General features: G+C 35.7%; 7 protein-coding genes across 11 annotated transcripts in view; 3 read left to right on the top strand and 4 right to left on the bottom strand.

Annotated features, from left to right (window-relative positions):
• Nucleotides 1-794, bottom strand: part of LOC100378568 (dimethylaniline monooxygenase [N-oxide-forming] 2-like) — a 12,610-nt gene extending 11,816 nt beyond the window's left edge. The window contains exon 1 of the mRNA XM_002734542.1: nt 677-794. Within this exon, the coding sequence (XP_002734588.1) occupies nt 677-794 (118 nt within the window). The remainder of the gene's footprint in view (nt 1-676) is intronic.
• A 3,296-nt stretch (nt 795-4,090) lies between these two features.
• On the bottom strand, nt 4,091-17,024 carry LOC102808145 (dimethylaniline monooxygenase [N-oxide-forming] 4-like). The gene is made up of 8 exons (XM_085492059.1): nt 16,948-17,024; nt 14,787-15,039; nt 13,953-14,417; nt 12,991-13,049; nt 12,181-12,339; nt 11,784-11,985; nt 5,148-5,380; nt 4,091-4,984 (listed from the first exon to the last, which is right to left on the bottom strand). The coding sequence occupies exons 2-8, from the start codon at nt 14,902-14,904 to the stop codon at nt 4,646-4,648; spliced, it is 1,575 nt and encodes a 524-aa protein (XP_085348185.1). The 5' UTR covers nt 14,905-15,039; nt 16,948-17,024; the 3' UTR covers nt 4,091-4,645.
• A 4,529-nt stretch (nt 17,025-21,553) lies between these two features.
• LOC100369188 (dimethylaniline monooxygenase [N-oxide-forming] 2-like) lies at nt 21,554-40,199 on the bottom strand. The gene is made up of 7 exons (XM_002736767.3): nt 40,034-40,199; nt 36,565-37,035; nt 28,440-28,498; nt 27,734-27,916; nt 25,130-25,331; nt 24,499-24,731; nt 21,554-22,084 (listed from the first exon to the last, which is right to left on the bottom strand). The coding sequence occupies exons 1-7, from the start codon at nt 40,149-40,151 to the stop codon at nt 21,716-21,718; spliced, it is 1,635 nt and encodes a 544-aa protein (XP_002736813.3). The 5' UTR covers nt 40,152-40,199; the 3' UTR covers nt 21,554-21,715.
• Nucleotides 40,200-44,755: 4,556 nt separating this feature from the next.
• Nucleotides 44,756-98,489, top strand: LOC102807909 (uncharacterized). Of its 3 annotated transcripts, none has more exons than XM_085492462.1 (24): nt 44,756-45,103; nt 58,030-58,210; nt 59,276-59,406; nt 60,017-60,117; nt 61,330-61,424; nt 62,210-62,406; nt 63,389-63,467; nt 63,922-64,111; nt 64,838-65,113; nt 66,327-66,406; nt 67,352-67,418; nt 68,223-68,267; nt 69,096-69,292; nt 69,559-69,628; nt 70,421-70,498; nt 70,816-70,928; nt 73,939-74,035; nt 74,681-74,715; nt 75,848-76,824; nt 77,728-77,814; nt 82,577-82,669; nt 89,048-89,262; nt 95,533-95,686; nt 96,069-98,489. In XM_085492462.1, the coding sequence occupies exons 1-24, from the start codon at nt 44,907-44,909 to the stop codon at nt 96,130-96,132; spliced, it is 3,819 nt and encodes a 1,272-aa protein (XP_085348588.1). In that variant the 5' UTR covers nt 44,756-44,906; the 3' UTR covers nt 96,133-98,489. The 3 variants fall into 3 exon arrangements, with proteins under 3 accessions (XP_085348588.1, XP_085348590.1, XP_085348589.1); XM_085492464.1 differs by lacking the exon at nt 96,069-98,489 and adding an exon at nt 91,528-91,589 and having other exon boundaries at nt 95,533-95,660; XM_085492463.1 differs by lacking the exon at nt 68,223-68,267.
• A 4,019-nt stretch (nt 98,490-102,508) lies between these two features.
• LOC144356047 (uncharacterized) lies at nt 102,509-107,963 on the bottom strand. Its single transcript, XM_078010953.2, has 3 exons — nt 107,806-107,963; nt 105,604-105,663; nt 102,509-104,361 (listed from the first exon to the last, which is right to left on the bottom strand). Exons 1-3 carry the CDS (start codon nt 107,879-107,881, stop codon nt 102,509-102,511), a joined length of 1,989 nt encoding a protein of 662 aa, XP_077867079.1. The 5' UTR covers nt 107,882-107,963.
• A 7,648-nt stretch (nt 107,964-115,611) lies between these two features.
• On the top strand, nt 115,612-135,783 carry LOC100368896 (uncharacterized). Of its 2 annotated transcripts, none has more exons than XM_085492562.1 (13): nt 115,612-115,749; nt 121,610-121,789; nt 122,499-122,599; nt 124,563-125,358; nt 127,120-127,230; nt 129,473-129,685; nt 130,364-130,437; nt 131,114-131,231; nt 132,054-132,228; nt 132,911-132,957; nt 133,712-133,759; nt 134,653-134,810; nt 135,362-135,783. In XM_085492562.1, exons 1-13 carry the CDS (start codon nt 115,627-115,629, stop codon nt 135,450-135,452), a joined length of 2,235 nt encoding a protein of 744 aa, XP_085348688.1. In that variant the 5' UTR covers nt 115,612-115,626; the 3' UTR covers nt 135,453-135,783. The 2 variants fall into 2 exon arrangements, with proteins under 2 accessions (XP_085348688.1, XP_006819044.2); XM_006818981.2 differs by having other exon boundaries at nt 132,908-132,957.
• Nucleotides 135,784-140,922: 5,139 nt separating this feature from the next.
• The window catches only part of freq (frequenin homolog), a 19,745-nt gene continuing 16,488 nt past the window's right edge, over nt 140,923-144,179 (top strand). The window contains exons 1-3 of one of the 2 annotated variants that reach the window (XM_006818962.2): nt 140,923-141,206; nt 141,886-141,959; nt 142,104-142,128. In XM_006818962.2, coding sequence (XP_006819025.1) covers nt 141,896-141,959; nt 142,104-142,128 — 89 coding nt within the window. In that variant the 5' untranslated portion in view covers nt 140,923-141,206; nt 141,886-141,895. 2 annotated transcript variants of the gene reach the window in all.

The following is a 144,179-nucleotide window of genomic DNA, read 5'->3' as shown; positions in this document are numbered from 1 at the left end:
ATCGCGAAACTCGCCCTTTTTACGCAAACTGGGAAGTTCGAATTACTAAACGAGGTACAGGACGACGAAGCTTAGATATCCAAGAACCAACACATACAAAAAAATTATCTCAAAAGTGAATATTTGTTATGTATTTTACCTCTAACTGGACCGGAAGTGAGATTTTGTTAGTAATCTAAATATCCAAATATATTTTAATATAAGGTAGTAATCAAAAAATCTGACGTGGCGTCTCTGAAAAATGACGACAGACGAACGGACACACGAACGGAACCCAAAACATAAGTCCCTGTTTCGAACTACGTCTGACGGCCACTAAAAAGTTTGTTTCTGGTCAAATTGTTTTTGTCCCCTAGATTATTTGTCGCTGCCGAAATTTTGCAGGTTTACTCAATATGTCAATAGAGGGTGCTGTGCTAAAATAAGTGCAGAAAAGTTCAGCCTGTACCACTGACTTTTTAGGGCTTATGGCAACAAAATTATCGTAAAGTTGAATATGGTCATTATCCGGTGTTATTGTAAAGTTGGAGATTACTTCACTATTTAAAATTTGTCTTGCCATAAAAGACTCCTCGATTACCGTACAAGGGACGCGGCAATATTAACATGGAAGTGGTTGGTAAATAACAAAGTTAATAAGTATCAGAAGCTTTCCAGGAACCTATGGCAGACATACCGAGCTGATCGTCTCGTTCAAAGCAGACTGGTTGCAGATCTTCTTCCAAACAACTTTTGATCGCAGTCAATCCCGACACTCCTGCACCAATAACTAGAATACGCTTTCTTTCTGTCATTGTAAAGATTGTAAATTCGTTAAATTCGATCCAAATCACGGGATCCAAACACGAACAGTTCGGACTCTTTAATAAATAACCTATACGCGTTTTTTAATGCGCATGCTTCATAACCGCCCCCAACGTTCGCACATGACAAAGAATGGCGGGTATTTCGACCTATCAAAAATGACGCATATTTTATTTATAACAATATTTTGTTTCAAAAGTACTACTTTATTTATTTTTTTGCTATAGCCTGTTACATGTTTTACCCGGTAATAATTTAATAAGCATTTTTTAAACAATTTACATAAGAAACCATATAAATGCATTATTCAATGGAAAAATTGCATTCCCCAGAATATTCGCGACAATCAGATACCAATACAAGTACAATTCTTGTTGCAAGATGGACTTGAAATAAACATAATTACGCATTCTGCTGGATTGTTGGCTTGCTGTAGACTATTCCTGTATTAAACAGTCCGGTAATCTTGTTTGAAAACAAATTAAAACATGTTGGTATCTCCCACGGGAACATGTTTCTCCAATTACCCGTACTTGAAAAATACCCCAAATTTTTCCCAAATAATCCTTCCTGTTGAATCTAGCTTACTCAGCAAATATTAACCAGATTTGTGGTGATCAGTGAATAGCGCCATCTTTTGTTCACGTGCGAGCATGTTTGATGAATAAAGAGAGGAGTTGCGTTAACTTGACGCTTTGTGTTGTACGCGTTTCGTCAGTGTCTCACGAATGTGTAGATTTCTGCGTCAAACCTATTGTGGACGGTCCCGAATTAGGATTTTCTGACAGAGCATGACTTTGAGCGTCGTTTAATACCATAAACGATCGAATTGAACGATAACTCACGAAACGCGAGCGATGCTTTTAAGAATCTGACCAAATGTCCGGCCAAATGTTCACCACGCCGATAAATTGCGTCCATGGAATAGACACAGAAGACGGTCCGCGGGTCGTTTGCGAATTTACCGCTTGTTTATCTCAATGAGCATAGGTGTGCGTCGAACATTGAATCACCAACAAGTTAGTGTTGATGTGACTTAATAACTAATTCTCGCACGATTTAATCATAAACAATTGCTCTTACTTAGTATATGGGACTACGCCAAAACAGATGGTTTTATGGTGATAACTAAATATTCTGATAGCAAAAAAGAATTATTCAGAATTTATATGATGCCTGCGACAGTGTGTGGAACACTGTAAATTTTGCGGTTTATTGTACATATAGTACAATATTTTCCATGAAGTAGATGTCTTAGAAGATTTATATCAAGCAGTGTTTATGAACTTGAACTTAACTGACCTGTGACGTTGACCCAGAAGTCGACATCCTAACTTGGCTTGATATGACCTTGACCTTTGACCCCCGAATACAGTGAAAGTGCTGTTTTCCATTGTTTCAACTAGATGGAATGCCTGCAGTGGGCATCTGAACTATATATAGTAACTTTAATAACATTATATCTTACCATTGATGACTTTTACTATAATATTGATGGTGTATAGCCATCCAGTGAACATTGTGTCTCTTGTTTCAATACATTGTAGTATTCCTTTGCCCTGTGCCAAAGTGCAGGCACTCGAGTCATAGTTGTGTATAAGTGTTCCCTGGGATTTGGATATCAGTACAGTATTTTCCCTAGGTGTGATATATGTTACATGTTAATTGTGATCTACTATAGATTAATTATGCGTACCAGTATCTTAATTGTTGGACACTGATGGGTCGTTTTGGTGGCCCAGTTGATTTTTCCTGTGAACCTGGGAAAGGCGACTTTGCCTGTTGCCATTTATCTTGTTTCGGCCTCTTGGATGAATATTTTGGTTACATAATTTGCGCCGCTAAGGGGAGTAGTCGATTGGTTGCTATCGTCGGTAATCCTGAGATACAATTGTGGACAGTTGCGTGTTGTGCTCCTATTGACTTACTGTAGCCCAGAGTGAGAGTGATTTGATTAACTTTCATGTGTATAGTTGTATTGTATTCCAAGCTATTTTTCATTAACTTTTTGTAGAAGTGCATGTTTGGCAATTTATTTTTAGATTGGTGTAGTGAACTCACGTCACTTTGTAATTGGTAATTGGTGAACTGCAGGTGCAGCCCTATGTGATTATCACGATGGACAATGAAGGCAGCAAGGTAATTGATAGTGATAACCATGGGGGAACTCAAGTGAAAACTTCACCTGAGATACCTCTTAGGACCATGCCTGGGTTGGGAGGGGTGACACCTGGACTCCCTTTGATGACACATGAAGATATGTTAGATGATAGGTGTGGGGAAAGAACCCCTAGTCATTCTGGTAGTGAGGGTTATATTGGCAAATTGGCTAACGATGAGATGGAGTTACGTGAGAATGAACTGAGATTGGCCAAATGGAGTGCAAAGTTAAAAAGTTTGGAACAACACAATTTAGTACGTGAGCGTGAGTATGAACGCATGCAATTCCAGAGTAAGAGTGATCATGCTAATCGTCAGTATTGCGAAGATATTGATGATTTTGAGCAACAATACCGTAACAGAGGACAACACGCTCGATCCCTCAATCATGTTAATTCAGAAGTCGTGGCTGGTCTCAAAGAAGAACGTGACCAGTTGCAATCCAGAATTGATTGGTTTTACAAAGAGCACAATAATGATACCGAAAAATTCAGGCGTGATGAGTTAGCATCAAAGATCGAGCAGATGGATCTTAGAAATCATGAGGAAAAGCTTGCACAAGATCATGACCATGACAGGCTGCGACTACAAGACGAATACGACTGTGATAGGCAGCAAATGCAAAAAGAGCGTGAGCTTGCTGAGCAGCAGTACCGAGAGAAAATGGAGGATATAGAGAAGCGTTACCGAGGTAAAGCTTATAGATGTTCTATGGATTCTGGAGTCATAGTCCCCCAATCTGTTATTGCGCCGCAGGTGAGTGTTAAAGATAATCTTTTGGGTACCTCAACCAGTATTGATGATACAACAGGTAAGAGTAATGTTCATTCAGGACAGGGAGCTTGTTCAGACATAGACTACCCAGACAGCCAAGATGTGCGGAAGCGTGGTAAGTTAGATAGCGAGAAATTTACTCAACAAACTACTTTGTACAATCCTCCAAAATTACCTACATTCTCTGGAGATGGAGAATGATGTCGAGCATCTGAGTGGTTGTTCGGGCAGCAAGGAAATCATTGACAGGCTTGGCTGCCACAACAGCGAAGAACATAGATAAAATGCTACTGTCATAGAAATAGTCTGCAAGTTAGAAGTGTCTAGATGACACACATTAGTGATACATATGGACACTTGGAAAATCAATTATTTATTACAGCCAATCTCCCACGTACTATTATTCTAACATGATTGTGTCATCCGTTGCCAAAACAAATTTTGTTATTTTTACTAGAATCACTTATTGACATCCACAAAAACGACAGAAATCATTTATATTAGATGCACAAATACTTTGAAGAGGAAATTTGTCAATATGTAGTTATGTATTTAGTAATGTGACTACATAACAGTTCGTTTGAATGAAGCAAACATATATACTATGATAATAGTGAATAGCATATGCCACACATAAAAAAAACTAACCCCCTTTTTGTTATACCGTCAGTAGTGCAGGGAAATTGTTTAGAACTTATTTCTCATCAGCATAATTACATCATAAACAATTTAAAGATAACACATTATATAGAATTGTTCATTGTTGCTGGTACTCAACTCTCACAATGAAAAATCTATGTACAATAAACTAAAGATTTCAAATTAACATTTCAACGTTTTCGTCAACAAGATTTTAAAACTACACTTACAAAGTTTGTTTTATAGATTTCATGCTGTTCATTATTTATTAATTATTAAATTGAAACGCTTTCTCGTGATTAATTAACAGATAAACAAAGCATAGACTACTTGCAAGAACTAAACCCTGCTTGAAAAGGGGTGATTTTTTACTTTTCATAACATTTGTAGTTTGATTGAGTGAAAATTTGTTATTGTCCCACGTGCTTAAGATGATCTTCTTAGCTCCTCCCCATGCAGCAGGGCCCCGAAGACGATACCATGCGGCAATAGCGGGACCAAGATAATATGCATAGAGAAGTCGTGGGTCTGGAATAAGTAAATTCCAGAAAGTCGGTAATGCACCAATATCTCTTGCAAGGTCATCTTGATATGAAGTGCATGGCAGCTGCAATATACAAACATATTTTATGTAATTTTTTGTATTCTTTATGACACAGGCTTCTAAACCTTATTCACCCATTCAGGGTAAATTCGAATGATGTTAAATGATTATATAAAGTTCTTAATTTCCAAGAATAATGACAGTCACCCTGAATGCTCTTACTTACTGGAGCATATGTTCTTCCGACACGAGGTCGTATATGAACATCCTTAATCATGGTCTTCATATTTGGAAGATTTAGACGTCCACTTAATAGTCTGGCACTCCAACGTGATTGAAGTTCTAATGCACTCCATGTTGTAAGGTACAGGTTTAGTAAACTACCAATTATCAACAGTGTGTTATGTTTCAATCCTACTGGTAGTATGTATCGATAAAGATTCATCTTCTCTCTTTTATCTGAAAGACAAAATCGATCCATACATATTAAACTAAACAAGTCATTGAAAATGACACAGTTCACGTTAAATTTTTGAAAGTTCTCTTTGTGCTCGTCATATTAAAGCAGAGGAGTTGTCGTGAGCGTGTCCTTGAAACTTGAGTTCCAAGTGGTGTATACAACAGATTGTTTATTTACATCAAAACACATGTTTCGTGTAGTAGTAATATGGCCAAAAATAAAAAACAGCCGTTATTCGGCCATCTTTTATGTGATTATGAAACACACTGATATGTATGATGTATGTGCCAAATACGAATGAAAATGGTACATAAATTGTGGAAATATAGCAGTAAGGCCAAAAAGTCAGATGGCTGTCAATCGGCCATCCTTGACCAGATTTTGAAACAAATTGTCATGGACATGCATCCTAACATGTATAAAATACATGTATGTGCCAAATTTGAATGAAAACTAACAGAGGATGTCCAAAATACCGCATATAAAAAAACAAGATGCCTTCCAGTCGACCATCTTTGATCCAATTGCGTCATGGACATTTATCTTAACATGTATGATCTATGTACTAAATTTGAATGTAAACTGCCAAAGCATGTCCAAAATACAACATTTTCAAAAAACAAGATGGCTGCCAGTCAGCCATTTTGAATCTAATTGCTAAACCACTGCATGTGCATATGTTCCACATAAGGTACTAGGCACATGCAAAGAATGAACGGAATCGGTCCACAGACGCACGGACGCATGGACGGAGACCGAATTATAAGTTATAAGACTTCGTCCGAACGGGGACTAATAATAGCAAACAAATTTCTCCTATTCTGAATGCAACCTGTATAGCGTAGTTGTAGAGGTAGAAAGTCAATTTAACCAAATTAAATTTTGGTGTACAAATGGAAGATGGTATGTACTGATGATATATTTGAGGTAGAAGGGTGTAAATAGCAGTGTATTGAACAACTAGGACATTGTCAGTACACCAGTGACCAAATATGTCCACACCTAGAGCCTATCCGTGGCTCTATTCCTTACATAATTCTTATTCACCAATTAGATGCCTACATTGTTAGCATCCCTTGCCTTTGATAACCAACTCATTCATCGCCATTGCTAGATCGATCAAGTTCAATACTTTTCACATACACCAACTAGTATAATCGACCTTTGCCAGACATGTTAAGAACAAAGAAATCCAGAGGGGCTGGCAGTAGCGTCATCCAGAAAACCAGAGGTTCTGCCGCCATCAACAAAGAAAATACTCTTGGACATTCCATTGGCAAATTTGACTCACTATCACTCCCCAGTTTTGTTATCAATTAACTGGGCTATGTTTAAAGAAGACTGGATTGATATTGGAGAGGACCATTCACTAATCTACACACGATTCAAAGATGTAATGGCTATTATCAATAAGGATGGTTTTGGTACTCTACTTGGTAGATGTTAAGCATGCATTTAGATTGTGCCCTCTGGAGAAAGAAGACTGGCATCTTCTTGGACTCAAGTAGTGCAATTTGTTTGATCGTGTCTTGCCATTTGGGATACGATCAGCATCATCTATATTCGCGTGTTGTCGCTGTATTGAAGTGGAAAGTCCGAACTCAATACAATGGACATCTTACACCACCTTGACGTTCTCACTAGAGGGCCACCTAAAAATCCATCATGCCATGGTATTGAGTTAGACATTGTTGATTGTCTAATTGCCACCAGACAATTACAACCATATTTTAGAAATAATCCATACCTCCTTTATTTTGATATCCCACTCATTTGTCTCATGTTTCTGGACAATCTCTAGTGTTAAACCCACCTAGCCTTCAACAGCCAGTTATCATAGCTGTTCACATAAGAACAATCATTACTTTGTTTCAATGTATTTTACCTTCAGTCAAAAGATTTGTACGGAATTCAAGGTCATTTTAATACACTTTATAAAACAGCCCAGTTTGTAAGAAAGTTAAATAGTATGGTAATCAGTATCGGTGTTATTCTTCAGCCACGGTTCAGCTCGGTAAATTTTGATAGGGATTTGATAGGGCTTCAGTTCCAGGATCAAGTTATGATCTCTGGAGGGCTGTTTTTTTATTCTCAGCTATCATACCTTATCATTAACCTATTGACTGATAGCATACTGCACAGTCAGGGATTCCATACCTAGTGTTGGTCTCTTACTTTTCATCGCTCATCAAGGGAAACACTGTCCAGGTACCTCCGGTCTTCAGGATTTATATTCAATGTAGGGAAGATCAGATCAACCAACCACCACACTGCCAAAAATCATGAGCATGGGCAGGTGACATCGGTAAGAGCTATTACATCGCAAAAGCACTTCAAAACCTTCAGTTACATGTGAAAGTGCTCTTACCAACCAGTTTCAATGAACCCCTGATATGGTGGACCATTTCAGTTTGATTTCAGATCGGAGTGGCACTCAGTGTTGTAGGTATTGTAACTAGAGTGGGGTAGGGTGATGTGGTGGATTTGTGGGTCGGGGTTCTCGCATGATGAATCTGCAGACACATAACTGTAGAAAGCCTCACAATCGAACATATCTCAAAATATCTGAAGGTGGTTCAGTTCGTTTTCAGGGCAATTCTGTCAGAAATCTTAACTGTCTTTGTCGAACAAAACTACAATGACACTGATTGCGCTATTGCACTGTGTCCAGTCGGTTTTTCCCTTCTGTGGTCACTGCTCTTCTAGCAACTGGTGAGGCCTCAAAACAATTGCTGACAATGCCACACTGACAGATCCTCATACATATTATTCTCAAGTTCGAATCAGACCAAGCATCTAATACAATTCTACTTCTTTCTTTCAGCACAGCAAGTCGGTTATACTGGAGCCTTTGGGAATCGACACTAGACACATTCCTTATATCTCTCCCAATACCCCTGTGGGTAGATTAACACTTGAATATAAGAGGGTCGTTATTAACAAAGGGGACTAAAATACATTACTTGATAGCACATAGTAATTCTTTGGCATCTCATGATGGAAACACCATCGAACATGTACAGGTCTGAGTACTGGAAATCACAAAATACATATTTGCCCCAGACAAGAACCAGGACTATGAGGTATGTACGACCTAGAAATAGTGCAGTATGCGAGTACCAAGTTGCGAGTCGCAAGTAGCAAAATATGCCATATGCTAGTGGTAAAAACGGCATATGCGAGTGGTAAAATGTATCGTTTGCTAGTAGCAAAAAAGCCCTATGCGAGGAGTAATACAAAGGCTTGTAACGTTTGCTTATAATATAACAACGTACGTTCAATTGTGTTATATCACAGTAAAATCAAATATTTACGATGGTTATGAAATGATGTGTACATGGTTGGTTAAGATTGGCATGATGCTGTATCAAAAAGTTCGTTCAGTCGTTTGTATAGAATCGATGTTTGCTCTTCACGAAATTGCACAGGAAACGTGAAAGCACAATAATTTAATAAACTGCAATGACCAGCCAGCACACTCCGCATAACATGTGAAATTTTTTTCTTTTGGTGAAATTAGTATGAACCCGTGGTCAGCGATTAAAGAATCATAGAATTATAATTGTAGTTAGTAAAAACGGGTGCATGTTCACCAAAGGGTCACAGAATTCTTGTGTCACGCGCCGCCGTTTAAATGAAGACAATGGCAGGTTTCAAAAGTAGTCACACCTCGGAGAGGTGTTAAATTTGCCACAACCCAAGTGTTAACGAGCACACAATTCCATAACACATATATGTCCAAGGTCCAAGTAGTCTGGTTGAAACGTGCGTTCCCATTGGTCGACAGAATCAACAGTTTATAGGAGGATTTAGCTGAGGGCCTTTACTTCATTACAAAGCTGTTGAAATACCACGAAATTAACATCACGTTATTTCTAATCAGTAAAAGGAATAAAGTGCATGTTGAGTGATAAGTCCGTATGTTTACGAGACGTCCCTCACACGTGGAATGTATTTACACGCAACCCGGATCAAATTTGAATTGAAACAAATTGAAACAAAGAAGTGTCTGCCGTTGCTTGGTCAGGATAGAGAGACAATTTTCATGGGTAAATGCTAGTAGAAGACCCTCAATGCCCCAAATACTTCGACCTAACCACTTTATTTGTACAAGTAGAAAAAGTGTTATGTTTCGTTAAAATAAGCATGGACATGTTAGCATTGAAATAATCATAGAAGTACAGTTATCATCAGTACAAGTAGACTCGCTGAACAGGAACTCACACGCGAGCCAATGGAAACAATGGCTGGTTTCAAAGCAATTTTGTCTCAGACAAGACATGGACAACAAACTCGCTGTTTTGCTGATTAGGAATAACGTGATGTTAATTTCGTAGTATTTCAACAGCTTTGTAATGAAGTACAGGCCCTCAGCTAAATCCTCCTATAAACTGTTGATTCTGTCGACCAATGGGAACGCACGTTTCAACCAGACTACTTGGACCTTGGACATTTGCGAGACGTAACAACAAAAAACGCAGCCAGTGATACATTTCGAAAATAAAAATACAAAATAAACGCAATCAGTGGCGCTGACCACGCGCGTTGGAAATAAATAGAACGCGTTCAACTGCGTTGTGACACAGTATCACCAGCCTCTTTCACTCACGCAATATAATTATGCTATTTCCCAACGCACTTATATTTAATACATTGACGAAAAACACTAATTGTTTTGTGTCAACTAATTATACGCAATTATCCAGGCAGTACTAGAAATTATTGCTGATACTAATCATGTTTTGTATTGGAAAGTTGGATACTTGAACGTGAAGTTCCCGGGCATGTAGTAATAATAATAATAACTTTATTGCCTTCGTGTAAATTTTTTTACATAGGATAAGTACACCAAAAAAGAGTTTTAAAATAATAACAAGATATATGTAAGAATTGTACAAAAAACAATACAAAAGGACTTAACTAGTATTTAAATGTTAAATAAATCTTTGTGTTGTGTAAATATAATTGGCAAGTTCTATAATTATGCCAGGATCTTTGCTTGAGAGTATATATGTGAACTGTATATTTTTATTGTTATTATCTTTTCTAAGGTATATGTTTTAACGAAACATATCACTTTTTCTACTTGTACAAATAAAGTGGTTAGGTCGAAGTATTTAGGGCATTGAGGGTCTTCATTTACCCATGGAAATTGTCTCTCTATCCTGACCAAGCAACGGCAAACGCTTCTTTGTTTCAATTCAAATTTGATCCGGGTTGCGTGTAAATACATTCCATGTGTGAGTGACGTCTCGTAAACATGCGGTCTTATCACTCAACATGCACTTTATTTCTTTATTATATACTATGTATCATGGAATTGTGTGCTAGTTAACACTTGGGTCGTGGCAAATTTAACACCTCTCCAAGGTGTGACTACTTTAGAAACCTGCCATTGTCTTCATTTAACCAACCATGTACACATCATTTCATAACCATGGTAAATATTTGATTTTACTGTGATAAAACACAATTGAACGTACCGGTACGTTGTTATATTATAAGCAAACGTTACAAGCCTTTGTATTACCCCTGGCATAGGGCTTTTTTGCTACTAGCAAACGATACATTTTTCCACTCGCATATGCCGTTTTTACCACTAGCATATGGCATATTTTGCTACTTGCGACTCGCAACTTGGTACTCGCATACGGCACTATTTCTAGGTCGTACATGCCTGGGACTATAGCCAAATCTTTGCGAGTCAGAGAGTGGCAAACATACTAAACTTTGAGATTATGTCAGGTAATCACTCTTAGTCGTCTTGAGCTTTGGATTACTGAATTTATCAGGGCACCAAACATGTATCTACTCTACCTTTAGAATATGATTCTCTATTAGTATGTTCTAATCACTATTTATTATCACATTGCCCAAGCATAATAGCATGAATACGTAATCATTCATTGATCATGCGAGTCATTATATTGTAAGTGATTCAGTTCAAGGCACCTTCTTATTCGTGTTTTTCAGAGTGTTTTTCATTGACACGTGTTTTACATTTTTCTGTTTAAACATAAATAGTTAACATGGTAGGTTAACACAAACAGATACATAAATCTGATACAAAAATCGATAAATTCGATAAAGTCTAATCATCCGTTTATATAAATCTAAAGCAGGGAATTTTTTTTTAAATATCAAGTATATTCGGAAAAAAACAGGGTTTGATGTGTTTCTAACACAATTTTGTCAGCAACAGACACGATTAGATTGTCACCATAGCAATTTCACATGCATTTCCCTGCAATTGGGGAAAAAAAGATGGATGGGGGAATGTTCAACCCCAAAATAGCAAAGTGAAAGTCGGAACATATATCATTATTCATGTATATAGTGACACTATTCATGTTATGCATTAAGTTTTGAAATCTTAATACAGGAGTGTTTGATGTCACTCACCAAAGATTAATGCTTCGTCAATAATAGGATACGATATCTCGTATCCGGTAGCAAATACGATAACATCCACGTCATCAATAACTCTGCCATCGATAAACTCCACACTTTTCTCAGTTATCCTTGCTATTTCTGGTACAACATTCACATGGTTGCAAGCAATACGATATAGTATTTCATCATTTACCATGGTTCCAGGTGATTCCTGTATGACAACAGAGAATATGGTAATTGCAAGGCAATAGTTATGTTACTCATTACATGTGAATATTACAAGAATTGCTATATTTTTGGGAGTCTTGAATGATGCCTGATATCAGTTGATATACACACTAGAATAAAACAATTCAATTTTCAAATCATAGTGTCTTTATTATTAGTGCACAAACATATTACTTACTTGTGTTGCAGTACTGTAAAAAGTATTAAATTTATAATTACTGAACCAAGCAGGCAACATTTGTCGTAGTCGTTGTGTTAGGAACATGTCCGGATTCCAGCCACCATCAAGTGAGATACGTGTCATGACCATAACTGGTCTACGTACACAGAGATAAACCTAAGACAGACATAGACAGTATTATATCTTACATTATAGAATTTGGAAATAATCTTAAAAATTACAATGTTAAAGCATGGCATAACATCTAAATCGTTCTACCCCCCTAAACGAAATAATTGTTTAGTTACTTAGCGATAAAGCACTGACATGTGCATATTCTAAACAAAGAAATTCATGTATGCTAGGCTAGAATTAAAAAGTTTCTTGTTGACCAGAATTGAATAGCTGTTGCTGATTATGCACACACGTATCAAATGTATGTATGAACTGTTCAGCTCTGATCAGAACCCTCGAGATTGAATTATCTGGTTGCTATGTTCAATGCAGTACATGAGCAATGTATATTCGATTACATAACTGGTGGTATTAATCGTTATTGAACGTCTGTTTACTGCTGTTTAAGTTTTATATATTTAATTTATTATTACTTCTCGGAGATGTATTGAATTCTATGTATGGAAAGCCTGCATGAAACACAGCGCGTTTTACAGCATTTACAAACATGGCTTAAATTTTGAAAAGCAACCTGGTTTCCGAAAATAAAAAATCAGATTGACTACCCAACTATAAGTGGCGTCAAACCATTTCTCAACAGCGCATATATCAGTCACCACATAAGGTCTGTCGAACAAAAAATATGCCTCGTACCTTACTACACTGATTACGTCCCAATTCACAGCTTATATCACCGGCAGTGTGAGAAGAACCTTTTAACATAAACAGATATGTGTGTGAGGGCGGTATACACGTAATGTAACAGATATATAGTAGGTCTCACGCCACTAATTAGAAATCCATAGAAGACAATGTTAGCGTTTAGGTGAAAAAGGGTTACAAAGATCACAATATTGTTTTAATTTGTTGAAACCACATGTATGTAATATAGTTGTGGCCGGTAAAACACATGTTGGTCAGCTCAAACTCATACAAAGTGGATATAAACAAAGCACATGGATTTGTAAGTCTTTCTACCCTCAATATTCTCAGAAACGCAGGCAGTTTGGAAGGGTCTAATTTAGAATTGCCCAGATCCACAGGTCACCGGTCAATAAACAAAGCTACACACACAAGTCTAACAGCTGACGTAATTGGAATACGCCCTCATACATCGCGTTTCGAATAAAACGTAGTGAAAAAAAAAACTTTGGCTTAAGATAAGGCTAATTGGTGGCACGTAGCCTATAGTATCATTGTGTAGATGGATGGTTCTGCCAGTCGTGGAAGTAAATATTAAAATTCATCTATCAATATTTTGTTGATTACTGGCGATACAATATACAAAACAATGAACAAGTATACACTGTTATACCAAACACCTTTATAATTTATCCTGATATACTCTCCACTATAAACAAATGTGTATCCCCACGTGTTTATTATAGCGAGGAGATCAGGAACTTATATCATTATATCAAAGAATAGTAAATAAAGATGGACCGTGAAAGTTTTATGTTTATTTAAAGAATATCATATACAAAGTAGATATGGAATGTGTGATTGAAACTTAATGTAATGCAACACAACACAAATACCAAAACACGATTTAATTTACAATTATTATTATTATAATTATTTATTTTTTATTATTATAAGCAAAATGATTTACTCACCAACCACTATGACCTTTTTCCCGATAAAGGGAGCAGGTTGCCTGTAGGCATTTCCATGAATTGTAATCCCTTTAAATTTATCCAGCCCGGAGATAGCATGAATGTATGGTTTTCCGAATCCACCGCCGCTACACACCATTATACCGTCAAATGTTTCCACCGTGACGTCACCACTACCACCGTCCACGTATGAGACATCCCATTGTCCAGTAGTTTCATAATCTTTACACATTTCAACTTTGACAACATTTCTGTTGTAATAGATATACTTGCCTAATCCAAAGTGATTTGCGTAATTGACGAGATATTGAGTAATTGTGTCATATGTCACTAATGCTGGATCTTCTTTTTGGAATGGAAAATCAGAGAAACATAATGTTTCCTTTGAGTTGTTGGAGATAATACTTTTATAGGCAGCTGACGATTGACCGGGTCTCAGGTCTTCGGTGTAGTACCAAATGCCACCTAAAAATTGACCATTTGAAAGATGATGTGGGGATGATAATTTATATATGACGTCAAACTAATACTTAGCATCATATCTATTTAGTGTATATCGGGTATGTTTTATGTATTTTCCCAGACACTTCGAAATATGTTATCTAGATAAACTCTTAATTGGAAATGTATTTTAAATAATTTACGTTTTGATATCAAAATAGTAATATCACTTGACTGCTAAACTTCCGAAACAGATTTTTAAATCAATAAACTTTGCTTTCTAAACTGACGGCAAATCAAGACAAAATATTATTGAGCCGAAACTTATTTCGATTTTAGCAATTCCCATTTCACAGGCGGAATTAGATTACGAACTGGATAAGAGGGACGTACCCAGCTGATTGTCTCGTTCGAAGCAAACTGGTTGCAGATCTTCTTCCAAACAACTCTTGATCGCAGTCAATCCCGACACTCCTGCACCAATAATTAGAATACGCTTCTTGTCTTCCATAATGTTTCACGGTAAATACCAGTAATCCATTTAAGATAAACGGACCTTGGATATTTGCTTCCACGCGCATGGTGCTGCACATGCGTTCAGATCCGGTATATAGTCTTCTTAAGTCAAAGTACGGTGTGTTCACAGCTTTAGAGATAACAGATCAAAACTTTGTTTGTAAAGTTATGAAATGTGATATGTTACCTGACATTCGGAAATTATTTTCTGGAGTGCTCTATTAATACGCCTTAGTTTACTAATTTAAAGTAGGTGTTCGTAATAATGGTACGGTGGATGTTGTCCTTTTTTACGTAGGTTCCAACAGTTCTATATATAACTTTTGAACTACAAATATAGATTGATAACGCTGATTAAAGATAAACAGTACGCGCTAGGATTGAGTCCCAAGCGATGATAACAACACACGCTAAGAACGCAAAGGCTCATGGGTAGGCACTTGTTTGTAAACAATGACACGCTATAACCACCTGACGGTGACGACTCCCCCGCTTTAAATATGTGATGTCATCATTTGAAGCATGGCAACAGGCAGAGCATTTCCTGTAATCCAGCCACTTTTACCTTTATTTGGCTTACTTTTTTAACACAACAATTACCAAAGATATTTAACAAGCAGCCTGTCGGCTAAGATAGCTCCGCTGTTAGCAATGCACATTACAATTAAAGAACAGAAGATATCATTAGAAAATGAACAATATGTATAGTATCAAAGCAATGGAACTTTCACTTTTCACCAAAAATGATCATCAAAATTAGATAATTGAAGATATCACCACGAAATTAACAAATCTCAAAGATGTCCACACGTAGTAGCAATCGGACTTGCGGTTTTCAACAAGAAGTCGAAAATATCACTTTTTACCAAAAATAAGAAAAATATTCACTAAAATTAGAGAATTAATGGTAACATTACAAAATGAACAAATCTGAGAGCGGTCCACATGTAGTACCTATATATGTAATATCAAAGCAATCAGACTTACGGTTTTTAACAAGAAGTTGAAAACATCACTTTTTACCAAAAATGACAAAAATATTCACCAAAATTAGACAATTGAAAATATCATCATGAACTGAACAAACCTGAGAGAGGTCTACCCAAGGTACATATACACCAAGTATCAAAGCATTCAGGCTTGTAGTTTTCAAGAAGAAGTCGAAAAAGTAAAACATTGAGACGGACGACGACGGACAATCACTCATATAATAAGCTTCGATAGCGGAGCTAAAAAGTGGAAGTTAAAATTGATTGTCCACTCTGAATTACAAGGCAAAATTGTGCAATGCTTGATGTGTAAAATGCAGACTGAACTTAGCCTGGTTTGCTTGATTATAAGCTACATTATGATCGAACATAACTCAAGCTCTAACACCTCTCAACCCAAAACGGATTTTTGACGTGTTTTTTTCTTTTTATTCAATATACCCAAGCAGAATGCATTTGAATACTTTATACTGATAACGTAAAATTCGATGTAAAAAGGCCGACTATTTAGTGATTTGTTAACTTAAATTCTACAATCATAGACAATCCATATTAAATAGACAATAAGTAAAACACTAGAGACAAACACATTTCAAATGCGCAACAAAACTATAAATATCATAGTATATATCGACAGAAAGGTAAAGTATTATACTTCATATATATTTTTAATTTGTTTGTTTTATTTGTGCATGTAGGTTTTGGATGGGAGACAATTATATTTTTGGAAAAACATGTACCGAAAATGATTGACAGCAGAGACCATGGCATTTCCCAGCATGCTTTGCAGATTATACATTTTACCTGTTTTTTGGGTGAAACAATTTACAGGGCTACTACCGGGCTCTGGTGAATATAAAGCCCACATAATACAGATATTGATGTAAACATAGGTTGTACGAGTAAGATATTTCAGTACTGTCAATCTTTAAAATCAATCTAGTGATTTTAGACCAATCAGAACATTTGTTGTTCGTTGATGTACACCTTTGTTGATGTCACTGGTTACTTGTTGCCATGAATACATATAGATCTAAACATAAATTTACCTGTATCTTGCTTGTTGGTACGCTGTAGACTTTTTTATGAAGTCGGAAGTCAACAGTATGTTGCTGTTCTCTGTTCTGAGATAAATATATTTGGAACCGTAAGTATTATAAATATTACTACAAACTGTTTTGTGATGTCACTAAATAATCCATATATTTTTGTTGAATGTACCAGTAAATCAAATATCATGAGTAAATGTGAATATTTAAAATGGTAAACCACAACAAATGCCCGGATGTATGCTACTGGAATAATACATGTAAACTGCTCTAAATAACCCAGACTGACTCAGCTGTGGTGATTTTTCTTTCTGTTAAATTTTAATAATAAAAAACTTGCGAAATTTGGGGTGAACGCGAAACGCCATTACAGGGGTTTTCGAGTTAACACTTCCATTTCTCTATATTTTTTGTTTTTTAATTTAAATTTTGTTTTTGAATTCAATTAATGGACTGCACCCCCATTTGGATTGATGAATGCCAGAGCAAGTTGCCAGCGTACAGTAGAGCGATGTTTGGTTGACTATAATATGAAGATTTGTCAAGCATATTGGGATGACATCATTGTCTTTGCTAGTACATTTGAAGAACACCTTGGTCGTCTTGAAAAGATCCTAACCAGATTGAGATAGTGTGATCTTAAGTTGAAGCATACTAAGTGCAAGTTGTTCAGGGATAAAGTAAAATACCTTGGACATATAGTGTCTGAAAAAGGAGTAGAGATGGATCATGAAAAGCCTGAAGCTTTACGAACATGGCCTAAACCTTGCAATGTGCATGAAGTAAGGACATTTCTTGGATTGCGGGGTACTATCGTAGATTTGTGCCTGGATAATCTACCATAGCCAGACCTCTACATAGTCTCACTGCTGGTTACCCTAATACGAAGGAACGCAAGACTAAAGCTCCACCTTTTGAATGGACTTCAGCGTGTCAACAAGCATTTGACCTATTCATTAGGATGTTGAGTACTCCACCAGTGCTTGCCTATGCCAATTACTCCAAACCGTTTGAACTTCATACTGATACCAGTGCATTGGGACTTGGAGCAGCCTTGTATCAAATGCAAGAAATTGGTGGTATAGAAAGACTTAGACCAGTTGCATATGCCAGGCGTGACTAATTATAATCTTGACATAAGCTAACGTCCTGGTCGTAACAACTATGATGCAGACACTTGTCGCGAAGACCAAAACCCAGACCCTCTCTTTCTAATGAAGGTACATGACCATTCCAACTGGGAACCAGAACGACATGAAAACATCATTATGATGGGTTTATCGGGCACTATATTATGCCTTAACGTCTGCACTCAGATCAAGGGCTCAATTTTGAATCTGATGTTATTCGTGAATTTTGCCAGATCATAGGAAGTGAGAAGTCTCGCACAACACCTTATCATCCACAGGGAAATAGACAGTGCGAGTGTTCCAACAGAACACTGTTAAACATGATAGGCACATTGGAAAAACAACCAAAAAGCTGATTGAGAATCTTACATAGCACCATTGGTACATGCCTACAATTGCACCAATCATGACACTACAGGGTATTCACCTTATTGTTTCATGTTTGGCAGTGAAGCCCATACAGCTCCAGACGTTCAAATGGGTGTACAAGCTGATGATATATCAGAAATTACTATAACTCAATATGTTACTGATTTGAAACAGCGATTAGAGTTTGCCAATGAAGTTGTAGGACAGAACATACGTAAAGCTGGTGCAGTTAATAAGAAATGTTGGGATAGTAAAGTGTTCAATGTGAGTTTAGGTGAAGGTGAATGGGTTCTTGTAGTGTGAAGATCAAAGATCGTTGGGAGGAAGCACCATATCAAGTTATTCGTTGACTAAGTCCGGATATTCCAGTTTATGTTATAAAGTGTGATCCAACAGGTAGAACACGTACTGTGCATAGGAACTTGTTGAAGCCATGCTTGGATAAAGTTAAGCCTGATGCAGTGATAGTACCAAAAGTGTCAGAAAAAGCTTTAAAACAAAGGATGCCTTCAAGACGACCTGTAAAAGTGGTCATCACTGAGAGATTCAGAGTCGTTGAGCTCAGCTATTGAGTATGAATATCATTATATTACAAGAGAAGGACTGAATCCAAATAGCAAAGACTGGTCAACATTTCAAAGAGAACAGAGTATCCACTGATGTGATGACCGAAATGACCCCCATGAAACTTGGAATTGAGATACCAAATGAGTCTTTTGAGATTAATACAAATGATACGTATGATGAAACCATTGAGATGGCTGAGCTGGAAAAGACTGATGACATGGAAGATAGAAGTCAAGTGATGAAACCCAACTTGAAAATATGTCTGCAACTGATAATGTTGGACCTGAAGAAGTTCAAGAGATCATTGGGGTTGTATCTGAACAGAAAAAAGATGAGAGTGTATACAAACAAAACTATGAGATTGCTGAACATCAGTTCGATGGAACTGTACATTGAGTTGAAACTGATAATATGAATTGTTTTAATGAACCTAACATAATTCCTAGAAGATCTACTATAACTAGACGTCCTACGCAATATTATGGATTTTCTAACAAAGCTGGAGTCAGAGACAAGAGAAATGTGAGCAAATGTATAAATGATCATAATTGGAGGTTGACTGAACCTGTGGTATTTGAATCTACTGATGATCAGAATTGCAACACTCAATGATAAAGTGTAAGTTATGGAAATGCTTCTAAAGCGAAGTACTTGAGATTTCCCTGGAGTGAGATGGAGACACAGATCTGTTGCCATGCATTGTGTTTGTAAATATAGTTCAGTACGTGTTTTGAAGGTACGTACATTCAAAACCTTTACTGATGATGGGGGGGGGGTATTGTAAAATTGTGTTATGTTATGTTGCATGATTGCAGGTAGGAGGCCAGAGATTGCCCATGTCCTACTATAGTGAGGATGTCGGACAGTGCCTTTGCCTTAGTGATATCTAGTTGTTTTTCATGAGCCCTTGGTGGAGGCCAAAATTTCCTGTGTCCCTTTATTCTATGGATGTTAGACCGTGCCTATGCCTTGGTTGAATCATTGTCTTTCCAGATACTGTTGCGAAAACTAGTGTGTACGTTGCTCAGCAATGATGTTGTACAACGTTCACAAAGAATCTTTGTCTTATGTAATGTACTTTCATGTTATTGTAAGTATATTGAAATCTGTGTGATTCAAATTGTATTGGACGACTAAGTGAATCCACACATGAAAATCCAGTGTATACAGACTTAATTGCCGTGTTGTCTGGTAGGGATGGGATTACGGCTGCTAATGGTTTTCCTGATATGATGCTGAACCTAAACTAGTGCTGCTATGATTTGTCGGCATTGCATTAATATTCTACGTGGATTTGGTGACTATCTTCTTGAGTATATCCAGAGTGTGACTTGCATAGTACAGACATACTCACTTAGTGTGACCTGCAGTGCCAAGATTGACTATTAAGTGATAATACAGAGCGTATTTAGTAGATACATTGCGGATATTCTATGATATCTTTCTTTCACTTGGGGGATATAGAGGAAACACTAAATTGGTATGCTAATTAATATGCAAAGATTAACTAAAAGTTATTAGCATACCAGTATACCAATTAAAGTTTTGATGCATTTGTGCAAACAGATATATAATGAAAAAAAATAAAACTGATTATTATGCAAATTATTAGCCAAGCTATTTCTATACCTATCACCGATTAACACACTCAGGACAGTGACAGAAAAAGTACGGGAATCTACTGGATTGTTTCGTCTGCACTACATTCAGCCTGAAAAGAAAAGCGACTACTGTCTTTACCAGCTATCTAGTTCTCACTCTACCATTGAGTCCAGTAGGTTTCTAGTTTGGCTATAGAAGACCATACATATTCTGAACAATGGTTTAAAATTGTAAAGCCTGTTTGGGGAATCATGTAACAAATACGGTAGTTTTATGCAGCCTGTAATGTCAGTTTCTACCGTACTTCAGAAAAAATGTGCAATGATTTCATGTTTTAATACATACATAATAGATACTTATCTGCTATCAATTTATTTATTTATGAAATATATTTATTTAATTATAGCAGTCCAGTGTGATAATACCTCTGTTATACTAATGTGTATCATAATTATACTATGTAATAAAAATAACAGCAATTTTTGTTTTTGAAATTTGTTTCACGGATTGTGAAACTGTCACTGTAGCCTGTACTTTGAACAAGTACAAATAAAATACATTCAAATAAACACATTGTCAATTGTATAGCACAGCTGTTTGATCTACAAAAATCGAAAAATATTTATCTAATTTAAAGTTGTCATAACGAGAAGAAGAAATAAGATAGATGAAAGCTGAGGTATATATATATTTTAAGCATACATAAAATCAATCACATTGGAGGTTTTCCAAGAAAAAATTTGAAAATAGTATTTTTTACTAAAAATATTTACTATAAAATAGAAAACTGAAGGTATCTTCATCATTATTTGATGTAGATTCACCAAAAGCTTTCTACCTCTTAAGTATGTAAGCAGAAAGACTGTTTTTAAGTAGACATCCCCAAAGTTGAAAGCTGACGATAAGACACATGATGATGATGAACAATCAGACATACATTTGTGTATAATTAACTTTATCATAATTAATCATAATTTTATTAATAATTAACTTTAACTTTATTCAATGCATAATTTTCAGCTACAGTTGATTCTGCAACAAGATATATATTGGAGATATCAGAGGAGCCATAGAGCAGTGTTTATCACCTTTTAAACTGTTTATTTGTTTCTTGGACACAACTGTTCAATCCAATTAATTAATTGGAATGATTTCTCACGATTAACTAACAGATAAACAAAGCAAAGACCACCTGCAAGAAATAAACTCTGCTTGAAGAGAAACGATTTTTCACTTTTTATAGCATTTGTCGTTTTATTAAGTGGATATTTTGTGTTGTCCCAGGTGCTTAAGATGGTCTGCTTAGCCCCATCCCATGTAGCAGGACCCCGAAGACGATACCATGCTCCGATAGCAGGCCCCATGTAATATTCGTAGATAAGTCGTGGGTCTGGAAAGAGTAGGTTCCAGAGAGTCGGTAATACACCAATATCCCTTGCAATGTCATCTTGATAAGAAGTGCATAATAACTACAAAATATAAACATATCATGTAATGTCATGTAACCGCAAGAAAATGTAATCAATATGTATAACATTACACATAACCTGGAAAAAAACTAACAAATATTTTTTTCAAACAGAAAGCATACGAGTATAACATTCAAAAAATGAAACATTAACAATCAACGCCAAGATTCAAAACTCAGAACTTTGTATATAAAACAGCTGTGCATGAATAAGTTAGATGAAGTGACAGTTTGACTGTCTCCATGCTGCCCAAGAGCTTAATTTTTCCTCCTGCACTTTCTGAACACGAGGTCATGAAAAATTAAGAATGAATACATAGGGTACATGAAGCATCATCAAATTATCAATAAAATTTCACAGATTCAAAGAGACAAGGGGAGAAACAGGTGCAAATCTAGAAAAATCATTTAATAAATTATGTTTTGACTTGTGTTGGTCTGAATGGGGGTAATGCAACTGAAACCTGATTTTGACAAGCCATGCATGGCATAGTCCCAGTTAGTTATCAAATTTAAGATATATAGTTTAGTTTATAGTAATATAGTTGGAACACAAGTCATTGAAAATGACATAGTCCCCATTAAATTTTTGAAAGTCCTCTTTGTGCTCGTCATATTAAAGCGAAGGGGTTGTTGCGAGCGTGTCCTTGAAACTTGAGTTCCATGTGGCGTATACAACAGATTGTTTATTTACATCAAAACACGTGTTCCGTGTAGTAGTAATATGGCCAAAAATAAAAACAGCCGTTATTCGGCCATCTTTGATCTGATTATGAAACACACTGATATGTATGATGTATGTGCCAAATACGAATGAAAATGGTACATAAATTGTGGAAATATAGTAGTAAGGCCAAAATGTCAGATGGCTGTCAACAGGGTGTTAGCCAGCCACCAGTCCACCCACCAAACAGACTGGCAACTTTGATTTTTGACTGGCAACTTTTTCCCATTTTTGTGTTTTTTCCTATTGTTCTTTGATAATTTTACCAAAATATATTAAAAACCATCTACATTTTCATGAAGTTGAATTGTTTTGGACTGGCAGTTTCAAATTCCTGGCTAATAGCCTGGCTGTCAATCGGCCATCCTTGACCAGATTTTGAAACAAATTGTCATGGACTTGCATCCTAACATGTATAAAGTACATGTATGTGCCAAATTTGAATAAAAACTGACAGAGCACGTCCAAGATACCGCATAAAAAATAAAAAACAAGATGCCTGCCAGTCGACCATCTTTGATCCAATTGCGAAATAAATCGTCATGGACATGTATCCTAACATGTATAATCTATGTACCAAGTTTGAATGACAACTGACAAAGCATGTCCAAAATACAACATTTTCAAAAAACAAGATGGCTGCCAGTCGACCATTTTGAATCGAATCGCTGAACCACTGCATGTGCATATGTCCCACATAAGGTACTATGCACATGCAAAGAATGAACGGAATCAGTCTACAGGATTCTGAAATATGACTCTGGACAGACTGATGCACTGACGGTCGGACACACGGACGGACAGACTCAGGAACTCACAGACGGCTGGGGACATGTATCCTAACATGTATGATCTATGTACTAAATTTGAATGAAAACTAACAAAGCATGTCCAAAATACAACATTTTCAAAAAACAAGATGGCTGCCAGTCGGCCATCTTTGATCCAATTGTGAAATAAATCGTCATGGACATGTATCCTAACATGTATAATCTATGTACCAAGTTTGAATGAAAACTGACAAAGCATGTCCAAAATACAACATTTTCAAAAAACAAGATGGCTGCCAGTCGGCCATTTTGAATCGAATCGCTAAACCACTGCATGTGCATATGTCCCACATAAAGTACTAGGCACATGCAAAGAATGAACGGAATCGGTCCAAGGGATTCTGAGATATGACTCCGGACGGACGGACGGATGGACGGAGACCGAATTATAAGTCCCCGTTTTCGGACTTTAAGTCCCCGTTTTCGGACTCCGTCCGAACGGGGACTAATAAAAATACATGTGAAAACAGCCGTAAAATAGGCTCTTCACATCGGATTCACAAAATATCAGTACCAACAGAATCCTTGTCCTTTCTGGATCAGAAGTGTACTAATTTTGATGAAATACAAACGTGAATTATCAAAATAAATGTCCGAGTGTCCGTCAGCGTAACGCATCACACTCTTCGCTCACTACTGCAGATTCAAAAACTAACTCGTCACAAGTCAATGTAAAGTTAAATTGAATTCATCACAACGTTGTTACCACACACACACACACACACACACACACACACACACATAGGTCAATCCATATGTCCCTGTTTTCAGACTGTGTTCGAACGGGGACTAAAAATCAGTGTTCTTATTGTTTTTACAGAAAAAAATATTTTATGTTCAAGTTTTCAATTCATAACTTACCGGATCATATAATCGCCCAACACGAGGTCGTGTATGAATATCATTAACCATGGTCTTCATATTAGGAAGATTGAGACGTCCACTTAATAGTCTGGCACTCCAACGTGATTGAAGTTCTAGCACATTAAATGTTGTTGGAATAAACTTTAATAGAATTCCAATTATCATCAGCGTGTTATGTTTCAATCCCAATGGCAGTATGTATCGATAAAGATTCAATTTTTCAGTTTCATCTGAAAAAAAATCAAAAAGAAATATACCACGTTTACTCTATTAGTAAAGTGCATTTCAAATAGATTTATAAATGGCTTGTGGCAGAGGTAGATGAGATCCCTCGCTGCCTCAGTGTATACTTTTCAGTATTCTCGTGATAACGTATTTTTATAAATATTTTAATAACTGAGCAAAGGAAAAACATTTCGCTTTTTCTAAGCATTCAGTGATAGGTTTTGATTTCTAACATGCACTATAATGTTTCTGTGTTCAAAGTAAATAAAAAGTGTTTGCATGGATATGACGTCAAACCAAGAAATGTTTATGGCATAGTTTTTCCCCATATAAAAGAAAATGGAACACTGGAATAAGTTCAAACACATTTTTCTAGAACGCTATTCTTGTTTTTGATACACACCAAAAATTAATGTTTCATCAATAATGGGATATGATATCTCGTATCCGGTAGCCAAGATGATAACATCCACGTCATCAATAACGCTGCCATCGATAAACTCCACACTTGTCTCAGTTATCCTGGCTATTTCTGGTACAACATTCACATGGTTGCAAGCAATACGATCTAGTATTTCATCATTTACCATGACCCCAGCAGATTTCTGCATGACAATAGAAAATATGGTAATCACAAACAAATAGTCAGTTTATATTATTAATGAGCATTCAGTGTTTTCCGAGGACATAACAGAGTTGCAACATGTAATAATGAGTATATTGTACATTTTTCTATGCATAAAAATCTAACCAAATTAATTTATTCTGCTCAGTTGTAAAACTTGTGAATCCGGAATCAATAAATTCATGAATCTGAATCTAACCAAATCAATTTATTCTGAGCATGCTCAGTTGTAAAACTTGTGAATCTGGAATCAATAAATTCACGAATCTGAATCTGAATCTAACCGAATCAATTTATTCTGAACATGCTCAGTTGTTCTGTCAATGTTGCTGGGAGAGGTAATTTTTGATGAAAATCTTGAAAAAGACCTACTTAGGATTTTCAGATTTGGAAAAAAATAGTCAAAATAATATTGTTCATCAACCTGCCAAGTTTCAGTGATATCTGCTGCAGAATTTCTGAGAAAATGTTGGAGATGGAAAGCGGAAAACGGCTGCGCCTGAACGGGGACTAATAAACAGAAATAATTTTTAGAAATTGCGAAAGGGAAATGGACATGTGTTTGTTACTCATCACAAAAATGAATTTGTATTCACTATTGTTATTTTTAAATTCTTTATTAATTTTTTCAGCCTCAATGAATAATGTATCTCTTTGGGTGCAGTACTGAGGACATGGTAACACAAATTGTTTCTCAACCTCTATTTCATTTGTGTCGCATATTCTGTTATTTAATGGAGTCTTGTTATGGCGACCTGTTTCTATCTTAATGGTGTGGTTACTAAGTCTAAATTTTGTCATGGTTTCACACAGTTTTGGATTTTTAGGTCAATGAGATAATTTTACAGTGCATAAATGCCTGATACTTTCAAATCAGATGTATGGGCTACCAATGTTACACAAAGCATGGTGTATGTCAGCTGTCTGCAAAGATGATATTACTGTCAACTGAAAAAACTACACAGAAGAACACATAACAATGTTCAGCCATTTTTTTTACCATAAAGTTGAAGGTCAATTTGCTGTATGTGCAAGAGAACACCACCAACTTTTTATGTTCAAATCTACTACATTCAAATCTACAATGTTCAAATCTGCTATGTTCAAATCTACTACATTCAAATCTACAATGTTCAAATCTGCTATGTTCAAATCTACTATATTCAAATCTACAATGTTCAAATCTGCTATGCTCAAATTTACTACATTCAAATTTGCGGTTCAAATCTACTACATTCAAATCTACAATGTTCAAATCTGTTATGTTCAAATCTTCAATGTTCAAATCTTCAATGTTCAAATCTGATATGTTCAAATCTGATATGTTCAAATCTACTACATTCAAATCTACAATGTTCAAATCTGCTATGTTCAAATCTACTACATTCAAATCTACAATGTTCAAATCTGCTATGTTCAAATCTACTACATTCAAATCTACAATGTTCAAATCTGCTGTGTTCAAATCTACTACATTCAAATCTACTACATTCAAATCTACAATGTTCAAATCTGCTATGTTCAAATCTACTACATTCAAATCTACTACATTCAAATTTGCGGTTCAAATCTACTACATTCAAATTTGCGGTTCAAATCTACTACATTCAAATTTGATAGTTCACATCTACTACATTCAAATTTGATAGTTCACATCTACTACATTCAAATTTGCTATGTTCATATTTACTACACACAAATTGGCTATGTTCAAATCTACTACATTCAAATTTGCTAGTTCACATCTACTACATTCAAATTTGCTATGTTCAAATCAACTACATTCAAATCTGTTATGTTCAAATCTAATACATTCAAATTTACTATGTTCAAATCTACTACATTCAAATTTGCTATGTTCAAATCTACTACATTCAAATTTACTATGTTCAAATCTACTACATTCAAATTTGCTATGTTCAAATCAACTACATTCAAATCTGCTATGTTCAATTCTACTACATTCAAATCTGCTATGTTCAAACCATCGCAATAACTTAATCGTTTAACGTTCAATTTTAGATTTCTCATATTTTAAATTTAAATGTTCAAATTTTAACATTTGTTTTTCATATTTTTAATTTAAATGCTCATATTTTAAACTTTAATGCTCCTACTTTACCATTCGTTTTTCATATTTTAAATTTAACTGCTCATATTTTTAATTTAAATTTTCATCTATAAATTCATCATAGTTTTAATTATAGCCCTAATGACAAACCATAAACTAACTTTGAAGTTTTACAAGCATAGGGTAAATATATCTAAAGGTGTTAAATTTCTCCAATCTACTGTAGGATTAACATCAAATGGCCATATGGTAACATTTCTGATGCTGACCAAGTCTTATCATCAACAGTAGAATGCAAACATATCACTTACTTGTGTTCTTTGAGCTGATCCAGGGCTGTATATAGTACAAGGACTGCTCTTGTCCAGTTTATTGTTACCTACGCATGCTGGCAACATTTGGCGTATTCGTTGTGCAATAAACATAGTTGTAGGCCAACCATCATTTGCAATACGAGGACTAACAATATAAGGACTACGTACACTTAGATAAACCTACAAAACAATTTAGAAATAGAGGAGAATAACCGCACACTATGTCAGAATAAATAATAGATACTAAAAAGATTATACTATGAAATACTATGATTGAATGAATGAATGCATGATGAATGAATGAAAGAACAAACAAACAAACAAATAAACAAATAAATAAATAAATAAATAAATAAATAAATAAATAAATAAATAAATAAATAAATAAATAAATAAATAAATAAATAAAATATGAAGATATGACACCAAAAACAAAAATTATTGCTAAATTTTGAATTATTATTTTTAAATTATCTAAAATTTACTTTGTGATTCTAAAAGCTACTAACTTCAAATCCACAGTTTTAAAACTAACCTTTCAATGGTGTGATTAAAAATATATCACTATTTTGAATGGCATCTACGCTGTCATCTCAAACCATACAGTTCATCCAACTATAGCTCTACTCTACTATGGTGCAAGTTATTTTATTCTACACTTTGGAGTTACATCCAAGAAAGGAAGTCGATAATTTTCACAAACCTTACTACAGTAATTACGTCCCAGTTCACAGCTTACTTCTCCGGCTGTATGTGACGCACCTGAAAAAAATAATGATAGATCCTTAACCTTAGTTTACAACTTTTCAACAGCATACACAACCACAATTTTGATGAAACAATAACTAAATATTACATTATTTAATGGAACAGAGAAAACAATCTATTGGCATGCACATACTGCATTAAACAATCATCTATTAGCATGTACATACTGTGGTAAACAGTCATCTATTGACATGTATATATATATATCTTTATTTCGTACTGTGGCCATTGGCCTTATGTACAGATACAAATAAATACATAATAAATTAGATTGGAATGGTCGCAGAAACAAGTAAAGAAAAACAAATATAAAATCATAATACATAACATTTGCATAATTAAGTGTTCTCTTCAAGCATAAGCTGACGTACTTGAAAACTATAAAATATAAATTTACCAAGGTTTAATTGTATATATGGGGTTTGATTCTGAAATAATGAAATAAACTTTATCTCTGTAGGTGGGGAGAAGTAATACTGTGCAATAAACTTCAACCTTAGGGAGCTGTATTTGGGACAAACTAATGTAAAGTGGTATTCGTCCTCAATTACATTACAGCCAAAAGGACACAACCTCTGGTTACGTGGAGTACCACTGGCCCTACCCTTTTCAATTTGTAGTACATGGGACGAGATCCTTAATCTACATAAAGCATTTCTATATATTGCATAAGACTGACCAATATTTGTAAGATATTTCTCACATGTTAATTCATGTTTCACCTTACAATAAGTTACTAGTTTGAGACTTCTATTAATTTCAGAGCTCCAATCTTGTCTGGAAATATCAAAGCACCTCTGTTTAAATAGTTCCAGGAATGCAATAGAGTTACTTACATATTGGTCAATCCAAATATGTCCAAAACCATATTTATAGAGAAGATTTTTAACTGTCAAAGCCCAGCAAATAGCACCTGCTCCTGCCATATTAAGTTGAAATTTATACGATTCTTTTAAAATATGTGGAGAAACATCACGTATTAGTTTTAACCAAAAACGAATAATTTCAACATTTACATACACTCTAAGATAATGCCGACCCAACTCTCCCCTAACAGCGGAATTAGTGGCAACCAAACTAACACTTAGTAAAAATTTGCAAAATTTATTGTGTACTCTCTCCACATCATTAATATCAGAATGAGTGCCCCAAATAGCACTACCGTAGAGGAGAATTGGGAGGATTTTACAATCAAATATACGAAAAGCAACATCAGGCGGCACACCACCCAAATTCTGTATCTTTTTTTCCAAACAAAAAAGTGCTTTACTGGCCTGTTGAGAAACATATTTTTGTGCCTGGTACCACTTTCCAGAACTGGAAAGTATAACCCCCAAATAATTATATTTTGAAACAGTTTCAATGCTTTTACCCTTCCAAAACCATTTTTCACTGTTTTTTAAACGACCCCCTTTCCGAAAAACAATAATTTTAGTTTTCTTAAGGTTCACTGTAAGTCTCCACTTTGAACAATAGTCTGCCAAATTATTCAATAATCGTTGTAAACGAATGGGTGTACTACTAAACAGAGCCAGGTCATCTGCATACAATAGGTAACACAATTTCAAAGCACACAGGTAAACTACACTTTCATGACCTCGTTGAAAAGCCCCATGAAGATCATTAATGTAGAAACAAAATAAAAGAGGTGAAATCACAGAGCCCTGTTGCAAACCCATACTAATATTAAAGTAGTTAGTTACCCCCCAGGGAGTTTTCACTGCTGCCTTTACATGCTGGTACATTGAATATAAGGAATTAAATAATTTGCCTTTGAGACCGGTCTTCGATAATTTGTAAAACAATGAGCAATGATGTACCCTGTCGAAGGCCTTCTCATAGTCCACAAATGCACAATAGAAACGACCTTTTAACTGAAAGACATATTTTTCCACAAGAGTACGTAAAATGAAAACATTATCTAATGTGCTTCTATGTTTCTGGAAACCACTTTGTTCTTCTACAATTTCATTATAATGTTTTAACCAGGTATTTAACCTATTACTTAATATACTTGTATAAATTTTACTTATGACGTTTAATAACATAATACTCCTATAATTACCGGGGTCATCCTTATTTCCCTTCTTGTATACAGGCGATATTAATCCCCTACCCCATTCATCAGGAAAGATTCCCTGGTCAAATACCTTGTTGTATAAAATAAATAACATTTCATGGATTTCTATGGGAGCATTTTTCCAAAATTCTGTGGGTATACCATCTGGTCCTGGGGCTTTATTTGTCTTTAATTTACTTAAATTTTCCCTAATTTCATCCAAAGAAATAGGCCCATCAAATTCAGAAACATTTAATTCGTTATTTAACACCGCATTATCTTCTAAATCATCCATGTAGTTTTTGATTGATGCGAAAAACTCTTTTTGATTTTCGTCCTCCATCAAGGTTAGAGGGTTAAATAAATCATTAAAATAGTTAAACCATTCAACCTCTGATATACTGTCTGGCACATTGGGCCTATTAGATTTCAAACTCTTCCAAAATTGTTTTGAATTAGGTTGTATTGCCATTTTTAAAAATTCATCACGTTTTTTTCTTTGATAATTATTTTTCTTATCACGAACTAGTTGCCTGTATGAGTATTTAGACTGCAAATAATAGTCTAAGGTAGCCTGACTTCTACAATTTCTGAAACGATTCAATGCTTGATTTACTTCTCTTTTAGTAGTACAACATTCCTTGTCAAACCAGGAGTTAAAATATGACCTGCCAACATAATTAGGTTTGTGCATCATATGTGTGTTACAAGCATATATAATATCAACTAAATTATTTGCAGCTTTACTTACATTTCCCTGCCTAATATTATCATGAAAATCATGGCACATCCCCTCAACGTGTTGTAAATTAATATTATTATAATACTTTGGTTTTCCCTTGGTGTCCCACCTTAGTTTAGGAGTAGAATAATTGACACTATGTTGAAAGTCATTGACATTCGCAGAATTGGAACCATAAGCAAGTGATATAGCAAATTCAAGTGGCATATGATCAGAATCAACCCGAGCTCCAACTGTAAATACATTGAACAATGGAAACGTATTTGGAAATGACAAAACATAGTCAACAACACTTGTCCCAACCTCTGAAATAAAAGTAAAATTCCCACTACCAGTGTTTTTATAAACCCTACCATTCACAATTCTGAGGCCAGTGCTAATGCAAAAATCCAGAAGTTCACTACCATATTTATTGATTTCATTATCCATCGACTCCCTTAAAGGTATATCATTACTTTGCTCTAAATCATCTATTGGCAAATACATTGTATTTAGATCAACATTATCACCATAGTTACCAGTTCTACTATTTAAGTCGCCTACAATTATGACATTACAACCAAATTTTGCAGAATATACAATCAGATCTTTTTCTAATTGATCAAAGTATTTTTCATGTGCAAATATTGAACCCTCGGGAGGTCTGTACACTGTTGCAAATACAAGTATTGTGTGATCATTGCTTATAATCCTAGACCAAACACAGTATGGATCTTTAGAAATATGCTTAATTTTAAATTGACCTATGTTCTTTTTACGAAAAAACACAGAAATTCCACCGGAGGCTCTTCCATATTTTTTCTTTTTTAGACCACTAACATGTAGTTCCTCATACCCTTCAATCTTAAAATCAAATATGGTACTCACCCAAGTTTCTACCATGTATATATACATACTGTGGTAAACAGTCATCCATTGACATGTACATATTGTAGTAAACAGTCATCTATTAGCATGTACCGTAACATACTGTGTTAAACAATCATCTATTAGCATGTACATACTGTGTTAAACATTCATCTATTGACATGCACATACTGTGTTAAACAGTCATCTATTGACATGTACCGTAACATACTGTGTTAAACAGTCATCTATTGGCATGTACATACTGTGTTAAACATTCATCTATTGGCATGCACATACTGTGTTAAACAGTCATCTATATATTGACATGTACATACTGTGTTAAACAGTCATCTATTGACATGCACATACTGTGTTAAACAGTCATCTATTGGCATGTACATACTATGTTAAACAGTCATCTATTGGCATGAACATACTGTGTTAATAAGTCATCTATATATTGGCATGAACATACTGTGTTAATAAGTCAATTGGCATGTACATACTGTTTTAAACAGTCATCTATTGGCATGCACATACTGTGTTAATAAGTCATCTATTAGCATGACTTGTACATACTGTGTTAAGCAGTCATCTATTGGCATGAACATACTGTGTTAATAAGTCATCTATATATTGACATGTACATACTGTGTTAAACAGTCATCTATTGGCATGCACATACTGTGTTAAACAGTCATCTATTGGCATGCACATACTGTGTTAAGCAGTCATCTATTGGCATGCACATATTGTGTTAAACAGTTATCTATTAGCATGCACATACTGTGTTAAACAATCATCTATTGGCATGCACATACTGTGTTAATAAGTCATCTATATATTGACATGTACATACTGTGTTAAACAGTCATCTATTGGCATGCACATACTGTGTTAAACAGTCATCTATTGACATGTACATGCGATGTTAAACAGTCATCTATATATTGATATGTACATACTGTATTAAACAGTTATCCATGGCATGTACATACTGTGTTAATAAGTCATCTATATATTGACATGTACATACTGTGTTAAACAGTCCTCTATTGGCATGCACATACTGTGTTAAGGTAGCGAGACTATTATTTGTGTTGAAAATTACAATTTTCACATTTATTTATTAATTGATGAAATGCACTATAAACTTTCATGTGATAAAGTCAACATAACATAGAATGTCATGTAAGTTGGTTAAAATGTAGATTTTCTGAAGGGAAGCAAGGCAGCCTCAGTAGTGTTTTCCAAAATCAACAACACAGGTTTAATCTGTGTGCCTATAAGTTTCAAAGATAAACTCAAGACAAAGCAATGTTAGGATGTGTTATCAATAGCTATCTGACACACAATTAGTGTTTCCAAACATTTGAGTGGTTTGTCTCCGCCCCTATTTGTTTCACAGATTAGTCATTTGCATATGAATGTGTCAGACACAAGGTCACACAGCCACTAAAAAAATCATTGATTTTGGTGTTTTCATATGCCGAATTTATCCAATTATAGCTATCCCATTCCTTTATTTTTTTGGTTTTCAATAGCCTTACACATTTGGATGTCCCTACACATGTTAAAACAGACCTTGATGGGAAAACAAATTGATTGTGCCGATAAACAAGCTTGAAAATCTTTGCTGTTACTTCATGGACGTTTTCTAGGAGTTTATGTTTTTCAAAATACAAGGTCTTTAACAAAAAATAACGTATACTTATTATCGTCGGATTAACACCAAATTTTCACAACTTTTAGGTGACAGTGAGAGGAACTTGAATGTGTCCAGACAAACTATTTCATCGATTATTTACCAACGAGTTGTGGTTTGAGTTGGGGGCAATGCGACTAAAACAGTAATTGAAATTCAGCACACTATTTTTTAAAACGCGTTGCTTCAAAAAAAATGACCAGACACATTCAATTTACCAGACTATTGAACAATGAGGAAAAGTGAAAAAATTACTTCTTATCGCCAGCATAAATGCGTAATTATTTTTTTTACAGAAAAAGTAAATTTTCACTTTTGGTTGAGTAACGTGTCGTAGAATGCAGATACGGGCATGCAAAATACATTTGTGAAAAGCTTGAAGTCTGGCGATTCTAAAAATATATACTTTCCTGAGTCTATTTATAGTCATTTATTCACAATTAGAAGATGAAAACAAGTATGCAAATAATAGTCCCGCTACCTTAAAGTGTAACTGAATTGGGACAATTGACTTTTTTTGTGTGCAAAATTTATTTATAAAAACATTATGAAAAAAAATCAAGTGAAAAATGTACATAAATTAAGTAAACGATCAATAATAATGTTCTGGATAAGGACACGCCCACGTTCAGTTTCTTGGTCGACTCAGAGCGAGGCTCCAACTAGAGTACCTAATTAGCATACAAGGGTACTTTGTGACGTCACGGGGGGAACTTGTCATCGTCTCACAATGGCCGCTATACGTATGCAGTGCTCGGAAAGCGACACGGAATCTATGTTATCGTCTGACGAGAGTTATGAAATCGAAGAGTATGATGACAATGAGAGATGTCACGATTTTGTTTTAGAGTGCCAGGGACAAATTGGCCCATACAGGTTTGAACCTGCAAGAAAAGTACGCGATGTGGATGATCGTGTACCTTCCCAAAATGACCGTGACACAGAGTTTGAACATCGTGACCGGCTTGGTTTCCAGTTTCTGTCTTTTGTTCATCCAAATTCTAAACACATATCAGTGTGCAATTTTCAGTTTCTTGATCTTCTGAAGAAATCATGTAAAGACACAAAGTACGTGAACGGTGAATGCGTCCAGTGCTTACATTTTCCAATCGCCATTTTGTGTTTTGTTGTTGTTGTTCCACGATCGATCTAGTTATTTCGACTCTGGCATAATAACATGAATACATTCTAAACTTTTCAAGCAAATTAATATTCATATTCTACATGGAAAATATTATTCTTCTGGTTATTTACACAGTTATTCCCGAAACCCAAATAATTCATAACGAATCCAGATGGTGGATCAACAAATGATTCGGGCGTAAAATGGACACTGCAAATAACGGTATATGGAGAAGGTCCATCCCAATGTTTCCTGGTGTTCTTGACGGCTTTGGTCCACTGATGTCATAAATTCGAATCTTTTGGGAACCCATAAAGACTTACGCGATCGCCGTGTGTGTTACTACACCCGCCAACAACACAGCGTTTGCCCATGAAAACGATCGTGGTAACTTGTTGTATATGATGGTAACTCGTAAGAATTCTCGATCTTGGTAACTCGTTGTATATGTTTACGAAACGTGTGCGTATGGAAAATGATAAACAATCCTGTCTGCTAGCTAGCTCATGCTTTATGCTCCCGTTGGTGGCGCCATTTCGGTTACACTCGTAATGCCGAAAAAACTCGAAGGTGATGGGAGAGGGGGGCGTGGCGCGATTTCGGAATATCATTGACTGTTTACCCAATTTATATACCCTTTTCACTTGATTTTTTTTCATAATGTTGTTTATAAATAAATTTTGCACACAAAAAAAGTCAGTTGTCCCAATTCAGTTACACTTTTAAACAGTCATCTATTAGCATGTACATACTGTGTTAAACAGTCATCTATTGGCATGCACACACTGTGTTAATCAGTCATCTGTATATTGACATGTACATACTGTATTAAACAGTCATCTATTGGCATGTACATACTGTGTTAAACAGTCATCTATTAGCATGACTTGTACATACTGTGTTAAACAGTCATCTATTGGCATTCACATACTGTGTTAAACAGTCATATATTGGCATACACATACTGTGTTAAACAGTCATCTATTGACATGTACATACTGTGTTTAACAGTCATCTATATATTGACATGTACATACTGTGTTAAACAGTAATCTATTGGCATGCACATACTGTGTTAAACAGTCATCTATTAGCATGTACATACTGTGTTAAACAGTCATCTATTGGCATGTTCATACTGTGTTAAACAGTCATCTATTGGCATGTACACACTGTGTTAAACAGTCATCTATACCTATATGTATGATAAGAAGTTGAAAATATCAATTTTCACCAAAAATGACAAACATATTTACCTAAATTAGAGAATTGCTGATATTATCGCGTGATGAGCACATCTACGAGAAGTCTACCAAAGGTACATAAATCAGACTTTTAGTTTTCAAGAACAAGTTGAAAAAGTAATAAGTTAACAAGTTCAGGCACTGTTTGACAATAACTCATATGATAAGCTCAGCTCGATAAAGTCAACAGTTGACCTGAAAATCAAACATACATCTGTATGCACACACACAGACAGGGTAACCACAAAGACTTCTATTATGAGCTTCATACACAGGGAGGGAGTAAGTAAAAAAAAATTGTTTTCATAATTAAATATCTTAAAAAATGATTTACTCACCAACCACTATGACCTTTTTCCCAATAAAGGGAGCAGGTTGTCTGTAGGCATTTCCATGAATTGTAATTCCTTTAAATTTATCCAGCCCTGGAATAGCAGGAATGTATGGCTTTCCTAAACCACCGCCGCTACACATCATTATACCGTCAAATGTTTCCACTGTGACGTCACCACCACCATTGCCACCTTCCACGTACGAGACATCCCATTGTCCAGTAGTTTCATAGTCTTTACACATTTCAACTTTGACAACATTTCTGTTGTAATGGATATACTTGCCTAATCCAAAGTGATTTGCATAATTGACGAGATATTGAGTAACTGCATCATAGGGCAGATAAGCTGGGTCTTCTTTTCGGAGTGGAAAATCAGAGAAACATAATGTTTCCTTTGTGTTATTGGAGATAATACTTTTATAGGCTGCAGAGGACTGACCAGGTCTCAGGTCTTCGGTGTAGTACCAAACTCCTCCTGGGGAGAAACTTAAAGGGTCATTTGCTGCATTTATTTTGGATACTGTTTTTTTTTTGTAATTGAATAATATGTCAGGTCACATGACCTATACTTGCTCTGCTACGATAATATGCAGATATACATAATGCATTCTGGGTATATTTATGTACCAAATTAAAACTATTCTCGGTGACTAGCTATTTAAAAGTTCAAATAAAAAAGTTGGGGAAACGTTAACTAGTTTTTGAATTATAAATTTATGGACTTTGCCTAATTGTCAGTTTAAAAAAACTAGGTCTTAACAATAGAAAAAATTTTGTTTATAAAACTACTATCAGATTAGCAAAAAGATTTAGAGATTTCATTTTTACTAGCGACCATGTCTAACTGCAGTGTATCAAACTATAAAGGTAATCACAAAAATATATGCATTATAATTAATCCATTAATAATACCTAATTAATAGGGTCATATGCACGACCTCTATAAGGTCACACATCCTGGCATTTTCCGGGAGTACAAATTCACCAAAAAAAAAGTTAAAAATGACAACAATTCACATAATACTGGAAAGTATTGTTGTTATAAAACTAAGATCCCAATCCAATTATATGAACTCATATGCATTAGATTCACGCATGCACAGCATACTGGCCAGACATAAATACTTTTACATCATGTTTATTTCACTGATGGACCAAAATATCTTGAAAAATTTTGACTAATTTGAAACAAAAATTTCAATGAAAAAAAATTATTTTCAAATTAAACATGTTAGGGCTCACAATGAAAAAAAGGGTTTCTGGTCAATTTTTTTCCCCCAGATTATTTGTCGCTGCGGCCTCGCAATAAAAAAAAGGGGTTTCTGGTCAATTTGTTTTTTCCCCTAGATTATTTGTCGCTTTTGCAGGTTTACTAAATATGTTGATAGAGGGTGATGTGGTAAAATAAGTGCAGAAAAGTTCAGCCTGCACCACTGACTTGAAACTTTTTTGGGCTTATAGCTCCACATCAAAACTATCGCAAAGTTGAATCACAGTCCCTCCAGGGACCGTGGTTGAATATAGTCATTATCCGGTGTTATGGTGAAGTTGGAGATTACTTCAGTTTAGGGTTATTTAAAATTTGTCTTCACTGTATGGCGCCATAAAAGACAGATTGATTATCATACAAGGGATGCGGTAAAATAAACATGTACTCATATTACCCTAAAAACTATCAAGTCTGTGCAGTGTCCTATGACATCTATGTACCAAATTTCATTGAAATGTGATGATTACTACTTGAAATATCAAAAGCTGAAAATTAATTAATTATGCAAATTAGGTAATTAATATTGCACAGATGTTTACCCAAAACTAATCAAATCTGTGCATTAGTTTGGAGCATCTATGTGCCAAGTTTCATCAAAATCCAATGAGTGGTTCTTTAGATATCAGTGGAACAGTCATGGAACAGCTAAAAATCAGCAAATTATCATGCAAATTAGGTAATTAATATGCATGGATTTTTACCAAAACCTAATCAAATCTGCGCATTGGCCCAGAGCATCTATGCACCAAGTTTCAGCAAAAATCAATGTATGGTTCTTGAGATATCAGTGGAACAGACACATACACTAACTGCAAAGACTCCCTTTTTGTGCTTCGCACACAGGAGTCAAAAAATCAAAATTAATTAAATATTCATATTAGCTCATTAATTATGTTGAAAGTCAATATTGCATAGCACACATCTTATATTGACAGATCTAGTAAGTCTATACCAAGTTTTGTCTCATTCAGACAATTAGTTCACAAGATATTAAGAAAAAATAAAAATTCATTAAATATACAAGTGAGCTCGTTAATTAAATTGAAACTCAATATTGCATAGCATATATCTTATATTGACAAATCAAGTCTCTACCAAGTTTGGTCTGATTTGGACTATTAGTGCACAAGATATTAACAATTAATAATTAAATATGCAAATGAGCTCATTAATTGATTCCTTGAAAAAATAAATCAATGTGCATCGGTAAAAGTGGTAACTGTGTCTCAGCAAAATCAGTCCAGCCTTCTCAGAGAAATGACAATGGACACACCAGGACTGAATTTGAAGGAAATGTGACATTCAAAATGGCTGCCAGTCAACCATGTTTAATTGAATCCGTAAATAAACTGACATGCATCTGCACGGTGGGTCTCTTTATCACTGTACTAAGCTTCAACAAATTTGACCAAGTCCTCTTTAAAAAATTACAACGGACAACCCAAAGCATTAGATTCAAAATGGCCACCAGATGGCCATATTTAATCTATTCACACACAAAAAATGATGTTCATCTCTACCAGTGGTCACTCTGTCTTTGTACCAAGTCTCAGCAAAATTGGTCCAGGCATCTCTGAGAAATGAAGATGGACACACCAAGAAAAACTGAATTTTACAAGATTTTGACATTCAAAATGGCCGCCAGGCAGCCATATTTGATCAAATCAGGAAATAAATCTATGTCAATATGTATACATCTTCACTGAGTACCTAGCATCATTAAAATCAGTCAAGGCATCTTTGAGAAATATCAATGGACAGACAAAAGCCATGATTAACAATTAAAATGGCTGCCAGTCGGCCATATTTGATCATTTCAAAAAAGTAAAACAATTAAACGTGCATCTGTATGGGTGGTCCCTTTGTCTTAGTAACAAGTCTCAACAAAATCGGTCAAGCCATCTCCGAGAAATGATGATGGACACACAAGGACCGAATTTGACTGAATTTTGGCATTAAAAATGGTCGCCAGTCAGCCATATTTAATCGAATCGGAAAATAAATTGACGTGCACATGTATGGTTGACCACTATGTCTTTGTACCAAGTTTCAAAAAAATCATTCGGTCAGCCATCTCCGAGAAATTACTCCGGGCGGGTTGACGGACTGACGAAAGCGAAACTACAAGCCCCTCCCGGACTTTGTCCGGGTGGGGGCTAATAACAAGTGTCAGAAGCTGTCCAGGGACCTATGGCAGACATACCGAGCTGATCGTCTCGTTCAAAGCAGACTGGTTGCAGATCTTCTTCCAAACAACTTTTGATGGCAGTCAATCCCGACACTCCTGCACCAATAACTAGAATACGCTTTCTTTCTGTCATTGTAAATTCGTTAAATTCGATCCAGACCACGGGGTCCAAACACGAACAGTTCGGACTCCTTGATAAATAGCATATACGTGTTTTTAATGCGCATGCTTCATAACCGCCCCCAACGTTCGAACATGACAAGGAAAGGCGTGTATTTCGACCTATCAAAAATGTTGCATATTTTATTTTTAACAATATTTGGTTTCAAAAGTACTACTTTATTTAATTTTTGTTATAGCCTGTTACGTGTTTTACCCGGTAACACTTTAATAAGCATTTCTTAAAACAATTTACATAGGAATCCATGTCATTATTCCATGGAAAAATTGCGTTCCCCAGAATATTCTAAATATTCGCGACAATCAGCTACAAATACAAGTACAATTCTTATTGCAAGATGGACTTGAAATAAACATAATTACGCATTGTGCTGGATTGTTGGCTTGCTGTAGACTTTTCCTGTATTAAACAGTCCGGTAATCTTGTTTGAAAACAAATTAATAACATGGGTATCTTTCACGGGCACATGTTGCTCCAATCACCCGTACTTGAAAAGTAGCTCCTTTATTTTTCCCAAATAATCCTTCCTGTTGAACCTAGCGTACTCAGCATTGCTAAGCAAAAGGTTTCAGCTTGATTTTGGAGGGGCGCCCCAACACTTATTTCGAGGGGGAGACTGCCCCCTCTGCCCCTCTCTCTGTGCCGCCGCCACTGACGTTTCATATATAAAATCTACCACGTTTACCCCAAAAAAACCTCAATATTTTCACGAGAATTAACACTCATTACAAATATAAAAATATAAAATGTACTTTTCTATATTAGGTCTGTGTAATTATACACCATAAAAGTTTCGAGAGAGACCACGCACTTTCTTGATCGCAATTATTAGTCGGAAATTAAAGCGGAAACCCAATACTCCAATGTAAAATACTTCCAATTGGTTAATTTTTTCGTTATAACTGATTGATACGTCGACTGTACCTACATATTCAGCGTCATAAGAATACCCATGTTGTTGAAAGCCCTAGTTATTTCAATGCCCTTCATTTCAAACTTGTTCTTATATGAAGCAAGTGCGTTGTCTCGTATATATTTTAGACTCGAAATAATATGTAAGCCCCCCGCACAAAATCCACATGACTTAAGTTAATTTCATTATACATTTATTGAAGTGTTTTTTTTTAAAACTCAAACATGCAAAGCACACATAATAGAACGAGGCCAGATTAAAAAAATTGAGAAATCAATAAAAACGACCACCCTTTCTTTTTAGTTATTTCTGGTCAAGGCTTTGTAATACAATCACGTAGCCTGCTGTATCCCTACGAACCTGAGATTGAACTTCAACGATAATGTTATCCTCTGCCTAGTTCACAAGTAGACCATTCGAAATGTAAGTAACAATCTTGCTGAGGGAGGGGCAGCAAGGCAATACCTCTGTAATTGGCGACGTTCGTTTGGTGGAAAACTTATCCTTTTGCTCCAACTGGTTGATATTTATCCAGCGATAAAATTAAGTCTACAAGCCGTGATAAACATTGTCATTACAGTTTTTCAGCATTTCTTCTCCGGAGCAGGTGATTTTGATGTGTACAAATATCCTGTATTAATTTATTTATTCATTTACAAACAAGTTTAAAGCGGGAAGGTTGTCACCTGCGCACGCGCGGGAATTGAGTTTCAGGCGACGATAACAACACACTCAAAAAACTTTAAGGCTCATGGGTAGACGCTTGTTTGTAAACAAAGACACGCTATGGTCATCTGAGGCATGCACAGGTGACGACTCCCCGAAGACGCTCATTTTTTTTACAAATCATGAAACCGCCACCAACGTTCGTAGTTTGCAAATAAAGTTACAGTCGTCTAGTCGCAATTATTTACTATGCTTTTTGGTGCTCGCGCTTCTTTATTAACATTCAATGCGTTTTTTACATATTATTGTTTGTATATAATTCCAACAAATATAAATAAAAAATATAATACGTTGATCTTTGGTTTGAAGTGAACTCATCATTTCTCTGCATGTTTGAATGTTTGTATCCTAAACGGAAATGGACATAGATTAAAAATCCAATCAAACATGGTTGTCATTCCGTGACAAAAACAATCAGAAGAAAAAAAACATACACTCGAAGAAAAAAAAATATCTCGAATCATAATTAGCATTCATATTAAGAAATAAAAGCAAAATCATAAAGTGTACATAAAGATATTATATACATATATAATAGCACGAATCGGATTATTCACGAAACAAAATTAAACCGACATGTTAACTGGTGATATTTATATAATTGATTTATATTATATTATATTTTAATAATTAAAAATTGCCGCATTTTATAATAAGCTCAAATTCATAACAAAAACGCCAAATAAATAAATAAATGTACGAAAGATATCCCATACTATTTTGGGTTTTGTGTAATACTAAATTTGTCTTTCAAAACTGAATTACGAAACCCATAGCAACAATAAAATGAATGAATGCAGCGAGAAAATCCGAAATAGATGTACAATCGTTATTTGTATTATAAATAAAAACACCAATAACAAACTTATGTAACGTTAACGTTCTTTGTGGCCCGCGAAATATACCCAGGGGAGGGGTTTCTTTGAATAAAATATGGTACGCAAGCTGAAGTAAAAAAAAAAACGCGTAAAAGGGTGTTATTTAGCTATTTGACGCGTATACGCGTGTACCGTTTTTAGGGATTAATATTTTAAAATACATTAAATAGAGTGTGAAAAAAGAAATCTCATGAATTCATGTTACCTCAACTTGGAAATAGCATGCTTTTAGTAGTATGTATATACGGTATCTATTTTAAGTTTCTGCACTTGAAAAAGGGTATATTTTAACAAAAATAAGTACGGGTTTAGAGGCTTTTTTGAAAAGCTATACTTAAGCATGGGTACAAGTTCTGACTTGGAGTACCCCCCTGGGGAAATATGCCATCACCAATTATTTTTTTCGAGTCAGCATGACGTCCGAAAACGATGTGATTAGATAATAGCAACCCCAACCCCGGTGTCGAGAGTCTCTTACGAGTGATATACACGGAGCATATACTACCGTACGCCATGGCTACTTTAACTAAGTGGGTTCTCCGGCGTTTTTTTTTTTTTTTTTTTTTTTTTTTTGTGGGGTTAGGGTTCGTAACTGGGCTATATCCGAAATAATCATGAAATGCCATGATAAACAAACGAAACAATCAATAAAAACGTATATGGAAGTAATAAACACGTAGAATAGTGTATTACATCAATGCAGTACTAGTATATCCACTGATATACCAGAGACCTTACCAGAAAGTTACATAAACAGATGCAATCGTAAAACACAACAACGCGGTAAGGACTGCATGGCGCGTCTTATTTATAGTCTCTGTAGAGTACTGAAACCTCGGCGGGAATGCCCCTAATTGGTCAAAAGTTAACTTTGTAGACGCTACGTAATACAGCGGTGTTTCTATCATGTTCGTACTTCGCATGCCAACAACATGTCTATTTATAGAGGTGGTTCAAAGGGCGGCAGTCGTCGAGCCACGCATGCGTAGCGTGATGACTGCCGCCCCTTAAGAGCAAAACATATACGTAAATTATATCTAATATGTTAAAGTACTGGAATACAGTATTTTAACAAAAATATGATAATGCGTTGATGTATTTTTCGAACGATAACGATCAAAATTTGTATCGTCACATCAAATACAACTACTGACTAAATTTTTGAAAATCGGGTTACAAAATGTGGGGATCAAAATCAGGACCATTGTGGCTTTTCCGCTTGGAATTTATTTTCGCTCTTCCCGCTGAAGTGATGATTTGGTGAAAATAAAATACAGCAAATATAACTTATGCCCAATATTTTACATTTAACTAATCAATGAAAATGAATTTCGTACAAAATACTTCTGGAAAAGTCTTTTCAGCGACTCGGAAAATTGTCACTGTACAGAAAGGAGTAACAACGTGATAACAAAAAAAAACAAAACACACAGTGAACTGTCACCGTGATCAAATATAAAAAAAAATGTTTGTTGTTTCAATTATCCAATATACCATTCACACGTGTACGACGATAATTTTTTTTATCGAGCAGTGTTTTACTGCCAGTGTAAAACTATAAAAGCACAACAGTACATAACAAATAGTCAAACTAGCCTTAATCTGAATTTAGTTTTTTTGTTGTATTTTTTGGCGATAAGATAAAATATTTTGTCTATTCAAACACTGTGACAGTGACCATAAACGATATCGAGCCGTAACCAGGTCACCGAGTCCCTACATTTCCAATACACAACAGATTAGTGAAAAAATAGGTTGACAACAGCTCGGTAATGACCTCCCACCGATAAAGGTCAAAAGGCACAGTGAGAACCCCCCAGAGTATAAAAGCTTAATATGGCTACTTTTTGATTGCATTCTTTATAAGTAAATTATATTGTTATAATTGTTATCATTCACTTTATTCTCTAAGCAAAATAAAATACCTTTTACTGCCTTCAAATGTATAATTGACATTGCTGATGTGTCTCCTAATTTGTACGCCTCTGGATGCGAATATCCAATAAGCTAGGGGTTCCATTGCTATTTGCATAAGAAATGAAACTACAAACATGACAACGTCGAGTAACAGTAGTACTGAGCTGTAAATATTCACGAAATGAGAGACAACATTACAGTTTTGATCACATCGGACTTGTAATCGTCATTTTTATTCAACACAAATCCATGGCAGATGTGTAACTTTTCAAGATGTCGCTACACTGGCGCGAACATGAATACTTCCCTCTGCTTATGCAGGACTCGGAAGAGTCTCATGTGGCTCTCGAGTATTTTGTTGACGATCTGCACAAGGAAAAAACAAGAACTATCACATCGTTTATGTGTCACTCAGGCTCAGAAGACTTTCTTTGGGGACTTATCCACCTTCTGTCTTCCAAGAACCCCCGGTAAGTTACGTGTCGCTGTGTTCGATCTACGTACAATGTTGAGTGTTTTGATCAGCGACCCCATGTATTCTATCACAACTTGTTGTGAACGCGAGGTCGCGTCGTCGTTTACTCAGCGAGATATCACAGATCGAGATCGCGAAAAGTCGTATTCGCCGTGAATTAAACCAATAATTTCTCGTACGTATTAAAGCATGGGCCTCTAGATGCTATGGTGTAAGTGACCTTCCATTACCTCCATTGTGTTTACTTGAACAGTAATTTATTAAAACATATTACCGCCCAAAATAAACGCTCGTTACTGCATGAGCGAGTTTATTACTGTCGTGGCATGAGCTGATGTTACGGCTGATGTGTTTTACAATCTGGTCAAATCCGAAATGTCTACTTTATTTATTTGTTTTCACCATATGTTACAAACAAAAATACGTTTAACTTATATCGTGTGTACCACGGTCCATGTTATTTTTTTGGTACGTTTGTCAGATATAGAACTGTGTTTACTTACTTGCTGATACTGTTGTGTATTGAGTGAACACCACATTACAATAATATGAGGTTATTACGAGGATACCTCAAAGTATGCACAAAGACAAAATAGCTGGAGCATCGACCATCGCGCAGCGGAGGTCGATGCGACGACGTACTGTCTGAGTGCAAACTTTGAGGTATTCTCATACTAACCTTATTATTATATACATCTTTTTCTTCCAAGGATACACCATGGGAATGCCGAAACCCAAAAAGTTTAGAACAGAATCAGCGAACTTCTTTGTGTGGAGTCCCGTTAAACCTTGGTGGCAGCCATGTTTGTTTTTATTATTAGTGGACGCTTGCGCGCGTAATCATTCCATATTTGGAATACCCTGTAAAATATCGCAAAACTACGGCATACTGTACACTTATGGCGTTACGGTGACAGATGTATAATAATAATCGTTATTACACCATGATGAAAAAACATTATTAACTAAATCTTAGACACAAAAGTAATAGAGAAATACTTCAAACAAAAATAACAACAAAACTAAATAAAAAGTTATAAATAAAATACATGTACATGAGATGTAGTTTTATGATTGTAAAATGGATATTTAAACGTAATTGATAACAAAATGATAAAACTAATAACTACATGTATACAAAACAAAAAGAGCAAGAATAAAAACAATTTCAAGGAGAAACTAAAGTGGTAATGAAAAAAATTGATATCATCGCTTGTTTAAAAGCATCTAGAATTTTATTTTTAAAATAACCATGACTGGTCAAAATATTCTACAAAAGATGATGAATTTCAGGGTATGCACATGTTAAACCCTGGTACATATTCATGTACATGTGTATATGATGTTTTGTTATTTGATTCAAAATTTCCAACTGGTTTATGTGTGGATTACACAATTGTGTGTGATATTAGAATGATGTTATTCCTAAGAGGTGTAACTTTGACTGAACCATGGAACTGAAAAAAAAAACCATGACTTAACAAAACCTGGACAAGGTTGCATTTGAAGTAACACCATATTTTTAAACATTCTGGAATACTCTCTAATCCTTTCATTGTTTATAGTTGACATACTGTAAAATAATTTATTTTAGCTGGAATTAATTTTCGCTGAAAAGACTTTGTGGGTGTTTTGTATGGAATTTATTTTCACTGATTTTTAAAAAGTTGAATGTAAAATATAGGAAAAAAGGTATATTCGCTGGATTTTATTTTCACTGAATTATTTCTTCAGCAAAAATTATTTTCAAGCGAAAATAAAGGATTTTACTTAGTCACTAAAAACTGAATGGGGACTATGTCATTATCAATGTAACTAAATCTGAAATTAAGTTGTCGTTGGTGACTCGCGAAGGTGGAAGCTCAAACTGCTGTACAATGTGACTGCATGGCCATCGACAATGTAGATTGGTTACTGTAAAATACTTTATTTTAGCTGGAATAAATTTTCGCTGAAAAAGCTTTTTGGGTGTTCTGTATAGAATTTATTTTCACTGATTTTTGATGAGTTGAATGTGAGATACAGGAAAAAAAGAATATTCGCTGGATTTTATTTGACTGAAGCATCCCTTCAGCGAAAATAGCGAAAATAAATTCCAAGCGGAAATAAAGTATTCTACAGTAATCAGAAATTTTACAATAAAATACAGTATACATACATGGCGTCTGTACACCCAAACTAACGTTGAGTATACCCCATGGTTAATGCAAGCATGTGAATAACCTAACATAAGTTGACCTTGAGTTCAAAAACACTTGAGATATCTGCATGTACTTGGGTACTTAGTTACAGTATCCTTGTTTATGCACAGCCTATTACTTTTCTGTTTGTCAGCCAGAAGCATGTACTGTCGCAGACAGTAGACAGACTGTAAAACAATACTACCCCTGTACATGACTTGATGGCTTTTGAGCATAACTGTTATTATCATTGTGATGCTATTGTTTTTTATTGTATACAAATTTATAGCCGCCATTTTGTAGCAAGCCAGTGAAGGATAACAGGTGGTTAACAGCAATTAACTTATTGTCACTTCCACACTGAACAAAAATATCAACTACTACATTCTATTTTTGTCAGTTACGAGAACCTGAATGGAGACATAAAATGCACTAACAATTAAGTGTTCTTAAATCTATTTTATGTTGACAATAAGATGGAATGTTAGTCTCGGTAATTTTTTACCATTGTTAGACAATATTTCTTCAGCAAAATCCTAATGAGTTTTGGAACATTTACATTTTGACATTAACTTTGTTTCAATGATCTGATTATTTTCCCCTTGATTGTTATATGCAATCACATACCCAAATAAATCCAAACCACTTTCCCCCATTTTAGAAAAATTGACTCCGCTTAGTATTCACCTGCTCTGTAAACTCGCTGCTGTTTTCCAGAGAGAAATAAACAAACAACAGGTTTACATTTCCTCAAGTTTCACAACTGGATATGTTTATTGTCATTCTGAAAGTTTGCTAACAAAACCTCTGTATATCGTACTGTATTGTTTTGCCAAACACACGAGACACGTCTATTGTGAGACACGTAATCTAGATGCTTAGGTCCAGTACATAAAACTCTTATTTCTTCTTGCCATAACCGCTCCCCCTTTCTGTTTGGGACAATTAGGTACATTTTCATGTATTTTTTTTCCGTAATTTCTTTGTTAATTTTTGACATAATGAATATAAACATTATTAATCATTATTCTCTGTATGTAACTGCAATTAACAGAGTTGTCTTTTATTCACCCAGAGGTACATGTAATGCCCTGCTGAAAAACATTATGAATAGAGAAGTGATCAATAATCATCTTTTATGTTTAAAAATTGAATTCAGATGAATTTTGTTGTTTCTTGTTCTAACTTTTTTCTATGGTACCATTGGCAACATTCGTGTTACTATTAAGAGGTTTGTTCTACCTGAAATAGTGATTTAAACTTTTGATCAAGAAACTGAAAATTTGATTCCTATTGGATGCTTGTCCACATTTCTTTGTGGACAAAATAATCACTTGGAAGGAATGAATCAAGTGATTTTTTGGGGTAATGCTAATTATAACATGTTTAAATTTTACAATAACTAAATTTCCTAAAAGACACAAATTCAAATTGATTTGCAATATCAGATTAAATTGATTTGTAGTATCTGATTTAAATTAATTTGCAATATCTTTTATTTAATTTGATTTGCAATATCTAGGATTTCAATTTATGATAGGAAATCCAAGAAAATGACCATGACCTCCGTAAATTGTGGGTACTGCCAAGGTTAAATAAACATGTCTATTGACGATAGTTGTAACTGTGTCAAGTTAATTTTGCAGTGCCAGGTACACAACTCGTACAAAGATACAATTGTATTACATATGTTCAAAGCTGACATACAGTTAAATACTGTGCCTTAAGGGCACAGCTGTGTGGCCAAGGTCCTGCTGGGTTAATAGAACTGAAATATACATGTACATGTATATTATAATTAGAATTCCATATTTGTATGGCCTCATGTTTTTATAATTTGTGTCGTAAAGTGGCACTGTGACATACCGGTAGTACGCCTTGTTCACTCTGAGATGGTACATTTGCATTGATTCACTCTAACATGGTAAATGTATGTCTTGGTCACCCTGAGGTGGTTTTGTTCATTCTGAGATAGTACATTTCCATTAATTCATTCTGATATGAAACATTCCATTGATTCACTTTGAAATGGCATGTTTCATCGATTCACCCTGACAGGAAACATTTCATTCACATTTGACGATGTGTTTCATTGACCCATTCTCTGGTGTATTAATTTCATTGACTCACTCACTCTGACACAGCATACTTCATTGATCCAGTTTGACATGGTATATTTTCATTGATTAACTCTGACATGGTACATTTCAGTAATAACACACATTCGTCAAGCTTACAGCGATACAAACGTCTTGTGCAATTCATAGGTCATTTGCATGACTTAAAATTCCTTAGATAAACATTGGTACATGTATGGAATATTCACTACTGTATTTGCCTATATCTAAGCTTTCAGAAGATATATAGGTTGTCATAGTAGCAGTTAGTGGATTATAAAAAGTGTGAATGAAAATCCAATGATGAGACAAGAATTTTCACAGTGGTTGCACAAGTTATTATTAACTAACAAATTGAACCCTAGAAATTATATTGTCTTCCCTTGTTTTCATGAACAGACCACATGTATCAACAATGTAATCAGATTTGGTGTGTGACCCTAATTTTTCGTTCACATATTTCCTTGTTTAGCTATAAGCAATATTCATGAATTTCCAAGAACGTTCATGAAACTATCTGATCATGTAAATCGACTTCATGACATTATTTTTGTGCATTTTGTTAAAGCGCAAGTTGGTATCGCCTCGGGTGTACTGCGACAACAATGCACGGTGGTCAGCTTTGTGGCTGAAAATAGCATCTAGTTCGTTTGGATTTTGTCTGTTGTTCTCTTGCATTGTACTTCAATTGTATACCCGTGCAGGACACCGATTTATTGCGATCCAAAAAAGAATTAACTCAAAGAAGTTAGAGAAGGGTGTGTTCATGATAATAGAATTGTGCGTTAAAAGAACGCTGGACATGCTGGGTGTTAAAAGGATAAGAGTATAAATAAATTCTGAGATTCTACTAGTCTAAAACTAATCTACCTTGACCTCTAATGTACTTCTTCACAATGCTATGGTGCATATATATGTACAAGTCATAATGATGACATTTAATGTGAAATGTCACTAACAATTATTGTACGATAAACGTCACAATATTCCTGTTAAATGTCTGAACTGTAAACAGAAAAAACAAATTGTGTGGTAATTAATGTCATTTTTGATCTCAGCGATACAAACATTTCTGACAGGATAACAACAATTACTCGATCTTGTAATCACACTAGCTTATGATAATAATAATCCAAACTATATCCATTAGAGGGAAATATTTCTGCTGATTATTCATTGTCATCGACGACCATAACTACCAGTACTAATGTGTGCTGGCCATCAGTGTACTTGATGTCATGCATTATTAGCATAAATTTGCATATGGTCTATCTCATACAGGAATTTGCTGTAAATATATACACAAGTTTCATGCGCAGCGTTCAAACTTTTGGCATTTATTTAATTTATTACAACGATCTGTCTGTAAATATAAGCCCCCCCCCCCCCCCCCAAAAAAAAAAAGAAAGAAAAAGTTACGGGAATTTGTTTTCCAAATTGATGCAAGTTTTGCTTTTAACCTTTTCATCATCAAAATTTCTCGACCAAATTTTTCTGCAATTATTTCTTATATTATTCAATATTTCTGGAAATGAATTCTAATTTTGAAACCAACAGACAATTTGAGTCAATTTTCAGTTTTTAATGTTGCTATTTTCATCCCAATCTTCTGAAGGAAAGTGCAGACTATAAACAGGACTATTTTGTGAATTTGTGATGAAAAGAGGGAACTGGTGGTGAAAAGGTTATTTTGATGTTCTCAAAAACTGATTTTGCATTTTCTGTGTGCGTTAACCAGAAACATGTATACCTATACACACATGTAGCTCAGTGTACTGATGATGAATACTAATGATGTATGCTAAAAGTTAGCGATGGATGCGATGCGTAAATTGTTGACCCTTTAACTTACTTTGCCATCAGTATTGTGTATATGCCATCTGTTAAGAAGCTGATTAACTCATTCATGTCTAGAAAGGATGGCCTTTCTTTGTAATCTAATACTTGACAGTCCGTACACACCACAGCACTCTTTTCGACTTTTGGCAGTAAATGGTTTTCTTGACCTGAAACTTTCGCACAATCTCCGTCTTGAGTGTACTTACCCCGGTACTAAGATTTCTATATACAGCTTGTCTAATCACTTGGTTGGTTTCAGCTCCAGTTTCAAGACTATTATTGAGTGGTCAAAATTGGTTGAGGACATTTTGTCCAAATTGGAAACTATCATCATGAGACATTTCTGATTATTTGTCTATTTTTGGGTATACATGTTATACGGTACATGTAGTAATTTTAATGGAACAGTAACAGTAAGGTTAACGAAAAACACTTTAAAGTTTAATGTGTTGTGTTTGGTATGGGTTCCTTGTGACATATTCAGTGCATGCAAAATACATTGTTAATTCAAATACTGCAAAATACTTTATTTTTGCTGAAGGAATGATTCAGTGAAAATAAAATCCAGCGAATATACCTTTTTTTCTATATTTTACATTCAACTCGCCAAAAATCAGTGATAATAAATTCCACACAAAACACCCAAAAAATCTTTTCAGCGAAAGATAATTTCAGCTAAAATAAAGTATTCCACAGTAATTTAAATGCACATTGAAGGATGACTCTGTCGCTTTAAGCGCTATACAATATTCTTGGTATTATTCTGCGTTCCCTGTTTTGTGTTTGAAATTTATTTATAAATTTATTCATTTGTTCATTTCAGAGAGATTGTTACTTTGCATTTTAATAGGTTCATCTATTTAATCCAGGTTTGTGTTCAGTAGTACTCGAAACATTTTCAAACTTACCTGCCATTTTTTTTACATTAGTGAGTCACCTCATAGTGTTGTTAGCGAACACTATAACGCTCGTGAAGCACGGATTGTTCAATAAAATAAAAACATTTTTCTTATTGAACACACTCCATAGCAACCAATTATTTGTCTTAGCAACACAGGGAATGCAGATAACATTTATTAGTGCCTTTCTTTGGTTCAGTCTAGCATTATTGCCTGTAGAAGTGTGGTATTTAAAGCATCATTGACAAACACTTGAATTTTTTGATTTCTTACAAAATTGCTTTACTGTCGAATATTTTATTTTCGCTTTGAATTTATTTTCGCCATTTTCGCTGAAGGAATGATTCAGCGAATATATTTTTTTCCCTATATTTCACATTCAACTTGTTAAAAACCAGTGAAAATAAATTCCAAATAAAACGCCTAAAAAGCCTTTTCAGCCGAAAATAAAGTATTTCACAGTATTTACATTGCTAACATTTATATTCTGTTATTTATGATAATACAATTTGCTTTATTTTGAAATTGAACTTTCTACTCAACCAAACATGTCAAAGTTATTCTGTCCGTGATACATGCTTACACATACATGTACTAGATTTGGACAGCCTCAAATATTACAATGATACTTGCCATTACAACTACCTGTTGCCATGGAAATATGCGACAATTAGCATAATTTCCATTGTTCAGTGTTCTTTAAACTCTGTGTATACTTTTGTTGAGCACGTTGTGGTTTCTCAGAGATATCCAGTTTTATGTTAGATTATGTGGCTCGGTTTCAGCGATAGTTCTGTTTACTGTAGGTATTTTAACACACTTGAAAACAAGGTTTTTATTTTGTGCAAGTATATACATGCACGAACATAATAACTTCATCTCATTCACAGCTTAAGTACTTCACTGATTGTTATACTTTTTAATCTCCACATTACCCGGTACTACTGGAGATAACTGGGTTTGAAACATAGGTATAAATAATAGAACAAAATTCAACAGAATGAAATGAGGAAAATAAGAAAATGTTTAAATTACCAAATAATCATTATATTGCGCATCTACGGGACTTGAATTTCACCTTCTTTGAACAATACACATATTTTTTACAATTTTCACCAAATTTGGCTTTAAAGTTGAGGCCCAGTGATAATGATAATGATCACTTAAAATTCAGCAAATCATGTGAATTTATTTTGTATTGGGATTAAGATTTTTTTGACTCGTACAAAATGCTCTGGCCAAGTCGTTGTCTTCAAAATACTGCAATGTTCAGCTGCCAGGACATTTGACCTATCAAGAATTGAGTTAGCATCACTTGGTGAAAGACTGGTATATCTAGGGTCTTGTGGTTGATCTGAGACTTCACTCAAAGTGTTCAACAAGTTTGTGCTTTTAAGTTACTTCAGCACAACCATTTTTTTATGTGTCACATGGAGCATTAAGGAGTGATTGAGAATTTGGCCAAAATACTTTGAATAATTTTTCCTACCATCACATCCTCCAAATAGTCCATTATTTGAGTAATAGGCTTTGAGACATCACAATTTGTTGGGTACTGCGGTAGCTAAGGAGTTTAACCGTCTTAACGGTATTCCAAAGTAATTACTCACTTATAAGTAGATCAAAGATTTGACGTGAAGATCGGTATTGGCATAGAGTCTTATCAATGAACTATGTTGCTAGGCAGTTGACTGTTGTGGTGGTTGCTAAGGGGTATCTCGATGTCGTCATTAGTTCATGTACAATACAATACGTATTCTTACTTTCACAGGTTAACATGGTCAGCTCGTATGACTCTCACAGCATGACTAGAACAATGATATTGCTAAAGAGATTCTTACAGTTATAGTGTACAAATAAAGTCCTGGTACGCCCTCAAATTTATTGCTGACTACAGTAAAATGACTAATTTTCACTGATTTACCATTTCAGGCATATTCAGTGGGTTTTAAATTCACGGTTTTATCATTTAGATAATGTGTTCTATGCTAAATTTTACATATTCACTGGGTTAAAATTAAAACCCAGTGATTAATTAACACTTTTACAGTACCAACATGCAAACATTTTGTTTTCCATTGAAATTTATTTCTAAAAATATATTTTGCTTTCCCCCATTAACTTTAATTGGATTCTTATTTTAATATCAAAATTGGCATGGATCTCTTTATAAATTAGTTTTCATTTCTCTCATATATTGGTTTCCCTTTTATCTAGACAAATAGCAATGAATTAATAAGATATACATATAGCCATTACATTTCATATTGCTTTTGTATATGTAAAAAGAGTGAAGCAATTTTAAGAATGTTGATAATGATGTTTCCATGGATATGAGGATCTACATGTACATGTACAACCTAAAAAATAGGGGTGAACAAACTATCACTGTGAAAATTTTTTGTTTCAAAAGGAGTTTTTTCCCAGTAAATAGTTGGAGCAAAACTGCCTAAAACAAGACAAAAATAAATATTTTTGGAACAATTCCCAAAGGATTTATTAGAAAGCATTTTTCACAGAAAATTAATGGTAATCATTAGAATGTTCTTATAATTCTTGATAACCGTACTTACCCAACTACATAATTTTGTCACTATATGTAATTAAACAAAATGTTGAGATACAATGAGAACTTTTACCATAGCAACCAATGGCAAATAGAGCAAAAATCATCTTTTTCATAGATATTTGTTCTGTGTTTCATCAGAAAGGAAGTTTGGTGATCATATACATTTTTATCTGGGTTTTGTGAACAACAGCAAAGTAAAATAAAACTATAGTGTAACGTCAAAGAATTCTGATCAGTTGCCTTAGCGTTACCTTAAAACATATGGAAACCTTTCCATTACTGGGATCTTCAATTTTGTGTTTTTGATGATAACCTTACTAAATTAAATCTACAGAAAACATAATTATTTTCTGTTTTGTCCAAAATGTTCACCACATACTTGATCAATATACCTCCATGCAACTTGTTTGCAACACTTTGCATTAATCTTAATAAATTTACTTCAAATCATAATAATAAATGGTTGGAATCTCTCAGGTTGTTCATTTGGAGTATGTAGGAACTGAGTCTAGTGAGTCTAGAATAAAGTAGAATTTTTTAATATCACCAGTGTCTTGAAATGATGATGAAAACTGATGAGATTTTGTGGTAAAGTTTTTCTCTAATTTTACATTTAGTCATTGTATTCAGATTCCACCTTTGTTATTTATACACAGTAGACATATTAACATAAAGATAGTTTAGGTGTCTTAATTTATGTATCGAATGATCAATGTTAAATATATGTTGATGTTTTTTAGAATCAGTAATACCCCTGGTAATGAGTTCTTGTTCTACATTAACATTTTCACCACCAGACTTTCCTGCCCCAAATCTTTCTGCACTTTATTCTTGTATTCTTCCATATTTCTATAAATGAACCCTGATTTTGGAGCCAACAAACAAAATTTGAGTAAATTTTCAGTTTTTACTCAAAAAAATTTAGCTGTTTTTGTTCTAATCTTCTGAAGGAAAGTGCAGACTATAAATGGGACTATTGTGAAATACTTTATTTTAGCTGGAATTAATTTTCGCTGAAAAGGCATTTAGGGTGTTTTGTATGGAATTTATTTTCACTGATTTTTAATGAGTTGAATGTGAAATATAGGGAAAAAAGTATATTCGCTGGATTTTATTTTCACTGAATCATCCTTTCAGCGAAAATAGCGAAAATAAATTCCAAGCGAAAATAAAGTATTCTACAGTATTTGTGAATCTCTGATGAAAAGAGAAAATAGGCTATTTTCCGCTTCCGTCGAGATCTCGCGAGACGGTTAAATTTGCCTAGCAACCGGTTGCTAGTCACGTGATACAGGTCAAGCTAACCAAGATTTTCTTTTAATACAGGAGGAATATACTAGCCATCTGATTGGGAGATGTGCTTAAGGGACCATATGCCCCTCTGTCATATCTATTTTTATTCCCAGATATATTACGATAGATTAGCTCATACGTTCAACATCCTTTTTGTAATGATGTCACAACTTAAAGGTGCATGTACATGTAGTATGTAAAGTCATGAGGTAACCTCCTTTGAGCACCCAATTTTGTTACTATCAAAATGGGGGTTTGTTTTTTGTTATTTTCACAAAATTCAATCTAAATTTTGGATCAGACGGGCGAAATATGACATTGATTCTCGTTTAAAAAAAAAAAAATAAAATGAAATTTTCATCAACATATTCTGTGTAAAAATATTGTATGGATGGTGCCAATAGTTGGCTTTGGTGCTCAGCGGTTAAACTTGCACTCAGCGATCAACGTTAACTTTTAAATATAGGGTATACACTACATGTGGATCTTACAGATGAGCGTAAAGTTATTAAGCATTCACTCTGTATACATAGATACGGTACGACTTGCAATGGACAGTAAACACATCAATAGTGATGAATGGCATTGTTGATTGTTTACTGATGCATTTCAGATGCAATAAACATACAAAGTTGGCCATTTGTTTGCCCTCGCAAGTTGATTGATTTGCCAATTCAGTTCAATCACCTGCGACCAACCTTTGACCTTACACACCTAAGGTGTCTATAAGCATTATCATGCCTGACAGCAGCGTCTCTCAGTGATGTTTCTTTCACCGCGAAATAAAATTCCTTTTCATTGTGGAAGAGAGACTTTGTGACACAGGTTAATATCAGGACTGCATGAGCACTGGATTACGTGAGAGTAACTGCTGAAGTTAGGACAGTGCCTTTTTTATGACTGTAAACACAATAAACATTGCACAAAATAAAGCATTATTCTAAAAAAAGAACACATTAAATAAGTTATACTGTTCTTTTATTTAAAAAAAAACAATGAGTAGTTTCGAGCATGTTTAAATAATTTTGACTAATATATGCTTCATGGTCCTAACATGAAGCATGTATTTTGCAGTAGAGTTTTTTGGTATTCCATTGATTGAATAAAAACTGCTGTGTTCACTGCGAAAACAAGAATTTTATTTTGTTGTAAATAATACTCGTGTTAGTAGCATGATGGCAGTATTGACAAAAATTATTTAAACCTGCTCAGAATTACTTCAACTTGACCAGATTGCCTATTTAAACTAACCTGGAGTACGGTAAGTAAATTTCAAATTTTCAGAAATTTCTGTATTTAACTTAAACATACATATTAAATGTATGCAAATAATCAACAGTTTTACAATATGATTTTTAAGATTTAATTGGACTTCTTACTTGAATATCTTGCATTTTCATTTTTTGGATGATAAGTTGATTCTTTAATAAATTTCTATAATTTAGTCAAGACATACTATCACCTTGTCCATTCCATATATGGCAGTACTTATGTATGATACATTTTGTGGTGACTATTTAAAAAAATTGTCATTCCAGCTCAGCAGCGAATCAGCGACGGCCTTACAGTCAGATGACAATTTCGGTTTCAAATACCCCAGGAAAGTGTTCTATGTTCTTCGTGTAATTAGGTGTTCGTATGTAAGGGATTTTTGCACACAAAAACGCTGAATTCGGCTGAATTTTGTTATCGGTTGGCTTAATATAACCCCAACGGATTGCATTTTTGTGAAAGATTGGTATTTTTGTCCAGATTTGTAGGAATCTGAAAAACGCGTTTTACAACTTGTCTCTTATTTAGTTTTATGCTGCATTCAAGATGGCGGCCCCCATATACCTGTAGTAAATATCGTATTTATTTTATTATCATGTGTGCGCCAGCTGACTGTGCGTGAAACCGCCCAGGGTGATTTTTCGAATGGGTGAATTTACCACAGAATCCGGTATATTGAACTGAAAAATAAATTTTGGTATGCCAGGCTGGCTGAATGGTGGTTTCTTACCTTCATTACACTCTGCTTTCAGTGTTGCCGGAAATGCAGCTTATATTTTGGGAACCATTGCTGAAAATGAACTAGGTCAGGTGAGAGTGTTAGCTTTGATGAAGGATGAGGACGCACAAAGAATACTGGATGATCTGACAAGTATGCTTATATTTGATGATTCAGAATCTGTTATGAATGCAGCAGGTACCATGGGAACATTGGTAAGTACCGGTAATATTGTAATCTGAGTTTTGATTCAGTTGACCTTATAACCACAGCCAATCAAGGCATACTACTCCCTATCGCCATTCCATATATGGAAAGCATGTCAGGTTGTAACATTAATGACCTTATAACCACAGCCAATCAAGGCATGCTATCACCTTTGTCCATTCTACATGTATATATGGATTTGGCAAATTTATTCACAGCCAATCAAGGCCTACTATCAACTATGTTCACTCTATATATGAATTTGGCAAATTTAACCACAGCCAATTAAGGCATGCTATCACCTTTGTCCATTCTATATATGGATTTGGTAAATTTAACCGCAGCCAATTAAGGCATGCTATCACCTTTGTCCATTCTATATATGGATTTGGCAAATTTAACCACAGCCAATCAAGGCCTACTATCAACTATGTTCACTCCATATATGGATTTGGCAAATTTAACCACAGCCAATTAAGGCATGCTTTCACCCATGTCCATTCCATATATGGATTTGGCAAATTTAACCACAGCCAATTAAGGCATGCTTTCACCCATGTCCATTCCATATATGGATTTGGCAAATTTAACCACAGCCAGTCAAGGCCTACTATCAACTATGTTGACTCCATATATGGATTTGGCAAATTTAACCACAGCCAATTACGGCATGCTTTCACCTTTGTGCATTCTATATATGGATTTGGCAAATTTAATCACAGCCAATCAAGGCCTACTATCAACTATGTTCACTCCATATATGGATTTGGCAAATTTAACCACAGCCAATTAAGGCATGCTTTCACCCATGTCCATTCCATATATGGATTTAGAAAATTTAATCACAGCCAATCAAAGGATGCTATTACCTATGTCCATTTCATATATGGATTTAGAAAATTTAACCACAGCCAATCGAGGCACGCTTTCCCCTATATCCATTCCATATATGGATTTGGCAAATTGAATCGCAGCCAGTCAATGTATGATCATATATATTTTTTAATGACTATTCAGTGAACTTTACATGTAGATTGCTTTGTGGAATTATCTAGTGTAATTTTCTCTTAAAGGCCGAAAGTTCTGAAGGACGAGATTGGATGTTACAGCATGCATGTTTAGAGACGACTATGGTACGCGTGACTGACCTATTAAACAGTGAGAATGTATGGACCGCTAGTAATGCAGCATTAGTTCTTGCAAGGTAAGCACAATAAATGATTCACCTAATTTTAATATATACATGTAGTTACATTGGCATGACAACTTGTTTTTTTTTTCGCCTGAATTTTATTTGGAGTCTATATTTGTACAGATGCAATCAAATTTCATTCAAACTTAGTCTGAAGATCATGTGACTTTCTGATCCAGATCAATTTATGTTAAATGATTTAATTGAAAATGGCATTTTATTGCTATTTTTTTGTTTGCACTTGTATAGATTTCTCAGACATGTGTTTACAAGTTTTATGATATAATGTCCAGAATTAAATATTCATGTTTTTGATCATTATAGGTTTCTTTTAATGTTTTTGTCACGACGTTTGATTAAACAAACCAAAAAAATTTATTTTCATGAAAAATCAAAATATGAGCAAAATATAACAATATGACAATTTAAAAACAAAGTAAAAAAAAAAATATAATTTAAAAATTTTTTTTCGAATGGGGGCAACTGATGTAAACAATTTTTTTTAACCAAATAATACTTTGTGTATATACTTACTACATGTATTATGGTAGTCTGCTATCTGATTAAAAACAACATGGCTGAATTGGTGGATAATTTTGACATGTTCAATATTTTCCCTCAGATTAACCATATCAGAAGAGGGCAGTAATCATATATTGAAACACCCTGATTCCCAAGATATTTTGACAAAATTGGTGCTATCACTTGGTCTAGACGATGCTGGTAGGAAGACACTTTTGTTAGTCCCCATTCGGATGTAGTCCGAAAACGGGGACTTATGTTTTGCCCTGTGTGCGTGCGTGTGTGCGTGCGTGCGTGCGTCCGTGATCACCTGTATCTCGAACATGCATGGACCGATTAAGTTCAAACTTCACTCATACATCACACATTATATGGGACATATGCACATGCATTTTTTTCATGATCCGATTAATGATAGCCGAATAGCGGCCATTTTAAAGCCGAAAATGCATCAAAATCACACATTTTCACCATTCCGGACCCGGATCTCAGTTATGCATGGACGGATTTCGTTCAAATTTGGTACATACATTAAACATAATAGGACCTTGATGCACGTAATTTTTTTTTTTGGATCGGGTTTGAAATGGCCGACTGGCGGCCATTTTGTTTTAAAGAATTCAGTTCTGGATCCGTATCTGAGACATGCTTGGATTGATCGAGTTCCAACTTCACACACACACAAGGTACATCATGTCACAAATATGTATGTGCATTTGTTTCATGATCCGCTTAACAATAGCTGAATGATGGCCATTTTAAGGCCGAAAATGCATCAAAATTACGTATTTTCACAATTCCGAAACCGGATCTCAGTCATGCATGGATGGATTTTGTTCAGATTTAGTACAATGTGTTGTACATATGCAGGTGCATTTCGGTCATGATCTGCTTTAAATGTATATGTCACTCAAATATGAACGGAACAGGGACGTGTCATTGACAATGACTTGTTACTTTTTGTTACTGTGCAATATTTTCTATGTTATAACTCATGAAATAAGTTTTCATATTTTTTTTTTTCATTTTCCAACTCATTTAATTTTAACTGCTATAAAATTTGGTGATTTTCTCAAACTCACGAAATTATTTAAACTAAAATTGTGTGCTACAGTTTGTCAAGTTTCACAGAATTAAGTACCATATTGTTACTACTAACAATATTATTGGTTGTTATTTTATAAACCTCATTTCAAATAATGAAGACAAACACAATTCTTGAATCCATAACCTTTAAGATTAAAACAAAAATATTGCAAAATAAAATACTTTCAGAAAATATATAAGTACACATATAATGTAATAAATCAGTGGAAGACATTAAAGTTGTTTGTTGTAACCCATATTTTAGTACTATCCATTTGCGGAGTTAAATTGTAAGTAAATTGATTTACTTTGTATTCTTATTTGCAGGCCGTGGGATGAACTCTGCATTTGCACTGGGTAGATTATGTGACATGGAGGAAGGCAGAGCGCGTTTGCTACGATTGAGAGAATCTCATAAAATGGTAAGAAGGGGCCCAGGAAACTGAATATTCTTTAAATATAATGTGAAGAGCCCATAAAACTGAATATCTTAATACAATGTAAATGGTCCTGAAAATATTCCATTTGTTATATAGACTTTTCTGGCAGATTATCAACTTGTTTTAGAATTTACTCAACTATACTGTATTTGCTGTATTAAACTTTTGAGCACCAAAGTCAACTTTTGTCACCATTCACAAAATAGTTCTATATACCATATGTGCATATTAATTAGATAATGTGCATATAATTAACCATTTGAGAACCAAAGTCAACTTTTGTAACCATTCACAAAATAGTTCTATATACCATATGTGCATATTAATTAGGTAATTTGCATATCATTTACCATTTGAGAACCAAAGTCAACTTTTGTCACCATTCACAAAATAGTTCTATATAACATCTGTGCATATTAATTAGGTAATTTGCATATTCGATAAGAAATTATGCCCTAAAAAAAATTATAGTAAATGCATAAAATCCGGACTGGAAAAATAATGGCACCCAAAGGGTTAACTTAGACAAATGTCAAAGCAAATAGCAACGAAAAAAAGAAGTGAAATAAAGCCAGAAATTAGTTCTGTGAACTTTTGAATGAAGGTATGCAATGAATTATATCGTAAAATTTGAAAAGAATGCAACATATTTTTTTAATTTCATTGACAGAATTATCAAAACATTCATCAAACTTCAACATTGTCAAATTACAGGCTGAAATTAACATCAAAGATAAATTTGCATTAACAATTTTTTATCTACGTAGATAAGTTCACTGTGCGTGATGTTGGACAGTGAAGATACAGGTTGCAGTAAGAATGCTTGTTTTGCTATCAGCTGTTTGGCAGCAAGTGAAGATGGCCACCAGAGGTTACTGGATAATTCCTCTTCAGAGTCCATGCTCTGTACCTTAGCTAAACTGTTAGAGGCTGATGATACAGAGACTGGATGGTTTTCTGCTATGTGAGTATCGTAGATGCTTGTACCGAGTAGACTTTACAGTCAACTTTTATATTATATTGGATATGAAGATTATCAGCGAAAATGTATTAACCTTTCACCACCAGTTCCCATTTTTCATCACAAATTCACAGAATAGTCCTGTTAATAGTCTGCATTTTCCTTCAGAAGACAAAAATAGCAAAAATTATTGAGTAAAGACTGAAAATTGACTCAAATTTTGTCTGTTGGCTCTAAAATTTGGGCTCATTTCCAAAAATATTGAAGAATATAAGAAAGAAGCTTAGACAAATTTGGTTGAAAACGTCTAACGATGAAAAGGTTAAATTTGACAATGACAATTTTAAAATACAAATAAGAAAACATGTTCCTCATTAATTTTAGAAAGGCGATTGACCTATATAAAGCCATGGAGCTAAAAAAAAAAAAAAGAGACAGAACTGGTTTTAATTCTACTTGAATCTTTTGTTTTTAGCTAATTATTCTTTTGTGTTCACATGCCTTTCATCTCGCTGACTTCTTCTGACTACCGTCACACTGGTTATTGAGCAGTCCCCCCTTCGTGATGTGTAGTGATAATTTTTGTTCTGAGCAGTTGACGTCAAAAGTTGATGAACATGCATGTAGCGGTACAATTGCACAATTCTCGTCGTCATAGTTTCCTCTCCATTGCAGTAACAATACTCATCGTCCTCTAAAACTGTGTTTTCAATGGTTACAATGCTATTTACAAAGTTGTGTTTATCCAAAGAATTACTGCTGCCTGAAGAATTTAGAATTGTTTTATGGAAACAATGTGAACTCATTCAAAAACGTCCAATCACATCTAATTAAATACTCGTGTTCAGTAATCCCTGATAAACCCATGAAGTGTTATTTGTTGAGCAAATAGTCGACAAAAATAGCATCAAGGGGAGTCCAGTCTCCTTTTTTTTAGCTCCACGATCAAATATTGTTTATATGTCTGTATCTTTAACATTTTTAGGACACTACGAACATTTGCTAATAAAAATAAGGGTTGTCTTAAACTGAGAGATCACAAGACTGTTATTGCTGCTCTTAAGGTAGGTGTGTTTAATCTACAGTTTATACTGTATTTTTGATGAGATTGTCTGAGATTGACTTATCTACATGTCACTGTCAATTAACAGTTCATCTCACAGTTGACCTAACCGAGGAGTTACTAGTAGGTTGTTGAGATACTGTATTTGCAAGTGTATATAAAAAAAAATTTGTTTATTTTATAATAAATCACTTAAATTTTATTTATTTTGACTATAGAAGCACGTTTGTGATTTTTGTGAGTGAATGTGCTACTAATAGAACAAATGCAGTACATTTAATTATCTTTGGTCTTGCGATTTTGTAAAGTAACCAAACTATGTCATATATGCATAATTTATTTGCTCTATTAGAAGCGCATCTCCAGTAGAAGTAAAAAACAAAAAGACCCCAAAATTATTTATTGAGATTTTTTTTTTTCACTTTATACATGTATTTATATGTCTTCTCTTACAGGAAACTGAAGCCAAAGCTGGAATCAGCGAAGACCTTAGGGAAGAGGTCACACAAACAATAGAACTTTTAAAAAAGTTAGAAACACCCAAGGCACCAAGGCTAGATGTAGTTGATGCATTCTCGATATCTGCAAACTGGGATTTGGTGAAACTAAAAAGTGACTTACAAGTATCGTATAAACTCTACGATGGTATGTACAAGTCACTAGTATCTGATGTGATACAAAAATGTTGTTTCTGCTGCAATTTGAGAATTTTAGTTTAATTTCAAGGGGAATTCAGTAAGTGTTGGCATATTAAAAAATTAAAAACTATATTATTAAATATTGCAACTAGTCAAAGATTGAAAAAATCAAGGTCAAAGAACACCAGGTACTGCTTGTTGATTCATTATGTGTGTGTCCAACACTGAGGGCGCTGTCTTAGAAGTAACACCTTTCTAATTGTGTCATTTAAGATTTCTGGTCTAGTGGAAATTTTCTTTCAAACAAGAGTGTACATACATTGTAGCTGATGTTACAGTATCTTTTGAAGAAAGAATAATTAAACTCTCTGCACAAAATCTGGGAAATCAAAAAAAAACTAGTTTAACTAGTTTTTCATTGGTACTGTAAAATCCTTTATTTTTGCTCAGAATTTATTTTCTCCATTTTTTGCTGAAGGGATGATTCAGTGAAAACAAAATCAAGCAAATATACCTTTTTTTCCTATATTTTACATTCAACTCCTCAAAAATCAGTGAAAATAAAGTTACTACGAAACACCTCCAGCTAAAATAAATTATTATAGTTATGTAATAATAAAAAAATGTTATACTTATTCTTGTCACAAAAAAATATGCCTAACTGTTAATGAACCCTATGCACTATTTTTTAGATCAACGGATTGCTTTAACCTTTCTGACTCTCTAACTACAGTTACAGATGGTAAAAAGGTGGTATACCAAGGACAGGAGCTGAGCTGTGTCGTATCGGGTCTCATCCCTGACAAGCAGTATACGATCAAACTTCAGACGTACACAGAAGGCGATAACAGTCCTCTGAGTGAACCAGCTGTAGCGACTACCGAGGAATGGGTTCCAGAAGCGCCCGAAGAGATAAGAGTGCTTGGAGTGACCACAACACAGATCAAGATTTGTTGGTCACCTCCGCTGTTCCCTAATGGTGCAGTAAAAGGTTACATTGTTTATAATGGTGAGATAATATAATAGTACATAAGTTATCAGTACTGCATCTTGTTAATTACTGTCATGTCTCATTTCAGTGGCAGTGTTAATTTCACTTAGTGTATGAGATGTGAACAATATTTGATGCATGTACAGCAATCATTGCAGCTTTCTTGGTGTCTGTGCGCACAACAAGCATTAATCCTACAGTGAGATATACAAAAAACATCTTCATGGGCAAACATTCCCCAAGTCAACACGTACAAGAAATAGTCACAGGTTCTCTGTCGTTGATGTAGTAAAATGATTAAAAAAAATGGTATGGTAAATGGTAGTGGGTGTCGTGAATAACACATTTGGCACATGCTTATCAGTTACGACATGTATGCATTTTAAAGAGACTTAAGTTAGGCCTAAGCATGTGTAGCTATCAGAACCTTGATCTACATGTTTATCTGACTTTGTGACATTTTACCATATCAAATTTCAGTTTTCTCACTGACATAAAGAATTCATTGTAAACCACAATTGATAAAATCAGTGGAAATCATGAAATATTTTAGTACTGAAGATTTTGCTGAGGTTCTTAAAGTTGCAATTTTAGATCATTCCATCTCGCAGGGCCTTAAAGGGGCACCTTCCAGTTAAGCCTAATCTCACAACAAATTTACTTTCTGGATTAAAATAACAATGGATAACAAAAGATAGACTAACATTGTAAACAACATAAACAATAGTGTCCCATGATTCTTTGGTGCAATCCATGGGATTGAGCGGTTCTCCTTTAAGATGAGATATTGAAATATGGGAAATTATTAGTCCTCGTTCTGATGCAGTCTGAAAACATGGACTTAGGGATTGACCTCTGTGCTTTCGTGCATCTGTGTGTCTGTGCATCCGGACGTATATCTTAGACATGCCTGGACCGATTACATTCAAACTTCACACATACATCATACATAATATTATACATATGCACATCAATAAGCAAAGATCTCAAAATTATGGGAATATATTATATTAGTATGATTATAAGTAGTGAATATTCATAGACTACATTGTTGCTATTATTCTGAATTTAGTGTGGACAGTAATTTTAAACAGAATCAAATCCTTGAGGATGAACGAAGCTGGAACACTCACAATCAAATGGAAAGCCGAAGGGATTACAAATTTGCCAAATGTTGCATCATACATTTTAGTCGAAAAGAATTAATCAGTGCATTGTTAATGTATTGCAGGTAAAACATCAACTGACAATACATCTGAATTAAGCTCAATTGTATCAGGATTGGCTGCTGCAACAACTTATGACATACAGGTGAGAATGTTAAAAGTACCGTAAAATGACTAAATTTTCACTGGGTTTATATTTCGCTGATTTACCATTATTCAGTGGGTTTTAAATTCATGGTTTTATCATTTAGATAATGTGCTCTATGCTAAATTTTACATATTCACTGGGTTTTAATTTAATTTCCAGTCAGCGAAATAAGCAAAATTAAAACCCAGTGAATTGAGCTGCAATGTCTGATTGAATCAGCGTTTTTTTTTCAAACTTTTATATTTTTAATTAACAACAAAGTCAACGTTCACAAATACTGTGTTTGGAATCTTGACAATGGGATTTGCATATTTTTAGCCAGTGAGAAGTTAAGTCCATTTTGTCAAACTGAGGAGTTCGAGAAAAGTACATAAAATTGTGCATTTGTATCTGGTGTGGTTTTTGATTTTCCATCTTTCAAGAAATTGTTTTGTTTGTTTTGATCATAACTGAATTATTGTTCCAAACTGCTCTATTGCTGCTTTAAAGAGAAATCAAATGTTGTTATGTTATACTGAACTTATACATGTGTTTACTTAAAGTGCGGTAGTCGTCGCGCTGCGCATGTGCGAAATTTGTGTTGGTAAACATTGATTTTCCCACAATCCAATGCGCACTTCAAATGGAAATCACAAGGATGAGACTTGATCTGGGCGCGTTATGCACTATTTACCGCCGGTAACTCTTTCGATACCTTCCAATCACATGAAAATTACCTAATTAAAGCTTGGAAACGTCTCAGTTCGTACTCGTTGATCAGCGCAACAGTCAAAGTCGCCATCTTTGTTTATATGTGCACTTAACGGTAATAAAGAAAATATGGTAGCTGATATTTTGACTTTTTTTTTTACTCACATGTACATTGTTCATGGTGTATGTGACTGCAACATACAACAACACTGACCCTAAAATTATTTCAATAATACCTTGTTTTCCCTCTAGGTTTGTGCTTATAATTCAAAGGGTAAAGGAGCGAAGGCCTCAATTTCAGTTAGGACAGCAGAGCTAGGTAACATTATACACCATTAATTTTATTGTTTTCATGCCGAAATCATGTGATGTATAAATTTTCCAAATATGGCAAGTCATGTGATCCATAGATTTTCCAATTATGGCAAGTCATGTGATCCATAGATTTTCCAAATATGGCACATCATGTGATCTATAGATTTTCCAAATATGGCACATCATGTGATCCATAGATTTTCCAAATATGGCACGTCATGTGATCCATAGATTTTCCAAATATGGCACATCATGTGATCTATAGATTTTCCAAATATGGCACATCATGTGATCCATAGATTTTCCAAATATGGCACGTCATGTGATCCATAGATTTTCCAAATATGGCACGTCATGTGATCCATTTTAAATGACTAAACATATATGTCTAATGCAGAAGAAATATGTCTCAATTAAATGTTGGTATCATAAGCTTATAAAGCTTTTGTTTCTAACATTTTAATAGACCAGCATGCTTTGTGTTAAATGTCACTTTTGAGCACAGTTATCAAGAAGGGAGTGTCATTTCACTAACATGTTATAAAGTTTTAATGAATTATATGAAGTCTGAAAATCATGCCTATTTGTAACAGGGTTCTTTTGACTGGGGTTTTGGTTACACAAATCATCATACATTTTACTAGCAGTAAACATTATTGGTTTACAGTTCACACTTTTTTATCTTCCAATCGTTCAAAGTTTAACTTCAAGATCCAATTATATTTTTTTGTTTTTTTATTACATGCATAAACTTCACTTATAATAATATTTTTTGCAATTTTTTTTTCTGTGTTTTATGGTTGTGTAGCTTTGCTTTCAAAGTCTGGGTTATTACCCGATATAAGAAATAAAAGTAAGATTACTCAATGACATCTGTTGCCATGGCAATTATGCTCATCACTGTCCTTCATCATTCATCATTATGTTTGCTCATCTAAGTACTTTGTGTTTAGTTCATGTGTTATGACATCACAGTTGTCTTTGTTTTTTGGCACCTTGTTTTTTGCATGTACAAAATTTCTGTAGTTAAAAGCTCTTTTTCTGTAATATTTACCATGCATGTGACTGGTATTGAATTTATTGTTATGTGACACAAGATATGTCTTTATATGGCAAGTCATGTGATCATACATTTTCCAAATATGGCATGTCATGTGATACAGCTTGACAGAGTGACCATAGTGTTTCAGTGCATGCAACTATATTGAATTTATTGTCCTGTGGCACAGGAAATGTTTTCATATGACAAGTCATGTGACCATTCATTTTCCAAATAAGGCAAGTCATGTGATACAGCTTGACCATAGTGTTTCAGTGCATGTAACTTGTATTGAATGTGTTCTTACATTGAAAATTATATGCTTTTGAATTTAGTGTGTTTTAGCATATAGCCTAAGTTCTGGCGACTGTAGTCAGGGGTGTATGCATCTGTGTTACAGACAAAACATCTCCGGAACGGACAAATTATAGCCAAACAGTGCTTGTAATAAAATTGGCATTGTTAGCTCAAATTATTTACAGTACTATCTGCAGTTTGTTTGTTTTTTAAATAAAAATGATTGAAGCGTAAGGCAATCTAGAAAATATTGACCATAAATTTAATTCTATCTAGGGTAGACTATCTTTTAACTTTGAATAATAATTAAAATAGTATTTAATAATTGTTGCATCCTCACAACAGGTCAACATGCACCAGGGAAACCCTCTTTAACTGTACGAGGGCGTAGCGAAGTGTTTGTTTCATGGGATCATCCGGAACTACCCCTCGGTAGACTCCATAGATTTGAATTAACTCAGAATGGTAAAGTAATTTACTCAGGAACTGATACAAGTTTTACTGCAAGAAGGTTAAAGTCAGACACGGAGTATATTTTCACAGTAAGTTGTCTCACATATGTTCTCTGGTATTTGTTCCATTTGGAGCACATCTCTAGTAAGAAGCAGAAAAAGTGAATAACCATGTAAAAAAATCATTGTCTAATAATTCTTGCTGCTTAGACTTTAGATGTAACTCACTTTGTTCATCCGTCAGAAATAACTTGTTCATTTAAATATTCTTTACACTATGAAAAGGTTGTACTATGTTTACACAATTGTATTGTCCATATAAACATGTGTCGGTCACTGTATTTTGTACCTTGTAGGTGATTGCTGTGACAAGTGAGGGTCGCTGTGAAAGTGATCCAGCCAAAAAAAGAACACTGAAAGATGAGTGTAAGTAGCAATAAATGTATTCAAGTCTATAACATTATGACATAATATTTTCTGTTCTATAGTAGTATATTGCATTATTCATTTTCGTGTTTAATACTAGATAATGGCCACCTCAGTAAAATATCCACCTCATAGTCATAATGGCCACCTCATTATAATACCCACCTCGCAAGTATAATGCCCACTTCATTGTAATACCTACCACATAAGCATATTGGCCACCTCATCATAATACCCACCTCATAAGCATAATGACCACCTCATTATGATACCGACCTCATAAGCATAATGTCCACTTCATTGTAATACTAACCTCGTAAGCATACTGGCCACCTCATTATACTGGGTAATAATACTTCATAAGCATAATGGCCACCTCATTATAATACCCACCTCATAAGCATAATGACCACCTCATTATGATACCAACCTCATAAGAATAATCACCACCTCATTATATTACCCATCTCATAAGCATAATGGCCACCTCATTATAATAATTACCTCATAAGCGTAATGGCCCTTCATTATAATACCCCCCTTATAAGCATAATGTCCACCTCATTATAATACCCACCTCATAAGTGTAATGGCCTCTTCATTATAATACCCACCTCATAAGTGTAATGGCCCCTTTATTGTAATACCCACCTCATAAGTATAATGCCCACCTCATTATAATGCCCACCTCATAAGTGTAATCTCTAAATTTCAGGAAATTACATTTTTTTTAAAGTGTCTGCATGTATCTAATTTTTGTTTTAAAATAATTCTGTCTTTTATTTGTCATAGATGATGATATCCGTTCCACAGCGCCATTATTTGCACATGCACCCGCCAAACAGGATTGTGAAAAAACAGTGAAATCGTGTAAGTTTGCATCTCATGTTGACCTGAGTTATTGTTCTTCTTAGCATTATGCATTCAAAATAAACTTTCTGTTTGGCATAGTTATAAGTTAGTGATTCATGTAAGTCAGTATGTCATGTGATTCAGTTTGTTTTTTCGGTTTGTGTTTTGACACCGCAAAAAATGATGATGTTCAACATGAATATTGTGACAAGTATCTTACCATATCAGTGTCAGTATTTCACACCTGAATGATAAGTACCATGGTTAGTGACATACATATATGTATCTCTCTTGAGAAGGACTCATCAGAATTTCTTTTATGTTTTCCTATAAAGCCAAGAAGAAGTCAAAATATGATCGAACGTCACCACCAACTAATCAGAAAGAACGAGAAAAAGAAGATTCTGCATTGAAAGGAAAAACAACAAAATCAACTTCTGCAAACAAGGTAAAATGGAGTCCTTTACTGGTGCTGGTTGGTTGTGAGTCCAGATTGGCACTGGTTGGTTGTGAGTCCAGATTGGCACTGGTTGGTTGTGAGTCCAGGTTGGCACTGGTTGGTTGTGAGTCCAGATTGGCACTGGTTGGTTGTGAGTCCAGATTGGCACTGGTTGGTTGTGAGTCCAGATTGGCACTGGTTGGTTGTGAGTCCAGATTGGCACTGGTTGGTTGTGAGTCCAGATTGGCACTGGTTGGTTGTGAGTCCAGATTGGCACTGGTTGGTTGTGAGTCCAGATTGGCACTGGTTGGTTGTGAGTCCAGATTGGCACTGGTTGGTTGTGAGTCCAGATTGGCACTGGTTGGTTGTGAGTCCAGATTGGCACTGGTTGGTTGTGAGTCCAGATTGGCACTGGTTGGTTGAGAGTCCAGATTGGCACTGGTTGGTTGTGAGTCCAGATTGGCACTGGTTGCATGCCAGTCCAGGTTGGCACTGGTTGGATGTGAATCCAGGTTGGCACTGGTTGGTTGTGAGTCCAGATTGGCACTGGTTGGTTGTGAGTCCAGATTGGCACTGGTTGGTTGAGAGTCCAGATTGGCACTGGTTGGTTGAGAGTCCAGATTGGCACTGGTTGGTTGTGAGTCCAGATTGGCACTGGTTGGTTGTGAGTCCAGATTGGCACTGGTTGGTTGTGAGTCCAGATTGGCACTGGTTGGTTGAGAGTCCAGATTGGCACTGGTTGGTTGAGAGTCCAGATTGGCACTGGTTGGTTGAGAGTCCAGATTGGCACTGGTTGGTTGTGAGTCAAGATTGGCACTGGTTGGATATGAGTCCTGATTGGCACTGGTTGGATATGAGTCCTGATTGGCACTGGTTGCATGCGAGTCCAGATTGGCACTGGTTGGTTGGGAGTCCAGATTGGCACTGGTTGGTTGAGAGTCCAGATTGGCACTGGTTGGTTGAGAGTCCAGATTGGCACTGGTTGGTTGAGAGTCCAGATTGGCACTGGTTGGTTGTGAGTCCAGATTGGCACTGGTTGGTTGTGAGTCCAGATTGGCACTGGTTGGATATGAGTCCAAATTGGCACTGGTTGGATGTGAGTCCTGATTGGCACTGGTTGGATGTGAGTCCAGGTTGGCACTGGTTGCATGCGAGTCCAGGTTGGCACTGGTTGCATGCGAGTCCAGGTTGGCACTGGTTGCATGTGAGTCCAGGTTGGCACTGGTTGCATGTGAGTCCTGATTGGCACTGGTTGCATGCGAGTCCTGATTGGCACTGGTTGCATGCGAGTCCAGGTTGGCACTGGTTGCATGCGAGTCAAGATTGGCACTGGTTGCATGCGAGGCAAGATTGGCACTGGTTGGATGCGAATCCAAATTCGCACTGGTTGCATGCGAGTCAAGATTGGCACTGGTTGGTTGTGAGTCCAAATTGGCACTGGTTGCATGTGAGTAAAGATTGGCACTGGTTGCATGTGAGTCCAGGTTGGCACTGTTTGGATGTGAGTCCAGGTTGGCACTATTTGGATGTGAGTCCAGGTTGGCACTGGTTGGTTGTGAGTCCAGATTGGCACTGGTTGCATACGAGTCCAGGTTAGCACTGGTTGCATGTGAGTCTAGGTTGGCACTGGTTGGTTGTGAGTCCAGATTGGCACTGGTTGGTTGTGAGTCCAGATTGGCACTGGTTGGTTGTGAGTTCAGATTGGCACTGGTTGCATACGAGTCCAGGTTAGCACTGGTTGCATGTGAGTCTAGGTTGGCACTGGTTGGTTGTGAGTCCAGATTGGCACTAGTTGGTTGTGAGTCCAGATTGGCACTGGTTGGTTGTGAGTCCAGATTGGCACTGGTTGGTTGTGAGTCCAGATTGGCACTGGTTGGTTGTGAGTTCAGATTGGCATTCTCACCCTCGGTTCGAAGCCCATAACGTCACTTGTATCTACAAGCTTCATGAACAAGTTATGATTATTTTTGTTCTAATTCAACCCTGCTCTGTATTCCTTCACTGCTTTCAAATAGCGGAATAATAATGCTAATAATACCAGGGTATTCTGGGTAAGTGGGATGGAGACGTATTTTTACACACACATGTAGTTATTCTGAGCACTGTATGTCTTGTTTTGTAGAGTCAATGTGTTTTATGCAAGTGTACCTCAGTTTACCACACAGTACTGGTTGGTTCTGAAAAATAGGTTGTGTGTAAGCTGTACTGTGGATGCAGTCATTGCTTATTTTATGTCTTTACACTTCTTGTATTTCCTTTTCCAAATTGCATTTATTTTTTATGGATCGTGACTTATTTGGACCATGAATGACACATTTATTCTATTGTTATGAGCTTATGCACTATTAATATCACAAATACGGTAATTTGTAGATTAGAATAATTGTACAGAAACTCAAAACATTGTGGTGACACTACATAACATACCACTTCTATCTTGTAGTGTCTATTTGAAGAACAATGTTGATAGTTAACCTTTTCACCACCAGTTCCCTCTTTTCATCACAAATTCACAAAGTTCTGTTTATAGTCTGCACTTTGCTTAAGAGGATTTGAACAAAAATAGACACTTTTTTGAGTAAAATCTGAAAATTGACTCAAATTTTGTCTGTTGGCTCCAAAATTAGGGTTCATTTCCAGAAATATTGAGGAATATAAAAAAAAGTGCAGACAATGACAACTTTGCATTAATTTTCACGTATTAAAATGATCTTTATTTTAAAGGTCGGGGAATATTTGTTTCCATAACCAAAATATGTAAACAAGTTATTGCCATTTTATAATATCAAATCAACTTTTTTTTTCTACATCCAATTCAGTATTTCTGATTGAAATTGACATAATATTTTTTTATGTAACGACGGAATATATACCATGGTAGTTGTCAATCATACGGGAATAGTTTTTTAAATATTTTTATTTATATATATCGTAATGTTTCTGTGAAATTAATAGACAATGTAGGTATAAGTAATGTTGTACATGTTTGATTTGTACTAATGTTTGTGTTTTCTTGCAGCCTCGTCACGCCCAACCTCAAGGCCAAGCTCAAGCAACTGCCACAATCAGTTGTTATAACTTTTCGGATCATGTCAGTGTACAACGGCCACAGTCTGGTAAGTTGAATGATAGTTTTATGTTTGATCTTGTTCTGTACACGCCAATCGAACGTAGTTCTAACTAATAGCAATACCATCCACATATATTCATCTAATATTCATGTGTAATCTTCATCACAAATCAACCCTTGCAATATTCTCATCTTATAAATCCTTGTTACTGTAAAATCTGTATTAGAAGCTGCGGCTTCTATTAAAATAGTACAATGCAACAGAAGGAATGCATGCAGCTTCTATTAGAGTATCTAAACATATGCGAAATGGTGAATTTTTGATACTCAATTACTAATACAGATTTCACGGGTATTATATATTTTTATAATAAAAATTTCTTCTAAAAATGTACCTACTTACCATTATAGTAAACTGTCAACAGTACATATTGAATGAATTGATTTTTCATGAGGCATTATCAAGGTTATAATAAACTCCAAAACTTCGGAAACAAAACAGACACTCATTTGTAATAAATAATATATTCTTGATGTCAATTGATATACCTTGTTTACGTCAAATTATATATTTTTTATGACTTTACATAAATCAAATTTATTATCACAATGTTATAATATGAATCAATGTAATGCAACATCTGATTACGAATGTTGCTATGGTAACAGTTATATGTTTGTTATGCTGCAGCTTCCAGCAGGGCACCTTCAAGAGCCAATGATGAGGTGAGAAAATATTTTTTTATCATAGCTACATCTACCTTAAAATTATTTTCACCATTGAACATGTTATCACATTGGGCCATTCCAGTTTATATCTGCACCCCCCTGTTGATGTGGTCGGATTTCCAGCACTGTATGATGGGGAAAATACCCCGGAATTCCAACTGTATATGGAGAAACAGAATCTGGAAATCCAGACGAGTATGTAAAAAAAAATTCCCAGAAATCCAGGCAGTTATGGCTACTAAATAAAATATGGCCTAGTTTATCTCGCCACATACCGGTTGATGAGGTTGGATTTCCAACAGTATGACTAAAAAAAACTTGGAATTGGGCCAGTATGAAATAGTTATTACTGAAATTAGATAAGGATGGTTGCACGAATGAGCTCATCAACACCGTGAATCAGAACTAGTTTGGATTTCCATTATCAAATATAAAATTTTGAACTTGGTAAATTAGCATATGATGAGAGTTATATTTGGAAATCCTACTCTGTATGGTGGTACAAAGGAACTCATCAACACCGTAAGTAGGAACTATAATTTTGGATTTCCATTACTGTATGGTGAATGGTGACTTGGAAATAAAACTTTGTATGACTTATACACCCATGGAAATTATACCCTGTATGAAGTAAACACACAAGCTCATCAACAGGGGGGGTGCAGATATAAACTGGAATGGCCCATTGTTTGGGCCAAGTCGAAATATTTTTATTTCTTTTAAGTTGACTTTCAAGTTTTTGAGCAACTTAAACTGTACAATTTTAATTATTAAAATAGTTTGTAGATATTGGTGACTTTTCTCCATGATTTTCGAAGTATCATGTTATGTTAAATTTAACACATTGGCAGCAGATTTTGTTTGATTCTTTGGAGACTTTCAATGTATGACTTGTTAAATAAAGCTGTAAACAGCAAAGTTGTCGTGCCACGTCATATTTAACATGGGTCCCATGCGATGTGTACAACACATGTAAACAACATTGTTTGTTTATATAAAACTCAAATGTCATTTGGCACTTTAAATATATTTCAAGTTACGCACACAACCATTTTTTGTTTTAATTAATTTTTTTTATAAATTGCGTGGATGAAAGCTTTCACTAGTTTAACTATGTTTTTATTTATAGAATCAGCCTAACGCAAAATTGTCTTTATCGAACCGGAAAGGATCATTACCAGCACATGCAGATTATGAAGAAGAGAACTGGCCGAACATTCCTGCTTACGATGAGCCTGAGCCCGTATCTACGGATCCCTTCTATGATAAGTATGCTAGACCTCGTAAAGGCTCGGCTGATCCCCGGCGACACAGAAAATCTGATAATAACTTTGTGCGGGAGAAGACAAAAATAGGAGCAAAAGGTATGAAAGAACATGTACCTGCTCGAACGCATTTGTATATGTATACAAGTGGAGATGGCGCGCAAAACTATGAAAATATAACACAGGATAAACCGTCTGGAAGTACTGACAGAGAGTATACTGTTGAAGCTGTTGTTCGGAATCAGGAATTCTGTTTTGACGCAGAGATGCCGCTTGATGCTGAAGAGCGAAGGTTACTTGCCAAAGAAAAGAGGCAACGAGAAAGAACGAATATTCGGGTTAGGTCTTCTCATCGAGAGCATGATGGTTTCAAAGGAAGTTTATCTGAGCACAAGGGTGAGACGCGGAAAGCAAAACATGACAATAAAGTTTTACCCATTGCAAGTATCAGAGATGGACAACTTGACAAACGGGATTATGTTAGAATGATTTCAATGTCAAAGAAATTTCCACTGTATACGTCAGAGAGCGATAGACTCAAAAGTGCTGATAAAAAAGACTCACCGAGACAGAACTCCCATATTGATCTCCGTGAAGTTCTTGTTCAAGGGAGAGCATCAGAACCGTATTCTGATTCAGGACGGTATACGCCAGCCAGGAGCATTACACGTAGGGTTCTAGAAGGAGGAAATAATTCTCCAATGGTTGTGCCTCATTACGAGGATGAAGAAACATTCAGAATTGATGACAGTGGCATATTGATGCATGATCACGATATAGCGTCCTCCTACCATAATATTTATGATTACTATCATCACTCTGTACCACCGCAAGACACAAGGTAGGTTATTCTGTTACTATAGTAACAATATACTTCCATATTTCCCAGTGAACGCCACAAATATTCTGAGAAGCATTCACACCTGTTTGATTTACCGACAATTTGTGTAATGTTTGCAGGGTAGGGTAGTCCTATAGCCTGCGACAACCCACTTGTCTTAACCTTTTCACCACCAGACTTTCTCACCCAAATTTTTTTGCACTTTTTTTTCAAATTCTTCAATATTTCTGGAAATGAACCCTAATTTTGGAGCAAACATACAAAATTTGAGTCAATTTTCAGTTTTCACTAAAAAAAAAATGGATATTTTTGTCCAAATCTTCTGAAGGATATGAATGGGACTATTTTGAGAATTTGTGATGAAAAGAAAAAAACTGACGGTGAAAAGGTTAACACCTATATATTATACATACATTTCAAACAAGTTAAAAACTTAATGTTAAGCTCTGGTATGCTGTATTTTACCTTAATACAGTAGTGTTGAAAGTTGCACTCTGCAGTCGCCCATAGAGTTTCACCGGGGTTTTAAGACTGGGGCCCACAGTAAGTTACAGAATTGACTTTTATGAAATCATTCATGTTGTAACGCCATTCTAAAGTATAAGCAAAAGAAATATTTACATGCAACTCAATTGGAATCTGAAATGATCATAAAATGTCATTGAAACAAATCTTTGAAAATTGAACGTTCAGTCCATATTTGCCATACTTATGTCTTTCTCTTAATATCTATACAGAACCTTGAACCACCCAATTGCACATATTTGTAGAAGTGAAAGTTTAATGTTTGTGGTATTATGCAAATTAATGTGTTGGCTATAGGTCATGTGATCTTATGAGGGGTTAACCAAACCGCTCTATCATTTCATCAATGTTTTAATATATTTATATATAACCTACCAGATTTCACCAAGATTCAGATGTTTCTAAAAGTCTGACAGTACTGAAAAGATCCTATCAGAAATCACCTTTCATTGGTGGTGTAACAAGGTATGCTTCTAGTTTCCATGGAAACAAAGACTAAGATTCATATTTTGACACTATAAACATCTAATGTAAATATATTGCTTTTTTGCATTTTTTCTCACAATGTGTCACTCATCATATAATATTATACCATATTTGTTATATTAAAATTTACATATAAAGGGATCTGTATATAAAAAAGACCACCTTTCTAATGCGCCCAGTGACCGCCATTTTGAAACAAGTTTGGTCAAATTTAATAAAGACCACCTTTCCATATGTTTATTACCTTAGGCATCCGCTATACACATATTTGACTGTTGTGTAGTATATTGCATCATTAAAATACATGTATGTATGCTATTAATAGAACAAATATGGTATTTATTGTACCAGTTGTGCTTGCTATGACAGATGTTGATGACTTACATATTTACCTCTGTGTGTGCTTGCTATGACAGATGTCAATGGCTTACATATTCACCTCTCTGTGTGCTTGCTATGACAGATGTCAATGGCTTACATATTCACCTCTCTGTGTGCTTGATATGACAGATGTCAATGGCTTACATATTCACCTCTCTGTGTGCTTGCTATGACAGACGTCGATGGCTTACATATTTACCTCTCTGTGTGCTTGATATGACAGATGTCAATGGCTTACATATTCACCTCTCTGTGTGCTTGATATGACAGATGTCAATGGCTTACATATTCACCTCTCTGTGTGCTTGCTATGACAGACGTCGATGGCTTACATATTTACCTCTCTGTGTGCTTGCTATGACAGATGTCAATGGCTTACATATTCACCTCTCTGTGTGCTTGCTATGACAGATGTCAATGGCTTACATATTCACCTCTCTGTGTGCTTGATATGACAGATGTCAATGGCTTACATATTCACCTCTCTGTGTGCTTGCTATGGCAGACGTCGATGGCTTACATATTTACCTCTCTGTGTGCTTGCTATGACAGATGTCAATAGCTTACATATTCACCTCTCTGTGTGCTTGATATGACAGATGTCAATGGCTTACATATTCACATCTCTGTGCTTGCTATGACAAACGTTGATGGCTTACATATTCACTTCTGTGTGCTTGCTATGACAGATGTCAATGGCTTACATATTCACCTCTCTGTGTGCTTGATATGACAGATGTCAATGGCTTACATATTCACCTCTCTGTGTGCTTGTTATGACAGACGTCGATGGCTTACATATTTACCTCTCTGTGTGCTTGCTATGACAAACGTTGATGGCTTACATATTCACCTCTGTGTGTGCTTGCTATGACAGATGTCAATAGCTTACATATTCACCTCTCTGTGTGCTTGATATGACAGATGTCAATGGCTTACATATTCACCTCTCTGTGTGCTTGCTATGACAGACGTCGATGGCTTACATATTTACCTCTCTGTGTGCTTGCTATGACAGATGTCAATAGCTTACATATTCACCTCTCTGTGTGCTTGATATGACAGATGTCAATGGCTTACATATTCACCTCTCTGTGTGCTTGATATGACAGATGTCAATGGCTTACATATTCACCTCTCTGTGTGCTTGCTATGACAGACGTCGATGGCTTACATATTTACCTCTCTGTGTGCTTGCTATGACAGACGTTGATGGCTTACATATTTACCTCTCTGTGTGCTTGCTATGACAGACGTCGATGGCTTACATATTTACCTCTCTGTGTGCTTGCTATGACAGATGTCAATAGCTTACATATTCACCTCTCTGTGTGCTTGATATGACAGATGTCAATGGCTTACATATTCACCTCTCTGTGTGCTTGATATGACAGATGTCAATGGCTTACATATTCACCTCTCTGTGTGCTTGATATGACAGATGTCAATGGCTTACATATTCACCTCTCTGTGTGCTTGATATGACAGATGTCAATGGCTTACATATTCACCTCTCTGTGTGCTTGCTATGACAGACGTCGATGGCTTACATATTTACCTCTCTGTGTGCTTGCTATGACAGATGTCAATAGCTTACATATTCACCTCTCTGTGTGCTTGATATGACAGATGTCAATGGCTTACATATTCACCTCTCTGTGTGCTTGATATGACAGATGTCAATGGCTTACATATTCACCTCTCTGTGTGCTTGCTATGACAGACGTCGATGGCTTACATATTTACCTCTCTGTGTGCTTGCTATGACAGACGTTGATGGCTTACATATTCACCTCTCTGTGTGCTTGCTATGACAGACGTTGATGGCTTACATATTCACCTCTCTGTGTGCTTGATATGACAGATGTCAATGGCTTACATATTCACCTCTCTGTGTGCTTGCTATGACAGACGTCGATGGCTTACATATTTACCTCTCTGTGTGCTTGCTATGACAGACGTTGATGGCTTACATATTCACCTCTCTGTGTGCTTGCTATGACAGACGTTGATGGCTTACATATTCACCTCTCTGTGTGCTTGATATGACAGATGTCAATGGCTTACATATTCACCTCTCTGTGTGCTTGCTATGACAGACGTCGATGGCTTACATATTTACCTCTCTGTGTGCTTGCTATGACAGACGTCGATGGCTTACATATTTACCTCTCTGTGTGCTTGCTATGACAGACGTCGATGGCTTACATATTCACATCTCTGTGCTTGCTATGACAAACGTTGATGGCTTACATATTCACTTCTGTGTGCTTGCTATGACAGATGTCAATGGCTTACATATTTACCTCTCTGTGTGCTTGCTATGACAAACGTTGATGGCTTACATATTCACTTCTGTGTGCTTGCTATGACAGATGTTGATGGCTTACATATTCACCTCTCTGTGTGCTTGCTATGACAGATGTCAATGGCTTACATATTCACCTCTCTGTGTGCTTGCTATGACAGATGTCAATAGCTTACATATTCACCTCTCTGTGTGCTTGCTATGACAGATGTCAATGGCTTACATATTCACCTCTCTGTGTGCTTGTTATGACAGACGTCGATGGCTTACATATTTACCTCTCTGTGTGCTTGCTATGACAAACGTTGATGGCTTACATATTCACCTCTGTGTGTGCTTGCTATGACAGATGTCAATAGCTTACATATTCACCTCTCTGTGTGCTTGATATGACAGATGTCAATGGCTTACATATTCACCTCTCTGTGTGCTTGCTATGACAGACGTCGATGGCTTACATATTTACCTCTCTGTGTGCTTGCTATGACAGACGTCGATGGCTTACATATTCACCTCTGTGTGTGCTTGCTATGACAGATGTCAATAGCTTACATATTCACCTCTCTGTGTGCTTGATATGACAGATGTCAATGGCTTACATATTCACCTCTCTGTGTGCTTGCTATGACAGATGTCAATGGCTTACATATTCACATCTCTGTGCTTGCTATGACAAACGTTGATGGCTTACATATTCACCTCTCTGTGTGCTTGCTATGACAGATGTCAATAGCTTACATATTCACCTCTCTGTGTGCTTGCTATGACAGATGTCAATAGCTTACATATTCACCTCTGTGTGTGCTTGCTATGACAGATGTCAATAGCTTACATATTCACCTCTCTGTGTGCTTGATATGACAGATGTCAATGGCTTACATATTCACCTCTCTGTGTGCTTGCTATGACAGACGTCGATGGCTTACATATTCACCTCTCTGTGTGCTTGCTATGACAGACGTCGATGGCTTACATATTCACATCTCTGTGCTTGATATGACAGATGTCAATAGCTTACATATTCACCTCTCTGTGTGCTTGCTATGACAAACGTTGATGGCTTACATATTCACCTCTGTGTGTGCTTGCTATGACAGATGTCAATAGCTTACATATTCACCTCTCTGTGTGCTTGATATGACAGATGTCAATGGCTTACATATTCACCTCTCTGTGTGCTTGCTATGACAGACGTCGATGGCTTACATATTTACCTCTCTGTGTGCTTGCTATGACAGATGTTGATGGCTTACATATTCACCTCTCTGTGTGCTTGCTATGACAGATGTCAATGGCTTACATATTTACCTCTCTGTGTGCTTGCTATGACAGACGTCGATGGCTTACATATTCACATCTCTGTGCTTGCTATGACAGATGTCAATAGCTTACATATTCACCTCTCTGTGTGCTTGCTATGACAAACGTTGATGGCTTACATATTCACCTCTCTGTGTGCTTGCTATGACAGATGTCAATAGCTTACATATTCACCTCTGTGTGTGCTTGCTATGACAGATGTCAATAGCTTACATATTCACCTCTCTGTGTGCTTGATATGACAGATGTCAATGGCTTACATATTCACCTCTCTGTGTGCTTGCTATGACAGACGTCGATGGCTTACATATTTACCTCTCTGTGTGCTTGCTATGACAGATGTTGATGGCTTACATATTCACCTCTCTGTGTGCTTGCTATGACAGATGTCAATGGCTTACATATTCACCTCTCTGTGTGCTTGCTATGACAGATGTCGATGGTTTACATATTCACCTCGGCCCACTGTCACAAGCTGGTAATAGATATATGTCTAAAATATTAAACCCCCCGATATCTTCTGAATTTCCAGAACGTACAATAATTTCGCATAATTCTCCTAGAAATCTACATCCTTACAACTCTGATCCTGTTAAAACTCCTTTATTTCTTTTTTTGTGTTTTTGTAAAATTTTAATCTCCAATAATTTAATATTATTATTTATTCTCATTGTGTGCATGAGCCTAATATTATTATTATTTTTTTGAACGACTTTTTCTCCCAACCTTCAGACATATCCCAAGTGACCATAACCTTCCCATCAAAAGTTCCCTAGATGCTCCTACTTTCCATCAGAGAGCTAACGCTTTTATTAACAGTCACAGGTATGTTAGTACAATCAGGCTTCATTTTGTTTTCATTTTCTGTGTGCTCACTTATGCTGTATGATGAATGCTCTGTTAGAAGTGCATATCAACCCATTGCTTTATTAGAAGTGCATGTCAACCCAATGCTCTGTTAGAAGTTCATGTCAACCCATTGCTTTATTAGAAGTGCATGTCAACCCAATGCTCGGTTAGAAGTGCATGTCAACCCAATGCTCTGTTAGAAGTGCATGTCAATCCAATGCTCTATAAGAAGTGCATGTCAACCCAATGCTCTATTATAAGTGCATGTCAACCCAATGCTCTGTTAGAAGTGCATGTCAACTCAATGCTCTGTTAGAAGTGCATGTCAACTCAATGCTCTGTTAGAAGTGCATGTCAACCCAATGCTCTGTTAGAAGTGCATGTCAACTCAATGCTCTGTTAGAAGTGCATGTCAACCCAATGCTCTGTTAGAAGTACATGTCAACCCAATGCTCTGTTAGAAGTGCATGTCAACCCAATGCTCGATTAGAAGTGCATGTCAACCCAATGCTCTGTTAGAAGTGCATGTCAACCCAATGCTCTGTTAGAAGTGCATGTCAACCCAATGCTCTATAAGAAGTGCATGTCAACCCAATGCTCTATAAGAAGTGCATGTCAACCCAATGCTCTGTTAGAAGTGCATGTCAACCCAATGCCCTGTTAGAAGTGCATGTCAACCCAATGCTCTGTTAGAAGTGCATGTCAACCCATTGCTTTATTAGAAGTGCATGTCAACCCATTGCTTTATTAGAAGTGCATGTCAACCCAATGCTCTGTTAGAAGTGCATGTCAACCCATTGCTTTATTAGAAGTGCATGTCAACCCATTGCTTTATTAGAAGTGCATGTCAACCCAATGCTCTGTTAGAAGTGCATGTCAACCCAATGCTCTGTTAGAAGTGCATGTCAACCCAATGCTCTGTTAGAAGTTCAGGTCAACCCATTGCTTTATTAGAAGTGCATGTCAACCCAATGCTCTGTTAGAAGTGCATGTCAATCCAATGCTCTGTTAGAAGTGCATGTCAACCCATTGCTTTATTAGAAGTGCATGTCAACCCAATGCTCTGTTAGAAGTGCATGTCAACCCAATGCTCTGTTAGAAGTGCATGTCAACCCAATGCTCTGTTAGAAGTGCATGTCAACCCAATGCTTTATTAGAAGTGCATGTCAACCCAATGCTCTGTTAGAAGTACATGTCAACCCAATGCTCTGTTAGAAGTGCATGTCAATCCAATGCTCTGTTAGAAGTGCATGTCAACCCATTGCTTTATTAGAAGTGCATGTCAACCCAATGCTCTGTTAGAAGTGCATGTCAACCCAATGCTCTGTTAGAAGTTCAGGTCAACCCATTGCTTTATTAGAAGTGCATGTCAACCCAATGCTCTGTTAGAAGTACATGTCAACCCAATGCTCTGTTAGAAGTGCATGTCAACCCAATGCTCTGTTAGAAGTGCATGTTAACACAATGCTCTATAAGAAGTGCATGTCAACCCAATGCTCTGTTAGAAATGCATGTCAACCCAATGCTCTGTTAGAAGTGCATGTCAATCCAATGCTCTGTTAGAAGTGCATGTCAACCCAATGCTCTGTTAGAAGTGCATGTCAACCCAATGCTCTATTAGAAGTGCATGTCAACCCAATGGTCTATTAGAAGTGCATGTCAACCCAATGGTCTATAAGAAGTGCATGTCAACCCAATGCTCTGTTAGAAGTACATGTCAACCCAATGCTCTATTAGAAGTACATGTCAACCCAATGCTCTGTTAGAAGTTCATGTCAACCCAATGCTCTGTTAGAAGTGCATGTCAACCCAATGCTCTGTTAGAAGTGCATGTCAACCCAATGCTCTATTAGAAGTGCATGTCAACCCAATGCTCTATTAGAAGTGCATGTCAACCCAATGCTCTGTTAGAAGTGAATGTCAACCCAATGCTCTGTTAGAAGTTCAGGTCAACCCATTGCTTTATTAGAAGTGCATGTCAACCCAATGCTCTGTTAGAAGTTCATGTCAACCCAATGCTCTGTTAGAAGTTCATGTCAACCCAATGCTCTATTAGAAGTTCATGTCAACCCAATGCTCTGTTAGAAGTGCATGTCAACCCAATGCTCTGTTAGAAGTGCATGTCAACCCAATGCTCTATTAGAAGTTCATGTCAACCCAATGCTCTGTTAGAAGTGCATGTCAACCCAATGCTCTGTTAGAAGTGCATGTCAATCTAATGCTCTGTTAGAAGTGCATGTCAACCCAATGCTCTGTTAGAAGTGCATGTCAACCCAATGCTCTATTAGAAGTGCATGTCAACCCAATGGTCTATTAGAAGTGCATGTCAACCCAATGCTCTATTAGAAGTACATGTCAACCCAATGCTCTGTTAGAAGTGCATGTCAACCCAATGCTCTGTTAGAAGTTCATGTCAACCCAATGCTCTATTATAAGTACATGTCAACCCAAATAAGAGCATTGGGTTGACATGTACTTCTAATAGAGTCTATTAGAAGTGCATGTCAACCCAATGCTCTATTAGAAGTACATGTCAACCCAATGCTCTGTTAGAAGTGCATGTCAACCCAATGCTCTGTTAGAAGTGCATGTCAACCCAATGCTCTATTAGAAGTTCATGTCAACCCAATGCTCTGTTAGAAGTGCATGTCAACCCAATGCTCTATTAGAAGTGCATATCAACCCAATGCTCTGTTAAAAGTGCATGTCAACCCAATGCTCTATTAGAAGTGCATGTCAACCCAATGCTCTGTTAGAAGTGCATGTCAACCCAATGCTCTGTTATATGTGCATGTCAACCCAATGCTCTATTAGAAGTGCATGTCAACCCAATGCTCTATTAGAAGTTCATGTCAACCCAATGCTCTGTTAGAAGTGCATGTCAACCCAATGCTCTATAAGAAGTGCATGTCAACCCAATGCTCTATAAGAAGTGCATGTCAACCCAATGCTCTGTTAGAAGTACATGTCAACCCAATGCTCTATTAGAAGTACATGTCAACCCAATGCTCTGTTATATGTGTATGTCAACCCAATGCTCTATTAGAAGTGCATGTCAACCCAATGCTCTATTAGAAGTTCATGTCAACCCAATGCTCTGTTAGAAGTGCATGTCAACCCAATGCTCTATTAGAAGTGCATGTCAACCCAATGCTCTATTAGAAGTGCATGTCAACCCAATGCTCTGTTAGAAGTGCATGTCAACCCAATGCTCTATAAGAAGTGCATGTCAACCCAATGCTCTATAAGAAGTGCATGTCAACCCAATGCTCTATAAGAAGTGCATGTCAACCCAATGCTCTGTTAGAAGTACATGTCAACCCAATGCTCTATTAGAAGTACATGTCAACCCAATGCTCTGTTATATGTGCATGTCAACCCAATGCTCTATTAGAAGTGCATGTCAACCCAATGCTCTATTAGAAGTTCATGTCAACCCAATGCTCTGTTAGAAGTGCATGTCAACCCAATGCTCTGTTATAAGTGCATGTCAACCCAATGCTCTGTTATATGTGCATGTCAACCCAATGCTCTGTTGAAAGTGCATGTCAACCCAATGCTCTGTTATATGTGCATGTCAACCCAATGCTCTGTTATATGTGCATGCCAACCCAATGCTCTGTTAGAAGTGCATGTCAACCCAATGCTCTGTTAGAAGTGCATGTCAACCCAATGCTCTGTTAGAAGTGCATGTCAACCCAATGCTCTATTAGAAGTTCATGTCAACCCAATGCTCTGTTAGAAGTGCATGTCAACCCAATGCTCTATTAGAAGTGCATATCAACCCAATGCTCTGTTAAAAGTGCATGTCAACCCAATGCTCTATTAGAAGTGCATGTCAACCCAATGCTCTATAAGAAGTGCATGTCAACCCAATGCTCTGTTAGAAGTACATGTCAACCCAATGCTCTATTAGAAGTACATGTCAACCCAATGCTCTGTTATATGTGCATGTCAACCCAATGCTCTATTAGAAGTGCATGTCAACCCAATGCTCTATTAGAAGTTCATGTCAACCCAATGCTCTGTTAGAAGTGCATGTCAACCCAATGCTCTATTAGAAGTGCATGTCAACCCAATGCTCTATTAGAAGTGCATGTCAACCCAATGCTCTGTTAGAAGTGCATGTCAACCCAATGCTCTATAAGAAGTGCATGTCAACCCAATGCTCTATAAGAAGTGCATGTCAACCCAATGCTCTATAAGAAGTGCATGTCAACCCAATGCTCTATAAGAAGTGCATGTCAACCCAATGCTCTGTTAGAAGTACATGTCAACCCAATGCTCTATTAGAAGTACATGTCAACCCAATGCTCTGTTATATGTGCATGTCAACCCAATGCTCTATTAGAAGTGCATGTCAACCCAATGCTCTATTAGAAGTTCATGTCAACCCAATGCTCTGTTAGAAGTGCATGTCAACCCAATGCTCTGTTATAAGTGCATGTCAACCCAATGCTCTGTTATATGTGCATGTCAACCCAATGCTCTGTTGAAAGTGCATGTCAACCCAATGCTCTGTTATATGTGCATGTCAACCCAATGCTCTGTTATATGTGCATGCCAACCCAATGCTCTGTTAGAAGTGCATGTCAACCCAATGCTCTGTTAGAAGTGCATGTCAACCCAATGCTCTGTTAGAAGTACATGTCAACCCAATGCTCTATTAGAAGTACATGTCAACCCAATGCTCTGTTAGAAGTGCATGTCAACCCAATGCTCTGTTAGAAGTGCATGTCAACCCAATGCTCTGTTAGAAGTACATGTCAACCCAATGCTCTATTAGAAGTACATGTCAACCCAATGCTCTGTTAGAAGTGCATGTCAACCCAATGCTCTGTTATATGTGCATGTCAACCCAATGCTCTGTTGAAAGTGCATGTCAACCCAATGCTCTGTTAGAAGTGCATGTCAACCCAATGCTCTGTTAGAAGTACATGTCAACCCAATGCTCTATTAGAAGTACATGTCAACCCAATGCTCTGTTATATGTGCATGTCAACCCAATGCTCTGTTATATGTGCATGCCAACCCAATGCTCTGTTAGAAGTGCATGTCAACCCAATGCTCTATAAGAAGTGCATGTCAACCCAATGCTCTATAAGAAGTGCATGTCAACCCAATGCTCTGTTAGAAGTACATGTCAACCCAATGCTCTATTAGAAGTACATGTCAACCCAATGCTCTGTTATATGTGCATGTCAACCCAATGCTCTATTAGAAGTGCATGTCAACCCAATGCTCTATTAGAAGTTCATGTCAACCCAATGCTCTGTTAGAAGTGCATGTCAACCCAATGCTCTGTTATAAGTGCATGTCAACCCAATGCTCTGTTATATGTGCATGTCAACCCAATGCTCTGTTGAAAGTGCATGTCAACCCAATGCTCTGTTATATGTGCATGTCAACCCAATGCTCTGTTATATGTGCATGTCAACCCAATGCTCTGTTAGAAGTGCATGTCAACCCAATGCTCTGTTAGAAGTGCATGTCAACCCAATGCTCTATTAGAAGTACATGTCAACCCAATGCTCTATTAAAAGTACATGTCAACCAAAACAATTTGTTTGAATTTAACTTAAAATTCATCATACCCACACCATTCCATTTATATTAGCGTAATGTTTTAAACAGACATCTAGGTGCACTTCTAATGAACTTAATACAAACTGCTTCCACCTGCAAGTCCACTAACCCAGTTTTGGTTTTTTAAAGAAATACAGACATTTGAGCAATCATGTTGTTTTTGCTTTGTGTTTCCTGACATCTTTACTGAATACTAATTAATTATTTAACGTGTTTAAATTTGCCCTTTTCACTTTTGAATAAAACCCACTAAATGCATAAGAGAATGTAAATGATAATACAACGGACTACTGTAAAACCGTGAGTTATATTGTTGTTTTACACGTTCTCGAATATTTAATTTAGGGGATTTTATATATCAAGAAAAACAGCAAAATTAAAACCCAGTGAATAATTAATGCATTTTCAGTATTTTATTGAAAATCTGTGATTTAAACCCAATCTATATGATCAAATATCATAAAAGTAAATTAAATCCCAGTGAAAATAAATGTTGTTACAATAATTTGCTCATGTTATTATTTAAGTGGATGGCCCAAATATGTACCCTCAAATATTTCAGAAAATATTGAACGATCAGGCATTTGGCTACATTGTACCTGAATAATTGCTGTATCCATATTATATGTGTTTTACATTCAGTTAATAAATGCAAATTCATTCAAATTTGCGGTTTTGACTGGTCAATCAGTAGGTGTGTGTAATTCTTAGAGTAAAACACCTCTTACAACCCACCTGTAAAATTATGCTTTGCTTTCTTTTCCACAGACCTGTTACCAAGAAATCATTGGCAAAACTTCCACAACAGTTCACTCCAAGTCATACAGCTCACAATGTTCATTATGCGCCGGAATTTCCGTCTTCTCGTCAAGCCCTCAGCAATAAAAGTCAGTTTATACCAATGCAATACCGCACACAACCTCTCAATATGCCTGGTCCCCCCTTACATCGAGGGAACACTATGGCAAACCTACACGACAAAGGTAAGAAGACTCTGTCAGTGCAAGATTAGAATTCTATCTTGAATATTATTTGTAAACTCGACTTTAAAAATTAAATCTTTCAGAGAAAATACTTTCACAAGAGAATTTGAATCAGTAGTTAGGTGGTTGTTTTCCCCGCAAAAAGGTGGCACAAATATTTGCAAATTTGTTGTTTTCTAGAAAGGACTAAACTGAGTCAACCTCTTATTCCAGTATTTCTATTTTGATACCTTGTTGTACAAACAAATAAAAAAAAAAAAAAATGTGTGATATTCAAGTAATACTGTAAACAACTTTTTGCAAGAAAATCTGGAAAAAATGAACTTATGCTGACATACTGTATGAGTATTGTGAAAACAACTTTTGTGAGATGCAAATATTCAAGAATTTTGTGAGTCTTAGCTGTAGATTGGGAGTCATGGAATTTAAAAAGTGTTCACACTTTGTGACTTTCCGATAGCTTAAGCCAATGCCATATTTTGACAACTAATTTGAATTGAAAAATGATTAAAATACATAAATAACTTTATTTCATTTTTCAAAAACTAGTTTAGCTACCCAACATTTTATTTTGAGGCTTTCAGGTAGCCAGTCACAAAGAATATAATATAGCAGAATTGCAGGAAATGAAAAGTGTGTAATAGCGTTATAATAGCTTGAAATAGGGCCTGAGAATGTATTTCTCATTCAAATTTAACAATGTCATCACTACTGTACCTCCTATCTTCCTCATAATTCTCTTTTTCTCATTCTAATTTAACAATGTCATCACTATTGTACCTTCTATCTTCCTCATAATTCTCCATTTCTCATTCTAATTTAACAATGTCATCACTACTGTACCTCCTATCTTCCTCATAATTCTCTTTTTAGCTCCGCTGTCGACTTTGTCGAGCGGAGCCTATCATATGAGTGATTGTCCGTCGTCTGTGTCAATGTTTTACTTTTTCGACTTCTTCTTGAAAACTACAAGCCTGAATGTTTTGATACTTGGTGTATATGTACCTTGGGTAGACCTCTCTCAGATTTGTTCATTTCATGATCATATCTTCAATTCTCTAATTTTGGTGAATATTTTTGTCATTTTTGATAAAAAGTGATATTTTCGACTTCTTGTTAAAAACTGCGAGTCCAATTGCTTTGATATTACATATATAGATACTACATGTGGACCTCTCTCAGATTTGTTCATTTCATGATGATATCTTCAATTCTCTAATTTTGATGAATATTTTTGTCATTTTTGGTAAAAAGTGATATTTTTGACTTCTTGTTAAAAACTGCAAATCCAATTGCTTTGATATTACATATATAGGTACTACATGTGGACCTCTCTCAGATTTGTTCATTTTGTAATGATATCTTTAATTCTCTAATTTTGGTGAATATTTTTGTCATTTTTGGTAAAAAGTGATATTTTCAACTTCTTGTTAAAAACCGCAAGTCCAATTGCTTTGATAGTACATATATAGGTACTACATGTGGACCTCTCTCAGATTTGTTCATTTTGTAACGATATCTTTAATTCTCTAATTTTGGTGAATATTTAAGTCATTTTTGGTAAAAAGTGATATTTTCGACTTCTTGTTAAAAACGACAAGTCCAGTTGCTTTGATATTACATATATAGATACTACATGTGGACCACTCTCAAATTTGTTCATTTCATGACGATATCTTCAATTCTCTAATTTTGATGAATATTTTTGTCATTTTTGGTAAAAAGTGATATTTTCTTCTTGGTAAAAACCACAATCATTTATGGTGAAAAATGATATTTTTGAATTTTGAATATTGTTCATTTTCTAATGATATCTTCTGTTCTTTAATTGAAATGTGCATTGCTAACAGCGGAGCTATCTCAGCCGAGAGGCTGCTTGTTCTCATACTAATCTAACAATGTCATCACTACTGTACCTCCTATCTTCCTCATAATTCTCTGTTTCTCATTCAAATTTAACAATGTCATCACTATTGTACCTCCTATCTTCCTCATAATTCTCTGTTTCTCATTCAAATTTAACTATACTTTCTTGCTCACTGGAATATTTCTCAAGTTCTCTACTTCACATCTTACATCTTTGCGCACCATTTCTTGTGAAATTTCAACTGAAATATTGTTGTCATAGTTTCACATCATTCATAGAAAGCAGCCATATTGTTGTCATAGTTGCACTTCATTCTTAGAAAGCAGCCATATTGTTGTTCAGTGTATAGAATCCTACGGTATATTCATTTGTTTTGTTCAATCATTTCTTTTTTATAGATACTGGATTTTTTCCTAAAATTTAATTTATCATAAAGAAAATAATCAGCAATATCATAATGGTACTTTCTTGTTTTTACTTTGTAATGCTTTCCTCTGGTTGAAGCGTTTTGCTGTAATTGCTTGTTTCTGCCATAATTGCCTATTTTTACCATATTTGCATGTCATTATCATATTCGCATGTCTAAAGCCTGAAGGAGTTATTTTTGTCTTCATAATGCATGTCTCTAGGTACGAAACGTAAGTCGTCCCGACGTAAGAAACCAACTAAAAGCGCTAAACGTAAGCTTGGTGATAAAAATAGTTTCTTAATAATGTTTTTTTCATTAACTCTCTACACCTGTATCTGCTTCGCTATCACTAACTAATATTAACTAATCATCTAAAAAAAATGTGACTACGGTAGCGTTACTGACTTGCCACTCAGTCTTTTATTCGTCTCTGAAAACAAAGTCAATTTAAGTATGTACATATAGTTACAACATTGACAGTCATCCTTGCATTTTACCTAGTTTGTTATCTGATACCTATTACATGATAATGAAGTACATAAAAATGTTATTCTGAATTCATTCGTGGTAATTCAATATAACCTTGTGTATGGACCCCCCTTATACTAGTAGTCACACTTGTAATCGGTAAGTGCTTCCACATAAATCCTTCGTAAATACATGTACGTTAGTATTAAAAGTAAAAATATAGCTACACCTATACTGTTATCAGATGAACTTCCGAATACATGCTCTTTTCTTTTGCAGTGCATTTTGGGTTTATATGCAAATTATTTTGTTAATATTGGATATTGTAATTTACAATCTGAATTATAATTTTGAGTGAAAGTACTGTGAACACATTAATTATTTACTTTTTCACTTTTCGCTGATTAGTAAAAATCGCTAAATTAAATGCGTATGAACATGTGAAATAAAAAAAAGGAACTTAAAACTCAGTGAAATTGCTCAAAACATCAAATTAATTGCCAGTGAAAATAAAGTTTTACAATATCTAGAGTATGTGCAGCTATGAATGATGATTCAAATAATACTCAGTACTGCATTCCCATTTCCTAAATGTTTGGGATATCTTCCGACTGAAGCATCAATAGATGATTTGCGGTTTAGTATTATGTGATATTTGTTACCAAATCTGTCATACAATCTGTTGTCGCATTAGTAGCCAGTCATACAATTGTTTAACAAATATTTGTCTGTGACACTACTGTATGGCATTTCAATATTTGATTTGAAACTTCAATTTGCAGACTTACTGGGACAGAATACAACATATAATGTGTACTGTCTCTTCTGGTTTTAACACTGTTTTTGTTAAACATTTTTCACCATTTGTTTGAATATTGAAAGATAGCATCATATCCCAATGATATCTGTGTAGTCAGACTGCATTGCCCCTGATGTAGTAAGCAAATCTCAATGATATCTTCACAGTCTGACTGCATTGCTCTTGCATAGTCCGATAGCTTTGAGTATGTCATATCTTGGGATATTATAAGAATGAACATCATAACTATTTAAAAATTTGGAAATGTTATAAGCATTACAAAATTATTGATATTTTGCTGAGTGAAAGTTTTATTAAGGTTCCGTCGAAAAATTGACAATTTTTAAAAGAAAACATTGAAACTTGGATTTGTGATTTCCCCATAGCCTTAAAACTTACTTTGGCAGCCATTTTTGTTTGCAAAAACGCAAAATGTATACTATCGAGGTTCATTATTCAAAAACTAGTTTAAATACCTTAAAATGTTTCTTTAGAATTTAAAGCAGTCAATCACAAAGAGTAATTCATAAGGCTTCAGGAAATTTATGTTCGGAATCTGTGTTTGCCACAACCACCCAGACAGTGATGGTTTTTTATGAATGGAATGTTTTTCTGCTAACTGGTGTTATGTTCAATACTAATACTGTAAAATCTGTATTAGAAACCGCTGCTTCTATTAAAATGGTACAATGCAACAGAGAGGATGCTGCTTCTATTAGAACATCTACACATATGAGAAATGATGAATTTTTGGTTCTCAATTATCTAAAAAAATAGGTGCGAGTTATATTAGAGATGCGGCTTCTAATACAGATTTTATGGTACCAAGGATTTATAAGAGTAGGGCTTGTAAGTGTTTGTCATGAGATCACACAAGCATTGAAGAAGTCACATGTAATTGAAGAGAAACCATCATTTCTAGAAATCCTAATTAAAATTAGTGAGACTGTGAAATCTCAGATGATTGTTCGCAGTGTCTATGCTTATTCGAAGATACATACATTTTGCGTTTTTAAATGCAGCGTTAATCTTACTCATTTCTGTTTCAATCAAACGTGCCAATGTGACGCCGTTGGTTCAAATTATGTTTGAGTGACACAGATGGAATGGGATTGCTTTCAAACATTGCAAATTGTGAGTTTGTTTCTCCTGAGATCTACATCACATATCATCCATGGTTGTGAAAGTTACTTACCCTGATTGTATAAGTCCTTGATAATACCTAATACTGTGGCACTTATTGCATGATTTGCTTAAACTTAATTTGGGTGGTAATTATTAATATGTTGATACAGTTTATAATCTCTAACTGGTTTCACTCTGGTACCGAGTTCTTTATATGTGTCTTTCAACTTGAAAACCAACCAATGGATTGTTCAGGATTCTTGTATATAACCTGATTGGTGTTCCTAATTCCAATGACCACTGTTGGTGCTTCATTGGACCTATAGCTGGAGGTATTTTGAGTGTGTAGACTATAATTAGTTTCTGATTCATATTCAATAAACTTATATTACTCTATTAGAAGTGCATCTTCCAAACACTCAGAATCTTTCAGAATGTTTACGTTGTGTTTGGAAATGTCACAAAAAAAAAAAAATGTAGTGCAACAGTTGTAATTTTGATTTTGTTGTATCATATTTTTTGTGCTAACTCGATTGAGATTAAGTTTGACTTCCCCCAATCAGTCAATTCTAATAGTCAGGTTCTCAGTAGAAGATAAACAAATATCTCATTGTTTTCTCCAAGGCTGCAAGTGAAATTGGTTTTGTTTTGTTGAAGAAACTTTATTTTTATTTCTAAATTAAGCGATTAAAGGGCGGTAGTCGTTACGTAGAGTCCTGTTCGAAATGTGACTCACAGCGATGTACAAAACGTGTGTAAAATACAATGTTTGTTTACATGAACGTTTACTTTAACAATGATTCCGAAAATACACACAGAATTATACCAGACGGGAATCATTCTCAAAATAAGTGTTAACGACGGTATAAAATATAGACAGTACGAAATCTGATATTCCATTGTTTAAAAAAAATTACAAACTTAATTTTACAAACACCGAGTACATATAGCAAGTTATTTTTGGACCTGGCATCATTTTTTACTACACAGAAAGAGGCATTCACTTCTAATAGAGTATATAGGCTTAGTCTTTTCCACGAAACGAAACGAAACGAAACCCAAACCCTAACCCTAACTCGCATTATTTTGTCATTGGCCCAATAATATCTGAGAAAATTTCACACTGTGAAATACGGACGTGACGATGTTTGAGGTCGTTCAAAATCTAAGGTTAGGGTTAGGGTTTCGTTTCGTTTCGTTTTATTTTGTTTCATTTCGTTTCGTGGAAAAGACTAAGCCGAGTATATATTATTCACAAGTGCAGTACAGAAAAATCTCCTTTTTTTCTAAACAAGCTTATATTGATGCCCTGTTTTTCATAGCTTAAAGTTGTTTTTATTAATGCCACCTGTGGGTCATTTGACTATTATCTTCTGTTTGAGTAACAGTTTGTAATAACGCACATTGCACAAACCTAAAGCTAAAAATATAGCAGGTCAACAGCTGGTGACCTTTTGAGTGCAGTGAATCATGGGAAATGAATGATGCATTCCTAGATATAAAACGTACACTGAAAATTAACCATTAAAAGCATGACGTAAAGAACATAAATCTCATGATTAAATATTCCTACATTAAAATTTCCTTTTTTTATTCCATAAGGTGCATATGTAAGGAAATTAGAGGAGTTGTCTCGAGCCTCTTCCGCCCACAAGCCTGATGTCTGTGAAAACTGTGGACAAAGTAACATTTCTTCTTCTCAGGGAGCTTCTGCAGGAGGAACTCTTAGATATACCCATTATAAACCCACCAAATCGTGAGTAACTTTGATGTTGTTACTGAATGCAAATGATTGCACAGGCATACATTTTAGAAAATGTTTTGCGTTGACATTTTGTGCCATTATCTCTTAATAAATTGAATTCATATTATCATTATCTCAAGATGCAATGCTTGAATTTGAATCAACCCCCCCCCCCAGGCCCATACAGCTATCTCAACCCTGGTCGGGCTCCCATAACCACTTCCAAGCACCATTGTGCCACCTGGCTTCCAATACCACCTCTATCCTGACCCCACCACCATTTTCAATGCAGTCCATACCAGCAGACAACTCCCCATCACTGCCACCCAGCCCTAACCACTGCTACCCTGACATATACTTTTTATTTATTTTTCCCTTTATTTCATTTTTTCAGATCTGTCCAAGTGAGTCCTGCCAAATGTAAATCTCATGCACACATTGTCACAGCAGATGGCTAACGTCTTGCCAGCTTTATGCCATTATTTCCATATGCACTGAATTATCAAACATTGGTACAAACATTGTAATTGCCATGGAGACTACTACCCGGTATCTGATGATTGTGTGGTATCTTACTAAAGTGTATATTATCCCATACACAAATATGACCCAATATACATGTGCAAGGTATAATGCCAAATGGAAAAACAAATTGTAAGTTATTAAAAAAAAAGTCATTTTTAAGTAGTACACTGTATATTGGCCAGTGTGGAAAAAATGCACAAGGACCTGAAGCTGAGATTTCCAGATGATTCTTGTTCGAAGTAGGTACAAAATTAACATAATATGCATGACCTTCAAAAAGTCACACATCCTGGTACTTTCTTGAAGTAAGTACCAGGATGTGTGACCTTTGGGGTCAAACATAAAGGCTAATTTGCCATGGCTGTTATTACTTAGATGCCTTGATCAGTATAGATTCCTGATAAATGTATAATTATGAATATATAATTAAGTGTAATGTAATTAAAATAATTTTAGCAATTATGGATATAAACAAAAAAATTTGCTTTTATGCAGATCATTTATGTAAATATTTTACAGATATTTTAAAAAAATACATATCAATATAGAGCTGCTATCACCAGCAAATTTTTATTGTATTCTGTCAACAATTGATGTAAAACAGTTACTAGTAATAGTACTACCAGGGTAAACAATAATCAACCCCTCACAGCACCATATTGATGAGAAGGAATCATGGCAAGATGATGTATGAGCGGAAGCCAAACACATAACACATCTAGACCCATCTCTGAATCCAATATAAATTTGTGGGGATCATTTCCCAATTATTTTGATTATAGATCACCTCCATCAGAATTAAACAAAATTCTGGTTGTTTTGTTTACTAGTATTTGCGACTGAAGGTTTTCATCATGTCATAAGGTAAAACTATGATGTCATAAAAATCTAAAAATTCTGATAGTGATGATTTATTACATATAAGTGGAGATATACCAGTAACAGATAATTCAAACTCAAGGAACTCCCAAGTATAAAATACCCACAGAAACAAATTGATATATTGCCCTCGTGTGGTCAGTTATGGAATTGTGGGTAAGGTGTCGCATATACCAAGTGAAAGGCATCTTTTCTATTGGCTTTTTAGATTTCCATCATAAGTAAATCGTCCTGTATAACAGCATGAGTTAAATATACCAATTTATTTAAGGAAATTTAAAATACTCTCTTGCATATTAAGGGACGATTGGTCTGAATTTTAGTTTCAACATTAAGGCAGAGCATACACAGTAGTAGAGTCTGAGCATAACTTAACTCCCAAGCGGCCTTTGCTTCGTCTTTTCAGAAAAAAAATACAATTTTTAAAGTGATTATTATTGATTATATAGTTATTTCAACTTATTCAATTCATGCAAATTAATCTGTACAAGATTTGAAATTAAGATTATGTTAGCTTAAGCCAGCTGAAAGCTAGCTACTACTGAAATGTTTCCATGCAGACCATTTTTATCCCAAAAAACATGGCGACTGAATTACAATCCAGCCATTCAAAATTGGTGCTAATAATTACCATCATTATAGTCGTCGTCGTCGTCGTCGTCGTCGTCGTCGTCGTCGTCGTCGTCATCATCATCATCATCATCATCATCATCATGCCCATATATGAGAATAATGCTGATCAACTAAAATTGTATTGCCAGTAGAATATGATTATTTACAGTTACCATATTTGGTCATGTTTGACATTCCAGTCAAATGTTCATTGATACCAGTTCACTTCATATGTTAATTTTGATGTAACCACAAATAAATCGTGGTGCTGTATGTAAATCATAGTGGAATTTGTGTTCCCAATATTCATCTTGAAATTATTCACCAAACTGTGTATCTAAAAAAAACTATATACAATGCACTTACAGTTTACATGTACTTAACAGTTTATTTTTGATATCATTTTACTGGTGTTAATGATGATATGAAGAAGACCAAGGTGATACCATGATATTGATAGGTAAAATATTCAACCCATATCAGAACTATTATTAAATTTCATTTGATGCTGCCGTCCATTGATACTGTTCATATACTGTTGACATATGCCGTCCTTACTGTTTGTTTCTTTTGTTTTTATGCAGTAGAATGTTCATGAATGTGCAGATTTTCACCTTTATATACTTGTTACTGTTTTTTTATTCATAAAATGTTTTTGATTTAGAATTGAATGTGCTCTATACAAATTTTATAATTTTGCAATATGCATATCACTGCACTTATTTTCACTGAATTGTATTCTTATCGGAAATGGTTTTTGCATCAATTGTAAGTATTGTAATAAATAATCATCAAAAGATTCTGTTGTCAAGTGAACATCATTTTGAGAAAAGGAAAATGTTAAAGTTCAGCAAGTCACCAGACAAGACTGAGGAAACTGTTTCAGCAAGACTGCAGACAGGACTGTGAGAGCAGTGTTTCTGCTGATTCAGCAAGTCACCAGACAGGACTGTGAGGGCATTGTTTCAGCTGATTTAGCAAGTCTTCAGACAGGACTGTAAATGCATTGTTTCAGCTGATTCAGGAATTCACCTGACAGGACTGAGGACATTGTTTCTACTGATTCAGCAATAACCATACAGAACTGTGAGGGCATTGTTTCTGTTGATTTAGCAAGTCAACAGACAGGACTGAGAGTGAGGGCATTGTTTCTGCTGATTCAGCAATAACCATACAGAACTGTGAGGGCATTGTTTCTGTTGATTTAGAAAGTCAACAGACAGGACTGAGAGTGAAGGCATTGTTTCAGCTGATTTTCGCTGGTTCCTTTGCAAATAGCACGTAACTAGTAATCGCCATATTGTTCCATTTGGGCAGGTTTTCCGGCCGGAATGAACGTGACTGAGTGACGTAATTTGAAAACATTCCAAGTTACATTCTGCGTAAACGTGTCTGTAATACTACAATAAAGCCATGCTCATACATACTGCCTGCTTAGATTTACATATTTGAGATGTTTCTGACATTCTTCGCTGCTTCTGTGCACATTTATAACAAAAAACATTTTTATTCACCCAACTTTCGAAAGTAAAAGGAAACCCCTGAACGTCCACGAGCGTAAGCGCTGACGTCAGGTAACCAAGGGAAATGGAACAAGCAACGAGAAAGTGATGGACCAATCAGAATGCCGGATTCGGCATTCTAGTTACCGGCCTCTTGTGGCTTGGTACATGACTGTAAGGGCACTGTTTCGGCTGATTTAGAAAATCTCCGGACATGACTGTGAGGGCACTGTTTCAGTTGATTCAGCAAGTCAACAGATATTGCTTGTTAACTGGGTTGATGTATGATATAACTTGTGTGACATGTTGCAACTCGTGTGATATATTGTGTAACTAGTATGTTGTAACTAGATATATAGAAGATAATATTTGGTAATCGTAGTCCTAAATAACTATTAAAAATAGCTAATAGCTAGTTATAGTTATTTAGGACTACGATTACCAAATATTATCTTCTATATATCATATTTATCAGTCCGAGCAGCGTTTATTTATTTATAAACTACTATTATGTTGTAACTAGGGTGATATATTGTGCGACTAGTATGGTGTAACTAGGGTGATGTAACAAGTATGATGTTTGATAAAAAATATCACCAATCAAGACAAATTGCAACAGGATCACAAATTTCCAGATATAATATTGTGCCTGTAATACGAGTATCAGTTTGTTTTGTTTCATTTCTAATGTGTGTTCTGCAAATTTTCCTTCTCAAACATCCAATTTGCACTTATTGGTGACTGTAGTTACAAATGTCAGCCTGACTTGTTTGTGATTAAGTATTTTTGGTCCCCCACCGGACATTGATGTGTCAGAATGGGGGGGGGGGCTGATAACTGTGGTTATGTACACGCTGCCATATCTCTGACATGCTTTTTTATTTCTGTCAAACTTTTTATGTACTAAGTATTACACCGGTACTTTTTATTTTCTGATTCGTGTACGTTGAAGAGGCACTTGTGTTCACGAAATAGGTGAAGAGAATGTTGCCGTTTCTTGGCAACGCATTGCCTAATTTGACTTAAACTTTACATATATTGATAAACACAATTTCACAACCAATGTGTATTGAGAGTGTCTTTTAGGGTCAAAATACGTCATTGTATGTTCAACCTGATTCAGATAAAATGCATTGGTAATAATTGTTATTTGTGAAGAAGGACTTATCAGAAGTACTTGGATATCGGTAAAGGGCGATGGTCGTCGCACTGCGCATGTCCGACATTTGTGTTGATAAACATTTATTTTTCCATGATCCAATGCGCTCTTCCAATGAAAATCCAAAGCATGAGGTTTGACCTGGGCGCGACTTGCATTAATTCCGCTGGTGACTCCTTCGATACCTTCCAATCACCTAAACAAAAAACTAATTAAAGCTTGGTTACGTCTCAGTTTGTACTCGTTGGTCCGCGCAACAGTTAAAGTCGCCATCTTTGTTTATATGATACCCATATATCTCGCGCATGCATGGTGCGACGACTACCTTCCTTTAATTATGAGCTTGTGAATAAAAGCACAAACCTGCAATGTATAACTTCTACCCGTATTAAGTGCATGTATTTATTTTATCGGCAGTGTTGCATGCGTCTCGACACACATAAAATAACAATGACATCCTGAGTACCTTCTACCGAAATCTAGGCGATGTGTATATATATAGCAGGAAGAAAGTCAGCTAGCGTACAAGTCTCTGTATTTAGTTTCAAGCCGCATTCAAGGTAGCTGCCCCCATATTATAGAAAGTATCGGTAGATTAATAGTATTTATTCGATTATCAGTTGTACGCCAGCTGACTGTGCAGGATCATGAAGTGTATATGATCACAAAACAGCTGTCACTAATCCAGGGCTGTATGTATGCCTCAATATATCCTATCATTATATCGGGTTTGTCCTATGATGTATGGTGTACATATATCATCTGTTTTAAGCGGTCATATGCAAAATAATAGACCTATAATCTTCTGACGGGTTCCTTGAAATGTACCAAGCTGCATGTTAACTTGCAGAAAAAATTGGTTTGGATAGAGTAGTCATGGACAAAAAACCACGACATGGCAAAAGATCAGTCTACAGGGCAAATGCTGGTCAAGAAAACCAGTTAGCTGCTGATTATTATAGGATAAATGTGGTTTATCCATTGTTAGATGTTGTGATAACTGATATTGAAGCTAGATTTGGAGCACAATAGAAAGCTTCTTTCGTGTTGTCGAAAATACTTCCCTGCAACATTGCTGCTACAACCTGGCAGGATGTAAAACCAGCGTTCCAGAAATATGCAGCCTTTCTTGACAATGAAAGTGTTGTTGGGAACAGTTTGTTCTATGGAAACAAAAGTTTTTACAATCTGAGGATCCGGGAAGTTCACAAACAAAATGTCCTGCTATCAGTGATTTAAATATATGTAATAGCGTCACCTACTCTTTCGATAGTCAAATGTACCAAATATACACTCGGCGTTTCCTTTTTTTCAAATAAATATTTATAAATTTAACAACTCAAACTGAAACAAGAGGTGTATATTAACCGTTTGAATAACTGTCGTTGGAATATTTTTAAACTGCCATTGAAATTTATAAATATTTATAAATACGAAAGGAATACCTTTGTTGCGCCAATAGTATCAAATATTTATTCTTATAATACTGTTGTCACTACACTTAGATTATATGTTAAAGGGCGGTAGTCGTCGCGCTACGCATGCGCGAGATATGTGGGGTCTCATATAAACAAAGATGGCGACTTTGACTGTTGTGCAGATCAACAAGTACAAACTGAGACGTTATCAAGCTTTAATTATTTAGGTGGTTGGAAGGTATCGAAGGAGTCACAAACTGTAATTAGTGCAAGTCGCGCCCAGGTCAAACCTCATATTTGTGATTTCCATTTGAAGAGCGCATCGGATTGTGGGAAAATCTGTTCAATGTTCATCAACACAAAAGTCGCACATGCACAGCGCGACCACCGCCCTTTAATCCAGATACTATGATATTTAACAATATGCTTCAGCAGTCACAGTTTTCTTTATTCATTTGTGTAAAATATAAACCCCCTTAGCAGACTTCTTTCTGGTCATGAACCGACTGGTCAGCGGGAAACCAGTGAAGACACGATCATCAAAATATTTATGAACGACGTAATTGACCACTGGCATGTTGCAGTTTACGTCACGTGGTGTGTTATCAAGAACATCAGTCACCTTCTCCAGGAACTGCAACATCACGTGACGGGATCCGCCAATCACACCGGCATTGTACACGTGATTCAGATACTATGATATTTAACAGTATGCTTCAGCAGTCACAGTTTTCTTTATTCATTTGTGTAAAATATAAACCCCCTTAGCAGACTTCTTTCTGGTCATGAACCGACTGGTGAGCGGGAAACCAGTGTAGACACGATCATCAAAATATTTATGAACGACGTAATTGACCACTGGCATGTTGCAGTTTACGTCACGTGGTGTGTTATCAAGAACATCAGTCACCTTCTCCAGGAACTGCAACATCACGTGACGGGATCCGCCAATCACACCGGCATTGTACACGTGATTGAGCAAAATGACAGACGCAATATCACTCCGCGAAATTGATTCTTCTCCGAAACAGGGCACTAACTTGTCTTTCAACCAACCCATTGAGGCCATATTTGAAAAAATATCAATGTCTCGACCAATATATAAAAGATCTCCTAACATTTCTAACAATTGAAATGGATTTTTTTGAAACTTAACATCCGATATATCCGTCAGGAAAATCCTGTGAATATTTGGATTCTCGCGCAAGTATGTCAGATAAGCGTAAAAACGCGCGTCATTGGTTGACCTCCGCTTCAAGGATGAATATGAAAATGTAATTTTATCAGTGGAGACTGCGTTAATAAATGGACCCCCTAGGTTATCATGAATTATTACAGCCCGAGCACCGATATCTTGCACGCTCCAATACCACGTATCCATGAATCCAAAGCGGTCCTTCCGAAGAAATATTTTCCTCTGTGGATCATAGTTGGTTGTGAAATAGGAAGACAAAATAAAACTAGTATCTTCTGTAAATATAGTCTGATCTCTGAAAGACTCAAACCACGAAACATAATCATTGAGTCCTGTTTTCAAATCAGTTACCAAACGTGTCTGCTGTCGCGCAAATCCAGTGTAATATACCATATTGTCTATCAAATTACCCAGAGGGCGCTGCTTTGCTTTCAAATGTTGCGTGTGCCTGGGCGTGGAAATACCACGTGTTACTTCATACAGGAATAATAGGATAACGTCAAGTCGAGTCGGTTGGTTGCTTGTGACGTCAACAGCTGCACATGAATGCCCGTATCTTAACTCCGATTGTATTTGTTCTACGGCATCGGTTATGTGTAAGAAATCCTGGCTCCCTCGGATAATAGTTACATCGTGCAGCCATTTGTGGAGAAGTTGTGATTGCTCAATTTCATCCAATGTTCGAAAGTCGTGTTTCTGGTGAAGTGTACACTCCACTAAACGGTGAACTACTGAAAATACGTCCATAAACGGACCATAAATATTGGAAGTTCTAAATATTACAAACGGAATGTTATAAAGTGTGTGATACGCATGCGCAATATACTCCATACTTTGCAGTATCGCGGCACGTACGTCTTTTGGACGGAAGAGTCCTTCATTGATGAACGACGCCCTCTCATGTTGGTGAGACCCATAAATTGACGTGGTAGTAATGAGCGCGAGAGAGACATTACGAGTATTTTTCAACATTTCTAATAATACTGTGAAACATGTAAGAGTTGTGTCAGCAAATTCCTGAGGGTCCAGAACTAATTTATTCAAGTCGGAATAAAGATAAAATACGTTTGTAAACTTGTTTCTTTGAAATAGTTCTTGAAGGAGCACGTGGTTGCAGGCATTCCCACGTGTGAAGGCAAGTCTGTAGTAATGGCGGTATTTGAGAGCCTCCCAGCGAGACCGCTTCATTTCATTATTACAACGATCTTCAAATTCGTCCACTATGTTGACATGGTTACCATTATCCAAGAATTGATGAGTGAGGTGGTAACCAAGGAAACTCAAGCCTCCAATCATTAAGATGTGCTTTGATTTACCTGGTTGCCATGGCGATTGTTTATCTTCTGTACAGTACGCGGTGTGATCTACATGGATGTCCGGCTGATGGGGTAAGATATCTAAAATAATAACAAAATTAGATTGATATTAAAAGATAACACATTGGAAATCCCTCGGGACAGGAAGTTTGATATATGTGCATTTTCTCTCACTTGTTAACTATCAGCATTTGGGCACGTGCTTCGGCTTTCATGGAATCTCAGACCACTAATATTAGTTGTCTGAGATGGAATGTTTCTGCACTTTTTTGAGTAGTCTGCGTTATTCGCCGGCAATTTCCAACACTCTGTGACAGTGTATACCTACACTGGAACAATAATACCAGTCCACCAAAGCTATGTAGTTTAATTTTATAGGAAAGACATTTCTGAAATGTTTAAGTCGAACGTGGCAATTACCATCCCTTTTCTTGGTGGTACTAAACAGACACGTGTACGAGAATGGCTGGGGCAATTGAGGGAGTTTTTACTCATTTCGATAAATTAACCGATCTCACCAAACGCGTGGGGTGTCAACTCGTGAAATTTGTAGTTGGGTCCTCAAAACTGTTCACACTTTTGTTTTAGATTGTATTTGTTATTTTTGGGGATTTACTTTCCGCAACATGTCACTTGAATGAATATTTTTTCCGTCTAATGTGCCTTATACATGACCCAAATAGTCACCCAAATAGTCACCTAAAGGTCACCTAAAGGTCACATATCCTAGCACTTTCCAATGGGGGAATTTTACATTTACATCTATAACTATCCTGACGACGTCGCGTGAGTTGCGCCCTCCGCGGTGCTCCAAACCCAACGGTCTGATGCCGTTCGGCCAGTGAGGGCCTACGGCCAGTCAGGCTATTCTATGACAAAAGGAAAAAAAGTCCAACAACAAATTTACTTAACCAAAATTAACGTATAATGTTCAACATTGGGATGTGAGACACTCCGGGCCATGCGTAAGATACTAGTATACAGAAAGGTCTATTTCTGTTTTAATTAGTCTATTCACAAATAAATTGGTGCCATCGCAAATGATGTAAAATTACATTTTTGAAGAGATGCACTTTGTCTCTAAGCGAGCGTTTTGCGAAAAGGTTGCTGTCACCCATACATTAATCATACCAACTATATATCAACATCCTGCCCTGGATCAATTTCACATAAAATTCTGACATTCCGGAAGAAGTGATAAGATATATTTCCAAGAGAAACTTGAAACCACGTTCATGTTGACTAACAAAGCAATGTGTGTGCCCTCTTGCGCCATCTCGTACTACCGTAAAGACATTTTCTAGCGTTTTTGATATAACTTACCGTTTATTGTCTTTGCATTAAGAACGTATCGGCGATAGCTCTCTGAATTCAACTCTGAGTCTATAAAGAAAAGTGAAAACGATTGAAAGAAAAAACAAAATAAAAAAAAAAAACATGGGAATTTCTGGTCTGATACAATCAGCGGACTTTGACTCTGTGTTCTAATATAACTGTGTCTTTATTGTGTTGTTTTCTTTCAATTTTCATCCAAGAACTCGAATCGATTGTCCATCACAATCAAAATTATCTTATTTTTCGGGATTGTCCCACCAAGTAGAGCTATGTTCTGCCACTGAGATCTTCGAAATAATTGGCGAATATTACCTGATCCCTCATCAACAGCCAAACGTGTGTGATAAGAGAATTTTCTCCCACGACCATACGATAGTCCCAGCTCCGTATACTATATTTTCTGTCGCCTTTACAATGTGTCAGATGGCCATAGCGATTGGGACTCAATTCCCGCGCGTGCGCAGGTGACGACCCTCCCTCTTTAAATTGCAATGTTTTAAATTTGTAACAGTTCATATATTACGAATTCTATCCACAACTTTTCTTAATATTTTCCTCCCAGGTTACCAAAGGAAATTGTAAGATATGACGAAATACTACCACCATGCTTAGCTAATATCCTCTGTTTTAATTTCAAGTAAACCTCATAGTTATTAAAAAAAATTGGTTACATCGGGGGGAGGGCTGTTGTTGGTTTGACTACGTTTGACGGTGTGCGTACTTATTTGCAGGGACGCCGTACCAGAAATGTCACGACAAGCATAGATGTATCTGAACACGGTCCGACACGTGCAGCAAATTAAACCGCGTTACGACAGACTTCATGTCGATATCAATAAATGTCATTTGTGTTAAACGATAATGCATTAAAACAATATTACAGTCAGTTAATAAAACCCCGTATTTTAATAGCAACATCTGTGGCGGAACTGACCCAATTCTATTCAATTTATCATTATTATGCTAATTCATTGATATCGACAGACACAGATTGCTGGAATGGCACGATTGTTTTATTGCGGCACGAGTGTGACCCTGTATTGTACAGCGTGTGCACCATTATTGTAAATAGACATTTTTCCTATTTTTTTAAAACGACAATATTTCGTATTTTTGAATGGCAAACAGCGTTTGAATGCTTTTGGAAATTATACTTCAAGTAAACTTATTAAATACGGCTTGTTAACCCAGACAGTATTGCTCATGTACACCTGTTGATCGTGCATAGAAATATTGACACATAGTGTAATGCAGTGCTTTTGAACACGCCGATAAACTAAAAACGAGACAAAACAATAATTGTATTAGAAATACCATACCACGCCAATACCCGGTATCGAAACACAATACGGATTTATTCGACGCGCATTGTTTATTTTTTTTAAGTAATTGAGGCTGGAATTGTATTTTTTGAAGTATTTAAAAAAGTCCTTTATATTTTAATTGCAATTCATAAAAGGTTGCTGTGTAATTAAGTAGCCAATATCAGTAACAGATGGGGACAAATATGAAATGGATTTATGAACGGTTGAACTAGTGAGCGTTCAATAATTGGGCAATAAATGCATATAGTTGCAGCAGGAATACACCATTAGGTGTGGCCCCTTATTGATGGAGAATCACGTACGTGTTGCAATGCATCGTCAACAGCAAGTATTTTATTATTACCGAATACTTAAACTTTGCAACATATAACATATTAAGTGTAATGTTTCATTGCGACGAATGGGTAAGTTTCCCCGGGTAACTTGAGGTGACTATACCCCATCGAAAAACTATATACGCGATTCTGCGTGTTGACAAGGAATACTAGTAAATGTTACACAAATGTAATCCGAAAACTAGCTGTAAATACTGAGGCATTCGTGTCGACGAGCCCGGTTACGGGGTGTATTTTTATGGCAACGTCTTTCGTCGCATTAGATTTCATGGGCGTATGTAGTATACGCAGTTAATATGATTCAGTATGAGCAGTATCGGCTGTATAATGCAGTCTTACTCGGAACTCTGTAATCCCTTTGATCGTCACGAGGCGTGGGATTAAAGACAGGATTACTGCATGTATATCACTATATAGTAATACGGTAATTAGGGTGAAATGACTAAATTATTTAAACAACTCCAATTCTTCATAAACGGTGTCCAAACGAGGATTGTTGAAAGGGGCGTGTGGAAGAAGACGTAGCTTACCTAGTCCGATGAGAGCCACTAGTAATCCAAGGGTGAAAAATACGCAAAAGAGCGCAAGCATGTTCATCAGTTTCATTTCTGGTCATTTTTACCATTTCGGGTTTCCTCCGCAGTTTTTTTTCAGTCGCGTTCGGTCTCACCACTGTGAATATAGCGGCGCTGTCAGTGAGAAACATGTAACCGCAATGTATCTTGGGAATGGTCAGTGAATGTATGGTTTATACAGCTGTGCCCGCTGCAACTCGTGATAGTCCAATGCAAAAGGTCGAAGGAAACGTGCAATTGTCCACAATACATCAAACCCAGCTGGTATTGGACTATTATTACTCTGTGTTTAGTTAACTCTTAGACTAGTAATAGTCTGTGGCTCGGAGGGGTGCGGCCGCAATCATGATACCGGAAGTCACTCGTCCGCGATGACGTCTTAGATCATCAGCTAATCCGGAGTCAACTAATCCGGATCATCAGCTAATTCGGAGTCAACATTCAAGTTCAACAAAAGTAATGGGTGACATTGATATTCAGGGAATATGACCTTCATTGTAATTTTGACAATCTCACCGAGACAAGCGCACCCAAACTATACCAACAGTGGTTTATATTGGTTTTATAAGACAACGCATCGCGCCCTCTGTCGACTGCTAAGGGGCTTTGCTTGGTCTGAGAGGGCGCCCTATACGAATTTGTTAACATTTACAATGATGACCAGGCCGAGTGAATAAACGATTGTCTGTCAGTGTTTTCAACGACTTAAACGTGGTATATAAATGCACCAAGTTAAAAATTTAAACATTTTTAATAATGTGACATGTTATTTTCATTACAATAATATTGCCCCCTAGTATGTACATGTATCATGAATAAGATCACAATATACTGTAAAGATATTAATTTTTCGCTGGATTTTGATATTTCTTTTATATCGCTATTAAGTAAAATTCGGTAATGTAAAATTGTCAAAAAAAAAAGAAGAAAAAATATATTAAGAAAGTTGATCTGTCCATGTATGAAAAAGACATAAAACAGATTTAACATGTTCGGCCTAACAATGATTGTATTCCCCATTTTCAATACGACTGCTCATTGTGAAATATCAAACTCTTCGTAACCTGACTCGGTTTATCATATAATCTATCCTCGGGGCGGAGCTACGTCACGGACGTTCTACGTTGCTAAGACGCGCACCATTGTACCACGTATTTCTATGGGCTCTGTGCGCGCTGCTGTGGAACGCCGGTGGAGCCGGTGAAAACTCGAGAAAACAACACAAACTCAACTTTGAAGTAATCCCGAACAACCAAATTCATATATGTTACACACGTAGGGCTAATCTTGTTACACTGTTCAGGGGACTCTCAACAACCATCGCAAAGTACCGTTTTCTGCGAGTTTTTGGTCTTTGTTTTCACCGCGAGGGTTGCCAGGCGGTAGAAAATGCCCGGATGTCCGCCCCCGAGGATAGTAAAACCCAGGAAATTATTTCCAATCATAACTGACTCCCTGAAACGCCGGACAATATACACTGACCATGCGTTGCTTAGGTGACAAACTCAGACTAGTAATACTAGTATTACTAGTCTGAGTGATAAACAAACATATTCAACTTCAAGAACTCAACAAATGCACCACCAACAGAAATAACAAAATTGTCGAACACCACTGAAAGAACGTACATCGTCACAAACACTACTACGAGGCGCGGAATGTAAATTTATTATTTTGTGTATACTAGAAGAAAACGTACTAATAATTCAAAATCACGTAAGTATTGGAGGCCGTGGCGTGTGTGTTTTAAAATGATGTGTGCATTTTAAAAAAAACGGCGCTTTAAAAAATCATGTGTGTATACGAGGCGCGGAATGTAAATTTATTATTTTGTGTATACTAGAAAACGTACGTACTAATAATTCAAAATTACGTAAGTATTGGAGGCCGTGGCGTGTGTGTTTTAAAATGATGTGTGCATTTTAAAAACGGCGTGACTGTGCTTTTTAATGGTGTGTTTTAAAATGACTGATGTGTGTATATGTTCATTAAATGTAATTGCATTAAAAAATGATGTGTGTATTTTAAATGGCGTGTGTATTAAAGTGACGTGTGTATTTAAAAAAAATATGTGTGTTTAAAAAATGACGTTTTAAAAATTATGTATGTTTAAAAAATGACGTGTGTGTATTAGAAACGACGTGTGTATTAAAATCACGTGTGTTTAAAAACGACGTGTGTGTTTTAAAATTGTATGTACATTAAAATGACGTGTGTGTATTAAAAACGACGTGTGTATTAAAATCACGTGTGTTTAAAAACGACGTGTGTGTTTTAAAAATTATATGTACATTAAAATCACGCGTGTGTTTTAAAAATTATATGTATATTAAAATGACGTGTGTTTTAAAATAATGTGTGTTTAGAAATGACGTGTTTTTTTAAAAATGACGTGTGTGAGGTTGAATGAAAATTTGTGTGTGTAAAAAGAAAAAAAAACGCGTGCATTAACTTTTTTACGCCTGTAGGAGGCGCTATTTTCGAATGATTATTTTTTCGTGTGTGTGACAAAAAAAAAAAAAAACGCGTGCATTAACCTTTTACGCCTGTGGAGGGCGCTATCTTTGAATGATTTTTTTCGTGTGTGTGTGTTAAAAATCGCGTGCATTAACCTATTCACGCCTATGGAGGCGTCGTCTAAAGTGGTAGATATATAGGTATTTCTATAACGTCAATTAGTTACGTACAAAGGAACTTGTCCAGCACGAACGTTTTATTTATTCGGCCCTATAAATTGACCAACATTGTCAGAGACCTGTCGATGTATTCGTGTGAATGGTCGCAGAAGACAATACGTGGACGTCTAGACCCATGGGGCCGAATACTGGTCTATCCGTAATAAATCGACAGGCCTCTGACAGTGTCGGTAAATTTATAAGGCCGAATGAATAACACGTTCGCGCTGGACACGTTCCTTTATACGTACCTTATTGATGTTATAGAAATCTACAAACGAAAATATCTACCACTTGAGACGACGCCTCCACAGGCGTGAATAGGTTAATGCACACGATTTTTTTTTACACACGCACGAAAAAAAATCGATGAAATCATTCAAAGATAGCGCCCTCCACATGCGTAAAAAGGTTAATGTACGCGTTTTTTTTGCACACACACAAAAAAAAAAATCATTCAAAAATAGCGCCCCCTACTGGCGTAAAAATGTTAATGCACGCGTTTTTTTACACACGAAATTTCTATTCGACCTCACACACGTCATTTTTAAAAACACACACGTCATTTTAAACACACGTCATTTTTAAACACACACGTCGTTTTTAAACACACGTCATTTTAAAAACATACACGTCATTTTTTAAACACAAATTATTTTTAAATGCACATGTCATTTTTAAACACACACATCATTTTTAATACACACACGTCGTTTTTAAACACACGTCATTTTTAAACACACACGTCGTTTTTAAACACACGTCATTTTTAAAACATACACGTCATTTTTTAAACACACATCATTTTTAATACACACACGTCGTTTTTAAAAAACACATAATTTTTAATACACACGCGTCTTTTTCAAACTAACACGTCATTTTTAAACACACACGTCGTTTTTAAACACACGTCATTTTTAAAACACACACATCGTTTTTAAACACACACGTTATTTTAATACATACATCATTTTTAATACACACACGTCATTTTTTAAGCACACATACTTTTTAAAACACACACGCTATTTAAAATACACACATCATTTTTTAATACAATACATTTAATGCACATACCATTAAAAAGCACAATCCCACCGTTTTTAAAATGCATACACCAATTTAAAACACACACGCCACGGCCTCCAATACGTACGTAATTTAGAATTATTAGTCAGTTTAAAAACGACGTGTGTGTTAAAAAAAATGACGTGTATGTTTAAAAATGACGTGTGTGTTTTAAAACGACGTGTGTGTTAAAAAATGACATGTGTGTTTTTAAAGATGGCGTGTGTTTAAAAACGACGTGTGTTAAAAAATGACGAGTGTGTTTAAAAATGGCGTGTGTGTTTTTAAAAATGGCGTGTGTGAGGTCGAATGAAAATTTCGTGTGTGTAAAAGAAAAAAAACGCGTGCATTAAATATTTTCGCTGTTTTGAATGATTTTTTGTGTGTGTGTGTGTGCATAAAAAGCGTGCGTTAACCTTTTTACGCCTGTGGGGCGCTATTTGAGAGATTTGTTTCGTGTGTGTGTTAACAAAATCGCGTGCCTTAAAGGGGAGCAGAGGTGTGGCTTTTGACACTCTGTACATGAAATTTGAGATCTATGAATGAATTCTGTCGATAAAAACAACTTGTATGTGCTGCGAAATGCCCTAAATATCGGGTATAAAACGGGCTGTGAAGCAGAAGACAAACTTCCGCTTTTCCTGGTGTCATTTCGCCTCTAAAGGGCCAGTCAAATGACGACATCAGTGAACAATGACGATTGAAGCCATTCATGCTAGTACGCCAATCCCATAGAAATGCTACTATGAAAGACCTTGTTAACTGACTACTTAAAAGTTGAAACATGGCGAAATGTTGTGCGCATGAATGCCATAACGATTCATGTTAAGTTTCTCGAAATCGCAAATAAAAAATCACGTTGTTGGTTGCGAGAAATCGGCGGAAGAACTAACCTGAAAGTGAAGACAGTACAGCGTTCTGGCTATAGTAAACAGTGAGTGAATAAATATTGTACGAGTTAAAACTAAATGAGAAATATGCTAATATCACTTGAACCACAGTACTCATTTTGTCCAACTTCCCAGATTTTAAACGATCGCTTAATTTCCGACCACACTGTATTTTCCGAGCGGAAAACGACCACATTTTTACCGTTTTTTTTCTCTCGCACGTATATTGAAAACACCGACCGCTCGCCCAAACACTGGTCACCGGCACAGGAGTAGTCAAAATGTCTGGGGATATACAACAAGTGTTAACTATTATAAATTCTGAACGGCTCTTCAAATCTATACCACTCTGTATCGTTCGCGAACAACTTCATCTGTGTCAAATACTAGAGTCGGTACAATATTGTAAACAAATGCCATGATATCTCAGTCATATCGCTATTGTATACACTACCTTTTTTATTCTTGTTTGCACAAACGTTGAATAGCCGTCAAACATTCAAATATATTTAGTTTTTAACTATCTATAATTATATGCACGCACTTTGACCCTTTGACCTAGATTTGATTGGGATATAATATTTTATTTTAAACAATATTCTGACGTTACTTACTGCCCCCAAAATGTTTCAACACAATTGCGGTACGACTGTCCGATTTACAAGTGTATTGGGTAATATATTAATAACCATTCTCACCAATCGCTAGCTTAGGAGCAAGTAGGAAACAAACAGCCGCAGGGCGCCCAGAAAGGACTGAGAAATTAAAAAGATTATATTTCCACAAAGTTAAATAAATCTGGCTGCATCAGAAGCTTGGAAACTAGTTATAATATTTTGCAAAAGACTGAGTGATCAACGACATCATTTTAGGATGCAATTGAATGTTAAGTACTTTCATTGCGTAACTTACTGCGCGGCGATGCTGACATCAAGTGTGTGTTGACCGAAGTTTGACCCCCAAGTCACGCACTGAACAGGCGCGTTGTCTTAGCAATCATTTTCTTTCATGCTCCGCGCGTCGATCTTGTAAAATTGTTATTAGTTCTGACGGTGCTGTACGGAAACTTGTATATTTTGAGGTCGTTTACTTAGTGCGCTGCTTTTCTAATTACGCAAATTTGTTTACAATGTTGTACCGGCTCTAAGAATTTCAACATTGTAATAAATCGATTTCATAATAATTACGCAAAGTCAGTTATTTAATATTGGACACAAGTGAAGTTTCCTCCGCGAATGATACAATGTGGTATAGATTTGAAGAGTAGTTCGGAATTTAATAATAGTTAGTACCCGTTGTATCCCCAAACTGTATCACTCAAAACCACTATTTCGATCACTACTCTGCCAATGACCAGTGTTTGGGCGACCGGTCGGTGTTTTCAATGGGTCGGTGAGAGAAAAATTACGATAAAAATGCGGTCGTTTTCCGGTCGGAAAATACAGTGCGGTCGGAAATTAAGCGATAAGCGGTCGATTAAAAGTGGGAAGTTGGGTGAAATGATTACTGTAATGATATTAGCGTATTTCTAATTTATTTTTTTAACTCAAACAATATTTATTTACTCACTGTTTACTATAGCTAGAGCGCTGTACGTGTCTTCATTTTCAGGTTAGTTCTTCTGCCGTTTTCTCGCAACCAACAACGTGATTTTTTATTTGGAATTTCGAGAAACTTAACATGAATCGTTAGGGCATTCATGCGCACAACATTTCGCCATGTTTCAACTTTTAAGTAGTCAGTTAACAAGTTCTTTCATAGTAGCATTTCTATGGGATTGGCGTACTAGCATGAATGGCTTCAATTATCAGTGTTCACTGATGACGTCATTTGACTGGCCCTCTAGAGGCGAAATGACACCAGGAAAAGCGGAAGTTTGTCGTCTGCTTCACAGCCCGTTTTATACCCGATATTTAGGGCATTTCGCAGCACATACAAGTTGTTTTTATCGACAGAATTCATTCATAGATCTCAATTTTCATGTACAGAGTGTCAAAAGCCACACCTCTGCTCCCCTTTAACCTATTCACGCCTGTGGAGGCGTCGTCTCAAGTGGTAGCCATTTTCGTTTGTGCACACACGTCGTTTTTAAACACACGCCATTTTTAATCACACACATCGTTTTTAAAAACACACACGTTATTTTTAATCACACACGTCATTTTTTTAACACACACGTCGTTTTTAAACACACGCCATTTTTAAAAACACACAGGTCATTTTTAAACATACACGTCGTTTTAAAACACACACGTCGTTTTTAAACACATGCATCGTTTTTACACACACGTTATTTTTTAAACACACATTATTTTTAAAATACACATGTCATTTTTAAACACACACACGTTTTTTTAAATACACATAATTGTAAAACACACACGTCATTTTAAGACACATATCATTTTTAAAACACACGTTTTTCAAAACACCCACGCCATTTAATATACACATGATTTTTTAAAGCACATACCATTAAAACGCACAGTCACGCCGTTTTTTTAAATGCACACGTCATTTTAAAACACACACGCCACGGCCTCCAAAACGTACGTAATTTTGAATTATTAGAACGTTTTCTTCTAGTATACACAAAATAATAAATTTACATTCCGCGCCTCGTACACTACACTTGCTATTTAGAACACGGAAAGTTCAATATGTTTTCTTGTGTTGTGGTAGTGTTCTGTCTGAAATGACGCCCTCAGTGTCACATACTCGAAAATAAAACAAAATCACCGCGACAGCATACCTTCGTACAATCATAGACTCTACAATAAATGCAGGATTGTACAACAGTCACTTTACTAAAAAATTAAATAATTCGAACATTACTTTTTATTAATATTTTCATCTGATTTTTCATATCATTTTTTTTATTGGCATGGTCTGAGGTACAACCAATGGCGCTAAAATAAAAATAAAAAAACGCTCTGCACACATACATGTATTCTTGTTTCATTTTCTTCTTTGAAGTTCGGGTCATTTTAAACAAAGGCATTTCACTCTTGTCTTTATGTCATACCACGCACAGTCTCTCAACACCTTGAGGGACTGTGGTTCCAACGACGAAACAAAAGCGTCGTTAACTCTGACCAATCAGAAAGCGGCTTTCATGTGTGTTTGGTTTGACTTTGAATATGACATCACTTACTCATTCCAAAATGGCTGCCAAGGTGAAACAGTTGTGTTTTATCGTCGGGCTAATTTTGATTTTCACAAATCTCGGGTCTACACGGATACATAAAACTATTCACCTAAAGGTAGGTTACAATTCATATTTTCGACGAAGTCTTAGTGTAGTCTAATAATATATAACTTCTTATTTGTCCGAAATAACATAGCTGAGTACGTGGAAGGGAAACAGTACACATGATCATGACACATTTTATTTTCAATGTTGACCGTCGCAGCTCGTTGACATGACTTCGTTATTGTCCATCATAACGAAATTGTCAGGATCCGGATTCTAATTTTCCAATATAATGCTGTGTATAATGTTGCCGATGGCGATCGACATTAATATTAAGCATCGCCCTTTAATTTTGTAAACAAATTATTATATTTTATCTAACAAAGCTTCCTAAAAATAACAAAATACATGTATCCATTAGGAGATAATTCTTTACTTTATATGTTTACTACAGGCAATTAATAGCCATCAGTTCAGTGGTTAGAAGTGTTTTGATTAAAAGTTTTTAATTTTTAATTATTGCTCCATGCACCACTATGATAAGATTATTACAACTGCAAAGAAACAGTCTGCATTTCTAATTTGGTGAAAAATATAATGAAGTTACCATTTAAAATGTTTGTACAAACCAACCACTGTGCTTTGTAAGTTCTATATTTAGAATGTTGTTACCTATAGATAGATACTGTGCGCCCTTGTCCTTCATGCATAATGTATAAAACACTGCACTATGGCGCACAGTGTCGCCACACGAAAAGGGTACTTTTTGGGACTGTTCCCGCAGTCATGATGCGTGTTGTGCCTTACCCCGAGGCATCAATGACATTCGAGTTCTTAGTAGCCCAGCCCAGTGTCAATTGCCTTGCCTTCTCATCTCTGCCAGTTCTGAGTTTTTTCGCATCTGTATCCCCAAGTCGTTCATACTGATTATCTGTATCTTTATAATGTGAATCCTCAACTCAAAAAAATCAGGATTTTTCAGGGGTGGGCTCTTACTCGAGCACCCTTCTTAAAAAAAATCAACAAGCAATTTTTTATAGGTAAACTGAATACAGCATGAAATATTCACTGCATTTTACTTTTATTAACAGATCATTGTCGAAGCGTAGTTTACGCACGGTTTATACGTGGTCTACACATTCATATTCACGGCATATACTAGTATTGTATCATGATGTAAAAACGATTACCAGTATTCGTTAAGCAATGATCAAAGACCAAGATTTAAATTAGTGGCATTTTGAAGGGGTGGGTGCTTTGCCAAATGTGACCCCGAATATGAAAATTGTGCAAAAGGGGGGGGGGGGGGGCGAGTACGGTAATTAGGGAAATCACAGAAGATACTACATGATCCTCAATAGCTGCTAATCTACAGGCATATGAGGGGATTACCTAAATCCTCATTATATAAAGCTGTTTTGTGTTTAAGATCAAACTAAATATTTAACAGTAAATACACTGTAGTCATTTAAGAAATTGTTTGCTTATTGTTGTTGCTGTTTTTACATATGCTGCCTACGTTTACACAGTAGCATTCTATTGGAGCCCTACTACTGCTCCTCCCACTGATTAACATGAGATTATTTCTAATGCATTTACACAGTTGGGGCAGAACGAGAGCCTGGATCTGCCTAAGTTCAATCCAGTTCGTTCAGAGCCGAACGGAACAGTGTCCACAATTACTTATGAAAACAATATGGCTGAAATAGGTTTTTGTGTCGAGCTTGTGTTGTTGTTTCTTTACATGACACGATGCATGTCAGAGTAGTATCCTGTTGTGTTTACGCGCCTTTCATGTCAATTACTTCTGCCAGCTGCCATCACACTGATTATTCAGCCGTCATCGCCTTCCTGGGGTGTAACGATCATTTTTGTTCTGCGCAGTTGACATCAAAGGTCGGTGAACATGCGCGTAGCGGTTATTTTGGAAGAGTGTCGTCAGTTCTACAGGTCTGCGTTTGAGTCATGGAAATCAGACAGGTTTTCAGCAAGTTATTACAATGTATGTGGTTCTCATAATGTCGAAAACATTGCTCCCAAGAAATTGATTTTAAAATAAAATACTTGGCCGCAGACGATAAAATTACCACGATATATAGTGTTTTCCATGTACTTTCCAACAAGCCTGAATTGAAGTTCAAGCTCCCATGGCCAAATTCACAATCATGTTTTTCATTTCTGTTCATCTGTCCTACTTCCTGTGTGGGCCCTCATAGACAACACATGCTTTGGATAAACGAGGCGTTAAATTTGAGCTCCGGTAAATTCTATTTTTTCGTAAAATCTTTTTCTGCGGACACCGAAATTTAGTTAAATAGTAAGCTGACCTCTTCTACGTCATGCGAGGGTAGGTGCCAATAGCAGCATATCACAGCCAAACCGGCAATCGCCGATTGAATTTGACATGCATTGCGTTGCTTTGATTTGTGTTGATTAAGGGATAGGGGATAGTTATATTGTGGCGGGTTGGAAGTTAACGACACTTTGTTCCCTACAACATTGATTCCATCACAATTACTTGTGTATTACACATCACCAATTTAGAAGTTACTGTGTAATTCTGGCCTTGTTTTTTTCCTACTTGAGTCGTTTTAAAGTTTTTTTCGTCCCTCACTCTGCTTTGTAATAACGACCGAGAACGTCCGATCATGACTAATTAAATATTCACGTCCAGTAATCCCCCCCATAAACCCGTCAAGTGTTATCTGTTGACCAAATAGTCGGCAGAAGTCATGGTAACAATAGCATCAATAGGAGTTCACTCTCCTTTTTTTAGCTCCATGCCTAAACTTAGTAGGAACATTGCTGTTGTTGCTGTTCTATGACCGCTTCTACGATTTTTAACTTTGGTGTCTTTTAAAAGTATCTTCTATTTTCATTTGTTCTGTTCAGTCATCCTTTCACTTTTTTTTTCGCATAATTTTATATACCATTTTTCTGTTTCTCGAAGAGCTATCAATCTTTTGCAGTATTTCTTCATTCTGCCAAATAGATATTAGGATGCGTACCAAGCCAGAAACTACAAACAACGTTGGCTCCACCATAATTGTAATGCAGGGTTACATGAAGAAGACAATTGAGGCTTGATTTCGACATGATTGCTTTTACTTGGTTGGAGCCATGTTGAGGCCCAAACCTATCAGAGCTCAACCCTGAAAACTTATTGGAGCATAACTAGACTCGGGCTAAACACGTATACTATAAAATACAGTGTTCTTCCCAGGATGTAAACAGCGTGGCGGTGCCGCCACAGTGCTTTGATTTGCCGCCACACCGATCTGACACCGCCACGGTGATTAGCAAGACCGCCACAGTGCTTTTTTCATTGGGGATCTCGTCACGCTGGTCGGCCCGACTGGCACTCAAAATTAGCGACCACCACGGAAACGCTTCTGACCAGGACCATTGTCATATTGTTATTATACTTACGTACCGACCGACAAGCATCCTGCCAATCGTGAATAATAATTTGTAAACAATAGACATAGTTGTGCGATGTGGTAGCGGCTTTAAACAATACAAGTCAATTTTGTAAAATTAGCACCTCTTTGTTTGTAAGTAAGTACATATTTTCTGACGATAGACACAGTTTTTAGATTGAAAGCTAAAATTCTTTCAAAATTCCACCCGGATGTAACATGGGCAAAGCGGAGTTCATGATCAGTTTACGCTACAACGTGTTTATTGCTTGATTGGGTAAAATACATTTGAACTGTTATCATCGTGAATCATGTAAAAACTCTTCTTTTAAGCCTTCTTTTAAATTTTAAAAATTGCTAATCATCTCTTTCAAAAACCATCATGCAGTTTTCATCTGAAATCCATACCAACACATCGTGCTACGACATCACTTTACTTCCGCAATGTAATTTTTATGATCACGATCATTCGGAAAACTTCGGGCTCTACCGGCATTACCATGCGTTATTCTGATTGGTTAATGGCGTTTTTGACCTACCGGATCAAATGACACATGCGGTCAACTAACGCGTCACAGCTATCATGGCGGGTCTGTGTTTTTAACCAAAGTGATCAAAAATAATTTCTCCCGATAAAGTGTTATTTGTTCGTTCATTTACTGTAAATGTAAACGTTGTAGAAGCTGATGGTCGGAATAATAACCAGCAATCCGCCAAATAATTACGTGGTCGATTTTTTGAAGGAGAATTTTGTAGTAAATAAGATCATGAAAGTCGTGAACATAATCCTGGCTGAAACATTTCAGATGCGTTTCATTCATTCACCCTTTTTTTTTAGTCTGCAGCATTTGCATTTCGAGAATGTTTCATTTTTAAATTCAAACTCTTCTAAGTTGTGAAACGTAATTTTCTGACTGCAAAAAAACAAAATATTTGCACTGTGACGGAGCTCATTAATATTACAAAAGTGTCCCAAAAAAAGTATTTATAACACTGTGAAGCAAATAAATATCTGCCACTTTGTTTTTGAAAATATATGTTGTTTATTGTGTGGGTGTAAATGTGCTTTGGTCAATTTCTATTAGTATGTAAATGATATGCAAATTATATGCAAATTATGCCGCCACAGTGGTTTAAATTCCTGGGGAGAACACTGAAATATTTTATTTCCGCTTGGAATTTATTTCCGCTATTTTCGCTGTAGGTGTAAAATCCCATTAATATACCTTTTTTCCTATATTTCACATTCAACTCATCAAAAATCAGTGAAAATAAATTCCATAAAAAACACTAAAAAAGCCTTTTCAGCAAAAATTTATTGGAGTCCTATATGTGTGTGCATTTCCTGAAATGTCAAATTTCAAATATTAAATTTCACTATTTACATCTACCTGAACTTGATTTCTAATGCTCCTTTGTTACAGTGTTATAACTTAGACTTCGTTTTGTGAAAACAAATATCCAACATATAACAAATGGTTTGTTTCATTCAGACAAAATATAACTGAGTGTTGGACTATCTGTCTTCTTTGCATTATCCTTTCCCAAAGACAATAGACAACTTCACCTAGGCTTGCATACAGTTTCTTGTTTATTTTTTGTTGTTTTATAATTTAAAAAAAACGAAAACTGGGTTACCATGACCTTTGTAAATGCCCTCTTGTGACACCAGTGGTGATTGTCTCCTGTCAGGGTTCAGTGCGTGGTAAAGTGATTTACAGGTTTTTTAATATTCCACCAATCGACGTTAACCCAGCTCTCGCCATTTATACATTCCCACATTTAATTTTATTGAAAAAAAAACACACCAAAAACTAAACAGGACACTGTATGCAAGTCTAACCGCAAACTTGAGGTAACAGTAGCCAAGTCACATACATGTATATGGTAATGATCTAGCAGCGATGTATTTTTAGTAAAGTTGCTATTTTCAGTTTATTCACATTCAGAATCTTCTTGAATCCAATGATATTATTCAAATTCATACGTATTACACAGTAGTAGAATTGATTTTTGTTGGCTATCTGAGTTGAAACACATTGTAATGGAGACTAATTTAACAAATAAAAGCAAGTATCGATAACGACCAAATTTGCCATTTATCTGTTTTTACAGCAAAATCTGTTTATTAATTCACAGATCTGTAAAACATAGCTCAGCTTATAAGTTTGAATTCCACATATAGGCAGTTCTTAGATAAATTCTGTTTCATTTTCTCACAAATAATTAAAATGCTGAGTACTAAATGTTATTTCTGTGGCTATGCATTACTATTTAGTAAGTGGAGAGTATTGAGTAGTTGAACATTGTGACTGGGTGCCAGTATCTGCTTATTCATGTAGGGCTTAATTTCAATGGGCTTTATTTTCATGTATTGCACTAAATGTGCTCATTTCAAACCTTTTACTCAAAGCTAACCATAGATTGTTTTCTTTGAAAACCAGTGAAATTATAAACCTTATTTCATAAAAAATAAATTTACATCTACCACTATGTGTTCTTTTCTCGTAGGATGAAACACGCTCTCAAGTTGATCTCAGCAAATTTGGGTTTTTCAAAGGTGGTTTCCTGAAGGTCAACATGACAGGCCTTATACTTGATGATAGATATCAAGAAAACATTGAAAAGGAAGAAGAGATCTTTGGATTCTCATTGGACAAGACTGTCAGTGATGGAATATCTTCCTATCTTGTAAGTATGGGTATTTACATGTCCCTCAGGCCAAATAAAATAATTAGTGTGTTTCTGGTAACATTGAAATAAAATAAAATAAAAATAGTGTAGGTATATTATTCTTTTATTTGGTTGTATATATTTATTTGGCAAAATGATCACAGTAGCGTAATGCATGTGTAAGTAACATGTACAGACCAACATTTTTATGCAACGCGATCACCCTTCCAGTGTGTCTGAAAGCGAGGCTTGAAACACGAATTAGTCAACAATGGCTACAGCATGATAAAACATGATTTATCCGCTTTATAATAATTGTAATGTTAGGTAGGGACGTCTATTGGAAATGTGCTTCTAATAGAGCTAATAAAGCATTCCCATGTGAAAAATAAACTGTGTTAGTCACATCCATACTTGAGGTACGGTATTACGCTACTCGGTAAAATTCTTATAAATTTCTTCATTTTTACATGTGCATCACTCGCAGAGATAAAGAGAATGCAATCAAAAATATTTTGTCTGTCATTTTGTGCATTATTATTATTTGATAGGATTTACATAAAATAAACAGATTTTGTCATAAAATATTTTCAGTGCTGTTCTCACTAATGCATAGGTAGTTTTGTACTTTGAAGACAATCCTGTGGGTAAACTAATGGCCTTGATAAAATAATATCAGTTGTCAAGAACCTGTACATTATGCAGTTAATTTGTTTAACCTTTGTAGGAAAAACACACCGAAGAATGTATGTTGTCAAAGCGACTAAGCACAGAAGACAAAAGATCGGTTAATATGGTGTTGTTTATCTTAAATCTTAATAATAATTCGTGAGTATAAAATTTATGTTTTTTCTAGGTTAACTTTTAGACTAATGGATATTACTATTTTAGCCCTGACTGAAGACAGTTGGGGCTTACAGTTGAGTCAAAGCATGACTGTGTTAACTGTTGACAAACAAGCTGCGCTCTGATTGGTCTGACTGTTATCTGTTGTTTTGAAAGGACTTACAGACATGCTTTGTTATAGGTAGACAAATCATCCAAAATCATGAGTGATTTTGTGAATTGATGTAGCTAGCTATCCTCATATAGAGTCACCATTCCTACTTGTGTCCATCTTTTGTTATTAGCGCTGCTGTTCACTTTGTCGAGCGGAGCTTATCATATGAGTGATTGTCCGCCGTCGCCTTCTGTCAATGCATGGAAGGTACTAACGGAAGGAGCCACGACGCTTCTGAAGTGGCCACTTAAGCTTCTTAACAGGCTTATTTTCTTTTGTTTCAACCCAAGTTAATCCTGATGAGGACATTGTCTAACTCATCTTTGATGTCGATGATAGTTTGCGATTGTTTACACAAGTAACGAGTTAGTGGAATATGATACAACCCCGCCGATTTTTAAATGTGACCATAAAATATATGTGCATTATGAAACTACATTGTACGGTCATCACACATGCGCACTTGGTTTGTTTAAGTGTGAAAGGTCAAAATACGTATTTCACAACCGGAAATTCAACAGATGAACGTTTGACTTTACAGATTTCGCATGTTTTAGTTATTAGCAACTGTAACAAGAACAAAATTTCGAGTGTCTACAACAAAAATTCCTAAGGACTCCTAAAAAATATTATCACAGAGAAAGTGTCTAGGCATGCCCTTCTTTTGATACTATCTTTTCTGGTGGTGTTCGTCGATGCCCGGTGGTCGAAAATTTCAATAGTTTCGGGCGTCAAACCCACGCAATGACAATGGTTCCATTGAATAATGCAGTCGTTATTATCACCGGCAATCATTGATTAAGTCTCATCACCATTTCAAATACAAAAAGTTTCACGATAGTTCATCAGTTCTTCTTCAATCAATGTTATATCTGCCAATTTTTCATTAAAGTTTGCCAAGATCTCCGGAAACAACAGCATTCAAACTAGACGCCATTTTCAGCATTGTACATGCGAGGTTTGTCTATCGCTTCCGAACATGCTCCAAATATTACCGAATGCTCAAGACTAGCGTAACCCATTGTACGATGGTGTTAAGAGCTAACGAGAACCAATGTTTCTGAACAAACATTGACAAACGATCATGGCAATAGCGTCGTCGCTCCTTCCGTTAGTACCTTCCATGGTCAATGTTTTACTTTTTTGACTTCTTTTTGAAAACTACAAGCCTGAATGCTTTGATACTTGGTGTATATGTACCTTGGGTAGACCTCTCATAGATTTGTTCATTTTATGATGATATCTTTAGTTCTCTAATTTTGGTGAATATTTTTGTCATTTTTAGTAAAAAGTGATATTTTCGACTTCTTGTTAAAAACCGCAAGTCCAATTGCTTCGATAATACATATATATGTACTACATGTGGACCTCTCTCAGATTTGTTCATTTTGTAATGATACCTTTAATTCTCTAATTTTGGTAAATATTTTTGTAATTTTTGGTAAAAAGTGATATTTTCGACTTCTAGTTAAAAACTACAAGTCTAATTGCTTTGATATTACATATATAGGTACTACATGTGAACCTCTCTCAGATTTGTTCACTTCATGATGATATCTTCAGTTATCTAATTTTGATGAATATTTTTGTCATTTTTGGTGAAGTGATATTTTTGAATTCTTGTTGAAAACAGCAAGTCCAATTGCTTTGATACTATACATATTGTTCATTTTCTAATGATATCTTCTGTTCTTTAATTGCAATGCGCATTGCTAACAGCGGAGCTATCTCAGTCGACAGGCTGCTTGTTTAGTGAGGTTATATTAATTATACTATGTTCTTGTTTAATAGTGTAACAGTGGAAAGACAAGGTCCTGATTTAGAAAATTTGGAGGTTTATGAGGACGAAAAACAATATTATGATGCTCATAGATATGGGAACACAAATGAGAAAGTGATGAGTAATACTTCACCTGTGGAAGAATCTGTGAAAGAGACCGAATCTACTCAATCTGAAACAGTGAATGAGAAAAGTGATACTCACCCTGAGGGAGAAACTGTGAATGAGGAAAGTGATACTAAACCTGAAGGAGAAACGGTGAATGAGGAAAGTGATACTCAATCTAAGGGAGAAACTGTGAATGAGAAAACTGATAGTGATACTAAACCTGAGGGAGAAACTGTGAATGAGGAAATTGATACTAAACCTGAAGGAGAAACGGTGAATGAGAAAAGTGATACTCACCCTGAGGGAGAAATTGTGAATGAGAAAACTGATACTAAACCTGAGGGAGAAACTCTGAATGAGGAAAGTGATACTCAATCTCAGGGAGAAACTGTGAATGAGAAAACTGATACTAAACCTGAGGGAGAAACTGTGAATGAGAAAAGTGATACTAAACCGGTAGTAAACACTGGTGATAATTTGATAGAGGAGGTGATGAATCTTGATCACAATTCGGAAGAAAAAGACAATGAAAATCCTGAGGATAAAGCAAATCCAGTTGATACATCATTGCAAGCGGCTGCCGATGCAGAAATAAATTTATCACCACAATCTCCTAAACAGAAAAGGGAAGCAGTGATACTTCCACTAGTGAGGACCATGTCATTACAGCGTCTAGAAGATCACAAGTATTCATTTTCTGTAAGCCAATATTTTAACTTGAATCATTTAAGGTTGGACACATTTCCTGATGGTTCTTAAAAAAACCTTCAAGAGGGTTTCTAGTGCGCGTTATGTTGTTTGATTATGTCAGCAATTTGTTTGTCATATTCAAAGTTTATGACGAGCGCTGTTACTGTCTTGCACATGCATTTATGAACGATTGAGTTAAACAAATACAACTTCAGGATTTCATAGTATTTCAAATCCAATATTGACTTATATTGCCATGCATTGATATGATATACATGTATATTTGGATGATAATTTTTATTACCATACTTTCCCGATCATAAGCCCAAGGGCATCAACATGAAAAATCGGGGAAGGTAAGGGGTGGGCTTATACTCGAAGACCACCTCAGAAAAGATGATTTTTTTTTTTGGTTTAACATTGTAACCCATGAAAAATTATCCAAATTACATCTTTCATTCACCAGGCCTGGCTCGGGTAATATTACGTCTTTTTGAAGAAAAAAAAAAAGCGAAACAAGTCATCACTGATTTCCACAACACTTTCACAATGAAGAAACAAACACGTTATTACAATATGGTTATATCGTCTGAATTTACGGTGTAAATATGGGTAGGGTCTGTGGGAAAACAGACAAAGGCAACTCTTTATCATTATCTTTGTTGTGTGACGTTTTCGATTATACGCAAATTCTTGATGAAAAATTATTTCCACCATGTTTTTTTCAGCGCGATTTGACCTAAAACAATGTCCTTTGACCTAACAGGTCAAGTCTTTCATTAACCAATCAGAATGTTGTGTCGTACCGACAGAATTTTTTTAAACCCATCGCGGAAGTGAGTTTCAGCACTGATTTTTCCCCCTGCAAACTGGTGATTCACAATTTTCGAAAAGTAGAATGTGTGGAGGAAGTATTTTAACACCTTTCTTGCTCGACAACAGGACACATCGAGGAATTAGTTTATTCATTTATATTTCATTCATGATAGTCTCAATGGATATGATTATTCGGAAAAGTAAAATGATATCCTATGACCAGTTTTCATGACTTGTCAATCAAATTTTAGGCATTTCGAAGCTAGATGTACCACTCAAAGAGATATGAATGGGGTTCATCATGATTGGATAACACAATAAAAAGGGTGGGAACCATTTTGTCGACACCCGATAAAAACACCCTGGGCCTATAAACAAGGATCCCCTCAACTCGTTAAATGTCTAAAAATATGGGGGTTGGGCTTATGATCAGGGAGGGGCTTATGATTGGGAAAGTAAGGTAGTATTACACAAAATGCCAACTCATTTCAATTTAAATACTATTGCACAACAGGAACCTTGTGATGACTTGACTTGTTAATGAAGTGCAGCACTATTCACTGATAAGGCTGGCATTGATCCTTGCATGTGAAGTGAACACTATGAGAAATATTTTATTATTCAGTGGCGCATCGCTAAATCGTGGATGTCGGGATCAGAGCAAAAACCGTGACTTAATGAGGGTCGCAACTTACTGATGGGGGGGAGTGGTGGTGCGTAGTTGTTCAACTTCAAAACTATCGGCAAAACACAATAGAAATTTTGGGAGCCATCCAACTATCGGTACCCACGATTTAGCCGTAATCACGACTTACTGAGGCGTGACTTGGCAAGGGGTCACTGTATTTACTTTGTAGGATTGATGTAATTCCTCAAAACCAACAATGATTTATTTTCTTCTTCATCCACATTCTATTCCTGCTGATGGTGCTATATAATCTTTTTACTCTGCAGTTCCAGTTTGTGGTCGCTATTACTAGTGAGAAACAAGAAGGTCTGTACAACTTGTATTTCCATAATTGCCACAACTTGAAGGCCGATGAAGATATTCCACTGTCATTAACTGTAAGTAATTTTACCATGCACACTGACTGATGTGTATCTTTTGTGCATATATAACCCAGGGTTCTCCCCAGGGCTTTTTAGCGCCGAGGTCCGCGGCGCTATACCTGTGAATCTCGGCGCTTCACTTGGGACCTCGGCGCTATGTGTTCCCACCTCGGCGCTTGATTTCATATTTGACATGCCAATATCAGATGTGAAAAAGCTTTGTTCGCCACGCCGGTCACTCAAAATTAGTGACCACCGCGGAAATGCTTCCGACGAGGACTATTGTCTGATTGTTGGTATAATTACGTACCGACCGACACGCATCCTGCCAGTCGTGGATTATAATTTATAAACAATAGACCTAGTCGCACGATACGTAGCGGCTAGTCAAATTTGTGGAATTAGCACCTCTTTGTTTGTAAGTAAATACTTTCCGCGATAGACACAGTCTTTAGATTGAAAGCTAAAATTATTTCAAAATCAATTCCACCTCGATATAACATGGTCAAATCGGAGTTCACGATCAGTTCACGCTACTCAAGAAAAAAACAACGTGTTTATTGCGTGATTTGGTAAAATACATTTGAACTGTTATCATTGCGAATCATGTAAAAACTTTTTTCAAGACCTAATTTACCTTTTAAAAATTGCAAATCACCTCTTTCGAAAGCTGTCATGCAGTTTTCAATTGAAATCGATGCCAACACATCGTGCTACGACATCGCTTTACTTCCGCAATGTAATTTTTATGATTACTACCATTCGGAAAACTTCGGGTTCTACCGGCATTACCATGCGGCATTTTGATTGGTTAATGGAATTCTTGACCCATCGGGTCAAAGGACACATGCTAATGTTTCACAAACATCATGGCGGGTCTGTTTTTTTTTACCGAAGCGATCAAGTGATCAAAAATAATCGCTCCCGATAAAAATAAGTCGGATTTTACTTACATTTCATATCAAAAAAAAAAAGAAGTAAAATTTGTTGAGGAATTATTGCTATAACTGGTGTATAACATGGCCAAGTAAGTTATGTCACGTCGTAACTTTGATGATCGTTTTGAAGCTTTATTTGTTCGCTCATTACTGTAATTGTAAACGTTTTAGAAGTTGATGGTACGAATAATAAATTACAACAATACGTCAATTAATTACGTGATCGATTTTTTGAAGGAGAATGTTTTTGGAGTGAATAAAATTATGAGATTCGTGAACATAAATCTGGCTTAACGTTTTGAATGCGTTTCCTTCAACGTTTTACAAAACAATTAAATTGCAACAATAATGTATTTGTGTTTGTTTTTAGTCTGCAGCATTTGTATTTCGAGAATGTTTCAAACTCTTCTAAATTGTGAAACACAATGTGTTGATTCCATTAAAAAAAATATTTGCCCTGTGACTGAGCTCACTAATATTCATATTTGTAAATAAGTTCTGTTAATCAATGAAGGAAAGATATGTAAATGATATGCAAATTATTATGCAAATTAGCCCCGGCGCTATGCATTTTTTCTGGGGAGAACCCTGTAACCCAACATATATCGAGCTAATTTAATGTAAGAAAGTAGTGTAATGATTTGTTTTCTCTCACTATAATGTAAAAATCTTCAATCTGATTGGTCGATTGTCCAAGCAGATTGACTTTCGGACATCCTTGTAGAATCTTGCAAAATCTAATATTTCTTGAATAATTATATTAAACTAGTAGTTTCAAATGTTAATTAAAACGTGTGTGATATATGCAAGACGTCATTTCAAGTTCTCTCGATCTCAAGTTCTTTACACACAAATCTGTTTCATTCATGACCAGTGGTGATTTGTCACGGTTTGTGAAATGACCTCTGTTAGTGAATGAATCTTGGTCAGTGGTTTCAGCATTCATGAATGGTGGCGCAGTTGACCCAAGTAGGATTTTGAACTGCCCAATATGACAACCACTACTAGTACGTGATCAGTGGCCACCCTTTAGGTTTGCATGTTAAAAGTTTTCTCTCTAAATGAAATAATTACATCTTTGAAAGACACAAGCATATTTTAACTTAATTTAAATATACATCTTCCCTCTAAATATGGGAAATTTTCATCTTATTTTCATTTATTAAATGACTTCATGTAGAAGCTCTGTTCTAATAGAAGTACATGTAAACCTAATGTTGCTTTTAATATATACTGGATCCATAGACTTTAGATCTATGCTGGATCACTTAATTACGACTTTTTTTGTACTAAAGTTTCTGGTTACCTTCTTTTTCCAGATTAAAATTGAAGAACGTAATCCAAATAATAATTACCTGTCTGCCGGGGAGATTCCATTACCAACTTTATTCTTCACCATGTCGGTAGTGTTCTTCATAACCGCATGTTTCTGGGTTTATATCTTGAGGAAGTACAGGGATGATGTCTTCAAAATACACTATCTCATGTTAAGTCTCATATACCTCAAGTCTTTATCGCTGCTCTTTCATGCTGTAAGTTGAATGTTTCCCATTTATTACCAATTGTGCAGTTCAGTTTACTACATATTACCTTTGCCAACAAAACCTCAAGGAATTCGGAAGTATTTTTTGTATACGTGTGATGTTGAAATGACCACTGCACATTGCATTGTGCATGTGAATGGGAATTGTGTGAATGCGTTGACGTTATATACAGTATACAAATTACAAGGCATATAATGTAGATGTGATTCTGTTGAATGTTTTCGATCGTTTCTTCCAAATTATCTTAGTTTTAACGTGTGGAAATTCACTGGCATTGCCAATGCAACAAAATAATAACCATAATGTCCATTGTCAACAAAACCTTAAGGAAGATGGAACCAAGTGTATATAATATAATGCCCATTGCCAACAAAACCTGCAGGAACATTGAACCAAGTATAATAACAATGTCCATTGCCAACAAAATCTTTGAAAGATATAACCATCAATATTAAGGGCTTATGTTTGGTTTGGTTTGGTATTCACAAAGCCATGTGTCCTATACATCTTGTTAAAAAATTTATTCATTGTAGTTGAACATATATAATGAAAATATTTGCATATTGAGTATAAATGTTGTCAGCTTGAATTTATTAATTTATTTTTACAGGATTGTGGGTTAACTGTTTTTGTAATATCTCTTGTGTACTCGGTTTTACCTTTTAGATTGACTACCATTTCATTGCCAAATATGGAAATCCAATTGAAGCTTGGGCTATAATGTATTACATTACACATTTGTAAGTATCCCTATGTACATGTTTTCATGTTGAAACGATTGTTTGAAATTAGCAAACATAATACAAAATGGTTCTGACAAAAGTCTGATGGACTGCACATTTCTCAAATTCCAAATTCTTTTGTAAATTTAGTTCACATTAACATTCAATTGTTCATGACAAATCCATCTGTGATGATTTTTTGTGGTTGCAGTTACTGGTATGCTTGTTTGAGACATTTCACAATATGTATTAATAAAAATATAATGAACCATTGGTAATGCCAAAGTCAACTAATGTCATCAGTCTTAATTAAAATAAGGTTAATGTGCACTCTGTTTTATTGAAATAATAGTTTTTTTTTTAAACTTTGGGGAGTCGCTAATGACATATTCAAATTCTGTGCAGACAATTTTTTAAATGCATTGCATGTCGTATGAGACTATATCAAATACCATATTTGACACTACATGTATTATTAATATTCGTGATCGAGACACAATGAACTTGTAATGATAGCTTTTAGTCATGAAAATTATTTTGTATTCACTAGGGGGCTTGAAATTGATGCGATGGTACATGTAGCCTAGTGACAATTATGACTTTTGTATTGAGCGTTTGCACTACTGTCTTGCAATTGAAACTAAAATCTACCTATTTGCAGTTAACGTTATTAAATTCAATTCTTTTATTGCAGACTGAAAGGTGCACTGTTGTTTATCACTATTGTACTCATTGGTGCTGGGTGGGCATTTATCAAGCATATACTCACAGACAAAGATAAAAAGATATTCATGATAGTTATACCATTGCAGGTAAGAAGCATGCTGTTTGGGTTTGTGGAGTCTAGTGCTGACTTCAAAGTGAACACATCATGTGTTCATAGCATTGACATCTGATTGGTACAAGTATAGGGTTCCCCTGATGTCGTCTATGAAATTAAATTTGATGCCATAAGTTACATGTCAAATCTGTTTTATCTGTTGCTGTATTGTTATCTTTCCCAGGGTTCTCGAAGATAAAATACATTCTTTGCTCAATTACTTTTTGCTCACATGCACCTCAATTGTAGATATACTTCAAACAGAGCAAGTATAGTAGCAAAATATGAATGAATAAATCATCAAGGAATTTTTAATAAAATGAACAGCGGAAAAAAAGAGAAAAGCAAATAAGCAATAGACATTCAATTACAGATAATCTACGAGCCGTTACCCCCAAGCACCACTAATCACCGGAGAACATGTCAGAACCAATCAATTGTGAAGATAATATGACAAAAATAATTGATAAATAATTATTGCATTTCAATAAATACAAGCTTAGAAAACACTGATCAGACCCCGTGAAAGTTAGCAAAATATTATCATAAATATTTCAGTGACTATAGTGAAACCAATCAATTTATATTTTGTGACCTGTTTGTCTAGTTGTAGACATTCCATCCCTGCACTTAGACTAAGTTCTGCATTGCTATGGCAATATTTTCTGTGAGAACTGCTGATATAGCCTTGTTACCACTCAGCTCAAATCTTATTTACAAGTACATTCAGATATTTGTGGTGTTTTCATCTCTGAACGGCGTCATAGCAACTTTTTTTTTATAATGCCAAATATGTGTATTAATTTTATTCAAGGTGCTTGCAAACGTTGCATATATTATCATCGAGAGTTCTGAGGAAGGCCAGTCTGAGTATTACATGTGGAAGGAAATATTTATCCTGGTAGATCTACTGTGTTGTGGTGCTATTTTATTTCCTGTTGTGTGGTCGATAAGACACTTGCAAGAAGCTTCAACTACAGATGGGAAGGGTGAGCTTGTTACAATTGTTAGCATGATTACTGTTAACGTATTATTTATTCACTGGATTTTAGTTTCGCTATTTTCACTGATAGGTAAAAGCAGCTTAATAAAATCCATGTGATCATGTAAAATAACCATAGAACATGTGAACCTCGTTCCAAGATTCTTTTTAAATGCGTTGAAATAATTTGTTATGAGGTCATTATGAGGTTATAATGCAAACTTTACTGGAATTCATATCAATGACATTATACAATTCTTTTAGCCCATGCCTTGAAAACCAATGCAAAAGCAAAAATGGTAATTTCGCCATTGTCCTCAACAGTTCAGTTTCTTGAAAAAAATTTCACAACCTCTAGAACAAATTGTATTTAGGGAATGATATGTTTTTTTTTTCAATTGAATGATACTGGTACTCCTAAAGGTAAGTTTCCTCATATGATTTATCTAATGGGGAAATAGAAAACAAGTTTTAGAGTTCAAGCACATTCAATTCTTTCATCAGATTTTGTGGTTTACAAGGTGCGATTTATCTGAATAGAATTTCAGTCTACGATGCATACTGTGCATGGCAATGCATCAGCGAGAGTAGGAAACAATAATGAGTGATGGACTTGTAATAATTATCTTTCTTTCCTTATACCGGTACTGTACTAAAATTATCATATACCCTTTCCTTGTTTACAGCAGCCATCAGTTTACAAAAATTGAAATTATTTAGACACTTTTACATTATGGTAAGTATGTACCTCGAACTACTGTATATTCTATGATGAGTAGTTGTGATAAAGGTGCCTTCTTATAAGACACATAACAGCACTACTCACTGGTCTCCAAAATGCAAAACAAGTGACTTTTAATCTACAAGTACCTAAAAAATGCAACTCATCATCATACTCTTTCCTTGCATCTAAAATTACTGTGTGTGGAATGACGAGAGTGTGGTGGAGGTTCTTTGTGCCTGCAGTAGACATGTGGTTGTAGTAATTTAACTTCCTGGATTAATATACAGTTATTTACGTTTGAGTATTTAAGTGGATTGAAGTGAATTCTGTTAACATTGCACAGGTTGATTGGTGTAGGTTGTTTAGTTTGGTATTGCTGTAGTTAATATGTCATATTTGATTAACGCAATAGATTTTGTATGATTGCATCTTGGCGGTAAGCACCCAAAATAGGAAACTATCAAAAGCATATAAACAAAGTATAGTACCAGGTATCAACTGTAATTGAAACATTCATATCAACTATAAATTGAATTGTAACTACAATGAAATAAACAAATGAAATGTACTTGATAAAAGTGAAATATACATTTTCTAAAAATATGAGCTAAGTGTCAAAACACCGTCTGCTACCTCAGTGAGTTTTAGACACAGTTCAGTGAAGTGGTTGTTAGCACCAACTAGTCAATGTCCCTATGTAGTCATTAAACTTACAATTCTCTATTGACAAAGTATCAAACTGATTGAACTGTGTTATTCTTTTCAGATCGTCTGTTATATTTATTTCACAAGAATAATTGTGTATCTCCTGAAGGTAAGGCTCCATACATTTTGTTTCGATTGTAAATAGATTGACAAGCAATGATTTGTGTATAACAACAGTGTGCAGTTAGCCCTGCACCAGTTGTACTCTATTGAAAGCCTTTCTAGATGCATTTTTACTAGGATAGTACCAGTAATAATAATGACAGCAGTCAATGTGTTATTAGTGCATGTGTAAATGACAGTGTATCTGTCGTTGTTTTTGGTTTATGTATGACTCTACAATGTATTAGCAAACAAATCACTGTATGGTACATGTAGTGATGTATTTGCTAGTTACATGTATCTAGGTCAGAATTTTCACACACTTGCTGAACAGGATTTGCCAAGATGTAGTGGAAGGGTGATTATGTACCCCTTGGGTGGAGAGGGTATTTGAACTATTAAATTAATGTTTATGACCAACGTCATATAAGTTAAAAGCTATTAAGTAAAATACACAAGTAAAATATGTGTATGAGAGACAATATAAAGTACATTTGTGATGTATGCTACTTGAGTTTCTTTTTGTTTGTTCCGTCTTATAATTGTGGCAGATGTAGGGAACTTTTGTCATTTGATCTAGGTTTGCTTCTGTGCATTAGAATTATCATATTTTACCCTATTAGAGGCACATCTTTGATAGTAGTGCGCATGCACCATAAAATAGCATTTAACATATGCTGGATCAACAAAATATGACCTGTTTTGATCATAGACACACCAATGTCGTTTACATAAGAGCATCCCTATGGTTGCGGAGAACAAAAAAAAAACATCTATATGATGATGAACGTATCTTTGTTGATATCCCTGTTACAAGTACTGTACTGTCCATGTTGTCATAAGTTATAATTTCCATGTAATGCATGAAAAATCAAATAACACTCATCTGTTCTATTTCAGATCACTGTACCATTCCAGTACATATGGTTGGATGATTTCTTCAAAGAGGTTGCCACCTTCATATTTTTTGTGGTTACTGCGTATAAATTCAGACCAGCATCACAAAATCCTTATTTTCAAGTCAGTCAAGATGAAGATGATATGGAGATGGATGAAGTGTAAGTGTTGAATTTACAGAAAATTATCAGCGTATATGTTTCAACTACATGCCAAAAAAAAAAAGTTGTATTACTCTGGGTTTTTTCTATAAAAAATGAGGGAGCACACACAGATGAGGGAGTGAAGCGACCAAGCTCGCACAGAAACTACGTGGTGGATCAACCTGGAAACGCCATATCGGAAGGTTTCTGCGCCGTTTTAATGGTGTATCTATTGCAATTGAAATATTTTTGAAGTAATTTCAGTGTATTTGGTGTCCAGACACATTGTCAGCTGGTGTTGCTGGAAAGTTTTCATGGAGAAAAAAACATTTGAAAAAGATTTCATGTTGTACAGCAGCACGGAAGTGCACGGCTCTAGAAATATATTTATGACTTTAAAGTTCAATTGGCAATTCGGTAAGAGGACGCCAGCCGAGAGTATGAGGGCGCTGCACCCCTGTTCCCGGTTTAGATAAAACCCTGCTACCAAACAGACCTTAGTTCCTGTTCAAACAAATTTCTCCTCTATATTTATAAAAACAACTTTTTTTTTTCTCCTTTTTTGACAGGCTAACTGAAACTGGTCTAACAGAAGGAGTGGTGAAAGTGAACTCTAATTCTACAACTGCTAAGCAGCGAGACACAAACCATTATGCTTGAGGCATTGTTATAATTCATTGTAAAAGTACGCTGTCAAATTATAACGACATTTACTCTTTTTTTTGAGTTACTGCTATGAAGGAATCATATCAGAATAAAAATATAGATTCAAACCGAACAACAGGATGACACTATTACTAATACCCTGCATGCATTTATCTGCATATAGGATTAATTATAAAAGCATTACTTAAGTGTCCTCCTGGTTTTACTGTTTTTATTTTGAGAGTTGATAATTTATGACTTGTGGGTGGGGGGTGTGACTTTACTGTAATGTATATATTATTTTTGTATCACGAGCATTGAAGTCGTCAAATTGTGTTAAGAAACTGTGATTGTTTTTTTTTATAATTAAATTTGTTCCACAAAAGTGGCTGAAATTTAACCTATAAACTCCTCCCACATTGTACTGTATTTCAAACTCCAGTCTTGCCAAACCACCAAACGTGTGTTTGCAATTGATGTCACGCCTTTTTATCTGATCTAAAAGACGTTAATATATATGAATTGTGTGATCAGCTGTATTATGACTATTATTCTTGATATATCATTATGAAATATATATATACCCATAATAATTGTGCGTGTTTGTGGGAGGTGGTTGGGGAAGATTCTGCGTAACTTTATTTGTAGTAGATAAAACAGTCTTTTGTATTTTTGGTTTTTTCTTTCACAATAATCATAAGTACTACTGTTTTTTTTTAATGGGACATTTTTATGTAGTGTGAAATTAAAAATAACCTGCAAAAATCCTCGAATAAGTCTCTAGTAACGTAAACTTGTACATACTTGATGAAATTCAAGTTTCTTTATTCAGTGTATATAGAAACCGTCTTCAGTTATTTATTCAGTCATGTATGTCTTAATCGTTCATATTCCCTTTTATTGGAATTGCACCACTAAATCAACCAGTCATGTTCAGTTTACCTTTGTTAATTAGATATATACTGTACTTGGCTCAAATAAAAGCATTCATAAACCAATTACTGCATTTATTGTATGCTCAGTTATTAAAATAAGCATTCATTTACGCAGGTGCATTCACTAAAAATGACAGCAAATATGATAAATTCTTTATGCTTGTGACAATTATTTACATATGGCCATTAACCGGAATAAGTTTCTCGTCTATGCATGCATTACATGGTATGAAGCACATCAATAGATTTTTGTTTTGTAACTACTGTTTCGGAAAATGTAATATTGATGTACAGCAGCCATTTAATCTGCATGTGCAATGCTCATTTCAATAAAGACTTTAAAAACTCATTGCATGGCTCTTGTGGTAGTTATCCTTCAACTCAATCCCTCTGTTTATATGGCGCTGCACACACTAATAAAGGGACTGCTGTTATATACACGTTGCTGTTACATAACGTGAGAATTCTCGCAGTGCATGTAACAGTATATGGATCCAAAATATTGTGCATACCATAAAGTTAGGACCTTTAGTGTTGACTTAAGTTAATTGTCATAGTAACTTGGACAGTAGAAGAGCAATAGCGAATTGCTATCTGCGTCGTAATGTACAAAATAATCAGTAATACATCTTGCCTGTAACTTGCGCTCTCTATAGATCAACCACTATATGCTATTTTTGAGTCACTGATGTACATTGTCACCAGAGGGCGCGAAATTATATGGAGCTCAAACTGTCTTGAGACCTCGGTCTTGCATGAACTAGCGCTTCATCAATGCAAATTTTAAGTGTTAGGAAACTGAACTACGTGGTTTTAAAGTCATGACTACGAATCTGCTTCTAACATGATAACAAACAGTTTATATTGTTTTGTGCAGTCGCGGCCACTATTCGATGATTCACTGTCGTCATCAAAAAATGATGGATTAGAATGAAAATGTATGAGCTGAACGAAAAGAATTCTGTAAAACTACATTTGAGCAACAAGTAAAATTGTACAAGATGAAAAATAAACCAGCGCAAGGTAGTGGCGGGTGTCCCTTTCATTCCCAATAAATGACAATTTCACCGTCGTCCGTAGCTGCAGTTCTGTAGCTCCGGATTTCGCTAGTGTCCGTTTTTGGCGTATTCTGTTCCATCAGTAGTCTGATTCATTGGCCTATTGGTAATTGTGAAACCCTGGAATTTTAGTTTCGAAATCAGGAGTGGTAGAATTGCAGCTACGTCTCCCGCGCTACCGATGTTGCGATACTATGGTCACATTCATTACACTGTCAATCGGAATAAAAAAACTGTCCAGAATTTTGATACGAGACCGATGTTCGACTGTCACATTAGTTGACGTTGGTGCCGGGTTCAATTATATTGGATATGCATATCATTTATGCTTAAAGCCTGGGTACGGATACTGGCATATATGTATAATTCAAATCGCTATATTTTGTACTCGCATATCCAGATCGTTTCTTATACAGACACTGAGAATAGGAAAAGACTAATAAACATAACGATCATGCCAATGGGAGCCTGGTTATAGACACTGTATAGTATTGCACCTGTATTTTTTTTTATAATTCATATTATGAGGCGATAACGCAAGACAAAATGCAATCAATGGTATTGATGTAGTCAATCAACAGACTTTAACGCCGGAAGATATTATTTGAATAAGAGAAACATGAAAAGAGTAAGACGACTAACGATGTGGAAATATGTGCACGACAATGCTTCACTCGTGTTGAATATCCGATGAAGGAGAAGTGTGATACATAAATTTGGTCTTGGATTTGTCTCATTTGACGCATTTGATATTGTACTGGTTACAGTGGTCTAGGACTAGCCATAATCTATTATTAATATTATTTGGTCTAGTATGATCATATTTGACGCACGTTTGTTCACATTGGTGTAGGATTGGAAACATTTCGTCTAGGATTCGTATAAATAACACGCAATGTACTCTGGGTTACTCTCATAGATGAAGTATACGGGTAAGCGCAGCTGTTTACCCATTTTCACAGTCGGCCGATCTTTTTGTCCTCCAATTTTTTAGATTTTCGACCGTTTAGCAATGCTTATTATGCAAGTTTTTTTTGGGGGGGTGCCAATTGATGGGCCCTCAACTTCAACATCAGAGGCAGCGGCACGGAATTTTGTATGGGGGCGAGATCTGCTCACCAGCCTCGCGAGACCTAACTAGGGGGTCCGGGGGCATGCTCCCGCTTAAAAAAATGGAAATCTAGACAATCTGGAACGCTATTTCCTCCATTTTGAGAGATAAATTTTGCTGACACAAATAGTTTCAGCTTTATTTTGGAGGGGCGACGCCCCAAACATTTTTTAGAGCGCCCCTTCTGTCTCCCTGTGCCGCCGCCACTGAACATGTTCAGCCTCACTTCTATGAAATTCTCCGTTGTCACATTTACAGGCACATTTGCTCGTAGAAGTGCGAACTACCTTGCTTATGTCAATGAACACCCATTGCTTACGTCATTTACCCACATATTCTAGGATAAAATGGAGTTATCCAACTTCAATTATATTTTACATTATACTACACGGTTGTTGAATATATTATACCCGAAAGTTACGAGATTAATATGGCTACATGTACGTCACTGTTCAGCCTAGTTCATGGCAGACCTTAAAATACCATTAAGTCAAAAGAACGTGGAGCAGTTAGATGGCAACCCTACGAGGCAAATTAGTTAATATTGTTAAGTTCGTGCTCGGAAATATATAAAGATATTTTAATATCACAGTTTGCAGAATAAATGTTTATATAGAACATTTCGATTTTGTTATACAACATATTAGTGTTTGGAATATTATTTTAAATAAATTACATACATTTAAGTACCAAAGGATTTAAAAAAATCTTACAAACATGAAATTACCTCGAACAATGTTGCACCTTAAAGTACCATTACTAGTATTTTTGATCCATTACGTAATATTTTTTAGTAGGTTGATTAATACAATTAATTAATGGCAGACCTGAAAACACAAAAATCTAAGAAATGGGTAGATGTTGTATTGTAACGCAAGCCGCCCCAAATGGAGCTATGGAACTTTGACATTTAATGATTCTATTTCAATAACACAACGTTAAAGTTTAAATCTGTTTCCACGCTACACTGGCATTTCTGCACAAAATAGATTTATTTTGAAATATGATTTAACAGATTATGATAAGTTTGTGTTGGATATGGTGTGAATAAATACATAAACAATTGTTTTGGGTATTTATAATAGAAATTTTATACATCACATAATGATTCATAAGTAGAGTGAACATTGTTTGCACAAATATCAATCAATTTAGGAAATTGTTTCATTGCTTGCCTAAATGTGAAAATTAGTTATTAATATAATTTTCCGTTGGCGGACATCATAAACAACATTAACGTTCTGATGAGTGCGTGTATGTATATACCGGTATGTGTGTGGGGGGTGTGGGGGTGGTGGTGTGTGTGTGTGTGTGTGGGGGGGGGGGGTGCTCGTTAACACTGTACAACCCAAGGGGCTATTGGTGGATGTGTGTGTAATTGGCGGCAGTCATCGGGCCGCGTTCCGTTCGATATTGGACCTAAGGTAGAATCCTACTAATAAATTAAAATACCCAGAATTTATTCATTTTGCAATAAACTGTACTCCAAGGCAATACAAGGATATTGACCTAAAAAAGTTGGGGGTCACCAGCTTTTTTTTCGAGAAAATGATGGTTGTATTTTAGTGGAAAGTCGCCATTTTGACACTATTATAACACATTTACCATATGTTCCTATGGCAGAGATATTATGCAATATTTCAAAATCTAGGCCGGTGACATAGGCTGAAAAAATCATATATTGTTAATGATGGAGTACTTTTTGTTGTTCTGAATTATTTAAAAAATCTGAGTTTTGATAAGTGTACAAAAATGCAATCTTTCTTTAACATTGTGTTCTATGGAATTGTTCTATAACTAACAATTTTCAAGAAATGTTAGAACACGTTTCTCAAAAAGCTTAATAACTGTAACACACAAAATAAAAGCTATTTAATTGTACCATGGGACATTAGCTTCATGATTGTACATAATAAACTATTGAATATTGTCATGCGATTTTCGAGTACGCGCTGCGCGTCGACCGCTGCCCTTTAATTTATAGACATTTACATATTTTCATCAAAAATGATGATAATAAGTGAACTGTGTATTATTCACTCATTTGCGGTTTGTGGATAATACTAGCTCATGACGTCACTCGTACCATATCTACAAACAAGTGATGTCATCAGAATTAGAGAGTGTGACGTCATAATCACACAATAATGTAAATCTATATTCGCAAGTGGATTCACCTCAACAAAAAACCCTATATTTAGCTGAATTTATGTATTAATTATCTTGCCATTGTCCCTTCTTTGCGTATAACATAGCGCTATTGGCGGTTCATTATTGTTTTAAAAAACCTTATAGTATTTGCATGACGAGAAGAATCTACTTAATCATAATAAGCAACAGCTGCACATTTCAATACAGCGCCCTCATTCGAGAAAATTCTGTGCTGACCGTGTATTCGTGTGAAAGACATCGTACATTCGGACGTTTACCACTGCTTAAATCGTGCAATATCGAGCTGTTTGCGTCGTTAAAATGCCTTCAAATCCATCCGACCACTGGTTGATGCAAGTGTCCAGCAAAATACCCAAATTTGTGGATATTTTTGACGAAACAACGTTTTATTGTACGGCGTTTGTTTTCACCCTCCTTACCATTCTGTGTGCGTATTTATTATCTAGACGAATTACCCTAAAAGAAATGGACTAATTTACTGACGTTAAAAAATGTAAGTACTACATGATATGTTACCTTGAATTTTCTTCGTTTTGGTGAAAATACACGATATTGTCGCAATGGTTGTATAACACCTAATTAATATAGTTCCGGGCCAATTTTATGTCTCCGTATGGCAATGTTTCATTAAAACGACTCTGATAGAGTGGTTATTCTTTTTAGTATAATGTCACTTAAATTTCGTCATATTATATAATACTATTCTTTACATTTGTATTTTTGTTTTATCGGTCTTAGTCTCAGTACACAATACATCGGCTATTGGCCCACCGAAGAAGCCATTTTAGTTGTTTACATACTTGTTTACATTTGGTGACGTCACTGCCCAACCGCTTTGCTGATAGTTTGCGCAAGGATACTTACTGTATAAATCACAAAAATGACACGAAATATAACTACCGATTTCTGACCTAATAATCGTAAATGAAAATGTCATGTTTTATGCGAGAAAAAAAATCTTCGACCGAGTCGTCAGTTGTATACTACGTCGGATATCTTTGGACTATTTTACGATAGCGCATTATTTTTCGCTGTATATTCAGGTGTTCTAGGCCTGTGAACTGTGACTTACGTTCCTTCGTACGGTAGTACTATAGCTGTCTCCGGTCGACGTATTTGTCTTATTCTATAGCGATTGTATTTACCGACAGCGTTTTTTTGTATATACTCAGATTTATAATTATGGGGAAGAAACATAGCAAACTTAGACCCGAAGTTTTAGATGAACTGAAAAAGAAGACTTACTGTAAGTAAGCTCAGTACAGATTTATCGAAAAGTTGTCACAATTAGTTTTAACATGACAACAAAACTCGAGCATTGTAGAATAAGACGTTGCGAAAGTAACCATACTCTGAAATAACTAATATTTTAAAATATATTTGATTGCAGTTACAGAAAAAGAACTCACCCAGTGGTAAGTAGTCTAACAATACCTATAGTTTTTTAAAAGGGGGTGACCCCGTTGCAGCCAGTGGTGTAACAAACAATAGGAACAGTCAGCTTATTTCTATTTAAATACCTTCTGTGTTTTATTGTTCCCTAGACTTGTCTGCTATTGGCTTTTAAATGCACAATATAATTGCATTTACTACTGTCGCTTGACTTAGTTAATTATTATAACAGTGCAGGGGTTAATATTATATATTACTTGGTGAGTTTTGTTTACAAGACAGGGTTATATTTATACGGTTATTCACCTCAGTCAGTTCCCCTGGGCTACCTTTTTAACACTGCTGCAGAATAAAGTTTAAAATAACCATAGGCATAATTATATATGTTTCTGAAGGCCAATGTAATTTGCCCAATTTTATATATGAAGCAGATACTGTAAAATACTTAATTTTCGCTGAAGGAATGATTCAGTGAAAATAAAATCCAGCGAATATATTTTTTTTCCTATATTTTACATTCAACTTGTTAAAAATCAGTGAAAATAAATTCCATACAAAACACCCAAAAAGTCTTTTCAGTGAAAATTTATTCCAGCTAAAATAAAGTATTTGACAGTATATTTTTAATATTTTTGATTCCATTGGCAAAGATTAAAAGACAAAACCCACTTGTAAAAGTTGGCTAAAACTACCAAACCTTGAAATTTAAATTTGCTAGTTGAATGTTGGTATTTATCCAACTTTTGTAGATTTTTACGAAATACAAAACCTAGTTAAATTACTTTGTCTTTGTGTGACATCTATTTACATACTATTGTCTTGTAGGGGTCTGAAAACACACTGTGTATCCTTGATTTGCTCAGTGTCATGTTATGAGGTGGTTGCCCTGCAAAAATGAGGTGGTTGCCCTGCAATGACCATGCAATAGTTACCGTTACTACCTTGCATTATTGTACACTGTTCTATTTTTTGATTCCATTCATTTTTGCAATATGATATTCCTGAAGGGCATTCAAAGGGTACATTCCAGTAAAGTCCGCCCGACTTCCTGTCCAATGAACCCTGGCATTTTCACTACACAAATGATAGTGATCTTGCTTGTCTTGAGAAATTCACAACAAATTGTCATCAAATAAAAGCTACTTGGCTTTGGTGTAGATTAAGTGGTATTACTTAAAGTCTACTTTTATTTATGCAATATTGTTAACAAAGCTGCACATGTCAGACATATAGTATACTAACATTCAGTAGGTAAATTTAAAACCAATGTTGAAGGTTGGGTAGCCAAATTTTACCATTTAATTGTTATTTAAATCAAATATATTAATAAAAATATTTTTGCTTCATATATAAAATTAAGAAAATCACATGGGCTTTTAAAAACATAACGTGTTTAAACACATGTATGTGTCCTGACATAATTCGGAATGATGAATTCATGATTTTTTTTTTTTGCACTTTTTGTACCAACAAATATTTCACATGAAAATATCCCAATTAATTATCAGAGCTATAGAACTGATCTCAAATTTCAGATTTTTTCAATATCAAATAAAATAAATCTTGTGTTTATTAACTGCTTGCCCATTTTTGTGAGACGCACAAAATTATTTATTTCTATGCCAGTTAGCTGTGGTTATTCCTATGTTATTGTAATTTTTTATTTCATTTACCGGTACTTTCTTCTTTGTAGTGAAGCACTTAATTGCATATTAAACGACTTACAGTAAAATGACTAATTTTTACTAGGTTTAAATTTCACTGATTTACCATTTCAGGCATATTCAGTGGGTTTTAAATTCATGGTTTCATCATTTAGATGATATGATCTATGCTAAATTTGACATATTCACTGGGTTTTAATTTAGCACATTTTTCAGTCAGCAAAATAAGCAAAATTAAAACCCAGTGAATAATTAATCCTTTTACAGTACCGGTATATTATGAAAACTAACTTAAACAACTTTTTCACATCTGTAGTTAAACCCTGTTAAAGCAATAACATACATGTAAAAGTACAGTTGTGCAAAATAAAATAAAAAAAAAATTCTTCCCTAGCCTATTGCCTTTATCG

Source organism: Saccoglossus kowalevskii, chromosome 17, assembly GCF_978046115.1.
Source record: "Saccoglossus kowalevskii chromosome 17, keSacKowa6.1, whole genome shotgun sequence".
Classification (NCBI taxonomy): Eukaryota; Metazoa; Hemichordata; class Enteropneusta; family Harrimaniidae; genus Saccoglossus; species Saccoglossus kowalevskii.
This window is presented reverse-complemented; position numbering and strand designations above follow the sequence as displayed.

What these genes read in the sequence shown, in the direction of transcription:
- LOC144356047 (XM_078010953.2), bottom strand. Translation starts at nt 107,881, where the DNA reads ATGAAACTGATGAACATGCTTGCGCTCTTTTGCGTATTTTTCACCCTT. An exon ending in AGTGGCTCTCATCGGACTAG is followed by an intron (nt 105,664 to 107,805) that starts GTAAGCTACGTC and finishes TTTTCTTTATAG; the next exon opens with ACTCAGAGTTGAATTCAGAG. An exon ending in TAATGCAAAGACAATAAACG is followed by an intron (nt 104,362 to 105,603) that starts GTAAGTTATATC and finishes TTATTATTTTAG; the next exon opens with ATATCTTACCCCATCAGCCG.
- LOC100368896 (XM_006818981.2), top strand. Translation starts at nt 115,627, where the DNA reads ATGACATCACTTACTCATTCCAAAATGGCTGCCAAGGTGAAACAGTTG. An exon ending in ATAAAACTATTCACCTAAAG is followed by an intron (nt 115,750 to 121,609) that starts GTAGGTTACAAT and finishes CTTTTCTCGTAG; the next exon opens with GATGAAACACGCTCTCAAGT. An exon ending in TTAGACACTTTTACATTATG is followed by an intron (nt 132,958 to 133,711) that starts GTAAGTATGTAC and finishes TATTCTTTTCAG; the next exon opens with ATCGTCTGTTATATTTATTT.
- LOC102808145 (XM_085492059.1), bottom strand. Translation starts at nt 14,904, where the DNA reads ATGGAAGACAAGAAGCGTATTCTAATTATTGGTGCAGGAGTGTCGGGA. An exon ending in CGAACGAGACAATCAGCTGG is followed by an intron (nt 14,418 to 14,786) that starts GTACGTCCCTCT and finishes GTCAATTTTTAG; the next exon opens with GTGGCATTTGGTACTACACC. An exon ending in TGACGAAGCATTAATCTTTG is followed by an intron (nt 5,381 to 11,783) that starts GTGAGTGACATC and finishes TTTGTCTTTCAG; the next exon opens with ATAAAAGAGAGAAGATGAAT.
- LOC102807909 (XM_085492462.1), top strand. Translation starts at nt 44,907, where the DNA reads ATGTCGCTACACTGGCGCGAACATGAATACTTCCCTCTGCTTATGCAG. An exon ending in CTGTTATTGCTGCTCTTAAG is followed by an intron (nt 63,468 to 63,921) that starts GTAGGTGTGTTT and finishes CTTCTCTTACAG; the next exon opens with GAAACTGAAGCCAAAGCTGG. An exon ending in GCTTTTATTAACAGTCACAG is followed by an intron (nt 82,670 to 89,047) that starts GTATGTTAGTAC and finishes TCTTTTCCACAG; the next exon opens with ACCTGTTACCAAGAAATCAT.
- LOC100369188 (XM_002736767.3), bottom strand. Translation starts at nt 40,151, where the DNA reads ATGACAGAAAGAAAGCGTATTCTAGTTATTGGTGCAGGAGTGTCGGGA. An exon ending in GACGTAATTACTGTAGTAAG is followed by an intron (nt 27,917 to 28,439) that starts GTTTGTGAAAAT and finishes ATTGTTTTGTAG; the next exon opens with GTTTATCTAAGTGTACGTAG. An exon ending in GATCAGCTCAAAGAACACAA is followed by an intron (nt 25,332 to 27,733) that starts GTAAGTGATATG and finishes ATTGTCATGCAG; the next exon opens with AAATCTGCTGGGGTCATGGT.